At 45.8% G+C, this 107,268-nt stretch overlaps 1 protein-coding gene across 2 annotated transcripts; it reads left to right on the top strand.

The window, feature by feature from the left end:
* Window positions 1-2,874: 2,874 nt before the first annotated feature.
* On the top strand, window positions 2,875-73,145 carry CTSA (cathepsin A). 2 transcript variants are annotated; one of them, XM_068264510.1, is made up of 15 exons: window positions 2,875-2,983; window positions 7,140-7,304; window positions 9,468-9,579; window positions 13,654-13,704; window positions 13,791-13,877; window positions 17,915-18,070; window positions 23,286-23,377; window positions 26,519-26,603; window positions 28,785-28,876; window positions 32,991-33,063; window positions 37,738-37,886; window positions 44,565-44,640; window positions 51,928-52,017; window positions 70,827-70,928; window positions 71,603-73,145. In XM_068264510.1, the coding sequence occupies exons 2-15, from the start codon at window positions 7,141-7,143 to the stop codon at window positions 71,684-71,686; spliced, it is 1,413 nt and encodes a 470-aa protein (XP_068120611.1). In that variant the 5' UTR covers window positions 2,875-2,983; window position 7,140; the 3' UTR covers window positions 71,687-73,145. The 2 variants fall into 2 exon arrangements, with proteins under 2 accessions (XP_068120611.1, XP_068120612.1); XM_068264511.1 differs by lacking the exon at window positions 2,875-2,983 and adding an exon at window positions 3,067-3,085.
* Window positions 73,146-107,268: the final 34,123 nt, after the last annotated feature.

The following is a 107,268-nucleotide window of genomic DNA, read 5'->3' as shown; positions in this document are numbered from 1 at the left end:
TCAGCGGGGGACTGGAGCAGCAGTGAGTGACTACAAGGGCACAGGATGGCTACATGGGGCTGGTAGAAGCCCCAGGTAAGTGAATCTCATTTTTTTTTTTTTTGCTTGGACCTTCCCTTTAAGCCAGCAGAGTCCCTCCGTGCGCTGCTCTCTCTGGGAGGTCTGTCCCATTCACTTGTATGTAATCCGCAGGCTTCTCGCTACATCCGACGAAGCGGTATTTCCTGTCCACATACCGCTTCCTCTAATCTTTATGAATGGCCGTTTTGTTACTTTTTTCTAGATAAATCTAGAAAAACACAGCAGAATGCGAAAATTTCTCGCTCTGCTGGGGGATTGTAGATTTTCATGCGGGAACAGTTTTTATGAATGCCCACTTTGCTAAATGGTCGGGAAAGTCCGCTGTTTTGAGCGGAAAACTTGCGGTAAAGTTTTATGAATAGAGCCCATTGTGTGTCGGCAACATACACTGTTAAGAATTATGTCTGCTGCCATTGCTCAGGGACTGGATCTGCATACTGGCTTTTCCTTCCTGGCCACTAGTGGATACATGAGGGGATTCACTTATTTTTCACCCTGCGATTCTCTGGAATTCAAATAATATCAATTAAGCAATACCAGTTGCCTGACATGCTGCTGATCTGCTGTACTGTCTGAATCACACGCCTAAAACAAGCATGCAGCTAATCTAGTCAGACTGCAATCAGAAACATCTGATATACATACTTGTTGAAGGTCTATGACTGAAAGTATTAAGCCAGCCATACGCTATACAGCTTTGTTTCCGATTAGCACTGTGATCGACATTACGACCGACATCAGCCAAAAAACAATATTTAGGTTCAGTATTTTGATCATAGTGTCTATTGTAACATTGATCACAAACATAAAAATAAAAATTTTTGACCAATGAGAACTTTTTGTCTAATTGAATTTCTAATTGGTAAAAAAAATTGTATAGTGTATGGAAAAGCCCGATCGGGTCTACTTTACTACATAGGTGCAGGCTTCTTGCGCCTGCGCAGTATAGCTAACCCGATGGGTCTCGGCTATTTTGGCCCGCCACGTGCTGCAGGCGCTACTGCATTTTCGGGGGAGTCAGTGCTTGGGGCTACACTTACCCCGGGGGCACATCTTTTTAATGCAGATTCTTTTTAATATGCTTCTGTGGACCCCCACAGCTTTATGTTTGTAATTGCTGTTATTTTTTGGATTTCTCAATAAAGATTGTATTATATTGGCAAGTGGTAGCATTAGTCATTTTTGGATAATTTACCAATATGGATGTCTTTTCCATAGTTTATTAGTCTGCTTCCCCATCAATGGCGGCACTTATGGTGGTGATTAGAATTTTTTATTCGTTTAGGTAGTGGTAGACCTAAATTTCTCGACTTATTGTCAAGATAAGAAGAGACCATCGCCTGGGACCTTTTTTATGATCACGGCCGCGCTTATCTTCATGCATGAGCACAGCCGTACTGTGCAAATACAGCCCACTTGTACAGTAACACGGAGCTTCGGCTTACTGTGCAGGCATGGCCATAATCGCAAAGGCACAGTACAGCCGCACTCATCTTGTGAGGTGCAGGCATGGCTCTTGCCATGGGCGCCACAGAGCTATGGGCACCATGCCTGCCACACTGCCTCCCCATCACTCAGACCTCAGATCTTTGGCGACCGAGGAGAGAGAGAGAGAGAGAGGGCGCAAAGTGACCACGGATATAAGGCACTTCATATGTGGAAGTGAAGTCATTGGTCACATCCCGCATCATGTGAAGTGTGCCGCAGGGGCGTAGCAATATAGGGTGCAGAGGTAGCGACCGCGTCGGGGCCCTTGGGCCAGAGGGGCCCCGAAGGGCCCTCCCTCAACTACAGAATTAGCTCTCTATTGGTCCTGTGCTCATAATAATCACTTCTATAGATGCTTTGAATGGTGGTAATCATTAATAAACTGTCCCCCATCCCCTTCTTGCATCCCTGACACTGTAGTTGCCATTGGCAGGTTTTGGTGCGCCATATCAATTGTTATGTATAGAGTGCCTGGGGGGCCCCATTGTAAAACTTGCATCGGGGCCCACAACTCCTTAGCTACGCCACTGGTGTGCCGTGTGGGTACTGTGCATCCTATCTGTCTCTCTTTGGTTGCTGGTGATCTAAAGGTCTGCAAGTAATGGAGAGCCCACTGACACCACTGCAAAGCTGTAATGGGGAGGGGGCTACCCATGCTAAGAGTAGCTTAGGGGGAAAGGCAGGGACTGGGTCACCTCTCGCTACCTACTCTGGGGTTGGGGGTTACTAATACTAAGCACATTGGTATACCTATACTGAAGTGACACCTCTGTCCAAATATTGGAGGCACCACACCGGCTGCATTACAGGGGAAGCGGGGGGGGGGCACAGCTGTCTATTACCATTGGTGTGCAGTGCAATTTAGTGTTTGCCATGGGTGCCATATTGACCAGATATGCCCCTGGCTGAACTTGTGCATGAAGAGGATAGCAGCCACAATAACATCTGACAAGATCACTGCAGATGTTCTACACACTGCAATGGTTGTATCTATTTTTTTTATTTGTATTTTCCTCGGGTACATCTGAAACTGTGACTGTCCTTGGCAAGTTTTGGCACTTCGTATTGATTAAGAAGCCCAATGCAAAACACGGCACGCATAAGCCAGTACTGTGAGTGATCCGTGGCACCCCGAACTAAAATCTTCCTTCCCAATCCCGTCATCTGCAAACGATCGCTACTAGAGCTTGAACTGCGTTGCAAAAACCTCATCCACTGCCGTCACGATCAGGCATTACTCCGTCACCGCTTTCCAGTGTCTAGAGGAGATCCTACTAGCTGAGCATGTGACCGCACACACCACATGATCAGAGCCACATGATCAGAGTCACCTGAAAACGAGGAAGTTATGCGAGTGGTATAAATAAGTGAGGCAGTCAGTTGTGATCTCCAGAGACTCGGTGGCGGAAGGAAAGTGAGTATACGGGTGTGGTATAGCAGTGTGGTGTGCGATGTGTCTCATCGGCTGCTGCAGTCAGAGGGGAGCTGTAGAGGACTGCTAAGGCTGGAGAGAGCGGTATATACACAGCAATGATTGAGGAAGGAAGCTGGCAGGTTGGAGGAGAAGCTAGATCCGCATTATGCTGCGTAGGAGTGAAGAGCGGCATTATTGGCATCCTGTGTCAGAATAGGGGGCTGCAATTGCTTAGATAAAACGCTGTTAACCAGGTTGTGAGGCTGCAAATCATTAACTAAGAAACAAGTGCAAGTCAGGGCAGCCACTAACCCTGAACTTCATACCTGTCACTGATTCAGGAAGTGTTGTAGGTAGCTAGAGTCAGCAGCGACACTTCTCGCTTGACAAGCCCAGCATTTGGTAAATAAGTCTCTTATGCTAGGTAACCACCATACAATTTTCTGTTAGATTTTCTCTTAGATTTACCTGCCAGATAGCTTTTTTCCATGTTGTAGGTAAATCTAACAGAAAATTGTATGGTGTGTACCTAGCATAAGGTTTATATGTTATTGTGTTTAATATTAAAACCCAATGATATTAAAAATTGAGTAATGTGCAATGTCAGGTCTGTCATGTTGGTTGATGCTAATTAAATCACTTGAATTTTTCAAATTAGCCAAAAATGTGCAGCTGCAGTGAAATGCCTCTCAGACTCTAACTGTTCACTGCTGCCTGGTAACAGCTTGCTGAGCGCAAAGCTCAACAGTCTGTGGAAAAGAGGCGGACTGTTGAACTGTGTGCTCAGCAAGCTGTTACCAGGCAGCAGTGAACAGTTGAGTCTGAGAGGCATTTCACTGCCTATCAACAGTATGTGGAAAAGGCCTTAAAGTGGGCCTGCTCTCTGAACTTCCTCTCTGCTCTAAAAGATAAGCTATAACATTTAAAGAAACATTTTTGTTACAGCTGCAATATACAAATCCTGCCATAAATATGCAGTTTGTCTACTTCCTGCTTTCATGGAAGCAGACATATTGCTAACATTCTGTTTTACCTGTTAATTCTCTCCCATGGCAGTCAGCTGACACAGCTCAGGGATCAACACAACTTGTTAGTCACAGGTGAGGGGGAATTAAACAGGCTAAACTCTCTGAATACATACAGGGTGCATGTCTCTATGCTTTCCTTCTGTCCTGTGCAAGAGTTCAGGTCCACTTTAATGTGTACCTGAACTTTAGATGGCCTTTTTAAGGCCGTGTCTTGCTACACAAGGTATAGGTAGCTTCATGGCTAAGTGTCTGCTACTCACCTTGCAGCTCACAGGCTTGTTTACCAGCAAAGTCAAAGGTTACATGTAGATTCCTTCCAGGGCATACTTGGGAAAAGGGGCATGGGAAAGCTGGGCATAGAGTGAAGCTTCTAGTGGAACATCAGAAGTACTTAATTTTTTTTTTTATTTTTTTTTTATGATCTGTTCTACGAACGCTTTACATAACCCATCTCTCACTATTCTTTCCACCACTAACCCTTCCCCTACTCTATGCCTAGAAGCCTGTACACACGCTTGATGTTGCTCGATGGGGATTGGGATCCGACCCCCTCAGATGACATTGCTTGGCCGAGGCTGTACAGACACATAGTTGGCCTACAGGCTGCGTACTGTTGCCATGCGGACTGAGTGAAGCAAATGTGACGTCGTCCTTCGCTCGGCCGAGTTGATCTCCTGGCGGATAATTTTCTGGTCAAGGGCTGTTGCACACGCACGCATGTGTTTTGGCTGAGAAACTACTCGGCACTCTCTGGGGCAGAGGTGTGTGTGTGTGTGATATGGCAGTTAAATTCTAGCGAAAAATCGGTTTGAGCGATCAGAAATTCTGATCGGATTGGTTGTAAATAATCTCCGTTAATGGGCACAATCGATTTCAAACTATTATAAAAATAGGCGCCCGACTGGATTTTCATCAAGCCAAAATTTGGATTTTCTTTGGTTGTGATAGGAAGCAAAGACGTGTCCATTGATGGTGTAGTGAACAATTATACATCCGATCAGAATTATCTGATCACTCAAATTATTTTTCGCTAGAAATTGGAACTTAAGGCTGCTTTCCCACCAGCACGTTGAGTTTTAGGGGACGTTATGGTCGCAGTTGTGCAGCTCACTCTGGCGTCTGTGATGCGTACTCTTGGACGCATGTGGCATCACGTTGTCCTGCCAGCCAATCACCACAGAGCGGCTGCTCCAGGAAGTAAACTCTGCACGTCACACTGTGCAGTGAATATTAATTAGCCATGTGTCTGGCCGATCTCCCCTCCTCCCCAACATTACTGAGCATGTGCAAGCAGTCTAACGCGGCTTAGCCGCGTATAAGGTACTGCATGCAGTACGTTATCTTGAGGTGCAGCGTTACAATGTAACGCAACGTGGGCACTGTGAACAGCCCATTGATTTTTCATTACTGTGCGGTGGGCTGCGTTACAGGCTGCTCTAACATGTGCCTGTAATGTCTCACTGTGAAAGCAGCCTAAAGGTGGCTAATCCAATTTTTAGGCAAAAAATCATTTGAGCAATCAGATAAATCTGATCAGAAAAAAAAAATGGTTCACTACACCATCAACGAACCAATCTTTGCTTCCTATCTATAACCACCAACAAGAAAATCCAAATTTTGATTTCTAGAAAATCCTATTGGATCCTATTTTTTTTTTTTATAAACGTTTGTAATCGATTGTGCCCATCAACGGAGATTATTTACATCCAATCTGATCAGAATTTCTAATTGCTTGAACAAATTTTTTTTTTTTTTTTTGGCTAGAAATTGGACAGTTAATGGCCACCTTAGAGTTTACCGCTTATTGGACACAGCCACACGTGGAATTTTGAACTTTTCAGACAATTCTTCATCATTCAATTTTTTTAAAATTTCTATCCAACCAATCTGTTCAACTGCTAGAATCTGGCAGGGGTTTTATTTTATAAAACTAATGGTGTAATCGTACCAGTTTTTGCCCTTGTCCCTGGTTTTTGGTTTTTTTTTTCTTTTTTTTTCTCCTTCTTCTGAGTCATGCTAAATCTCCCAGTCCTCATCAGTGCATTTGGGGCTGGTGCACACCGAGCGGCTTTTTCAGAGTTTCTGCATCCGCTTGCGGCTGCGGATCCGCTTGGTCAATGTATCTCAATGGGGTGGTTCACACCAGAGCGGGAGGCGTTTTGCAGAAACGCATATTCCCGGGGTGAGGCATTTTTTGGATTGCGGATGCGTTTCTGCCTCAATCCTAAGTATAGGAAAAACGCAAACCGCTCTGAAAAACCGCAGTTCAGAGCGGTTTTGCAGGCGTTTTTGTTACAGAAGCTGTTCAGAAGCTTTACTGTAACAATATCTGAAATCTACTACACCAAAAACGCTTCACAAAACTGCAAAATGATAGCTGAAACGCTACAGAAAAATAACAAAGCGTTACAAAATCTGCTAGCATTTTGCGGATCTGCTAGTGGGTTTTGGTGTGCACCAGGCCTTAAAGAGACTCTGAAGTCTCCCTAAAATGAGGTTTTAATTTTAAAAACCTCATTACCATTATTGTCCAACCTAAAACGCTGCATCCCCGCGGCTGAAAACCCCCTCGCTCACCCCAAACTCACGGGTGTACAGGGCAGCAAAATCCACGACTTTTTTGGTCGTGGATTTTGCTGCCGCCTCTATGCACGTCAATCAGCCCGTATCGCTGCCTCTCCCCCGCCCCTCTCAGTGAAGGAAGACTGAGAGGGACGGGGGAGAGGCGGCCATCTGGTGCTGATTGACACGCATAGAGGCAGAGCCGTGCTGCCTCTGCGGAAGTTGCCTGCGTGTACCCCCATGAGTTTGGGGTGATCGAGGGGCTTTTCAGCCATGGGGATGCAGCGTTTTAGGTCGGGACAATAATGGTAATGAGATTTTTAAACTAAAAACATCATTTGAGGGAGACTTCAGAGTCTCTTTAAGTGGGAGCAGGTACTGGTGTGAGATGAGGGAATTTTAGGCACTTCATCGGGTAAATGCACTTTTAGAAGTACATTTGTGCTTTAAAAGCAAACCTGGTATAGTTTAACTTGCTTTGAGCAGCCCATTATTAATGTAGATTTGTGTCGTTTCTGTGCTGTACATATCTTTCCACCTGTAAACCTTTTCACCTCCCTTGCCAGGATGGAACTTCACCTACTCTGTACTGTTCTCCTGGGAGCTCTCCTAGTAGATGCTGCACCCACCACAGATGAAATCACCTATTTGCCAGGCCTCAGGAAGCAGCCATCTTTCCGTCATTTCTCTGGTTACCTGGATGTGGCTGGAAACAAACACCTCCACTACTGGTAGGTACAATCCTCCATGCTGACCTCGCAGAGGCACTTACATTTTGTCCTGAGTTATTTATTTATTATTATTTTTTGGGTCAGAAGCTTCACCTAGACTAAAGGGGCCCATACACTGGTCGATTTCATCAATTGATTGAATCTATGTATGGAATCGATTGAAAATCAATTCCATCAAATCGTTTGTTTTGTGGCCGATTTCATTCGATTTGATCTGACAAGATGGAAAATCTAGGTCGATCTGCTGCATGGCCCATAGAGTTGCATTGGATCTAATGGTACATTAATGCCTTTAAGCCCCATCTACACCATGGGACATTGTAGCGATCCGGCGGCTCGATTAGCCGCCGGATCGCCTCTTCCGCGTGCCCGCCGCGTCCCCGCGCGTGCGCCGCATTCGATTCCCCGCCGGCGCCGCTTATCTCCCGCACGATTCCCTGCCATTGTCCCCTCGCGGGGATCGAGCAGGGAATCGGCGGTGCGGAGATCCGTCCTGTCGGATCTTATCAATCGAGCCGCATCAGCGGCTCGATTGAAAAGGAGCATCGCGGCCGCATCTACGCGTGTAGATGCGGCTTTAGATCAATTTTTTCAATAGATTTCCAAAAGATTTCATTCTGAAACCTATTGGAAATCTGTTCCTAGTATGTGGCACACATCAGATTCCTGCCAGATTCAACCTGACAGGCATCTGACAAATCTTTCTGATGGTCGAATCTGCTGCAAATCTATCAGTGTATGACCTCCTTAAGCCAGAACGGTGCACATTGCTTATCAGATTGGCTATCCAAGTTGTCAGATTTCTTGTTATAGACTTGTAAATCTGGTTAATCCTAGGCAAAGTGTTCAGCTCATGAAAACTGCCTAGTTGAACTAAAAGGCATTTTTTTTAATTTAATGCAAACCTGAGCTAAAAACAAAATGAGATAAAAAATTGCCATGTATCTATCCTCTTAAAGAATACCCGAAGTGACACGTGACATGAGATAGACGTGTATGTACGGTGCCTAGCACACAAATGACTATGCTGTATAATGAATTGGTTGTGTACTATGAATAATTACTAGAAGATTAGCAGTGAAGAAAATCTCATATTTTTATTTTCAGGTATATATTTTTCAAAGCAGTCTGAACTAATGACCTCTCCTCTGGCAGAGAAAAAGAAAAGTTGAGATAATAAAAATGAGATAACAGCCCTCTCCACGACTTTGAAAGTCGTAGAGCTTAATGGCTTTTTTCCATAGAGATAACTGGAGTTTCTTAACTCTTCCTGTACTGGAAACAATTAGACTGATGTATCTGATCTTAATGTTTTATTTCTTAGCTGTACTACACATACAAATCATATCATTTTTTTTTCGCTTCAGTCTCTTTAAATATCAGGTATGTAAGTGGCTGACTCTGTCCTGACTCAGACAGGAAGTTACTACAGTGTGACCCTCACTGATAAGAAATTCCCCTTTTTTTAATCTCTTTCTTGCTCTGAGACCATTTTCTGCTAGGAAAGTGTTTTATAGTTGGAATTTCTTATCAGTGAGGGTCACACTGTAGTCACTTCCTGTCTGAGTCAGGACTGATTCAGCCACTTACATACCTGATATTTAACTCTTATGCTCAGTACACACTATGAGATTTTCTGGTCGATTTACTGTCAGATCGATTATTTCCAACATGTCCGATTTGCCTTTCGATCGATTTCCGTTACCTTTAATAGGAAATCGATCGGAAAATGCTCGGAAATCGATCTGAAAGCAAATTGAACATGTTGGAAATAATCGATCTGACAGTAAATCGACCAGAAAATCTCAGTGTGTACCCAGCATAAGGCAGAGAAAAGGGAAAAAAAGGAACATGGCATAGTTATTAGTGTGCTTTGCACTGTACATATACATGTCTATCTCATGTCCCTTCGGGTATCCTTTAAAAAGGTGTGTGTGTGTGTGTTTTTTTTTTTTTTTTTTTTTTTTTTAAATCAGCTGAATGCCAGTCTTTCACAGCCTAACACAGTTTTAAAGGTGCGTATAGACGTCAAACATTACACCTGATTGTTTGAACAACTTGAAGTCCAAACAAGTCGTTCAGACATCATGTACACATTGACCAACAAAGCAGCTGATATGCTAATTTACCTGTCGGTACCTAATCACTCTTGATGTGATGCAGGTTTGTAGAGTCTCAGAAGAATCCCAGCACCAGCCCTTTAGTTGTGTGGCTGAATGGTGGGCCTGGCTGTAGTTCATTGGATGGTCTGCTGACAGAACATGGCCCCTACCTGGTATGTAATCTTTTTGGTAATGTCTAAAAACTGCATTTGCTTGTTTTCACATAATAAATATCTATATATCACATATTAGCATGTATATCTAGGCCCGGTTTTATACTTAGAGACTTTGTAACAAAAAAAGTTCCCCTGGGTGGGTACTCACCTTGTGAGAGGGAAGCCTCAGGGTCCTAATGAGGCTTCCACCTCCCCTGTAGCTGCAGGCAATCCAGCGCTGGCTCCCCTGAAGCTTTCGCAATCCGTGCTCGACAAGGCTTGCTATATTTGCCTTCCCTGGCTCCAGCGGGGGCACTATTGCGGCTTTCAGCACGGAGCTAGGAAGAAATAGCCGATCTGTTGGGTCCGCTCTACTATATAGGTGCAGGAGACTTGTGCCTGCGCAGTAGAGCGGCCCAATAGCGAACAGCTATTTCCACCCATCTCCGAGCGGAAGATGTAAGGTAGATATTTACCGGGAAGGTAAATATTTACATCCCCGCTGTTCCCGACGCTTTTTCGCCACCAACTTGTGGGACACAGGAGGATGGGGGAAGCGCCTCTATAGGATCCGGGGGGGGGGGGGGCACATTTATACACTGGGCAGCAGCGGACACTGCCAATTTCTGAGATTAGTTCTGAAATCGATCAGGAATCAGCCTGCAGTTTATGAGCAGCTGACAGGTCTGTCTATTCAGATTCGATCAGAGAGAGATTTGTCTCTTGGCCGAATCTGAGCTTTTATTATGCTCAAAATGTATACTAGATCCTAACTTGACACATTTTGATAAGTTACAGGAAAAAAGGCTATGAAAATTAACTGGATCACTTTTTGCGCAGAAAACCAGCAGAAACTGAACGCCAGGGACGGTAAACAGTGCGGTGATCACATGACAGGGCAGCCTGCCACCGCATCACTGCACTGCAGAAATGACCCTGTGTCAGTGTGAGAACTGGGTCATATGCATAGCACCACCCCCCTGGCTAGTGATTTACTCCCTGCTGGACAGGAAGTATGTCGCTGGGATTCCGTTCGGACTACTTGCGTGCCACATTGCACTGCGCTCCCGTCGTTTAAACTTACTGCGTCGCTCTTGGACTGGTATTACTGCATAATGTGTGCAGTAGGCACAGATCATGTGGCAATGCACTGCAGCCTTTGCGTTGGCATTGCGGAGGTCTGGATTGTTTCGGTGGTCTCCATAGGCTTGCATAGCCCTCGTAGTGAAGATGTGGCAAGGAAACAATGTGGGGTGATGCAGTGCGCAAGAGTAAAGGGGGGAGGGGGGGCCTAAAGTGTGTGTGTGTGTGTGTGTGTGTGTGTGTGTGTGTGTTTTTTATTTCCCCCCCCCCCCCCCCCCCTTTTTCAGTGACCATTGTCAGCATGCACACAGCTTATGCTGCTGTGTGCATGGTGCACATGAATATAATCTTAGCGCCCTTGGGACAGATTAGTGAACCAAACTAATCCCGCAAGGGAGGACTGCAGAGTATGTGCTCCTAATCTTTAAGGCACGCACAACGGATCAGTCTGCCAACAGCTTGTATACACATGCTACTGTCGGCAGAACGACTGCCCCGCAGGAGGGTCTGACAGACCCGTCGCTTGTAAAAATACGGCGTGTACGCACCTTTTGATTGGTTTGATGCAATGAAAGTTAGCCCTATGCATGTTATAGTGCCAGAGTTGGGACACAAGTATACTAGGGTACCTCTGCATTGTGTATGTGATTACGCAAGATAAAGTATTGTTTTGTAACAGACCCCGGCTTTTAACTTTTCTGTACGCATATATCAGTGGTTCCTGCATGATTCATTTCTATGCAAGTATTTGCAAAGTCAGTTGACCCTCTGCACAAACTCCAAATATACAGTGCACTGAAATTAAAAACTGGGACCATGTTGCGGGCCAACCTCTATCTAGTAGCCACCTCCCTCCCCTATTCAGTTCCCTAGTGTCTAGGGGTCTTCCCTCACTTCCCATATACAGTTTCCTAGCCTCTAGATGTCCTCCCTCTACCAGGGATGCCCACAGTTTTTCGGCTCGCAAGCTACTTTAAAATTTGCCAAGGCCAGGAGATCTACCAACGTCTAAGCACGCCCCCCCCCAGCGTAGGTTAGCCAGGTATATGGGCCCCCAGTGTAGGTTAGCCAGGTATATGGGCCCCCAGTGTAGGTTAGCCAGGTATATGGGCCCCCAGTGTAGGTTAGCCAGGTATATGGGCCCCCAGTGTAGGTTAGCCAGGTATATGGGCCCCCAGTGTAGGTTAGCCAGGTATATGGGCCCCCAGTGTGGGTTAGCCAGGTATATGGGCCCCCAGTGTGGGTTAGCCAGGTATATGGGCCCCCAGTGTGGGTTAGCCAGGTATATGGGCCCCCAGTGTGGGTTAGCCAGGTATATGGGCCCCCAGTGTGGGTTAGCCAGGTATATGGGCCCCCAGTGTGGGTTAGCCAGGTATATGGGCCCCCAGTGTGGGTTAGCCAGGTATATGGGCCCCCAGTGTGGGTTAGCCAGGTATATGGGCCCCCAGTGTGGGTTAGCCAGGTATATGGGCCCCCAGTGTGGGTTAGCCAGGTATATGGGCCCCCAGTGTGGGTTAGCCAGGTATATGGGCCCCCAGTGTGGGTTAGCCAGGTATATGGGCCCCCAGTGTGGGTTAGCCAGGTATATGGGCCCCCAGTGTGGGTTAGCCAGGTATATGGGCCCCCAGTGTGGGTTAGCCAGGTATATGGGCCCCCAGTGTGGGTTAGCCAGGTATATGGGCCCCCAGTGTGGGTTAGCCAGGTATATGGGCCCCCAGTGTGGGTTAGCCAGGTATATGGGCCCCCAGTGTAGGCTAGCCAGGTATATGTACCTGCAGTCAGAGGAGAAGAGGCGGTGAGGAGAGACTCTGGCAGGCCAATGGGATGCAGGGGAGAAGCGGTGGCGAAGAGAAAGGCGGCGCGGCCGCTACGTCATGGCTGGGGGCGGCGCCGGGTACGTTACAAGCACGCACGTTGCAGGCTGCCTGTCACCGCCCCCAGCCATGACGTAGCGGCCGCGCCGCATCTCTCCTCCCTCTCTCCTCCCTCTCTCCTCGCATGCATCCTTATTGGCCAGCAGCTAAACACAAGCTGCTGGCCGCAACAAACTTTACGAGACGAGGCCGCGATCTACCAAGAAGGCGGTCGCGATCTACCGGTAGATCGCGATCGACCTATTGGGCAGCCCTGCTCTATACAGTGCCCTAGTGTCTAGAGGTCCTCCCAAGTATAGATCAGTTTGCACCCTTTCACTGCAACCCCGGTTAGGCCCAGGCTCTGGTTTAGTTTGCGTATCTTGTGCCAATTTGGCACTACGTGGAAATAAGTCATTGGCTTTTTTTTTTTTTTTTTTCAATATCTGACACAGGTGGGATTTCCTGATGCCAGATAAATGTGCTTGCTGGTTGCTTGAACCAGTGTTAAAGAGAATCTGTATACTAGAATGGTATTCATTTTATTCATTATGTTCTCCTGGGCTCCTCTTTGCTGTTCCTGAGATCCTGGCTTGTTGTTGCCAGTTTTAGGCAGTGTTTACAAACAAAAAAACATGGCTGCTAACCAGCATGTGACAGGCTCAGAGAAGCTCAGTCTGTGACTTGTACAGAGCCTGCAGGGGGCATGGAGAGGGTGTGCATAATTTCTATCCTATCACAGCAGAGAAGCACATTCCTGCCGGAGCCGACAAAACCGGCAAAGGAAAGATTAGATAACTGAGATAATACAGCCACTGTGCAACTAGGAAAGGCTGCAGTAAGACAGACCACATTAGAACAGGAATAGGAACTTATAGGATAGAAAATTTTGTTAGTCTCTTTAAATAGTGCAAAGGTCAGAAAACTATTTTCAAACCTCCGTCTAGGGGAGCTTTATTAATTGTATGGAGTTTTGGGGCACAGCAGACACTTACTTTATGGGGGTGCTTCGTAGCTCTGTAGTTTACATGTACTTTGTCTGGTAGAGTTGGTAAGTACTAAGGAAGTAATGTAAAAATGCTTGTGTCAAGCTCATGGATCATGGCCCGTAGGTTATTTGAGGAACAAGCTATTACTCCATGGCTTTCTGTTGCAGGTCCAGTCAGATGGATTGTCATTGGAATACAATTCATACTCTTGGAATAAGGTATTGGCTTTAAGCTGGATCTATCTTCTCAAGTTCCAAATTCCCTTTTCTTGTATTTTGTTTTCATAATTTAATTTGTTCTGCAGCTAGCGAATGTTCTCTACCTCGAGGCTCCAGCTGGTGTGGGCTATTCCTACTCCGATGACAAAAATTACAAGACAAATGATACAGAGGTGAGCGGCTGTAAAATCCCATATTTTGCTATGCTTTTCCTTCTTAAGGTGGCCATACATGGTACAATTTTTCAATTAGATTATTTAGTTCAATTATTCTGTTAGATCGAATATAAAGATTTTTCCAGCATGTCCGATCATTTTTCCAGAAAAAACGGGATAATCGTTCAAATTTCTTGATCCAAAAAAAAATATTTTCAACTTTCATTCAATTCGATCATTTAGATCGAATAAACGGGAAAATCGAACGTTTTTATTGTATCGTGTATGGGAACCATTAGGCAGTTATTCTTCTAAAGGTGGCGTTAATGATGCAATCTTTTTCATCCAATTTTATCAATTCTATGTAGTAGATGGGTAAATTAAGTGAATGTCTAATCTAGGCAGTTCACTTTATATTACACAGAAATGGTAAGATTGGATGAAAGATTGGACAGTGGTTCCCAACCTTTTCCGGCCCGGGGAACACTTTCTGACCAAATTTTTCTCCGGGGAATGGCAGGGGGGGGGGGGGGCGGCGGCGCGGGTGTTTGCGCGACCTAGTGGACAGTGCCGTGCGCAGCAGGCTATGGGGGGGGGGGGGGGGGGGCTGGGGTGCAGCTGCATAGCTAGCATAGTTGCCCCAGTACAGGGAGTTTAGTTGCCCTAGTATAGTGCCCCAGTATAGTTCCCCAGTATAGGTAGGTAGTGCCCCAGTATAGTTCCCCAGTATAGGTAGGTAGTGCCCCAGTATAGCTAGTATAGTGGCCAGTATAGGTAGGTGGTGCCCCCCGCCCGTCCCCGCCGCTGTTATTACCTTAGCAGCGGCCGCTCTCCCCTCTCCGGCACGTGTACTTTCCAGCAGCGTATCTCCTGGCTGGTGTGTGTGTGTGTGTGTGTGTGTGATGCGACAGGAAGCAGGGCATCGGCTTCCTGTAGAGGCGATGTGTATCACCGTTACTATGGGAACCGAGCCCTGCTTCCTGTGGCATCACACACAGCAGCCGGGAGATACGCTGCTGGAAAGTACACGCGCCGGAGAGGGGAGAGCGGCTGCTGCTAAGGTAATAACGGGGGGTGGGGGAAGAGGACAGTCCTGCGGCACACCAGGCAACATCCCGCGGCACACTAGTGTGCCGCGGAACAGCGGTTGAAAAAATGCTACATTAGTGGACACCATAAAGAAGAAAAATCCTCCAGGATGAATACAGTGTATGCTAAAGAAAGATGGATTCTACACTTGGGGATAATACATACGGACCCAAATGCAATTCACTTTTTTTCTCCTAGGAGATACTTCATATTTGATTTAAAAAAAAATATTTTGGCACTCTGCAATGGAAAAAATGCCAAAAAGTACCATAATTTGAGCATTTGCTTGCTGATGGCTTAACCACTTGCCGACCAGTGGATTTTACACTGATCGGTGCTGCGTGGGCTCTACAGCCCGCAGCACCGATCAGGAGTCCAGCAGGGCGATCAGACTACCCCCCCCCTTTTTTCCCCACTGGGGGATGTCCTGCTGGGGGGGTCTGATCGCCGCCGGCCATCTGCGTTTTGCGGGGGGGGGCTTCTCAAAGCCCCCCTCCGCAGCCATTTCTGCCCTCCCGCTCCTTACCTCCCTCTCTCCGTAATGCGCAGGACGGAGTTCCGTCCTGCGCATTGAAGGATAGGCTTCAGCCTATCATATGCTGGCGATCCCCGGCCAATCAGAGGCCGGGGATCGCCGATCTGCCTTACGGCGCTGCTGCGCAGCAGCGCCGTATGATGTAAACAGCGGGGATTTCTTCCCCGCCTGTTTACATTTTGCCGGAGAGCTGCGATCGGCGGCTCTCCGGCTGTTCACGGAGACACCCTCCGTGAACTGACATGGAAAGGCCGCTCGATCGAGCGGCCGTTTCCGTGGTAACCCGCAGACGACCAGTTTACGCCAATCTGCGTTAGCTGGTCGTCAAGAGGTTAAAAGGCATTTTATTGATAAGTTTGAAAATATACCTAGGAGAAAACTAAGGACAAAAAGGGAATTGCATATGGGCCACGGTGTCAGTACTTAAAGAGACACTTAAGCCAGAAAAAAAAATTGAGTTTTACTCACCTGGGGCGTCTACCAGCCCCCTGCAGCAGTCCTGTGCCCTCGCAGCCACTCACTAATCCTCTGGTCCCCCGCTGCCAGCTAGTTTCGTTTTTGCCGACAGGCCCATCAGGACTGGCTACGCGTAGCTTTTTCCGCATTCCCCATTGTAATTAGCTTTATTGCGGGCCGCAACGCGTACAAAAATACACGTTGCCGCATTACGCACATAGATATGCAGCAACGCATATTTTTGTATGCGTTGCGGCCCGCAATAGCGCTAACTGCAGTCGGGAATGCAGAAAAAGCTACGCGTGGCCAGTCCTGACGGGCCTGTCGGCAAAAACGAAACTAGCTGGCAGCGGGGGACCAGAGGATTAGTGAGTGGCTGCGAGGGCACAGGACTGCTGCAGGGGGCTGCTAGAAGCCCCCAGGTGAGTAAAACTTTTTTTTTTTTTTTTTTTTCCTGACTTAAGGTTTACTTTAAGGGCGCTTTCACATTAGCGGAGTGCTCTAAACCTGACGTCATGCGAACTCTGCATGGCATTTGGAAGTTGCGGTTTGACGTGTCAGCAGCGCTATTTCTAATTGACGGAAAAAGGCTTGTGCTGTACGATTTGAAAGCTCTGACACATTACAATTTAACGCTCTTGAATACTTTGGCTAATGTGAACATAAAAGTCAATAGGCTTTCATGTTGCCTTGCTTTCTGCATCTTGGGTGCATTTCGTCAAAACGGACGGAACAGCTCCTAGTGTGAAAGAGCCCTTAGGACACAGGACAGCAGCAGCCGCTATGTGCTCCCATACCCTTGTATAGCAAAAAGATGTAACGACGGGGTGCAGATTTATACCTGTCAACAGCTTTATTGCAAATGGATGAGATGTATTAATGACTAGGCAGGTGGTTGTCAGAAGACCAGAGCAGCTACCATAAGATGCTTTCTCACAGTTCAGCAGCATCCTGCTCTGATCTTCCCCAACACACACCCATCTTGGCATCCAACACATCTTTATTGAATGTGAGTCACATTTATCCTGTTTGCATTAAAGCCATAATGGGATGAGCCGCTTCCCTGGCCTTGCATGCTTGGCAACATGCATGTAGGCTCGTATAAGCGAAAACACCACCTGCCTAGTATTGTGTACTTTGCTCTTGTGCTGCTAAAATAGCTATGACCTGTTGAGACGTGGACTTCACAAGACCACTGAAGGTGCCCTGTGATATAACACACAGATGTTAGCAGCAAGTCCTATTAAGGGCTCTTGCACACTACATGCGATTTTTCCTTTTTTTTTTTTTTTTTTTTTCTTTTTTTTTTTGACAGACCTGAACAGCAAACCTTTAGTGGTGATGTGGAGTCTCCATGAATCAGATACCCGGCACCCTCAGATGCTACTTGGATACAGTTTGGATTTTTATTTAAATCAAAACTTTATTCATCAGACCAGGCTACATCAATTGCCACACAGGAAGTCTTGACACTCAGGCACCTGTGGTAGGCACTTTTGGGCAATGACTAGTCTGGCTACACGGCAAGTGTTTTGTCAATTCTTTGTAGCAATTTGTGGTTGGGTGTTATAACTCCCCTACATGCCTATCCTCATCCATCTTTACTTGTAGCTGTTTATAGTGCTGACACACATTCTGCGGTACTTTCCTGAGAACATCAAGCTAGTTACACCACCATCTGTCTAATGGCCCTATTAGTCTTGGTCTAGTTTTGAGGGTGGCCAATTCATTGTTGTGCCTAGAGGAAACTCTTGGAGTAAATACAAAATTCTATGGAGGTTTGGCTTTGACACTGGCACACTAGCATTTAGGAACATGGTTCACTCTTCAAAGCCAGGCAGCAGCATGGTTGCTGACCTGAGGTTAATTTGTGGGGTCCTCGTGTTGATTAACCTCTAAGATTTAGCTGACTACTGTCAAACATTTTTCCTAGATCTTTACCTGAAGACTTCTCTCTTGTGAATTTTACCTCCAGGTTGCACATAACAACTATCTGGCTCTGAAGCGATTTTACGCACTCTTCCCAGAGTACACTGCAAATGATCTGTATATTACAGGAGAGAGCTATGGAGGAGTGTATGTGCCATCCTTGGCTGTGGAAATTTCACAAGACTCCAGTATAAACCTAAAGGTAAGACTTGGCATGTTGTGTTGACTTATTGAGCTATTGATACTAGCTGTACTAGATAGTATGCTTAAACCAGGACAGTTTCTAGGCTAAATTGCTTCCTGGGTGAGGGTGTAATGACTGGCAGATAATCAGGAAGTAGTGCGTGGCACTGGAGACAGAAGCCTGGCAGCATGTGAACCTTACATGGAGCCCAGAAAGGTGAGAGTTTAATTTTTTTTTTATTTTTTTTTTTTACGACTATCTGCTGCCATAAATCATTGCATGGGGTTGGTGGAAAGTGTGTCTGCTGCACTCCCCCTTCACTGCACCACGGGTGGACACCTGCCTTGCTCTCCCCTAGAAACAGGGCTGGCTTAAACCGTATCCAAGGCAAACCAAGGTTGTTGCGTGCAGGTAACCAGACCTTGCCGGATTCCAAGCTTGAGAGAGTGCTCCTCGTCAAGCACAAGCAAGGGGCTATGCTCCCACAGGTGCAGCATGTAGAGCACGGTGTGCAGGAGAGTCCAGGGCAGCAGTGAATGTCAAAGGCGTGGGAAGCCTGTAGAGGATTTTTGACCTGAGGTTCACTTTGAGGGCTGATGCACACTAGCTTCATTTTGTGCTGCTATTGGGTTATGAAAACTGCATTCTTCATGTGAATGAGAACTGCGTCAATTGTTGTAATCTATCTTTGCAAAGATTCTTATTCAAGTTAATGAGAATGCATTTTTCAAAACTCAGCTAGTGTCAGCCCTAAGTTAAATACTCTTTCAGTAACTGATTCCTGCAGGGATCGGGATCCCTAGTCTAATGGTTACATGTGAGTGTGTACAGATGTGTTTGGCTACAGACGTGCAATGCATTCTGTTGCTATGAGGAGGAGGCATGGCAGTGCATGACTAATCCACTTCTGGTGGGCAAGGTAAGGAGGGGTACAATGTGATTAACTGTTTCCATTGCTTAAGTACATAGAAGGATGTAAAGGCTGCCATATTTCCTTTTAAACAATACCAGTTGCCTGGCATCCTGCTTATCTCTTGGGCTGCAGTAGTGTCTGAATTGCACACCTGAAACAAGCATGCAGCTAATCCAGTCAGACCTCTGCATGCTTGTTGAGGGTCTATGGCTGAAAGTATTAAGCCGGTCATACACTATACAGCTTTGTTTTCAATTAGCACTGTGATCTGCATGCTTGTTCAGAGGCAGAGGATGAGCAGGGCAGACAAGCAATTTGTTTCCTTTTATACAATGCAAATGCCAACCTCCATATCCCCTTCACTTCAGGTGTGCTTTAAAGACCTAACTTGATGAAGCTCAATGTACTGTGTAAAAAAAACAATGGAACATGGCAAAACTGTTTATCTGGATTTCACTGACTGTGAGGTGATGCAGTTAATAACAAGGGTGGAGCACCGCTGTGCAAAATGACATGTTCTGTAAAAACTAAACACTGAAGGGTGACTTTGTTTGCCTAATGTCAGAATTATTTTAGAAAGCGGAGTAGCAACAATGCTTTGGAACAGACTGTATCTGTACAGTACATGTGCTGCTAGCATTGTTCCATCAAGACAATGGATCTGATAAAGGAGTAATAGCAGTATTTCACTTTTAACTGCTGTAAACTGATTTTAGCATCTACTTCAGTCTCTTAGCATTGGGTCCTACCCTAACGCTTTGTTCACATTAGAGGCGTTATTTGGAGGAAAAAGTCTAAAACGCACAGAAGGCGTTTACACCATGTTGTGCTATGGTGTAGTTCAGACTAAAGCGTTCTGTGCACTGTCAGTTTTCAAAAGCGGTGCTTAAGCCACTTTAAGGCGTTTTTGCCATAACGAGAGGTATAGGAAAAACGCAAAACAATCACAAACCTGCTTTGTGGAGCAATTGCATTCGCATTTTTAAGAATACATTGTATTTGTTTTCCGGATCAAAGAGTTCACTTCCTGACTTGCGTCAGGAAGTAAATTACCAAAATGCTTGGGGAAAACTCTTCGGGAACCGCTAACCCCAGCCCCCTCCCCCTGCCCACCCAAGCGCCGGGAATCGGAAAGAGCGCCTCAAAATCCACAGCGGATGGACACGTGAGCCGAACGCAATGTGAACAAGGCCTTTGATCGCTAAGGGCTCTTTTACACTAGAGGCTGCAGTAGAAAAGGCTGAAACTCAGCCTTTTGCTTAACGCCAATACATGGCATATTCAAAGCGTTTTACAGCTCATATGAAAACGTGTTATTTTTATAAAAAAACAAGTCAGCTGTAAAACGCTTTGAAAACTCTGTAGTTGGCGGTTTCCATTGACTACAGCCGAAGTTGTTTTGCGTTTCAATGATAAACTGCTTTGAAAAAGCTCCGGGGAGCTTCAAAACGCAACGCCCAAAATGGCTGCTTTAGGTGTGAAAGGTAAAATTAAAGTTTATGGACTTTTATTTTACCTTGGAAAATGGCAACCATGGTCTTGGCTGTAAAACGCCGAAACTAGCCTCTAGTGTGAAAGAGCCTTAAAGGTGCATCTTTGTCGAAGCTACCCACTTACTGCAGGCTAATTCCTTTCCGCTTTCAGCATGAAACCTCCAGGGAATTGGCCGAGCCTGCAGCGTCTGCCCTGCCACGGCCCCTCTTAAAGGAGTTATCAGCCCAAAAAGTTCAAATGAGTTTTACTCACCTGGGGCTCTCTTCAGCCCCTTGCAGCCGACTGTCCCACGCCGTCCGCTTCGCTACCCGCTGCTGTCCCGGTCTCACCGCTCGTTGTTCTGGCCGACCACGGGGTCGGCCTTACTGCGGCTGTGCAAAGAGCCGCTGTCAATCACTGCCAACTGTTAAGGCGCTGTAGTTCTGCGCAGTTCGCGGCAGCCATAACTACAGCGCCTGCGCAGTTGGCCGTGCTTGACAGCGGCGCTTTGTGCAGTCGCAGTAAGGCCGACAGGGAGCGGAGTGGTCAGCGTGGGACAGTCGGCTGCAAGGGGCTGGAGAGAGCCCCAGGTGAGTAAAGCTTTTTCTTTTTTTTTTTTTTTTTTTTTTTTTTTTTTTTTTTGGCTGATGACTAATGTATAAATGTGTATTTATACATTACCCGTCCTGTCATCTCTAAAACCTCCAGGTGGCTCTGTTGCATACACACTGGCGGAAAGTGCATAGCATGTGACATCACGCTATGTGCCAGTGGCGTATACGGCGTTAAGGGAAGAGCCAACCGGAGGTTTCAGAGACATACTCCACGTGGAGGTTGACATAAGACAGATACTGTGTAAATGCACACACAAGGGGGCACATTTATACATTGGGGGGGCAGCGGCAGGGGTTTCATCACACGTTCCGAAGTCTGCCTCCGCACACCCAATCAACCAACTTCGACCCAACCTCTTGCATCAGGTGCAATCAATTAATGCGAATTTTGGACAGAAATTAGTTGCATCATCAGTCGGGCCTGCACTTGGCGGCACCAATTTGATAATAAAGTTGGTCGATCAGCGGCCAAAATTGGCAGTTGTTTGGGCACCTGTGCATTAGTTCTAAACCATAAGTCCTTGGCCAAGCTGGCAGGGCACTCATTATGCATCTGATTTCTGATCCGGGAGATTTGGCTGGATTGTGTTAATATTTAGTGTGGGTGGCATTATACCACTTGTGGTGTTGGGTAGTCCAAGTACAGGTCAGGTCACTGCAGTTATACTTTAGCCACTTAAAGGGAAGGTTCAGGGACTATGAAAAAAAATAAAAATCCTTATCCACTTACCTGGGGCTTCCTCCAGCCTGTGGCAGGCAGGAGGCGCCCTCGGCACCGCTCCGCAGGCTGCTGGTGGCCGACCTGGCCAGGTCGGGCCTCTTCTGCGCTCCATTGTGCGTTCCACGCCGGCGCGCTGACGTCATAGGACGTCCTCCGGGCTGTACTGTGCAGGCTCAGAACTACTGAGCCTGCGCAGTACAGCCCCGGAGGACGTCCGATGACAGCGCGCTGGAACGCACAATGGAGCGCAGAAGAGGCCCGACATGGTCGGGTCGGCCACCGGGAGCCTGCGGAGCGGCGCCTGAGGGCACCTCCTGCCTGCCACGGGCTGGAGGAAGTCCCGGTTAAGTGGATAAGGATTTTTATTTTTATTACCCATTTTGATCATTTTCGATCGAATTTTGATCTGACAGGATGGAAAATCCTAGGTCTATCTGCTGCTGGCGGCAGATCGATGGCCCATAGAGTTGTATTGGATCGAATGGTCCAATAATGCATTTAAGGTGGCCACACACGATACAGTAAAATGATCCAATTTTACAGCAATTCAACAAACTATCGATCTCTCAAATTGAAAGTTTTTTTTTTTTTTGTTTTTTTTTTTTATCGATCCGGAATGCCAGATATTTTTCTTCAATCTTTCTAAAGATTGTACAGTGTTAGTCAATTTATTAATATACACACCCTAGCAATTTTGTCAGTTTCCAATAATTTTTATCATAATTGGGGAAAAATTTAACATACATGTGTGGTACATTGGTCAGATTTTTGAAATGTTACAATCAGTCAGAAAAATTTATTGCAATTCTTAAATTGAACAGATATTTAAAAAATTGTATGGTGTGTGTGGCCACCTTTAGATTGATTTCTAATCTATTTCATTCTGAAATCTGTTCCTAGTGTGTGGCACAAATCTGATTCCTGTCAGATACAACTTGACAGAAATCTGATGGTCGAATATGCTGCAAATCTAAGTGTATGGCCACCTTAAAAGTCTCCATTTATTAGATGTTCTAAACCAGTGGTCCTCAAACTAAGGCCCGCGGGCCAAATGTGGCCCCCTGAGACTTTATATACACTCACACTCACACTCACTCACACACTCACACTCTATTACTTATAGATTAGGTCAGCTAAACCTTTAAATATTTGTGGTCCGCATATAGAATAGCAGTGCCCATCACATGGAAGCCAGAAAGCAGTAATTTGCCGGTTTCCAATCACATTCCACATCGGGTGACACTGCTGTCCAATTGGACTGCAGGTTGTCACATGGGTATGTTTCACTGTCTGGCCTGCAAAGACTTCTACGTCTATGTATACTCAGGCCCCTCAGCAGTCTGAAGTATGTTGACCCGGCCCTCAACCCACAATGTTTGGGGACCCCTGTTCTAAACTGACACTGCAGTGGTGCTATACTTGTGGGTTTTGTTTTTCCCACACTCTCAGATCTGTGACCCTGTATTGAGGCTATATGTAGTCTGACACTGCCTTCTCTCTTTATACACTTAGGGAATTGCTGTTGGGAATGGACTGAGTAGTTATGAGTCCAATGACAACTCTCTGATTTACTTCGCTTATTACCATGGAATTCTGGGCAGCAAGTAAGTAAAGTGACTTATCCTGTCTACTTTCATCTGTCTTTGAAGCTTAGCTAACCAGGGTCTAACTTGGAGCAAATTATGGAACAGATAACCTAAGCACTGTTTTGCATGAAAATTTGCACTCTGCTATGATCTTGGGCAAAAATCAGGAAAGTGTATAGTACTGACTTAAAGCTAGTCTTCTGCATCCTTCCCTCTCCTGTCACTATCCTGCCTCCACTCTATTGTGTGCTGAAAATGGCCAGTGCCCTCTTGTGCCCCTTTTCCTTCCAGCTAGCCCATTCCTGACAATCCTTGCTGATTGGACATGGATCTGTGGAGAAGAGTCAGCTGTGTGAAGACAGGAATTGGTGTGGTAATGAAGTAATTGCCCAATATAACACAACCTACCACGCACCAGACATGCCATGTGCTTTTAATACTATAGAAGAAAAGTGCTAATAGAAGAACTTTAACCCAGGATTGAACTTAATACCAATCAGTAGCTGACACCCCTTTCCTGCAAGAAAACGTTAACTTTTCTACAGTAGATCATAAGACATCTATGGGGCTGATATTGTGGGGATTCCCCTCCCATAATGGAATGTCATGGCCCTGACAGTCACTGGTCTGTGAACCTTGTTGCATTGTGGGAAATGGCATCTAGTTTCCAACTGCTAAGCAAGCAGTATCTCCCTCTGTGCATAGAGATCTCAGTAAATGACCATTCCACAGGGCTGCACCTGGCAGGCCTAAAGATGTTCCCTTTTGTGATAAATTTTAGGATGTAAACATGGGAGAGGAAATATTTCACAATGGGGAAAAGTAAATTATAAATCCATAGTGTGTGTGTGTGTGGGGGGGGGGGGGAAGCTATAAATTGACAGAAACCTAAAATACAACTATAGTAACACGAAGTATTGCTAAAGTTACATTGAGATGCCCCAAACGTAAACTACCAGCTATGACGAGGTAAAATCACTGGCATGTCAAAGGGGATCAGACAAAACCGAAGTAAAATAAAATCAGTGAACAAATATGCTTATCTGATGCAGCTTATACATAAGATAGCAGTCAGAATGTGTCCAAATTCCAGAGCATGTTATAAGCTATACAATTTAAAACTCAATACCTCTCTAAACCAGCCATTCGTCCCTTTTGAGTAAGGGCTCTTTTCCACTATGAAATGCGATCGCGATTGCGATCGCGTTTGCGATCGTGATCGCAATCGCGTTTCAATTTCCACCATGCGATTGCGATTGAGCTACTATACTCATTATAGTCCAGCTCAATCGCATACAAAACGCGGCAGGACAACGATTGCGCTTTGACCAAAATCGCATCGCAATCGGATCGCACTAATGGAAATTGCTGCTGCAGTTTCCATTAGTTTAATGTACCTTGCGATTTGCGATCAGAAGCAAATCGCAGGCTAGTGGAAAAAGGCCCTTAAACCATCAGATAAGTCTAAGCTAGCATAATGCATTTTCTCGGTAAGCATGACATCCACCCTTTCCTTAACAAGCTGCAAAGAAAGCGAATTGGACTTCCATTGATGGGCAATGGCCAATGAGGCCCAAATTAACAGAAACCTATACAGTTTATGGAAAGCACTTGAGACATCAGAGTTGGGGGACAGTAATACAGCCTGCTGTACATTAAGAGATACTGAAAAGGGAAAAAAAACTCTCTGCTGGGATTGAGGGAAACCTCTTGTGTAGACGTACCTCATCATTAATTTAACAGGAGTGTCCTTTAAGATGTTAGAGCTAGTCACTACAACCACATTTCTCCATATAGCAGACCAGGATTTAGAGCTAATGGGGAATCGCACCTCCCTCTCCCAGGCTCTCATATAGGCTGCAGGGTGTTCATTCTCAAATAGAAAATTGCTACACCAAAACACTACCAAAAATCACTAGGTTTAAATAGAAAATCGCTAGGCACAAGCCTAGAATCACTAGAAAAATCACTTGAGTGTTTTGCGATTACACTAGCGCTTTTAGGTGTGCACTGGCCCTTACAAGGGGTAAATCTGCTAAGAAGCCTCCCTCCCAAAGGGGCCCCAGCAGGAAAAAAAAATGCTTTAGACTATGATGGGGACATTGTGCTGTTAGGAATTAGATTGTAAGCTCCTCTTGGCAGTCAGTAACATCACTCTGTATAGTGCTATACAAGATGTATGAATGCAAAATAAAAGCAAGTTGATTTTAAATGTGTGGGGGGTTTTTTTTGTTTTTGAATGTATACTGTACAAACGGAACGGGTCCAATGTTAACCTATGGATCCATTCACGCGCGTCCGTTAGTATGGGTACGTTCCGGGTTCCAAAAAATGCCGCAGGCCCTAATTTTCCGGCCTGTTCTGTTCGGCCAAAACAGGTCCGGGAAAAAATACTGCAGCGATGGGAAATGGGTATGTTTTATTCATACTAGTGAAGAAATTGACTGTTCCATGGGGGCATAGGCCGACACGATCATGAGCGACGGGAGGGTGCAGCAGCCAGGCGGGTGGGCTAGGGAGGCTTAATACATACCTAATTTTGTGCAGCAGCCGGCGGTAGAGGCTTCCGTCTTTTTCTGTCATGTGACTAGTCCTCTGATGCACTGTTTAATCGCAGCGGAAGAGGAGGAAATCTCTACCGCCTGCTGCTGCACAAGATTAGGTATGTATTTGCTGAGTGAAAACAGATCCGATCAATCATTGATCATATCAATTTTCACTATGAACGGGCCACGGACTGAGCCATCCGTATCCAGTGAAGCGGACACCGGATCCGCTCACTGGATCCGTTTGGCCAAAAATGCAGATGTGAACTGGGCCTTACAGTGTTTGAAGAAAACAAATAAAATCCAGTGCAGGTTTGCTGGATGCACTTTTAGCCTCCTGTGTGTGTGCTAGCAAAGCCAATCATTAGTAAACCAACCTTACTGTCATTAGTGAAATGCAAATAATTCCAAATTGATGCAGAAATGTGCAAAATTATGCAGGTTGAAAATGACTGTCCAATAACTCCAAGGTAGGATTTGGATGTATTTTCATGTTTCCTTTATTTGCATAGTACTGCATCAACTTGTAACTACTTGCTTTTTACTGTTGGTTATTTAAACTGTCTCATTCTCTTAATTGCTTAATGGTGGTCTTTGTTTTATCTCTATGTAGCCTTTGGGTAGAGCTACAAAAATTCTGCTGTAAAGAAGGAAATTGTCAGTTCCACAATAACCCGGATACCAACTGCTCTCTGCGGGTAAGTGTGCCCTACATGGATAGAACATTTCAGATATATAACCTTGATTAGAGGCAAATGCGAGTTTTTCAAACTAGATTTGCATAAAAATTTGCATAAAGGACCAATCAATTTAAACCCAGATTTAAATCGATCTATTTTGAAGCTGCATATATTTGCATCAACTTGGAAGTCCCCTTTTTTCCAAGCTAAATAAGCCCCGTTTGTCCAAACTTTCTTGGTGATATCTTCCATCCCTCTGATTACTTTAGTTGCCAGTCTTTGTACCTGTTCCAGAAGGTCCATGTCCTTTCTATAGTGTGGTGCCCAAAACTGTATTCCATACTCCAGATGTGGCCTCACAAGTGACTTGTACAGAGGGAGTAGTAGTCTAGCATCTTGATTTCCCTTTTTTATGCATTCCAGAATTTTATTTGCTTTAGCTACCACTGCTTAGGAATGCTGGTTAAGTTATCGTATCCAATGCTAAGTCCTTCTCAGTCTGTTCCCATCTGTATGCCATTTATTTTATGATCTACCATTGGTATGTTCAAGGTGCATGACTTTACATTTATCAACATTAAATTTCATCAGCCATGTGCCTGGCCATATACCCATGTTAATGTCCTGTTGTAATGTTATCAGTCTTAGGGCTAGTCCACACTAGGTCCGGAAACTTATCCGTGGCTGCATTTTTCAGCCCTGACGAAAAACTGATTCCCAGATACTAATGTTAAAAATAGCAGCTGTCCTCACCCAATAAAAAAACCTGATCCGTCTGCGTTTTGCAGAGACCCGTTTTCAAAACCTGAACGGAAGATCCGGAATTGCTGCATTTTTACGGACCACGGATACACGGATGGGTAGTGAAAAGCAATGGGAAAACGCAACTCTATCTCCACAGGCGAAATGGCACCAAAAACTGATGAAAAAACGGATTGCCTGAACTTTATTGGCCCAAAAAAATCCTCCCACTACCTTCGTAATGATAGACGTTTTTTGTCTTTTTTTGGGGGGTAAAAAACTGAACGACAACTGATGCACTTTTTATGAAAACGGATCAGTTTGCGGTCTGGTGGTACTTCCCCCTGATCCCGGACTGCAGCGTCCATCCTGCAACCATGCCTAGTTTGGACCTAGCCTTAGTGTTAATTCTGCATAATCTGCAAAGATGGCTACATTACTCTATTTCAGCCAGTAGATCATTTATAAATTTGAAATGAATAGGACCAAGTACTGACCCCTGCGATACCACACTAAGTTTCCTATTTTGAGTATCTTCCATTTACCTTCTATCCATTAACCAGTTCTCTATCCACATACACGCATTTTCTTAGTCCTTGTATCCTCCGCTTCTGCGTCAGGCTATTGTCAAAAGCCTTTGCAAAGTCCAAGAACACTACATTTATCAACAACTTTCCCAAGATCTAAATTTTCATTCACCACTTCATAAAAGCTGAGCATGTTGGTGAGTCAAGACCTGTCCTTAGTAAATCCGTGCTGTTGAACTGAAATAAAATTCTGTGCTACATAAATTTGTATAGCATCCCATAGGATACCTTGAAACAATTTACACACACCTGATAAGCTTACTGGTCTACAGTTTATATACACACACACACACACACACACACACACACACACACACACACACACACACACACACACACACACACACACACACACACACACACACACACACACACACACACACACACACACACACACACACACACACACACACACACACACACACACACACACACGAAACTATAGACCAGTAAGCTTATCAGTTGTGTGTAAATTGTTTCAAGGTATCCTATGGGATGCTAGACAAAATTATGTAGCACAGAATCTTATTTCAGTTCAACAGCACGAATTTACTAAGGACAGGTCTTGACTCACCATGCTCAGCTTTTATGAAGTGGTGAATGAAAATTTAGATCTTGGGAAAGTTGTAGATAAATGTAGTGTTCTTGGACTTTGCAAAGGCTTTTGACAATAGCCTGATATATTTTTATAATTTTTTTTTTTTTTTTCCCCTTTCTTGAATAAGGGGAAAACATCAGCTGTACACCAGTCATAAGGGAGTCACTTGAGAAGGCATCACAGAAAATAAGTTAAAGGGGCTTATCGATAAATGTCATCCTGTGGTGTTACATTTTATACAGAAGGAAATTCTTAGTACTTATGTCTACACAGGTGCAAGAGGCCATGTATGCTGTGTACAATACAGGTCTGAACATCTACAATCTGTATGAGAACTGTGCAGGGGGAGCTCCTGGTGAGATTCGGTATGTAATGTTTGTTTCTGAGTGTAGTCTTACTCCCATCCCGCCGTAGGAAATGTCAGTACGAAAATATTACTCTATTAATTTATTATATTAATCCGACATGGCTTCTGGGATTCGTCTGCATTCCCCCGTCTTGCAGCCGCGCACGGTGGCCAGTGGAAACGGGCCGTCAGACAAAACTTTGTACTAAACCCCTTTTTAGACATCCGTGGCAAAGGCATATGGTGACATAACTGCTTTAGATGTCAGCTGCGGCGGAAATAGTTTTGTTATTAAAAGGCTTTTAGACATACATGGCATATGGAGGCAAAAACACCACAGAGCACCTATAGACGTCGGCAGCAGTCTAAGGGTTAAGATGCATGTAAAGCAGACTTGTGCACATACATACTGTAACGATCTGCTCAGCTGGCTGCACGGGCAGACAGCTGTTTGGCCATTCTTTAGGTCTGCGAGCTGCAGGTCTCTGAAACTTGCAAAGCAGAGACAGGTCTCTTTTCCAGAGTTGTTCTGCTGAGGAATTTCCATACACTTGTCATGCAAATTGCCTAGCTGCCTCCTTTGAAGGCTGGCAGTATAAATACCATGTTCTCCCAGAATCCTTTGCTGGTCATTTTCATGGTTTGTTACTGATTAACAAACAGGGCTGATACTCTAGGAGAGTTCAAGTTTATCTTAGAGTAATTCCTTGGGACTGCACTAGGCAGCTTTTCTAGTGCACTCAGGTTGCATTATCGGTTTTGCCTGTGTTGTCTCTCTGCTGCGATTGTCCTGTCGCCAGCGGCAGTCGACAGGAAATCGTTCTGTCTGTCAGGGAGTGTTGGCCAGAGCTTCGGTTGCTACTGGCTGCTCTATCTGTCTGGATCGCACTTGCCCTAGTGGTAGTGGCAGTGCCTCCTTCTGTATTCTGCCTCAGGGGTGCTAACCAGAGCAGCGGTTGCTACTGGTAGCCCCATCTGTTTGTCTGTCTGGATCGCACTCGCTCTAGCGGTAGCAGCGGTGGTTCCTTCTGAACTCGGAGTGTAGGCCAGAGCTGCGGATGCTGCTGGCTGCTCCTTCTCTGTCTTGTCTGATACGAACGCTTGCTGTAGGCTCGGTGAGGTAACCGTTGGCAAGCGTTCGCGTTCTCTATTTTCGTGTTGTGTGTCATTGGTTAGTTAGGGTGGCACGCTTATCACTGGGCGCCTAACGCGCGGTGATCGTGCCTAAACGCGTTCGCTGTTGGGAGTGAGTGGTGTTCGCGTTTAGCTAGTGTTTATTTTCTTTCTCTTCTGTTTGTTGTTTGCTGTGCCTTTGCTACTCTCGTGCTCTGTTCTGTTCGGCCTTGTGTCACCTCAGGCAATCTCCTCTCTTGCGGTTGCATTCCTGCTTTGTTCCTGCAGATGTGTGTTCAGTCGCTGGGTGGCGACTAGATTGGGAAACACACATTTAGTCTGTCTCTGTGCTCTCTCTCTCTTCGAGGGCTATCGTGCCCTACATTGCCTTTATTCATACAATTCCCATCGGGCATCTGCGGCCGTGCAGAGGCTGTGCTCGTCTGCACTCCACAGCTCCATCTGCCGGTGGGAATTGCCCTCTACTGGTGCATTGCATCCAAGTTGGGTACTGTCTAATTATACGCTTGTGGAGGATTTCCGCTGTCAGCGCGCATCTTGTACACTGACCACGGAAATAGAAACCTGCAATCGACATCCGTCCATCCGATTAAGGCTTAACCTTCCTGGCGGTAAGCCCGAGCTGAGCTTGGGCTATGCCGCGCAGGAAGATATCTCAGCCCCTAGTGGGGCGATATCCTCAAATGCTGTACGCGCAGCTAGCACTTTGCTAGCCACGCGTACAGCTTGATCGCCGCTGCTCTGCGGCGATCGCCCGTACGCAGCGGCGCAAGAGGCCCCCCCCGCCAGAGCCCTGCGCTGCCCGGACCAATGAGTTCCGGGCAGCGCTATGGGCTGGATCGGAGGGGTCTGACGTCAGGACATCGGCTGACGTCATTCCGATCGTCGCCATGGAGACAGAAGCCAAACAGGGGAGCGTGTTATATACGCGTTCCCCTGTTTGCTATTGATGCCGGCGACAATCGCACTAGAGGGACACATGCGCCCTCTAGTGGTGGTTCATGTAGCTACCACTCTGGTAGCTTTACATGAAACGCAAAGAAAAAAATAAAAAAAATTTTTTCCAATTTGGCAAAAAAAATTAACCGCCAGTGAGGTTTAAAGTACCAGAGCTCATGAAAACAAAGATTTTATACATACCTGGGGCTTCCTCCAGCCCCATACGTTGGATCACTCCCACGCCGCCATCAGATGTCTGCAGCTCCGGTACCGGGTTCCTCGCACTTCTGTCAGTCAGAGCCAGTCTACACAGAAGTTCGCTCTTTGTATCTCCAGCAGTTGCTGGAGAGATACATAGAGGGCGCACTTCTTACAGTGGTTTGCAAAAGTATTCGTCCCCCTTGAAGTTTTCCACATTTGTGTCATATTACTGCCACAAACCTGAATCCATTTGATTGAAATTCCACGCAAAAGACCAATAGAAAGTGGCGTACTCGAGAGAAGTGAAACGAAAATCATACATAATTCCAAACCTTTGTTTAAAAAAAAAATAAATACCTGCAAAGTGGGGTGTGCGTAATTATTCAGCCCTCTGAGTCAATATTTTGTAGAACTACCTTTTGCTGCAATTACAGCTGCCAGTCTTTTAAGGTATGTCTCTACCAGCTTTGCACATCTAGAGACTGAAATCCTTGCCCATTCTTCTTGGTAAAACCAGGTCCAGCTCAGTCAGATTAGATGGACAGCGTTTGTGAACAGCAGTTTTCAGATCTTGCCACAGATTCTCGATTGGATTTAGATCTGGACTTTGACTGGGCCATTCTAACACATAGATATGTTTTGTTTTAAACCATTCCATTGGTGCCCTGGCTTTATGTTTAGGGTCATTGTCCTGCTGGAAGGTGAACCTCTGCCCCAGTCTCATCTTTTGCAGACTCCAAGAGGTTTCCTTCCAAGATTTCCCTGTATTTGGCTCCATCCATCTTCCCATCACTCTGACAAGCTTCCCTGTCCCTGCTGAAGAGAAGTGCCCCCAGAGCATGACTCCACCATATTTGACAGTGGGGATGGTGTGTTCAGAGTGATGTGCAGTGTTAGTTTTCCACCACACATAGCGTCTTCCATTTTCGTCTCATCTGACCAGAGCATCTTTCACATGTTTGCTGTGTCCCCCACATGGCTTGTGGCAAACTGCAAATGGGACTTCTTATGCTTTTCTGTTAACAATGGCTTTCTTCTTGCCACTCTTCCATAAAGGCCAACTTCGTGCAGTGCACGACCAATAGTTGTCCTATGGACAGATTCCCCCACCTGAGCTGTAGATGTCTGCAGCTTGTCCAGAGTCACCATGGGCCTCTTGACTGTTTCTGATCACCGCTTTCCTTGTTCGGGCCTGTGAGTTTAGGTGGACAGCCTTGTCTTGATAGGTTTACAGTTGTGCCATACTCCCATTTTATGAATGATTGCTTGAACAGTGCTCCGTGGGATGTTCAATGCTTTGGAAATCTTTGTAGCCTAAGCCTGCTTTAAATTTCTCAATAACTTTATCCCTGACCTGTCTGGTGTGTTCTTTGGACTTCATGGTGCTGTTGCTCCCAATATTCTTAGGACAACCTCTGAGGCCGTCACAGAGCAGCTGTATTTGTACTGACATTAGATTACACACAGATGCACTCTATTTAGTCATTAGCACTCAGGCAATGTCTATGGGCAACTGAATGCACTAAGACCAAAGGGGCTGAATTACGCACAACCCACTCTGCAGTTATTTGTTTAAAAAAAAAAAAAAAAAAAATTGGAATCGTATGTGATTTTCGTTCCACTTCTCACGTATTGGTCTTTCACGTGGAATTCCAATGAAATTGATTCATGTTTGTGGCCGTAATATGACAAAGTGGGAAACTTCAAGGGGCCTGAATACTTTTGCAAACCACTGTACGTCAGAGTAGTAAGCTGCAGTGTGCTGAGTTGTGTTAAAAAAAAAAAAAAAAAAAAAATAGCCTGGGGGGTGTAAGCCTGTGGTTCTCAAGTGGTTAACTCTCACTTTTTCAATTTCATAGGGATAATGGAGATCACATTGCTGTTTACTACCCAGGCCTAATGTCACCAAAACTGCATGAGCCCTTTTCCGAGGTAATTCTTTTTTTATGACTTGGTTCATACAGTGCTCCCTTTCATGGTTGTATGTATTTTTTTTTTTTTACATGCTTAAGAAGCGCTTCATCTAACCTTCACAGCGTAATGTCCCTAACATACTCGAAGGCCAATTTGCAGTGACCTAATTAACTCTTCCATTTTCTCCAACATGACTAAAAAAAAAAAACCTGGCGTGCCTGGAGGTAGCCCATGACAACATTGGGAGAATGGTAAAATCCCATGCTGTTAGTGTACTGGCTAAAGCAGTGTACACACTTTAGATCAGGGGTCTCAACTCCATTTACCTGGGGGCCGCAGGAGGCAAAGTCAGGATGAAGCTGGGCCGCATAAGGGATTTTACAAAAGTCCTCAAATGTCTAAGTTTTTTTAATTTCTTCTGAACATGAAGTGTCCTACGTTTATAGTTCGCTTCAGTGCTTCAATTACAAGTAATCCGCCATGTCCCCGACCCAAATCGCCCGGGGGGGCAATCCGCCGGCATTTCCTGGAAGGGGCAGAGCTTTCAGAGCTCTGCCCCTCCTGACGTCAATCGCAGCGGATCGCCGCCTCTGCCCGCGCCTCTCACTCTTCCTTCACAGAGAGGGGTGGGGAGAGGCGGTGATCCATGCGGCGATTGACATCAGGAGGAGCAGAGCTACAGCTGGAAGCTCTGCCCCTAAGCGCAGTCGTGGATGTTTGCCTGGGGGATTTGGGGGCTCTACAGCCCTCGTTTAGTGGCGGGGATGCGGCGGATTATTTGGGAGCACTGAAGCGAACTATAAGGTAAAATAGTTTGCTTCCGTGTTGCTTTTGCTGGCGAGGGCCATAAAATATTGTACAGAGGGCCGCAAATGGCCCGCGGGCCGCGAATTTGAGACCCCTGGTTTAGGGGAAGGATACAGAAAGCTGTCTCAGATTCCAGCCGTCTGTTTCCACAGTTAGGAACGTATTGAGGAAATGGAAGACCACAGGCTCAGCTCAAGTTAAGACGCAAAGTGGCAGACCAAGAAAAATCTTGGATAATCGGAAGCAACGAATGGTGAGAACAGTCAGTCAACCCACAGACCAGCACCAAAGACCTACAACATAATCTTCCTGCGGATAGACACTGTACATTGTTCAACCATTCAGCGCACTTTACACAAGGAGATGCTGTTTGTGAGAGTGATGCAGAAAAAGCCTTTTCTCCACTCACAGCACAAACAGAACCGTTTGAGGTATGCTAAAGCACATTTGGACAAGCCAGCTTCATTTTGGAATAAGGTGCTGTGGACTGATGAAACTAAAATTGAGTTATTTAGGTATAACCAGGGGCGGTATGCATGGAGGAAAAACACAGTATTCCAAGAAAAGCACCTGCTACCTACAGTAAAATATGGTGGTGGTTCCATCATGCTGTGTGGCCAGTGCAGGGACTGGGAATCTTGACACATGGATTCCACTCAGTATCGGCAAATGCTGGAGACCAATATCCAGGAAGCTGTGCCAGGGCTGGATCTTTCAACAAGACGACCCTAAACACTGCTCAAAATCCACTAAGGCATTCATGCAGAGGCGCCAAGAGGATAAAAGGAAGCTAAATGAGCTTAAAAAACAAATTTCTTGGTAAATGGAGGAGGTAGTGGTGGACTTGCTTCCTCCAAGTAGACACACGTCTGTAGTAAAGACAGTCAATATATGTTGACAGAGGTGCCTGGCTCTTCTACTGACCACATATGCTATTGCTCTGTTATTGCCTGAAGTGGGATCAAACCTGCAAAATGCATTGCATATTTGGAGTTCATAAAATATATTGACTGTCTTTACTACAGTTGTTGTCTACTTGGAGGTAAGTCCACCACTACCTCCTCTTTACCAAGAATTTTGGTTTTTTAAGCTCATATAGCTTTTTTTTTTTTTTTATCCTCTTGGCACCTCTGTTCTCCTGCATAATATTGAGTCCACCCTGGGTGGAGGGTTGAACCCCTTTCCTCATCTACAGAGAGACTTCTTATTCCTGAGTGGGGTCAGGATAATCTCCCCACCTGCCTTTACAGTGGTTGCCTAATGGTAACCCTGGTTTGTGAGTATTAATATTCTATCTAGTAACCATTTACCAGTACATATTACACTATTGGGGCTCTTGGTGTTCCTTGTTTTTATCTCGATGCAGAGGAACAAGTACAATGTTCTGGAATGGCCATCTCGGTCCTCAGATTTGAATATAATTCAAAATCTGTGGTGTGAGTTAAAGAGAGCGGTCTATGCTCTGAAGCCATCAAACCTGAATGAACTAGAGATGTTTTCTAAAGAGGAATGGTCTAAAATGCCTTCAACCAGACTCCAGACTGTCATTGGAACCTTACGGAAGCGCTTAGAAGCTGTAATTTCTGCAAAATGAGGATCTACTAAATATTAGTGATATTTATGCAGTGAGATTTGAGAAGTGAAAAGTTTATTGGATTTACAGGAAGTGTGCAATAATTGTTTTTGTTTAAACAATTATTGCACACTTCCTGTAAATCCAATAAACTTCTTTTCACTTCTCAAATCTCACTGATATTTATACTGACTTTTTTTTTTTTATTGTAACAACCAATGACTTTATACAGTAAAATCATGACTATTAACAAGGTTGCCCAAACGTTTGCATCCCACTGTATATTGGGTGTGGATGTAGATATTTCAATATTAACTTTCAAGCATTTTTGTACTTTATTTGAAATTAATTGAACCACCTTTTGCACAGAAATCCTGGGGAAGTTGAATGCCAGGGAGGTTAAAGGGAACCTTAACTGGACGGGGGGTAAAGAGTTTCACTTAGCTGGGGCTATTACCAGCCCCCTGCAGCAGTCCTGTGCCCTCGGCGCCGCTCTGGAATCCTCTGGTCCCCCGCTGTCACTTAGTTTCGTTTTTGACGACTCACCAGTCGCCGGCCGCCATGCGTATTATTGGACGCATTCACCAATGCAATTAACGCTATTGCGGACCAACGCGTACAAAAATACGCGTTGTCGCATATCTACTCGTGCGGAATGCGGCAACGCGTATTTTTGTACGCGTTGTGGTCCGCAATAGCGTTAATTGCATTGGTGAATGCGTCCAATAATACGCATGGCGACTGGTGAGTCGTCAAAAACGAAACTAAGTGACAGCGGGGGACCAGAGGATTCCAGAGCGGCGCCGAGGGCACAGGACTGCTGCAGGGGGCTGGTAATAGCCCCAGGTAAGTGAAACTCTTTACCCCCCGTCCAGTTAAGGTTCCCTTTAAGTATGGTTTTTAATCATGTTCGTTTAGTTTTGCACCAAGAACTCACTCTGCAGTCATAAGAATTGCTACACAGATCTATTGTGACTAGAGATGTCTCCAACCTCCGATTTTAGGTTCGCGAACCCTGTTCACGAACCTCTGCGAAAAGGTTCGGTTCGCGAAAATGTTCGCGAACCGCAATAGACTTCAATGGGGAGGCGAACTTTGAAAATTTCAAAAAATTCTACCGGCTGGAAAAATGATAGAAAACCTGTTTCAAGAGCTCTAATACCTGGAGGCACACCTGATTGATTGAAATACACATCACTGCTGGAGGACCCACCCTCCCTCCTCCAAGCAAGGTCCTTATACCATTTGACTCAGTTGTCTGCCTACACTAGTTATGGGACAGCTGCTACACACTCTGCTAGGGAGATTTTAATTAGCCTCTTGTGGGTCCCCACCTCCCTCCTCCCCACCCAGGTTCAAATCCCAGCCAATGTGAGTTGGCTTTTACGCTACAAATCCTTAAAGGGAACCTAAACTGAAAAGGATATGGATTTTTCCTTTTTAAAATAATACCAGTTGCCTGAATCGCTTGCTGATCCTGTGTCTAATACTTTTAGCCACAGCCCCTGAACAAGCATGCAGATCAGGTGCTCTGACTGAAGTCAGACTGGATTAGCTGCATGCTTGTTTCAGGGTGTGATTCAGCCACTATTGCAGTCACAAAGATCAGCTGGACTGCCAGGCAACTGGTATTGTTTACAGGAAACGTCCATATCACTCTGTTAAGGTTCCCTTTAAGCAACCTAATGTTTCTATTGCATTCAGCATAAATGGTAAATGTTAGGCCAACTTCAGTTACTACTGTAGTGGTACCGTGGTTAGTGTGCTTGTCCACCACACAGTGAGATCTGGGTTGGATTCCCAGCCATGGTATGATGTATACTGGTTTTTGAAATAGGATAACTCCCTGGCAGATGAGACCCTCCTCCCTCCAGTAGGAGGGAGGAGGGAATGGGTAGAAGGGGAGGAGGGAGGTGGGTGGAGACCCACAAGAGGCTAATTAAAATCTCCCTAGCAGAGTGTGTAGCAGCTGTCCCATAACTAATTTAGTGTAGGTAGACAACTGAGTCAAATGGTATAAGGACCTTGCTTGGAGGAGGGAGAGTGGGCGGGCTTACAGCCGTGAGACCAGTGTGGCAATAATGTGTCTGCTGACAGTGATATGGAGGGTCAAAGTTTTGCTCAATAGAGCATTATGGGGCGAATCGAACTTCTGCAAAAGTTCGCCTGAAGCAGGCGAATGCAAACTCCCAAAGTTCGCCCGGAACCGTTCGCAGGCGAACCGTTCACGACATCTCTAATTGTGACTTTGTATGCGATTACTAGTTAATACACTTTTTTTTTTTTTTCCACCCCCCCCCCGTGTGGAGCAGAAGCTGCGCGTTTTGGCACTTACCAACAAGCCTGTAAAGATGGACCCTCCATGCCTGAACAGCACAGCATCCAGTACCTTCCTGAATGACCCCTATGTGAGGAAGGCATTGCATGTCTCCTCTGCAGTCAACAAATGGGATGTCTGCAGGTAAGAAGCTGCAAAGTGGACTGGTAACTAAAATCACACTTCGCATTAAGTAATAAATACCGCTTTAATCTAAATTACAAGCTTGTCCTTGCTGTGAGGGGAAAACTTGCTCTTGTGAAGACTTCATGTAAAGGTTTATACACACACTAAGATACATGAGGCAAAGTAATTTCTACTAATAGAGGGAGCAGACATGTATAATGGTACATTGTGCCAGATCGCGTACTACTGGGCAAGTGCTGACCCGGTGTTGCACACCCTTGATTGTGCACTACAAGTCGTTACGTGGTGAACGTGCACAGAGCGTAATCAAGGGTGCGTGGTGGCGGACCAGCACTTGCACAGGTGTGTCTGTGAGACGTACAGGGGAATGTACTAGGCAACAGAGGAACAGAGCTCGGTGGGCATGAGGACTGCTCCTCCATTTGTAGGAATTGCTTTGCCTCGGGTAGCCTTTAAAAAAAAAAAAGGCTGCAAATATTCCTGATTTGCATGTAACTTAAAGAGAAACTTCGACCAAGAATTGAACTTTATCCCAATCAGTAGCTGATGCCCCCTTTTTTTTACATGAGACATCTATTCCTTTTCACAAACGGACCATCAGGGGGCGCTGTATGGCTGATATTGTGGTAAAACCCCTCCCACAAAGAAATTCTGAGTACTTACTCTTGGAAGTTTCCTGTCTGTGAACCTTGCTGCATTGTTGAAAATAGCTGTTTACAGCTGTTTCCAACTGCCAAAAAAAATGCAGCAGCTAAATCACCTGCTAACAGTAAAAATGGCACCATGTAATGTCAGAATGTAAATCAGGTATTTAAAAGATTTTCCAATGGGCAAACACTGACTAAATCATTTATACATAATTATTGTAAAAATGAGTTTGTTTTCTTGTGGTTTTTTTTTTTTTTGCAAAACGTAATTGCCTAGTGATTGTGATCGCAATGTTTGCATAATGTTGGCGATCACTAGAAAAATGGTACATGGAGTGATTGCGATCGGCAGGAAATCCGCAAAAATGCCAGTGTGAGTAATACCATAGGATAACTGGTGTTGCTGCGCTTTTCTGATCGCTGGTGATCAGCAAAGCGCAAAAAAAGCGAGCTGAAATTGCAGGAGTGAGCCTGGTTCGCACTGCGAGAGCTCTCCTTTTCTTTTTTTAGATTTTTTTTTTTTGGGGGGGGTTTGTATATATTTAATAAAATTCTGTTTATGCTTCCGGTTTTCCTAGTGATTTGCATAAAACGCATGTACAACGCATATGCGTTTTGTCTATGCAAATGCTTTGAAAACACATGGCAAATGCATACACATAAAAACTCGACGTTTCTCAGTGTGTACCCAGCCTCGAGCTCTTCTTTGCTAGGAAAATTTTATGGCTGTAATTCCTTATCAGGCAGAAACTGTCACTTTCATGCCTGAAAGTTTACTCTTTCAGGCCCATTAGGGGGAAAAACGTGGTTATTGACACTGTACATACACGTTTATCTTAGTACATTTTAGAGTTCATAACGCTGTGCCATGGTTCCTCTGGCTTTGTTAAACTATGATTAAGAACTGCAACAATTTAAGACAGTGGTCCTCAAACTAAGGCCCATGGGCCAAATGTGGCCCCCTGAGGGTTTTTTACCGGCCCCCCCACACATAAAATCTATTACTTATAGTTGACCATCTACGCATCTATAAATATTGGCACCCCGCATATAGAATAGCAGTGCTGGCACCACCGATCCACATGGAAGCAGGTTTCCTATCAAATTCCACATTAGGTGACACTGCTGTGCAATTGGACTGCAGGTTGTCACGTGGGTATGCTTCACTGTGTGGCCCACAAAGACTTCTACATCTTGTGTATATTCTGGCCCCCCAGCAGTCTGAAGTATGTTGATGACCCGGCCCTCGACCCAAAACGTTTGGGGACCCCTGATTTAAGACCATGTGTACCCCCACACATTTACAGTGGAAGTAAAGCGTACTCTCCTTGTACTGCATGCTTCACTGCATAGTCGCATCACACATCTAAATGTCACTACCACATCCAATAGCTTGCTGCATCTTCACATTCGCCACTTATCACACTTTTTTGGTTTTTTTATTGAAAAGTCCGATGCAGTTCTCTCTTGAGCCGTTCTGTAGCTTGCTGCTACTCCAGTAGTTAAGCAGTGGGACCCTCCATTATATTTTCTCAGAATAATCCAATTCCACTGTTGCTCTGCATTTTAGACTCCCATCACCGTGGAAATGGATACACTCCTTCCACTGGGTCTAGGGTCCTGCTAGTACAAACTGCTTACCCCAAAGGTGGCTGGCCCACAGGCACAAACTTCTTTTTATGTCGGCAAGACTACACGTGAATTGCAGGAATGCATGTCTGAGCACATACAAAGTATTAAAAGTGTGAACTCCACTGCCCCCGTCGGGGTGCACTTCAGGCAGTACCACAACGGTAACCACAATGGACTGAGATTTGTGGGTATAGATCGAATACATGGATCGATTAGAGGGGGCAATCAGGACAGATTGCTCAGAGGGAATGTAGGTGGATCTTTTATCTGAGAGCCACATCTCCCCGGGTCTGAATGAGATGGAGGGCTTTGTGTCCTTCCTCCCACTCTAGATATAATATACACTGGCGTGCGTCCCTTTAAGCTCCGGTGCGGTGCCTTGTGCTTTACTTGGGTGGGCTGGGGCTGTTTGCTGCTTTTTGCTCTCCGGACACCGAGACAGGATTCTCTGACAGATTTACATGAGTTTTACTCAGCTTTGGTTGTTTGGCTGCAATATAAAAGAAGTCTCTTTTTGTGCAGCCTGCCAGTTTTCATAATATTGATCTGTCGATTTGCACTGCAGGGTTCTTTGTAATGTTTTGATGTGGTTGTGCATTGTATGCTATTTATGTATGGATCAGCGCTCTGGGATGGCTTTGTTCAGGCTGTCCCCTGGTCCTGAGACACATGCGGGGCTCTGTGTTCTGGGTTTGGATGCCCGGGCAACGGAGCTCTGCTTGGTGTTGTGCAGTGACGCGCGCCCTCCCTGTCCCTCCCCGAATGCTAGTTTGCGGCGGCAAGTGGGTGTGTCGGATATGGCGCGCTTCGCCGCAACAGGCCGGCGTGCACTACTGGGCGGCTCCACCCCTTCAGCGCTGTGGTTGGTTGACTGATCCTCAAGCCCAATGACAGCGGTGAGCCACGCCCCCTGAGGAAACTAGCAGGAAGCTTGTGAAACATGTCGGGGCTTTAGCTGGTGTCACTGCGTGGATATCCAACCCTCCCAACCTCTGTTCCACTGGGAGACCCCTTCCACCCGGACACCTACAACAGGCATACAGCAGTCTATTGCTACAGCGATTCGAGGAGACCCATGAACTCTATCATGACATCTGATAGGGTGAGCCATTACACAGCCTCTAACAACTGACCGACTCTCAGCTGAAGGTGTTCATGCCTGCATGATATGTACTCAGCCACTATCTGTGCATTGCAAGTTTGCTTATGCTGTGCTTGGAAGTCTAACCTAACTAGCTGCTGTGGACTACGATATGATACACTACGGGTCATACCGGCTTGCGCTATGCTACAACTTTTTGCTGTATACTCGACTGGTTTAAGCTTGCTAAGACATCTGCTGCCTACTGATGACTGTCATATCTTTGTGGGCAAAGGTGCCAAAAAGTCTCACTGATTGATCACCATGCCATTGAACTGTGGAGTATTATGGCTCACTAGCTCTCAATAATGACTTTATATCGATGAGCACATTTGGGAACACCTACTATATGTGATCATGCAATTTGTGCCTTCCTTTATCCAAGTGTCCTGCTGCTGTGGGCCCTGCATGCATGTTGAGGTGTGCAGTGTGAATGTTTGTGGGACATGGAGAGTGGAGGCGGGGGTTCAGGGAACTGGGTTTTTAATTTTTTTTTTTTATTTTTTTTCTTCAGTAAAATAGTGTTACATTATTGGTATGTACCATCCACCTTATGGTTCCTTTCTAAAGGGTTTTGTTCTACCTGGAGTTGGAAGTCTGTGGTTTCACAAACTGTCAGTCTGTGTGTGTTTTGTTTTTGTTTGTTTTTGGTTTTTTTGTACCGACTCCACAGCCCTGATGGTAAGGACTCTAACTGGTGGTGGTGGAAATATTGGGCCGCCTGCAAGTACTCCATGCAGCGAGAGTGAAGCACTCTGTCAAGATGCTGCTATGAGTAAATGGATGAACACTGTGAACATCAGAGATTATAAATGTGTACAACATTGCAGTAAACTGAGCAGAGAATTGATGTCGACAGCACCCCCAACTTACTTTTTTTTTCCCCCCCCCCCGTTATGAATAAATGTGTGTGTGTGTGTGTGTGTGTGTGTGTGTGTGTGTGTGTGTGTGTATATATATAATTTGTTTGTTTGTTTTCCCTTTTCTGATCAGTAAGAATCTGCAGTGGGAACCCAGCCATTTGTGTAAATATGACCTTTAAATCAGAGTAAGGCCTCTTGCAGGGCCGGCCTTAGGATTCACAGCGCCCTGAGCGAATCACGCACACCACACACAGGAAAATACTATTGATAACCACAAATGGATGGAAAGAGTGCATTATCTTAAATATACTTAAAAATGAAGGCTAGAACCTTTCAGGAATATTAATAAAAACAATCTGCCTGGAGCTCATCAATGACCACCTCGACAGGCCGGACACGTATGCCAGAATACTACTCCTAGACTTCAGCTCGGCCTTTAACACCATCTGCCCAAGCATTCTCCAACGGGACCTAGCTGCACTTGGAGTCCACCCAAGTCTACAACATTGGATCACAGACTTTCTTACCAACAGGTCCCAAGTCGTCAGACTGGGCGACATCCACTCTCAAGCAGCGACCACGAACACCGGAGCCCCCCAAGGCTGTGTCCTGTCACCACTGCTGTTCTCCCTATACACAAACAACTGCAGATCGGAGGCAGACTCTGTCAGGGTCATCAAGTTCGCCGACGACACCACCATCGTGAGCCTTGTCACCAAGGACAATGTCCAGGAGTACCGTCAGCAGGTGGAGAGAATTTGCAACTGGAGTAAGGAGAACAGGCTGGTGCTAAACACTGCTAAGACTGTCGAATTAATCATCGACTTCAGGAAGTCCGCTTCCACCCCACCTCCAATCTACATCGGCGGCAGTGAGGTAACCAGAGTGCCCTGTGCCCGGCTTCTGGGCACTACCATCTCCAGTGACCTCAGCTGGAAGCCCAACATCACTGCCACCCAACGGAAAGCCCAGCAGAGACTCTTCTTCCTCAGCCAGCTGAGAAAGTTCGGCATGACTCAAGAAATTCTAACCAGCTTTTACTCGGCCACCATTGAGTCGATCCTCTGCTCTTCCATCTTGGTGTGGTATGCTGGCGCCACTGTTGACGACAAGGACAAACTACAGAGAGTCATCAGGTCAGCAGAGAGGATCATTGGGTGCCCCCTCCCCTCACTTGCCCTACTACACGACAAGAGACTCCGATCCAGGGCACTGAGGATTGCAAGTGACCCCTCACACCCAGGCCACCGCTACTTCAACCTTATGCCCTTGGGCCGGAGGCTACGGGCCATATCCACTAAGACCATGAGACACAAGAACTCGTTCTTCCCCTCGGCAGTCAGTCTCCTTAATTCCCTCCACATTCTACCTTCAAAGCAAGCCACAACGAGCGGTGACGCTAGCTGCGCTATGGCTGACTAGTCAACCAGCCCATAAGACTGACTACCTACTAACTACTAGACATCTCAGCGACACACTGGGAATGTGTTGTATTATGACAATGTATTGTTAACCCGATGCCTATGATGTATATGACAATGTATATGATGTATATGCCTGATGTATATGACAATGTATTGTTAACCTGATGCCTGCTGTTCACTGCTGTCTCTCTCTCTGTACTCTTCCTGTCTCTCTCTCTGTACTCTTCCTGAGCTATTTGTACTGTGCCAAAAACAATTCCGGGCATGACCCTTCATGCTTGGCGAAATAAACTTGATTCTGATTCTGAGTTAGCGAGCCACCCCCCCTCCACCATTTAGAATGACAGACAATTTGCACCACATGTTATAGCCCTCAGACTCAGTATAGGTAGGTAGCCAGGTATAGGTGCCATAGTATAGGATCTCATGTGTAGGTGCTCTCCATATAGGTTGCCAAGCATAGGTGCCCCCAGTACAGAAAGTCAGTTGAAGGTCTCCATACCCCCATAGACAGCCAGGCGTAGGTGCCTCCAGTATAAGAAGCCAGGTGTTGGTACTCTCAGTAAATGTAGCCAGCTATAGGTGCCCCAGTATAAGAAATCAGGTATAGGCAACCAGCTATAGGTGCCCCCTTGGAAGCCGACGCCCTTAGAGTGACCGCTCCGGTCGCTCATATCAAAGGCCAGCTATGATCTCTTGTACACTGCATGCATTTCAGATTCCGCTTTTTAAGTTTTTTTTTTTTTTTTTTAATCTTTACTGCATGCTGCGTTTTTTGATCAGTTTTTTTTTTTTTCTGTTGAATTTATTCAGGGAAAATCTGAATTGAAAATCGGAAACTGAATCGGAATCAGAAAACGTATTTGCAGTGTGCAGGAAGCCTAATAGTCTAACAGCAGGATCGGGCCTTGTGTTTTGAATTCTGTATTTTTGCATCACATCAATAACGTGTTATTTTTATTTCACAGTATGGATGTATACATGAACTATGGACGTGTATTTGAGAGCATGAAGGATCACTATATGAAGCTACTAAGCACCCTGGTGAGATTTTTCTTTCTTGTGCTGGGCTATGAAGGATTTAAATTTAAACTTGCTCCTGAACTGTAATATGGTAGGCTAAGAGCCCATCACACTAGTTATGCATAGGGCTTTAGAACTTCTTGTATATGTTACGGCCAGAACCTGAAGTCTGGCCACTTCGGGTTCTGGCCAGGCAAAACTAGGAGTCGCCGTCTCACTTCAGCCAATGTCAGAAATTAATTACATTCCCGCACGGCATACATTTTTATGAATGAATGAATTCCCCACAGGTAATGTGAGAGACGAAGCCGGTTGTCGCGGCAGGGAAGCAGAGCGGGAAGGCTGCAGACCTTGCTTCTGCTATCACCCGCTCTGCAGAGGAACAAACTTAATCTTTGCTTCCCTGCCGTGACGAACGACTCTGGGGGAATGAGTTTCCCGGGTCCCAGAGCTGAATAGGTCGGCAGGGGGAGGAGCCAGAGCCGAAGAGCCAGGTCTGCCGACAAAATGGCACTGGCTGCATTTCTCGCATTGCCTGCAGGGAATTCGTTCATTTATTCATCAAATTTATACCGTGCGGGAATGTAATTCATTTCTGGCATTGGGAAGATTTCCTAACACTGCTACTGCCTAGCGAGTGCTTCCGAGTGGCTGCAGCTCTGGCGCCTTGAGTCCGCCAGGAGAAAACCGCAATATAAATGCTGTCATGTGGCCTAGCAAATACTGGCAAAGTCCAGGTTAATGACCTTAAAGGCCTTAAAGGACAACTGTAGTGAGAGCAGAGTAGTGCTTTTTGCCGCTGCTACATTTGGGCGCAGCCATAGACTTTAATGGGAATCAGTCTATAGCGGCGCTCAGTGAGTAATGTCGGCGCCGTCAGAAGACTGAGCCGAAGTTGCTTAAACACAATAATTCGGCCTCCAGCAATCGCTAGAAGCCGAATTATATCATTCCCCCACTACTCATGGTGGCCTGGAGGGGGAATAGTAATGCATACGGCCCGGACTTATGCAGAAGCAGGATCAGCCATATACTGGCTGTATCCTGCACCCAAGTCTACCGGCTCCCATTTCAAATGTACTCGTAGTGAGGTATATGGAGGCTGCCATATTTAATGCCTATTAAGAAATACTAGTAGCCTGGCAGCCCTGCTGATCCTCTGCCTCCCATACTATTAGCCATAGACCCTGAACAAGCATGCAGCAGATCAGGGGTTTCTGACATCTTTGTCAGATCTGACAAGATTGGCTACAGACGTGTTTCTGAATCACACCAGAAACATGCATGTAGCTAAACAGAGCAGCAAGGCTGGCAGGCAACTGGTATTAAAAGGAAATCAATATGGCAGCCTCCATATGCCTCACTACAGTTGCCCTTTAACCTTTCCAACTACAGTATATTCATAGCTCCATATTTTCTATTGGCCAAACTTGTGGTACATTGGTTCACCCAAATACTGGACTAACCTATCACATGGTGCTCAAAGAGGAACTGTAAGGTGGAAATGAGCTTCCCACCAGTGTGAAGCTGATGGCAGGTTTTAGGGATGGTCAATGAGTTGCAAATTTTGAGTTGATGCAGCATTTTGCTAATTTTATATACAGCTTGAAAATGGACCAATCAGATTTTACCTCAGCAGGATTTGGTTGGTTTGTGTCCAAGCTGCATACATTTACAATTTGCATAATGCTGCATCAGCTCCAAATTATTTGCATCTCATTCACCATCCTTAGCAGGTTTGTCAGAGAAAACTCAGAGGGGGGAAAAGTCCTGCAGCCAATGGAAATCAAACTGAAAATGTGAAATCCCTCCCATTCAAGGACGTTAGTCCTAGGACTAATTTTAAAGTTTTAGCCTTGTGGGTAATTACATCACATGCAGTTATTTCTTGATTTGCATAATGCTGATATTTAAGGCCAGATGTCTCGGTACTCATATTTTCTACACGCTCCGTAGCGAGGGGACACCCCAAACTACTTCCCGTCCAAAACCCATTGGTTCACAAGATGGCTTCAGTTTACCATATCTTAGGAACCAGGGGCATTGCTAGGGTCCTAGGAGATCTGGGGTATTTCTGGGCACCAAATATGTTGTGACGCATGGCCTTGCGCCAGAATATGGTCATGGGTGGGGGGGGGGCAAATGTGCATGAACTTGGCAGCAGTGTAACTTGGGCTATGCCCACAGTGGTGTGTTTCGGCATAACGACCGCTTGCCAAACTGCATTGCACCACATATAGTTACATTCACAGTGCAGCAGGGCTGTTCCCACATAGAAATATCATACATGGGCAGTGTGTCCACAGGGTGACGACCTAGCGTCTGTTTGCCAGGCCAGCATCACCACTAGGTTAGCCGAGCACAGCAACCTGCCCGTGCTGTGTGCTGGCTGCAATGCCGATTCTAGCTACAATGGGGCACCATGGCAAAATTAACCGGGGGCCCTCTTGGCACACAACCTCCTCCCCAACCCCCAAGGCAAATTCTTCCTCCAGGGCCCCCGAGTTCACCCAGGTCTTCCCACCCACCCCCAATTTGCTACAGAATGCAAGCAGTGGAGCGTGAGCTCACTTGTCCAGTTGGTGTGCCATCTCCTCCTTTCTTCAGTATGTGTCCGCCTCCGTCCCTGCTGGTGCCTCTGTTCTGTACATGCATGTACGCAGTTGCATAACATGCTGGAGGGTAATGGGGACAGGAAGCGCAGGGGGTTAGCAAACAGGGTATTACTGGGTTCTGCAGGGGGGTGGAGAACCGATCATACTCAAAATGGGTGACTGTTAGCAGTGGGTTCCCACAAGGGTCTGTACTGGGTCCAGTGCTCTTCAATTTATTTATGACCTAGTAGTTCGCAGTAGAAAGCAATGTTGCTATTTTTGCAGATACAAAATTGTGCAGAATCATCAACTCTCAGGAAGATGGGGACGTATTGCAACAGGATCTGGATAGGATGGCTATATGGGCACATAAATGGCAGATGAAATTCAGTGTTGAAAAATGGCAGATGAAATTCAGTGTTTAAAAATGTAAAGTCATGCATTTTGGTCATACCCATGGTCTCGCACCATACAAAATAAATGGGATACAGTTGGGGACATCAAACTTGGAGAAGGACTTAGGAGTACTCATTGACAACAAGTTAAATAATCGTACTCAATGCCAAGCAGCTGCAGCTAAAGCTAACAAAATTTTGGGATGCATTAAAAGGGAAATAAAAACTCGAGATGCTAGCATAATATTGCCCCTGTTTAACTCTCTGGTAAGGCCACATCTGGAATATGGAATTCAGTTCTGGGCACCACATTACAGGAAAGATATTGCAGGTGTAGACTAGCAACAAAATTAATACGTGGGATGGAAGGTCTCGCTTACCAAGAAAGGTAATATAAACTGGGTTTATTTAATCTAGAGAAAAGATGCCTTAGAGGGGATCTTATTAACCTGTATAAATCAGAGGGCAATATAATAGCTTGGCGGATGAGCTTTTTGTCCCTAGGCCTTCTCAAAGGACTAGAGGACATTATCTGCGCATGGACGAAAAACGTTTTAGCCATTTAGGAATGGGTTCTTTACAGTAAGTGATTAAGATGTGGAATGTATTGCCACAGGAAGTAGTTATGGCAAATTCTATGCCTGCATTTAAAGGGGGCGTAGATGCTTTCCTTGCGTTGAAAGACATCCATGGCTACAATTACTAGGTAATGCCCAATGAACCAGGCTTTTTTTTTTTTTTTTTTTTTATTGCCATCTGGAGTCGGGAAGGAATTTTTTTTTTCCCTTTTGGGGCGAATTGGACCATGCCTTGTAAGGGTTTTTTGCCTTCCTCTGGATCAACAGGGATATGTGAGGGAACAGGCTGGTGTTATACGTCCATAGAGAAAACGCAGTACGTCTTTTTATTTTCAACCCAAATAACTCAACGTGGGCCTCTCCTCTGAACTGTGCTCCCCAGTATAGTTGGTGACCCCTTCCCTCCTTCTCCCCAGTAATAGTAGTCAGATGTATCCCCCTCCTTCCTCCTAGTATACTAGGCAGATGTGTCCCCTTAATGATTTGCCACTTGTTTCCAGGCAATGCAGGTCCCGTCGGTCTCCTCTTTAGTGTTGCTGCTCTGCACTTCCTCCTTCTCACATCAGCATTAGAGCCCAAATGGACAAGCAGGAAGTACAGAGCAGTGGCACTACAGACGAGACTGGATCGGGAACCCAGGTGAGTTTTTGTAGCCTGTAATTCTCCCCCTACACTGTGCTCCAAAACATGAGGGACGACTGGGAAGCACAGCTGCCACGGGCCAGTACCTGTAGCCAGGCCCAAGACTTGCTCAGGCTATGTACGCCCAAGCCTGAGCGTAGACTTGTGATCTGTGAAACTACCTGCATTAACAATTCAAAGATCTTCTAAGACTGGCAGCTGCCTGCTCATAGTCAGCCTGAATCGCTCCCATTTAGTCACCTGGGGATTGATTATGGGAGAGCGTGATTGCTCTGTCAGCTGAAGCCATGCTGCCTCACTGACTGCTTATCATGCTGCCTCAGGGCCCGTTTCAATTACATGTGGTGCGATGCATAGTAATGAACAGTTTCCATTGCATGCGGAGCAATCCAAGAATCTGCAGCATGCTGCAGATTCTCTCTCAGCTGCATCCAGCCTACTTTAAAGGGAACCTAAACTGAGAAAATGGATTTTTCCTTCTAAAATTCCAGTTGCCTGCTGATCCTGTCTCTAATGCTGGGAATACACGGTTTGTTTTTGAGGTGATGGTTCGATAATGTCTGACATGTCCGATCTCCCTTTCGCCGCTCGATTTCTGATAGAAGTGAATGGAAAAAGATAAGAAAAACGAGCGGAAGATGAGAGAATCGACTACAAAATCGAGCGGCAAAAACTATTGAGAGAAGAATCTGGCGCCAGAAACTGTGTATTCCCAGTATAATACTTTTAGCCACAGCCCCTCATCAAGTAATGCAGATCAGGTGCTGTGACTGAAGTCAGACTTCATTAGCTGATGCTTGTTTCAGGTGTGTGATTCTTCCACTACTGCAGCCAAACAGAGATCAGCAGGACTGCCAGGCAACTGGTATTGTTTTAAAAGGAAACCGCCATATCCCTCTGTTAAAGTTCCCCTTTATATTCCTTTCTAACTGGTTCAGGACCGATGATGGTTAAAACTATGCTGCACTTGTGGCTACCTAAAGCGGTGTAGTTGTAAGTCTCTGGTGTAAAGACAGCGTAGTTCTGTACATTGGTCAGGAGCAGTTTTCATTGGCTCCTGACCACTGTCTCGCAGTGATCGGGAAGTAAAAAATTTAAAAGCTCTTGTCCTTTTTACCATGTATCAGACCAAAGGCTCTGGTCTCTTTAAAGGAGAACTGAAGTGAGCGTGATATGGAGGCTGCCATATTTTATTTCCTTTTTAAACCATACCAGTTGCCTGGCAGTCATGACAATCTATTTGGCTGCAATATTGTCTAACACCAGAAACAAGCATGCATATAATCTTCTCAGATCTGCCAAATGTCAAACACCTCGAATGCTGCTTGTATGTTCAGGGTCTATGGCTAAAAGTATTAGTGGCAGAGGATCATCAGGACAGCCAGGCAACTGGTATTGCTTAAAAATATTGGCAGCCTCCATATCCCTCTCGCTTCAGTTGTCCTTTAATACCACCAGTTGCCTGGCAGCTCACCTGATCTATTTGGCTGCAGGAGTGTCTAAATAATACCAGAAACAAGCATGCTGGTAATCTTGTCAGAAAAATCTATTCTGCTTCAGGCTTGTTCAGGGTCTGTGGCAAAAAGTATTAAAGGCAGATGATCAATGGGATAGCCAGTCAATGGGGTATTGCTTACAAGTAAATACATGTGGCAGCCTCCTTGAAGTGAACCTCCAGACTAAAAATCTACTTAGCAGCACTGAAAAGGCTTGGTGTTTAAAAGTTTCACAGCATCAGAACTTTGTTGTTCTTACCAAAGCCTCAATTTTAGCTGCACAGAAGCTAAGCTCCACCCCATCAAAGAAAACTGCCTGGGCATTTTTCCCTTGATACCGTGCAAAGCATGATGGAATTTCTGATCTCGTTGCCTAGCAATTGGGAGGGGGTGATAAGAACACAGGACAGTTGGAACTGTCTCATGCTCTGTCACCTCCTTTCAACCAAAAAGATGGCTGCCCTCATGAAATCAAACATTTGCCTGTTCCTTTAAAACAGGGTGGGTAAGAGATTACCTATTTTAATTAACACAACTAATGTAACTTAATGACAGTGATTCTTTAGGCTGAAGTTCCTCTTTAACCCTTGCTACAGTTGCACTTTAACCCTTTCACTGCCAAGCACGTGCTCGGTATGTTTTGGCAGGTAAGTGCTTTAACTGCCAGCAACGTACCTAGTAAGGAAACAGCGGGGAGGGGGGCCAACATCCTTTCTTCCTCTCTCTCCTCCTCCCCGCCTCCTTGAATAGCTGGAGCAGCAGTTGGTGTGTGTATTACTCGCCCAATCGCTCGCTCCATGCCAGTGTCCAATGCCGGCAGCTGTCTAATCTCTACTTCCTGTATGACGTGTGATTACTGCACGTCATAGAGAGATCGGGAGAAGAGAAGAATCTGCTGCCAGAGGGGACACCACATGAAGCCAGCGATCAGGTGAATAATTACACACCCCACCACTGCTCCAGCTATTCAGTGCAATGTCTGGTTGAATATTGCTTCAGCTATTCAGAGGGGCCCATTTGGAGGGATTATTATGTTGGCCCTCTCCCTGCTGTGGCAGCTATACCCGCTACCTATACTGGGGGCTCCCTACCTACTACCTGCACTGGTGGCACCTATTCCCAGCTACCCATACTGGGGAAACCTATATTTGGCTTCCTGTACCGGCGCCAATTATTCCAGGACAGATTTAGCAGTCGGGGCTTTTACAAACTTTTTTTTTTTTTTCAGTAAATGTATTTCATCTTTGAGTAAAAAAAAACACACCAGAAAAATATTTTTCAATGTTGTGTTCTCTCCAGAAAAAGTACTTTTTTTTTTTTTTTTTTTCATAATGAACTGGGCTTGAACAATGTATAACTTGTCCTAGTTCATGTAGGTTATCTTGTCAAAAATCCTTAGTGAACCTAAAGTGCAAAATGTCTAAAACAAAAAAAAAACTGAGTGGCAGTAGATGAGTTTAGGACATCACCACTTTTTTTTTTTTTTCTCCAAGATTAGTCTGTCTTAATTATGCCATAAATAATTTAGACTTTAATACTGTGCTTTAAAATTAAATGGGTTCCATAATCTTTGAATTTTTTTTTATTATTTTTTTTTGTACAGAAATACCGCATCCTTGTATACAATGGAGATGTTGACATGGCCTGCAACTTCCTGGGTGATGAGTGGTTTGTGGATTCTCTGGATCAGAAGGTAAATTGACTTTTTATGTGGTAATAGAACCTCTTGTATCTGAAAACAAAGCTTGCACTAGATTTATTACAAAAGAATCTCCTTTAATTGATAAAAAAATTCAATCGCAAGCTGTGCACAACTGTTATACTGTATGCACAACTGTTATACTGTGTTTCCACAAAGGGGAAACCGGAACCCAAGGTATGATAACATTGCTAAAATGAAGTGTGAGGTGGCTTACCTCAATGAAGAAAAATGTGTACAATAAACAAACTTTAACCACGAGGGCCGTAGGCTTACACCCCCCTGTAACCAGCTTTGAGGCCTCGCTGCAGGGCTGTACAACCTAGCGCAAGTGCTTTTCACCCCCCCCCTTCCCCCACCTTATTTTCTGCATGCCAGAGCTTTCTGTTGGTGGGCTTTGCCTCCCTGCTAGCTTTTTTTTTTTTTTTTTTTTTTTTTTTTTTTCTCCCCCCTCCCACTGCCAGCCAATCAAAGCAATCGCCTGTCATAGGGATCAGCCTATGACAGCGGATTGCTTCTGTGCCTCCCAGGGGGACAGCCATGTCGCACGCCGCTGGGAGACTGATGGCTGAGCGTAGCTCCGTCCAAGTGTAGATGCGCATGCATCTGCGCACGCAATCTCTTGCAAGACACCGCCCCAGGACTTCACACCAATTGGCGTTGAGCGGTCCTGGCGCTGACGACCTTTTCACACCAATTGGCGTGGAGTGGTAGGCAAGTTAATTTCCACTGGCAATGCGTTTTGTGGGTCTGTGCCCACTTCAGGCTGAATACAGTGCCTAGAAGTATAAAATATAAGGCGCTCAGTGCTCAAGCTGTGTGTGACAAGGCATAAGAGATATAAAACTTATCAAAGTATGAAAGATGGTCATAGTATACATGCATATAATAAAAAACACACGGTCACGTGTATACATGTAAACATCCCAACTTCATCCATTAGGACAAATCGAAATAGGAACGTGTATGCGCATAGCTTATAAGATTTATTCATTTGTACGCTATGCCTTTTTTTTCTTTTAATCCTCTTCCCTTGAGAAAGATATAGAAGCCGACATATTTTTCTTTTAAGGCATGGTAGCCAAGGATTAAACTTCATTCCAATCAGTAGCTCTTACCCATGAGAAATGTTTACCTTTTTTTCTTGAATACCAATAGTGTGGTGAAAGCCCTCCCCCAGTGTGATGTCCTGACATGTTTCTGTCTGTGATCCTTGTTGCATTGTGGGAAATAAAACTGCTTTTCTCCAACTGCCAAGCAAGGAATATCTCACTCTGTGCGTGCATAGACCTCTCAGTAATGAACATTCTGTACAGTTTAGAACTCTCAGTTTTGCCAGGTGATCTGTATGGAATGCTCGTTACTAAGCATTTCACCACCAGTGATTTAAATTTCAGAATGTAAATTGGAGAGAGGAAAGATTTTACAATGGGCAAATGCTGACGAAATTAAGTAATATTGTGTAAAAAAAATTAAAAAAAGCTATTTCATTTTCACTACAGCTCCTCCCTAAACGTCCTATTTGCACTAATTGGTGGACAAGTGTGACTTGTAGAAATGTCAATTTTGCAGGAAGTGATTAAAAGGCATCCAAGGTGGGAGACCTATGGAAGCTACCATATTTATTTCATTTTAAATACCAGTTGCCTGGCAGTCCTGGTCAGTAGGATCTAAACCACACACATGAAACAAGCATGCAGCTAATCTTGTCAGATTTGTCCTAAACATCTGATCTGCATGCCTGTTCCGGGTCTATGGCTTAAAGTTAGAGGAAGGGGACCTCTGCCCCTTAAATAATGTACATTGACTGGGATTCTTGTTGATCCTCGATCCAGTCAATGAGCATCATTTAAGAGGCAAACAGGACAGCCACTCAATGTGCATTATTTAAAAGGAAATAAACCGGTCAGCCTCCATATCCCTCTCACATTGGGTTCCCTTTAAATTACAAAAATGTGAAATGATCCACTGTAGAATCTTTGAATGCCTTAAAGGATACTTTAGCACTCCTACATGCTAAAAACTGGAGTAGCTGGCCTGTGTAGCAGGCAGTCCTCATACTCTCTGCCCCCCCCCCCCCAATTCTTCTGCATCCCCTTCAGTTACCTTGTGAAGTCCACCTGAAGGTACTTCCAGGTGCGCATGTGCGCTACAAAGTCGTGCACACTGACCCTGGCCGACCTGGAAATGGCTTTGGGGCGACCTTTACAAGGTAACGCATGGAAAACTGCCTGCTACACATGGCGGTCATGGGGCTGCCGCTGTGGCCATGCCCGTCTGCGTGACTTGGGCGGCAAGCAGTTAAAATGGCATGTTGTGTTGAGGATATTGGATGTGTAGATTACACAAGGATAAAGGTCTTGGGCCTGATGCAATTCACTTTTTCTTCTAAATTTTCTCCCAGGAGATAATTTTTCGTCTTCTGTTTAAATAACTTCTCAGCTCTCTGCTATTGAAAATAAACTATATATAAAAAAGAGGGGGCGTGGCCATGCGCGAGTGCTGAGCGGACGTGCTTTCTTGGAGCTCCGGGTGTGGCTCTCATTAACAGCTCTTATCCTGCCTTTCATCGGGCTCTAGCCGTCGCCAAGGCTGTTGCTGGACGGCCCACACTCCCCTGTGTCCCCTGGATGTCGCTTAGCAAGAGGGGCAAGCGCGGATCGGCTACTGCAAAGGGCTCCACTAACCTCACGGAAGTAGGCCCCGCCGCCATCTTACCCGCTGTGCGGAGGAAGCCAAAGGCAACCCAGACTATGCCAGCGAAGGAGGATGCGGAACAGCCTGACATGGCCATGCTTCTTGCAGCCATCACCTCATAGCCTCCACCAGAGACTCTCTAGCTACCAAAATTGACCATGTGGAGTCACAGGTCACTATACTCAGGCATGACCTTGTGAATATCCGAGATCGCACCGGAGAGGCGGAACGCCGACTGGGGGAGGCTGAAGACGCTATAACCACACTCCGCAAGTCCTCCGACGATTACCAATCTAGGATACAGCGCCTTGAGGAGAGAGCGGAGGACAGCGAAAACCGGAACCGCCGCAACAACCTCCGCCTGCTGGGACTCCCTGAGGGAGTGGAGGGAGAGGATCCTGTGGCCTTTACCACAACAATGCTCCGCCGTGTGTTCCCAGAGGCAAACTTCTCCACTTGTTTCGTGATAGAGAGAGCCCACCGCCTGCAAACACGTACTAAGCTGCCGGGCGGGGTCCCTAGGCCCTTCATTTTCAAGCTGATGAACTATCAGGACCGCGACGCCATTTTAAGAGAGGCCCGCAAGATGGAGGAAGTCCGCCACGAGAATGCTATCCTGATGTTTTTTCCTGACCTAGCGACCGAAACACAACGTAAAAGGAAGCTCTTTGACAATGTCCGTTCTCGGCTCCGAAAGAAGGGGCTGAAATACGCAATGTTATTTCCTGCTAAGCTGCGTGTGCAGCATCAAGACAAGGCCCACTTTTTTACCACGGCTCAGGAGGCCTCGGACTGGATTGACACGCTTAAGGACTGATAGGAGGTGGTAAGACCATGCTGTTCCATCTAACTGTGTTAACATGCTTTTATTTTTGGTTTTTTTTTTTTCTTGGGCATCGCTTTTCTGCACAGTTCTCTGCTAGTACCTAGCGTGCTGTCCTTATGTCTTCCCTGCCTGGCTGGTATCACTGGAGGGGATCCTCTGAACTGTACTGTTTCTATTGGGAATAGACTTTGACTGCTCAAGATCTGACGTTAGAGCTAACATCAGCCCTGCTACCTCCCCTCTTTTGATTGAGGCTATTCACTTCAAGGACAGTTCTGTCTACGGAATACGTGCCCGTTAACGCAGACCAAGCGGCAAGGCTCCATATTAGGAGAACGCTACTCTTCTTTACTACCACGCAGGCCTCCGCCTTGTTATGGCGGCCTGTCAATTTCGCCCAATAGACACTGGGTTTCTTATCTACCGGAATATCTGATGTTGATACAACATGTTTGCCTATCTATACTCTTACATTACAGGTTACAGGCAGGGTTATAATTACTCTCAAATCGCATTTTGTGGGGGGGGATTATTTATGTTTGCTACATGCGCAAGCCCTAATTGATGCGACTGAGACACGGGGGGGGGGGGGGGGGGATTCGGGACTGTTACATTTATATGTTCTATTGCACCTGGGGCCCCTTGGCCGGCACCTGCGTATGGATACTCTCCACAGTTTCGTGGGTTGGGACTCATGCACCTTCGAGATTGGGTTGAAGCTGCGGGGTGGGACTGTGAGTATCAGGTCTGGGCGGGGGTGGGAAGGGAGGGGGGGTAGGTTAGTATTAAGGGGGGAACTTAAAGTCTGGGTCTCACTCTGTTTCTATGTTTTATGTATTGATGGTACGCATATGTCTCCCTTACTATGACTATGGCTAAGAGAACTGAACAACTTAAAATCACCTTATGGAACGTCAGGGGGTTAAATTCAGCAATTAAAAGATCTTTAGTCTTTAATTTCCTTAAAAAAATTTCCCCTCAGATCATTATATTAGTTGAGACCCACCTGATGGGCAGTAAGCTCTTGGCGCTTAAGAAACCTTGGATAGGCAGCTCATATAACTCATCATATTCTTCCTACTCTAGGGGCGTCAGTATACTGGTTAAAAAAGGATTACCCTTCCAGCTGTTACACCTGGATCTGGATGTTTCCGGCAGATATGTAATTATTTATGCAAAAATTTATGAGGTGACTCTGGTCATCGCCGGGATTTATAATCCACCTCCAGGCACTCCTGACCTTCTGCACGAAATCGCTCAGAAAATATTAACTTTCCCTACCCCATATCAATTCTACATGGGCGATTTCAATATGGTCCCGTCTGCCTCTGATGACAGGTTGACACCCAGAACCTCCGAACCTCCGCATCTACGAGATTGGTCCTCAGCCTTTTCACTATGTGATATTTGGCGCTGGAAGCATCCAGATACCCCCGGGTATACGTGCCACTCCTCCTCATACCGGACCCTATCCAGGATCGATTTAGCGTTCACAACTTCGGCGGGACAGGCATTGGTCCACAATATTGCTATGCTGCCCAGGGGGATATCGGACCACTGCCCAATAGAACTCACGCTGGACCTGGGTCAGACATGTTCAGATTATGTTTGGAGGCTTGCTCCTCATTGGTTAGAGATACCTAGGGTCTGTTATTCTGTCATGGACAAAATGAAGGAGTATTGGCAACTCTCTCATGAACCTGTACCTCCCTTGATTCAATGGGATGCCCACAAAGCTGTCACACGGGGGGCATATATGTCTAGTATAGCTGAAGAAAAGAGACAGTCACAGATCATCCTGACAAATCTAGAACAGAGAGCAGTGGAGGCAGAACAACAATACATAGCGGACAAATCCGACTCCTCATATGACCTATGGCAGTCTACTCTCCTGGCTCTCTCTACCAAACAACTGGATTACACTAAGCAAGGCATTCAAGCCAAAGCTACTAATATCTTTGAGCACGGAGATAAGACTGGCAGACTTCTGGCGCAATTAGTGAACCAGGAGAAGGCCATCACTCAGATAGCAAGGCTAATAGGAGATAATTCTGTGGAATTAACACACCCGGGAGATATTAACGCTGAATTTAAAAAGTATTATGTCAAACTGTACTCCTCTACAGTCTCTAAATCCCCTCTTGAAATTCAGACCTTCCTTGCACATATCTCCCTGCCCCGACTCTCACATGACAATTTTGAAGCATTAGAGGCCGAAATTACTCTCCAGGAGGTCTGCCAAGCAATCTCCTCACTCAAAACTAGGAAATCCCCTGGGCTTGACGGACTTCCAGCAGAACTGTATGCCAAATACAAAAAACAATTAGCCCCTCAACTCCTTAAGGTCTTTAAGGAAGTGCGTGCCACGGGCACAGTCTCTCCAACTATGTCAGAGGCACTAATCACGCTCATCCTTAAAGACAAGGACCCCACGTCATGCTCCTCGTACCGACCAATCTCACTCTTAAATGTTGACAGCAAAATTCTGGCGAAAATTATGGCCAGGCGCCTTAATGAGGTTATTACTACTTTGGTACACCCTGACCAATCAGGTTTTATACCTGGCAAGGGGTGCGACATAAATTTACGCAGACTCATGACGAACTTATCCACTCGACACTCCAATTGCGGATCAAGGGTTATAGCATCCTTTGATGCTGAAAAAGCTTTTGATAGTGTCGAGTGGATATATCTGTGGGAAGTACTTAAAAAGTTCAACTTTGGCCCCAACTTCTTAACATATGTGCAAGCCCTATACTCCTCCCCTAAAGCAAAGGTTAGGACTGGTGCCAGGGTGTCATCTTTCTTTCCCTTAGCACGGGGCACTTGCCAGGGATGCCCTCTTTCCCTGGTGCTCTTTGCGCTGGCGATGGAGCCTCTGGCGGCGTTGCTCCGATCATCTAACGAAGTTGAGGGCCTGCGTCTGGGGAGCCTTGAGGAAAAGGTCTCCCTATACGCGGACGATTTACTTTTATATCTGGCTAACCCCCGTAGATCACTTGATATGGCTCTTCATTTGATTTCGGAGTTTGGCACCTACTCTGGACTGGTCATTAACTGGAGCAAATCTCTTTTATTGCCACTGGACCCATATCCTGCCATAGATCCCCCCCGCACATCCCTTGAAGGTGGTACCAAAACTAAAATATCTCGGCATTACTATTTCTTCCAACCCTCAGGAATTTTATGATCTCAACGTGGCCCCCACTGTAGACCTGGTTAGGGAAAAATTGCGTGCGTGGAAATCCCTTCCGATATCCCTCTTGGGTCGCAGCAACCTGTTCAAAATGTGTCCTGCCTAAGTTTTTATATTTATTCCGAAACACACCAATGGTCCTCCCGGCTCGTTTCTTCCAGGAAATGGATAAACTTTTAACCTCTTTTCTCTGGTCTCCCTCTTCGCCACGCGTTGCCTTGGGGAGTCTACAGCTTCCTGTCGATAGGGGTGGGATTGCACTTACTAACCTTAAACTTTATTACTGGTCAGCTGTTTTAGTCTCAATCTACTGGTGGTTCGCCCAGGCTTCAGACAACCCAGCTACGGTTCTGGAGGCAGCTATTTTGGGTTCGCCCCTAGCCCTCTCCAGCCTGCCTTTTAGGGGACCCAAAGCCCTTACCTCCCTGACTATGCCCATGGTCACAGCTGTTAAGGTATGGGAATCCGCAGGCTCTTTTCTGACCCAGCCAGGACAGTGGTCCCCACATACCCCCCCCCCCCTGTGGAACAACATTAAATTAAAAGAATTTCTAAGCATTCCGGATCCAGTGACATGGGCAGACAGGGGAGTGGTCAAGCTGCGGGATATAACAGAAGGCAACACAATTAGGCAATTCAGCGACCTGAAAGCCCAATACTCATTACCTAACCATATGCTCTTTCGCTACCTGCAATTGAGACATGCTTTTACAGTACAGTTTAGATCAGTTGACTTGAGAGTGCAATCCCACCCCTTGGAAAATCTACTATCTCACTCTGGTTTGACGGGGTTAGTATCACAAATGTATGCACTTTTGATGAACCACGTGGCAGGCACGGCTGTCAGACTCCTTGAGACCTGGCGAAAAGATATACCCAATCTTTCTGAGGAGGAGTGGATGGAAACCTTGGCCCACTTCATCTCCACCCCCATTGCAGCTAAACACAAGTTAATCTCCCTTAAATTCCTATACCGGGTATATCTCACCCCACACCGTCTTTCTAAAATGAGCAGGGGAGGGGAAATGTTGGCGCTGCCATGCAAACGATGCTGACTCACTCCACATCTTTTGGTCATGTACCCACATTCGACCCTTCTGGGAAGATGTGCATGATTTACTTTCATCCCTCTTTGAGGGGAAGGTTCCATACACAGCCACAGCTCTGCTCTTGGGCACCTTTGGGAAGACTTCCCTTTCGGAGAGAGGGGTCTTCTTGGCTCGCCTACTTTTGGTATATGCCAGGAGAGCCATCTCTTTGCAGTGGAAGAAGGCTGCTCCACCAACAATGTCAGAATTTAAGTCTGGAGTAAACGCTGACCTGCCTATTTATAAGTCCATCTATGAAAATGGAGGTTCACCTAAGAAATTCTACAAGACCTGGAAATGCTGGTTGTCATTTTTCAAAATTGACATTTAACGCCTACTCTCAATAATGCTCCTATTGTGAGATTGTGATTTGTACTATCTTCTGGGGGGAGGGGGGATCCAGGCTCTTTGGGGTAATGGGGGGGGGGGGGGGTCAAATGTTTTGTTTTTCTGTATGTACTTGAAAAACTCAATAAAATGTTTTACAAAAAAAAAAAAAAAGAAAAAAAGTCAAAATAATGGTTAAGTATTTTCTTGCTTGCTGGTGGCTTAAAAGGCATTTTGAGATGTGAGAATTCACGTAGGAGAAAACTTAGGTGAAAAAGTGAATTGCATATGGCCTAAGGGGCCTGATGCAATTCACTTTTTCTCCTGAGTTTTCTTTTCTCCTAGGAGAATATTTCATCTTCGATTTAAAATGACTTTCCAGCACTTTTCAACTAAAAATGTACCAAAAATGGTGAAAGTGATATCAAAAAATATTTTGAGCATGCTCTTGTAAGTAAATTGCCTTTTAAGCCACCAGCAAGAAAGTTTAAAAATATCACCTAGGAGAAAACTCAGGAGAAAAAGGGAATTGCATATGGCACCTTGTTTAGCACTTTATAAAGATTCATTGAACTCTATGAAGCTATGACCTGTGCTTTTGGATCTGTTCTGCACATTGCAGATCAATTTGGATTGAAACTCCCTTTAACTTCTCAACTGCATTTAGCAGAAATTAGTGTATGTGTAGATCACTTCTACAGGGTGTAGACTGGGTCAAAATTATCACGCATAGTCTTTGATTAAAAAAAATGCATGTGATGGAACAATTCTTGCATGATCAACTTCACTGAGCACTTGTTTGAATCCAGCCCAAGGCTGAATGCAAGAACCTTTCTGCACTTGTAAATTTACAGTGGTGGGTTACATAACGTGCATGTATAATATTGTCCCCTGTTTAACTCTCTAGTAAGGCCACATCTGGAATATGGAATTCAGTTCTGGGCACCACATTACAAAAAATATATTGCAGTTTTAGAGCAGGTGCAGAGACGAGCAACAAAATTGATACGTGGGATGGAAGGTCTCACTTACCAAGAAAGGTTAGATAAACTGGGTTTATTTAGTCTAGAGAAAAGACGCCTTAGAGGAGATGTAATTAACATGTATAAATACATCAGAGGACAATATAATAGCTTGGCGGATGAGCTTTTTGTCCCTAGGCCTTCTCAAAGGACTAGAGGACATGATCTGCGCATGGAGGGAAAACGTTTTAGCCATTTATTTAGGAAAGGGTTCTTTACAGTAAGAGTGATTAACCACTTACCGACCGCCCACTGCACAGGGGATCCTGCAAGGACCGCCGGTCCTTGTACAGGCATGGGCAGAGCGATCGCGTCATCCGTGAGGCGATCCTCCGCCGGGGGTTTAGCCTCCAGCTCGCCGGCCGCCTTCGCAGCGCGCGCGGGCGGAGGAATACAAATCTCCGCCGATCCATGCGTATAATATGCTTTGTAATGTATACAAAGCCTATTATACAGGCTGCCTCCTGCCCTGGTGGTCCCAGTCTCCGAGGGCCCACCAGGGCAGGCTGCAGCCACCCTAGTCTGCACCCAAGCACACTGATTCCCCCCCCCCTGCCCCCTGATCGCCCACAGCACCCCCCAGACCCCTGTTTGATAGTGACAGGGAGTGATTGCACCCAATCGCCCCCTAATCACCTATCTGTCGACACTTTTTTTTTTTTTATTCCCTAAACTGCCCCCTGCTCCCTCCTGATCACCCCCACCCCTCAGATTCTCCCCAGACCCCCCCAGTGTACTGTATGCCTCTATCCCCCCTGTAATAACCCACTGATCACCTGTCAATCACCCATCAATTAGCCCCTAACCTGCCCCTTGCGGGCAATCTGATCACCCACCCACACCAATAGATCGCCCGCAGATCCGACGTCAGATCACCCCCCAAGTGCATTATTTACATCTGTTCTCTACCCTAAACATCCACTAATTGCCCATCAATCACCCCCTATCACCACCTGTCACTGTTACCCATCAGATCAGACCCTAATCTGCCCCTTGCGGGCACCCAATCACCCACCTACACGCTCAGATTGCCCTCAGACCCCCCCCTTTTCTCTAATTGTCGTCCGGGACAACCTGAGATCCGGTCCTGCCCAGGATCTGTGGAAACACACCAACAAGAAGTTTAAAAGCCCCCGCCCACCCTCCATCCTCAGTTCATCTGTGTTTCCGTGACGGAAACACCTAAAGGAAGCAAGCTCCCGTTTGTTGTTTTGCTGGTACTCACCAGAGGGTGAGTCTTTTTCCCAGAGGAGGTCGAGGACGGCGGTGAGGCGTATAGGAGGTAACGCGGACCTCCTCTAAAGATATTTGCAGCAGAGTATTTGGCCTCCGTGCGGAGTGTGGCCAGAATACCTTCCCTTCCTCCGTCAGACGCCGGCTCTGCAAGGCGCATCCGGTCTGACAGCCAATCCATGTGGGGAAGTGACGTGCAGTGCGGAAAGACGTCACGCGGCTAAAGGAGGGGGCGGACTTCGGAGAGCCAGGAAGTTGAAACAGCGTGTTCCCAGCGTCTCCACGAGTGCACTGCTAAGCAGAGAGGATGTCGCAGCCTCAGCCGCAGCAGCCGACACAACAGCGGGAGGCAGCTGCGGCGGCCAAATACTCTTCCCAGGTGCAGCCATCTGGGTCTGGGGTGGTAAGTCCTCCAGTGGAGGATGTGTATATTTTTTTTTTTTTATATCCCCTCAGAATGGCAGGTCTCATTGGATGTCTTATGTCTTTTGTTTTCTAGGCAAGGACTGAGCCCAAAGTTACTGCACCACCTAAATATAAAAGATGTGGTTTATGTAACACAAAAATTGCCCTAGAAACCCCTAGGAATATTTGTCAGGCCTGCACTGACGCTATAGTGGTTTCTGAGACTTCTAATATTTTGAAGGGAGTAATGGAGTCAGTTAATAAAAACATGCAGGAAACTTTGGATAAATTTAAGGAAAGTTTTTTTTTTGTTCCACCTTCTGCGGATCCTCTTCCAGGTCCTTCCAATATTGCTATCTCCCACCCTTCCATTATTCCTGATATATTAGGGGTTGAGGAGGAGGGGGAAAGAGAGGAGGAGGGGGAGGATTTATCGGAGAATGTCACAGGAGGAAGGAGAGCAGCCGGGATTAGAGGGAGAGGAAACAGTTAAAACTCCCAGATTTTTATTTTCTCCTGATGAGTCTTCTGAATTGCTTAAAGCTGTGTATGTTACAGAGCAAATTAAGGAGACAGTTCCTGAGCTTACCCCTCAGGATCAGGTTTATTCAGGCCTGGGTCAGTCTACGGGTAGGGTATTTCCTATCCATAAAACTCTGCAGGAAATCATTACATCCCAGTGGCACAATCCAGAGAGGCCCTTGTTTATCCCTAAATCGGCAAAAAGAAAATTCCCTTTTTCACAGTCAGAGATTGATAAGTGGACTAAATGCCCTAAGTTAGATGCGTCCCTATCCAAATATTCCAAAGATTCGGACTTATCCTTTGAGGATGCAGGAGTCCTTCAGGATGTGATGGATAAAGTAGATTCACTCCTTAAAGCATAGGAATCTGCTGCGTTTGGCTTCATCCCAGGCATTTCAGCCACCTGTATTTCCCGTAATCTTAGAATATGGATGGACAATTTGGTTGAGCAAATTTCTAAAGGAGTTCCATTAAAAAATTATGCAGCCTCGCTTCCGGTACTCCTTAAAGCGGTAGCCTTTTTAGCCAACACGGTTACAGAACTTATTCGCGTATCAGCCCGTACGACAGCACTTGTAAATTTGGCTAGAAGGGCAGTGTGGCTGAAAACCTTGGAAGGGGACCAGACATCCAAAAACAGATTATGTGCTATTCCATTTGAAGGTTACCTTCTTTTTGGCACAGGTTTAGAGGAAGTGCTTTCCCGTTCGGCCGAAAAGGGGAAACTATTCCCAAATAAGAAGAAAATCTTTAAGGGTAAGAGACCTTTAGTCCCTAAAAGACAGGATTCTGAGCTAACAAAAATAGGAATGTGCAGAGGAAATGGTCCTTTCCGAAAGGGAGAGGTAGAGGGGGATTCACTCTTGGGAAGACTGATTTTCCCCCCCCCCCCCCCCCCCCCCAAGCCAGGTAAATGACGTTCTTCCAGTAGGGGGCAGACTTCTTTATTTTCGGTTAGAATGGGAGAAGTTGAATCCCAATCCGTTTGTTTTACAAATTATAAAGCAGGGCTGTCGCCTGCAGTTTTCTGTCAAGCCCCCTCAGAGGAGATTTGTGAATCCAATTCCGAAAGATCCGGCAAAGGCCAGGGGTTTGGAATTGGAAATTCAAAGACTTCTAGAGAAAAGAGTGATTGTTCATGTTCCCCAGGAAGAGGTATTCCAGGGATACTACTCCCACGTATTTCTAGTAAAGAAAGCCACCGGGGAGTTCAGGTTTATTTTAAACCTAAAATCTCTCAATCTGTTTCTGACTTACAAGAAATTCAGGATGGACAGTATATATTCAGTGAGGTCTCTATTGCAAGGCAAGAAATTGTTTGTCTCCATAGACCTTCAAGACGCCTATCTGCACATTCCGATTTTTGCAGCACATCAAAAAAATTGAGGTTCGCAATCAGAGCGCCCTCCTACATTCGTCAATTTCAGGCACTTCCATTTGGAATAGCGTCAGCCCCGCGGGTATTCACCAAGGTGCTAGCAGAGGTAATGAAAGAATTAAGGTTTCGGGGACTCTCGATTGCAAATATTAGAAGATCGTCCAAGTATGGGACAGAGACAGAGGCTCTAGTCAAAACCCACAGAGATATTGTAATCAACACACTGTGTCAAGCAGGTTGGATTGTGAATTACACCAAGTCGTTTCTAAATCCGACCCAGGAAATTACTTTTCTAGGTTACAGAATCAATTCACTAGAAAGGAAGATCTTTCTGCCATCAGAAAAGATTGTAAAGATACAGTCAGAGATAAACAGTTTGTCTGAAAGATGATGTCTCTTGGCTGATCAGATTATGAGAGTATTGGGTCTATTTTCAGCATCAATTCCAGCAGTCACTTGGGCCCAATCACATGGGAGAGATCTTCAGGCTCTCCTCCTTTCAAATTGGGACAAATCCAAGGAGTCCTTGGATCTACAATTTCAATCCCGAACTCAGTCAAAATCAGTTTAAGATGGTGGTTAAGCCAACAGAACTTGGAGAAGGGGAGATTCTGGAGGCAAAACGATCCAGTAAAGATTTTTACGGACGCAATTTCTTGGGGCTGGGGAGCAACAGCATTGGGCAATCATGCCCAGGGAAGTTGGTCCCAGTCCGTCAGCAGGAAGTCGTCCAACTTCAGAGAACTTCTGGCAGTTCAGAGAGCTCCTATTTTCAGTCTCTAATAGAAGAGAATCATGTTCAGATTTTTTCAGACAATATCACGACGGTGGCGTATCTCTCAAAGCAGGGGGGTACGAGATCAAGCAAACTCATGTCTCTCTGCTCGGAGATTCTCGAATGGATAGAACCTCGGGTTCTATCCCTATCGGCAGTCCACATAAAGGGGATCCTCAATGTGGAGGCGGACTTCTTGAGCCATCAGGAGGTGAATCCATCAGAATGGGAACTTCATCCCGGGTTTTTCAGCTGATAACAGAAAGATTCGGATTTCCGGAAATAGATCTCTTCGCATCCCCAAAAAACGCAAAAGTAGCGAATTTCTTCTCTCTCCACAGGTGCCAGAGGTCTCTGGGGTTGGATGCACTCAGTCTGCCATGGGGGTTCAAGCTGTGCTATGCTTTTCCTCCGACTCTGCTGCTCCCTCAGGTGCTAGGGAAACTTCAAAAAGAAAAAGTGAAATTAATTCTAATAGCTCCTCAATGGCCAAAAAGACCATGGTATGCAACAATGTTGAAGTTGTCAGTGGAACCTCAGTTTCCTCTGCCGTTGTGTCCAGATCTTTTGATTCAGGGCCCGCTCTCGCATCCCAAGCCACAATTATTCAATCTGGCAGCCTGGATCCTAAAAGGGTAATTCTTAGAAAAGTCTTTCAGAAAAAGTGATCGAGACACTTATGAAATGTAGAAAGCCGGTAACGCAGAAGATTTACCGTGAAGTTTGGAAAGTGTATTTGTCATGGTGTGACTCTTATAATAAAAATCATATGCTATCTAGCTGTTCTGGATTTTCTCCAGGACTGCTTTGACATGAAGCTAGCGCCAAGTAATCTCAAGGTTCAGTGTTCAGCTCTAGCCATTCTTCTAGACAGGCATTTAGCTCAGGAAGAATTGGTCAGGAATTTCTTTAAAGCTTTACAGAGGTCAACTCCGGTGAAGCAAGATATTTTTCCGCAATGGGATTTATCTCTAGTCCTGAATAGTTTTATGAAAAGCCCTTTTGAACCCATTGAGGATATTGATATTAAGTTTTTGACGCTTAAAATAACTTTTCTCATTGCAATCACATCTGCCAGGCGCTTAGGTGATTTACAAGCTCTTTCCATTAAAGATCCTTTCCTAATTATTTGTCCTGACAGCATCAGACTCTGGTTAGACCCAGCTTATTTGCCAAAGATGTCTTCAGAGTTCCATAGATCTCAAGAAATTATCCTTCCCTCCTTCTGCACTAAACCTGCGGGACCCAGGGAGGAGGGGTTCCATTGTTTAGACGTCAGACGTTCCTTACTAACCTATCTCTCCAGATCAAGAGAATTTAGAAAATCTAGTAATCTGTTAGTATTATTTTCAGGGAAGAATAGGGGCCAGCAAGCATCTAGACAGACCATCGCAAGATGGATTAGACAGATGATAGCATTGGCTTATGAGAGTAGTGATTGTCCCCTACCACCTAACATTAAAGCCCATTCAACCCGTTCTTTATCCACATCATGGGCAGAAAGGGCAGGAGCTACCATTCAACAGATTCGTCAAGCGGCAACTTGGTCGAGTGCATCTACTTTCATCAAACACTACAGAGTGGATGTGTTAGCTCAGCAGGATCAGTCGTTTGGCAGAAAGGTGCTCCAAGCAGTGGTCCCTCCCTAGGTGAGACGTTTGTCTTAAGACTTCTTGCCAATCTCTCAGGTTGTCCCGGATGACAATTAGAGAAAGACTCCTATTAGACCGACCGGTAATGGAGTTTCTGGTTGTCATCCGGGACAACGTCTATAACCCTTCCCTTCTCCTGTCTCGCACCTTTCTCTGTTAAAAGCAGGATCACAGGGTATTATCTTAACCTCCTGGGGGATACAATAATATCGCCAGGGGGCGACGCAGCACATTTTTTTTAAAAATGTTTTTGTTTTGTTTTTTTAAATCATGAAGCTAGCCTAGCGCTAGCTACATGATAGCCGCTGTGCAGCGGCATCCCCCCACCCCCTCCGATCGCCTCCGGCAATCAAAGCAAACAGGAAATCCCGTTCAGAATGGGATTTCCTTTTTGGCTTCCCCCGTCGCCATGGCGACGATCGGGATGACGCCATCGACTTCGTGACGTCAGAGGGAGTCCCAATCCACCCCTCAGCTCTGCCTGGCACTGATGCGCGGCGGGTAGCGGCGTATCAGCGCGGAGCGGCTGCGATCGGGTATATACACGCAGCTAGCAAAGTGCTAGCTGCGTGCAACGAAAAAAAATTATGCAAATCGGCCCACAAGGGCCTGAGAAATCCTCTGTGGCGGCTTAGCCCCGAGCTCAGCTCGGGATTATCCCCCAGAGGGTTAATAGTCACTTATAGGTGTCTAAATTTCTTCCTTCATCTTGGTGTTTCTAGTCTGTTTACTTCCAGACGCACTGAGGATGGAGGGTGGGCGGGGGCTTTTAAACTTCTTGTTGGTGTGTTTCCACAGATCCTGGGCGGGACCGGATCTCAGGTTGTCCCAGATGACAACCAGGAACTCCATTACCGGTAGGTCTAATAGGAGTCTATCAATTCGCCAGTGCATTATTTACATCTGTTCTTCCCTGTAATAACCCACTGATCATCTGTCAATAACCTGTAAATCACACATTTGGTTTCCAGACTACTCACGGTTTTGGGCCTGTAAAATGCCAGGGCGGTATAGGAACCCCACAAGTGACCCCATTTTAGAAAAGACACCCCAAGGTATTCTGTTAGGTGTATGACGAGTTCATAGAATTTATTTTTTGTCAAGTTAGCGGAAAATGACACTTAGCGGAAATTGATTTTATTTTGTCACAAACTTGTGACAAAAAATAAATTCTTCTATGAACTCACCATACTCCTAACGGAATACCTTGGGGTGTCTTCTTTCTAAAATGGGGTCATTAGTGGGGTTCCTATACTGCCCTGGCATTTTAGGGGCCCTAAACCGTGAGGAGTAGTCTTGAAACAAAAATGACCTGTGAAATCCTAAAGGTACTCATTGGAGTTTGGGCCCCTTAGCGCAGTTAGGGTGCAAAAAAGTGCCACACATGTGGTATCGCCGTACTCAGTAGTATGTGTTTTGGGGTGTATTTTTACACATACCCATGCTGAGTACGGCAATACCACATGTGTGGCACTTTTTTTGCAGCCTAACTGCGCTAAGGGGCCCAAACTCCAATGAGTACCTTTAGGATTTACAGGGGTGCTTACAATTAGGCACCCCCCAAAATGCCAGGACAGTAAACACACCCCACAAATTGAATACCTTGAAGTGTCTACTTTCCAAAATGGGGTAATTTGTGGGGTGTGTTTACTGTCCTGGCATTTTGGGGGGTGCCTAATTGTAAGCACCCCTGTAAATCCTAAAGGTACTCATTGGAGTTTGGGCCCCTTAGCGCAGTTAGGGTGCAAAAAAGTGCCACACATGTGGTATTGCCGTACTCAGCATGGGTATGTGTAAAAATACACCCCAAAACACATACTACTTCTGAGTACGGCGATACCACATGTGTGGCACTTTTTTGCACCCTAACTGCGCTAAGGGGCCCAAACTCCAATGAGTACCTTTAGGATTTACAGGGGTGCTTACAATTAGGCACCCCCCAAAATGCCAGGACAGTAAACACACCCCACAAATTACTCCATTTTGGAAAGTAGACACTTCAAGGTATTCAGAGAGGAGCATAGTGAGTCCGTGGCAGATTTCATTTTTTTTTCTTGTCACAAACTGTCATTTTCTGCTAACATGTGACAAAACATTTCTATGAACTCACTATGCCTCTCAGTGAATACTTTGGGATGTCTTCCTTCCAAAATGGGGTCATTTGGGGGGTATTTATACTATCCAGGAATTCTAGCCCCTCATGAAACATGACAGGTGGTCAGAAAAGTCAGAGTTGCTTGAAAATGGGAAAATTCACTTTTTGCACCATAGTTTGTAAACGCTATAACTTTTACCCAAACCAATAAATATAGACTGGGTTTTTTTTTTTTAATCAAACATTTGTCCACATTTTTCGTGCTGCATGTATAAGGAAATTTTACTTTATTATATTCATCAAAAGAGACATGAATTTTGTCAAAAAAATAACTTTCTGTGCTGTCATTTTTCAAATAAAGTAAAAATCGCAGCAGCAATCAAATAGCACCAAAAGAAAGCTTTATTAGTGACAAGAAAAGGAGCCAAAATTCATTTAGGTGGTAGGTTGCATGAGTGAGCAATAAACCATGAAAGCTGCAGTGGTCTGAATGGAAAAAAAGTCTGGTCCTTAAGGGGGGTAAAGCCCTACGGTCCTCAAGTGGTTAAGATGTGGAATGCATTGCCACAGGAAGTCGTTATGGCAAACTCTACCTGCATTTAAAGGGGGCTTAGATGCTTTCCTTGCGTTGACATCCATGGCTACAATTACTAGGTAATGCCTAATGATGGGTATCCAGGGATTTTATCTGATTGCCATCTGGAGTCGGGAAGGAATTTTTCCCTTTAGGGGCTAATTGGACCATGCCTTGTAAGGGTTTTTTCGCCTTCCTCTGGATCAACAGGGATATGTGAGGGAGTAGGCTGGTGTTGTACTTTATACTGGTTGAACTCTATGGACGTATGTTTTTTTTTTTTTTCAACCAAAATAACTATGAAACTATGTAACATGTTTCGAGTGTACAGCAATGGAGTCTGGACATAGACTTTAATACAAAGGTGCATGCAGTGAGTTACAATAACACAATCTGTTCCAAAGCAGAGAGGTGAACAGGCCCATAGAATTGTATGGGTGGTGAGTTGATCTACAGAATTATTGTGCGTTGAAAGTACATTTGTGGTGTTTTGACTCTGGCTTGAAAAGTCACAGCTGGAACGTGTGTACAGCCAGCAAAGGCTAATGGTCTTTTTGGGAGGTTTTTTTTTTTTTTTTTTTTTTTTTTTTTAATTTTATTTTTTTTTTCTCCGCTTCTGGTTTCCTTAAATTCAGTGGCGTAGCTAAGGAGCTGTGGGCACCGATGCGAGTTTTACAATGGGGCCCCCCAGGCACTCTATACATAACAATTAATACGGCGCACCAAAACCTGCCAATGGCAACTACAGTGTCAGAGGTGCAAGAAGGGGATGGGGAAGAGCTTGTTAATGTTTACCACTATTCAATGTATATATAGAAGTGATTATTATGAGCACAGGACCAATAGAGAACTAATACTGTAGTTGAGGGAGGGCCCTTCGGGGCCCCTCTGACCCAAGGGCCCCGATGCGGTCGCTACCGCTGCACCCCCTATTACTACGCCCCTGCTTAAATTCTATCTTGCAAGGATTTCCTTACATTCTACCTTTCTGACCCCCACTCTCTGTTTAGCTGCAGGTAAAGCGTCGGCCGTGGCTCTACTCTGATGGAGACCAGCAGCAGATTGGTGGATTTGTGAAGGAGTTTTCCAACCTGACCTTCCTAACTATCAAGGTATTGTAAGCATTTAGAGCCAGCTTTACATGTTACTCATACGATTGTGAGAAGCATTTTCCTGCATTGAAGGCTAAAGCCTGTCTGCTTCCAGCTTCATAAAAGGAGATTTAAGTCTTCCAATTACAGAAGTGTCTAAAGAAAGATCACCTTCCTGTCACCCTGGATATCCTCTCAGTCCCTTCAGTGTGCTTACAAGCATGAAAAGGGGGACAGACTATGGGGCAATAGTAAAACTTAGTCCTTGCTGCCTGCTGATGGGTATTCAGCTAGCCCCAAATAGGCAGCTAACGCCAGTTTGCTTTTTAATGGCTAAAAAGCCTGAAAAGGCCGCCCCCCCCCCCCCCCCCCCGATCCACGCTACAGGCCGTTTCCAGTAGCGTGGACTGGGGGGAAGCTCTAGAACTGCGCATGTTAGTGGAGGCAGTAGAGCCCGATGAATCATGATATAGTAAACAGTCTCCAGGTCCATGCTCCTGTTCATACATCAGAGTTTACTAGAAGGAGATTCTACTGTATTGTGTATCATGGATCAAGGGTCAATTTAAAGAATTTAAGTACAGGGATCTAGAATTATAGTGCATCCCGGTCTATAATTGATATTACCTTTTATTCATGATTTGTTTACTTATGTCTGTCTTTTGCTATCCACTGACCCTGTTCTGTCTCCACAGGGAGCTGGTCACATGGTACCAACTGACAAGCCCAATGCTGCCTTCATGGTGTTCAGTCGATACATAAAAAATGAGCCGTTTTAGACTGGAATAGCTGCTTCCCTGCACTTATTTACTGACTGTGGACCACAAGTATCATGATGGATGTGGACTCACACTGCTATGATGGTGGACTATTACATAGTAATTCTGTGCTCTCACAATCATTACTGTTACATAGGACTTTTATCTTCTCTAAAATCAGCCAGTTAGTGTGACAGTGAAACGGATGGTGACTGAAATTTGCTTGTAATGGGGGGATCCTTAGTACTGTTTAGGATGTACTGCTGAACTGCAGGAAAATACTATATGGCAGCCTGAATTGCATTGCAGTACAGACCCAGAATTGCAGTACTGCTGTTTCCCTCCAAACAAAAAAAATGGTTTGGTTTGTTTTCCCATAACACTAATAATTGAGGAAACCCAATTTGCAAATCCCCTCTAACTCTAGGAGGGTGGTTTTATAATGTGTAAAACCTTCTGAGGCCTGGAACCCACTAGGAGTGCTTTTCTGAGTACTTTGATTTGAATAACTCTTGCTAATGTAATGCTATGGGTGTGATCCCAATGCTCTTTCTGGATCTGTGGAGATTTGCTACCTGAACTGGAAGTACAAAAGAAGCATTTTTCCATGGATTGTAGATGGTCAGCTTATTCTGTATTTTCACCTCATCTGTTTCACTCTAAAAAGGACCGTTACTATGGTCGCACTAAAGGTTTGATATAAGAAGCATTACACTGGCAGCTAATTTTCCTGATTTTTTTTTTTTCCCGGTTTTTGCCTTTCTCTTCTCTCCCTCTCTGTGCTTAGATCTATACATCTGTGCTAGCCTCCACAATTTCAGGTTGCCAATTGGCAGAACACTGTTAGGCTCTGTATGTGCTGCTGCTTCACAGCTTTGTGGTGGTTTGAGTTGTTTTAAAGGCTTTAAAATTGTATCTTACCTAGATGAGGCTTCTTGCTTGCTAAAATGTCATTTGTGACATTCAGCTCCGTTCACTGCGGAGAGGTCACTTAGCACCACTCTACCTAATCGTCCTTACGCCTGAGGGGAACTGGTTTCTTCTTTCCCTAAAGCTGCTTTTATCTTCTTGCCTTTTTACATGTTCACTGTAGAATTTGTATGTCTTAGATGTGTGGTTTAAGAGCCAGCTGCTTCCTCTGTGGTCATGGTGAGAACCCATGGAGAAGCATGTGATCAGTTTGGATATGATTTGCTGGATATGATTTGATAGTTATGATCATGTGCAGAATATGATCACAGCTTTGCAAATCAGCTGATCAAACAAATCGCATGCTTCTCCATGAGTTTGAGACATGACCCTCACTATTCCTCTGTGACCACTGTTGAATGAGCGATTAAACAAATTTGTTTTTTTTGTTTTTTTTTTTTCTTCCTTATCGATGTATTACCCATTTGTGATGTCACTGAAATTTGCACTCACGAAGACTTGTTTTTTAAAAAAGCTTGAAATTGATTTGATAAAATGTCTATAAAGCTTACATATTTGTATTCCTGTTATTTGAGTTTGAGAATGGGAGCTTGAAAAAAAAGTTAGAATGCCATATGAAATGTAACTGAAAGAGGGCTAAAACCAGCCCACTGACAGACTGACCTATACGCGTGCCAAGCAGTTCCAAGACTACTTCCTGCCAGTACAATTTCCGTTCCAATTTAAAGGCAGCCAAATTGCAGCAGTAGTAAGACCAATGCGTGCTAGGAGCTGCCACGCCACGTGTTACAGGGCGGCAGAGACTGCGATATGTCAATTCAGAGCACAGCTGCAGCTGAACTCAGTGCTGAGTGACAGCGCTGTAACTCAGATCTAACGAGCACCAGCAGGAGAGCAGCTGGAGCCTAAGAGGTAACTAACTTCCTATGTAGCTGTCACACTCCTAGGAATCCATATGTTTAGTCAGAATACCCCATGAGGAAATGGACGAGAGAATCCTCTTCCCGACAGGTTTCAGTTTCCTTTTTTCAGAAGAGCTCCCTGGAAGCAGTGGCACAGTCCAACTACCAGAATAGTGGCTTATGAAAAGCGCTCCCTGGAATAGGACTTATACAGAAATGCATGCCAGCCAGCCTACTCATGAGTCAATCGACTAGTAGGACAAAAACAGTAAAATTCTCTGGTTAATGTACACCTTATACTGTAAGTGTCATGACAATCTTTTACTAATTTACATTGTGGACTGAACCCTGGAGGTCATTGGTTATGCTTTGATACAATTACATAGCCATGTAGCCACATGCCCTCAGAACACATATTCCCTAGATGTATGTGGGGCGCATGGCTGATTTGAGAGGCAGGTACTTTTTGATAAAATGACTCCCTTTATCTGGGGGCAACATAGCTAATTGATTCTGATATTTGGAATCTCATGACCAGTTAAAATGTTTTGCTGTATGCTAGGCTGGAAACTACCTTTTACCTGGAAGATCAGTGTCAGTTTATTTATTTTTTTAAGGATGATTAGAATTCATAACAGGTAATCACTTTTTCATCCTCCTAACAAAAGAAATGGTTCTCGGGTGAATAGTTTTGAGGACTTTTTTATATTGCTCATAATTGCAAAATTCAACTCTGGCACATCCTGTGTTCAGATATAGACCTTTATCTGTAAGAACATATTCCGTATAGCAATAACTAGTTCAAAATGGTCTAATCCCATCAAATACTAAGCACATAAAGCAATGGGGTAGAATATATGGCTGCAAAATGCAAATGAATAGCAATTCCAGCACCAAGCCTTCAATCCTAGGCCCTGTTCACACTCAGAACCACAATCGCTTAGGGCCTTTTCACACCAGAGGACTTTTTCGGCGTTAACGCCACAGCCGAAGTTGGCATTTTCCAAGGTAAAATGAAAGTCCATAGACTTTCATTTTACCTTTCACATCGGCGTTTTGGAGCGTTGCGTTTCAACGCTCCCAGGAGCTTTTTCAGGGCTGTTTACAGCCGAAGTTGGCTGTTGGCGTTTTCCATTGCCTATCATTGAAACGCCAACTTCAGCATTTTCAAAGCGTTTTACAGCTGACTTGTTCACTTATTTTTATAGAGGGAAAAAGACGTTTTCATATGAGCTGTAGAACGCTTTGAAAACGCTATGTATTGGCGTTAAGCAAAAGGCTGAGTTTCAGCTTTTTCTACCGCAGCCTCTAGTGTGAAAGCCCTAAAGTGATTGCCGTTTTACATTGCTATTTTCATGATTCTCATTCCAGTGAATGAGAATTGCAACACAATCGCAGGGGAAATTCTGCTGATCGCAGACGTGCCGCATGCAGCAATTGCAAACGTGCAGCAGTAGACACAGTATGAGTAATCCAGCGCTGCAGCGCTTAACTGATGGCTGGTGATTGGCAAAGCTTGAAACGCGGGCTGAAAGTGCTTGAGTGAGAATGAGGCCTTACTGATGAGCAGTTGGGGTGTTGGCGTAAAGCTAGCCACACACCAGATTATCTTATTTGAGAATATTGGTTAGTAAATACTTTAATAAACCTCTTCTATGGTACTGTAATCCCCCTGCAGTCACTGTATATCCCCCTGCAGTATAATTTTTTTTAAAGAAATATTTATGAACTGTTTTAGATAATCACTTTTTATAATCTGCTAGATTCCCACATATTTTTTGGGAGAAATTGAAACATTCTACTCAACTCCTATACATCGCTGTGTCCATTTACATACATCTGCAAATAAGTTAAAGCCATTTGAAGTAAATTTATAGCAACCCATGATACCCTAGTATCAGCATGCCAGCCATCGCAAGTCCTGCGCATGCGTGGTTCTCCTAAGACTCAACTGCGCATGTGCAGGAGAGGACTTTTAATGTTCCCATTCACTTGCATTAAAATCCCAGTAAAACTGCCACACTTTTTTACTGTGATTTTAATGTACCGGTATTTTTAAAAAACTCTCCAAAAGCATAGTCAAAAAAAGCACTGTGTGGCTACAGCCTAAATTTGTCGGCATGGCAGTTGTTGTTCGGTTGCAGGAGGGATATAAGGGCTGCTGGGGAAATTGTCTTGAACTGAAAGTGCCGAGCAGGGTGGGGAAGGCATCACTCTGCTGGCCCCCAATGGTTGTTACTGTGCACTTGGCTTACTTGCAGAGCCCTGAGCAAAAAGCTGTATTGCCAGGCCTGCACAGCTTAATGCAGCAGTGCTGGCATTGTGAGGTACTCTGTTCAGGTCAGACAATGGGGCCAAATGGTTTTGTGGGCGAAAATGTTGGCTGTTGTGTTTATGTTGGGAACACTTTCTAATTACTAGTTTGAGGATCACTTTACTCATTTCCTCTCCCTGATTTACATTCTGACATTTATCACATGACATTTTTACTGCTGTCAGGTGAGGTTACTGTATGTAGCTGCTGCTTGCTTTTTTGGCAGTTGGAAATGGCTGTAAACAGCAACTTTCCATGATGCAACAAGGTTTAAAGACATGAAACTGCCAGGACCATCCTCAGTTCCCTGTGGGAGGAGTTTCACCACAATATCAGCCATACAGAGGAATAGATTTTTCATGTAAAAGGAGGTATCGACTACTGATTGGGATGAAGTTCAATGGCCATGGTTTCTATTTAATGTTAATAGGAACTGCATTTAAAAAAAAAAATGAAGCAAATACTGGAGAGGGAAGGCTCTAGGTTGTATAGAGCCCCCCCCCCCCCCGTTTCAATCCCCCGCCGAAAGGGTATTTGGAAGTCTTCGGGAGCCGTGTCCTCCCAAAGACGTGCGGCTCCATACTGCACAGGCGTGAGCGTGCTTGTGCAGTACAGTGCCGCCCTTCTTCAGGAGCACTCGGGCTCCCTGAAGACTTCTGAAGCCTCCTTTGACTAAATTAGTCAAATACTGCTTTACCTGGCCAAATACTGCTACCGGGCGAACCAGCACCGGAACGACGGGACCAGGAGAGGAGCTGTAAGGCTCTATAGGACCCAGAGCCTTCCCTCTCCTTGGGTAAGTATCTATCTCTTTTTTTTTTTTTTTTTTTTTTGTGGTTTCAATTCACTTTAAAGGGAACTTTAACTGAGAGGGATATGGCTGTTTCCTTTTAAACAATACCAGTTGCCTGGCAGTCTTGCTGATCTATTTAGTTGCAGTAGTGGCTGAATCGCACACCTGAAACAAGCATGCAGCTAATCCAATCTGACTTCAGAGCGCCTGATCTGCATACTTGTTGAGGGGCTGTGGCTAAAAGTATTAGACACAGGATCAGCAGGATGCCAGGCAACTGGTATTAATTTTTTTTTAAAAAGGAAAATCCATATCGTTCTCAGTGTAGGTTCCCTTTAATAAATTGACAATATAACACACAATACAATCTTTACAAAAATTGAAGAAATTTTCCAGCATTCTGGATCAATAATAAAAAGCTTTTTCTTTCGATTGGATTTCCAGTTTGATTGATTTTTTTTTTTTTTGTGTGCCAATCATGTTTATTGAATTGATGTTAAATTGGATCATTTTATTATATCGTGTATGGGCACCTTAACTGCCTAATGACTGTGTCATGCCAATTGGCGTCAGGTCCTGAAGCCCTGTATTGTGGGTGATAGTGCACATCGCCCAGCATCCTTTGCGGCCCCCTTCGTCATCCACTCGCCGGCTAATTGGCATGGCCGGCGGTGATTATCAATTCCGCACTTAATGCGTATAATACACAAAATGTGTATTATACAGGCTGCCTCCTGATGGCACAATGTCCACCAGATTGCCCACCAGAGAGGATGGCAGCCCTGGACGTAAGTTGGCACACACATTGTACCTCCCCCCCCCCCCCCCCCCCCTGATTGCCTGCAGATCACCCCTCACTGGCCCCTACCCCCTTGCTTGGGTGTCAGAGCTGATAGGTGACCAGATGTCAGATCTTAGGCCACATACAGACATCAGACCATAGTCTTTGGAAAATGAAAGATCACAGACCAATCTTACCACCCTTCCTGTAGTATAAGAGCCATACTCTACACAGTCTTTTCTATGGAGCTGAACTCCACATCAGAAAAAGATCATTGCAAGATGCTGCACACACAGATGCTGTACAGACACAAAAGATCAGTATCTGCAAAAGATCTGTTCCTGCCAAAAATCCATTCCTGCAAATTGCAATGATAGTCTATGAGATCTGCAGATCATCATACACACATGATTTAGCTGACATTCATCTGCAGATCAGATCCACCAGGATGGATTTTCAGATCTGCAGATCTGCAGATGAATGTCAGTTAAATCATGTGTGTATGATGATCTGCAGATCTCATAGACTATCATTGCAATTTGCAGGAATGGATTTTTGGCAGGAACAGATCTTTTGCAGATACTGCACACACAAAAGCTGTACAGACACAAAAGATCAGTATCTGCAAAAGATCTGTTCCTGCCAAAAATCCATTCCTGCAAATTGCAATGATAGTCTATGAGATCTGCAGATCATCATACACACATGATTTAACTATCATTGCAATTTGCAGGAATGGATTTTTGGCAGGAACAGATCTTTTGCAGATACTGATCTTTTGTGTCTGTACAGCTTTTGTGTGTGCAGTATCTTGCAATGATTTTTTTCTCATGTGGAGTTCAGCTCCATAGAAAAGACTGTGTAGAGTATGGCTCTTATACTACAGGAAGGGTGGTAAGATTGGTCTGTGATCTTTCATTTTCCAAAGACTATGGTCTGATATCTGTATGTGGCCTTAGTCAGAGGTCTGATAGTCTGTGCACTGTTGGACAGCTGATTGCCTGTTTCATTCTGATTCTCTGATTGCCTGCCGATCACCACCGATTGACTGTTTACATGGCATCTGACAGTTGCAGTAATTGACAACTGATCGCCTGTAATCAGCTCTGATTGGCATCTGATCAGCTGTGCACTGTTGATTGACATCTGATTGCCTGTTTTCACTCTGGCATCTTGATTTCCTTGTGATTGGCTTTGATTGATCTCTGTCGGTTTCTAATTGCATTTGATTTTGTTCAATTGCATTTGTTTTAGATTGCTATCTGATTTCGATCTGATTGCCTCTGTATCTAATTGATGTCTCTCACCTAGCCTGGTGGCTGCTCCATCCCATTCACTGGCCTCAATTCACAGAGCTTTATCAAACACTTTATCAAACGTTTGATAATTTTCCTTATGGGTAAAATCTAATTTTGAATTCAGTAAGGTGTTATAGATTTATTGATCATTTCATCGATAAAACATTCGATAAATCTATAACATCTTAGTGAATTCAAAATTAGATTTTACCCATAAGGTAAATTATCAAACGTTTGATAAAGTGTTTGATAAAGCTCTATGAATTGAGGCCAATGTCTTTAGCTTAGTTGTTGGCACATGCAAAATAACATGCACTGGACATAAAGAGGTAGGCAGCGTGGCTGAAGCTGGAGCAGCAGCCAAGACAAGTATGATATTGCGAGGCAGCTTAACTACGGAACATGCAGGTAGATAGGGAGCAGCTATTGGAGGCCACTTGGGGGTCCAGTGGCACAGGGTACTGTGGAGCAGTTGTCCCCTTGCCTCAATGGCAGTGCTGGCCCTGCATACAGGCAACAAAATCATTGAAACATCACATACAAAATGCTTGTATAAGAGTTGCAGAGATAATGGTACAAACTGCATGTAGAGGGTGAGAATTTTGCTAGCTAAATGATATTCAAATTTGGACATCAGAACTTAGCGTTTAATAATATCTAGCTCTACTTGTAGTGAAAGCAACATGTTAGCCAAGGGGCAATTTAGGTAGTTATGGCAATTGTTTAGTAGCCTCCAAGTTACTTTCATTGCAGGGTTTCCTTTATAACTGTGTCCTTTGATAGAATCCCTTTTCAATGGATTTCCTATAATCACAAGAACCTTGCAGATGATATGATGATGGAATTGTCTGAAACCTCTTTTTATGTAGCAAACAATGTGTCGTTTACAGCCAATACCCACCTACAGAAAGAAAAGGGATATTGCTGGGATCTCAGTACAAATTAGGGAGATATCTGTTTACATAAAAAAAGCTCAGAAATAAACCTATTCTCACATAGAACCCTCCCCTAGCCTACCATTTCCTTGTTACTGGCGTTACCACTATCTCTTGGTTTTAAAAATAGTTTTATGTGGGCCCTAAAAATAGTACGTCAGACACACTGCCAGAATGGTTTGCTATACTCCACCCTTTAAAATCTCAGTTGTACAATTAGTATAGCGCTTAACATCTACCAGTGCTTCAAACACTTATGTATACAAATCCAGAGCAGTACTTCAGAAATCAAACAACGTCACAGTTCTTATAAATCACAATAACAGTCCACAGTCACTGATCCCATGAGTAGCCCCTGTCCAGGCTTGAAATTATACAGTTAAATAAAATACTCTCACCAGAACTGGTGGCTGATTGGTTAGGATAAGTGAATATTGTTTAGTGGTGTAGATAATTCCCACAAACTCTTGTCTGTTTCTGAGTTGCTGCTAGGAAGAAGTACAAGGGGAACAAACATAGCGTGAACCAGTTTTAGAGCTGAATAGCAACCTTATTCCACCACCTGTATGGACCACCGTGAACATACTGTGCTGATCCCACACCCTGGTGAATAATAGCAAAACTCCACGTTTACCAGATTCATAGGCTGACCTAACAGGAGACCAGCAAGTTCGCTTGGTGGGAGTAATCCCAATTTCCAATTCGTTCACAGGCTTTTTTTTTCTCCCTTTTAAAAACTCCAAGCATAGATTGCCATGGCGTAATAACGTTTAATAAGATATAAAAAAAATAGAGTGCGCTCACATTCCATAAAAGATCATGTGCATGTAATAAAATCTTTGGGATGTTCTCTACGCCGGCACTCCGAGTTTCACATCTCCGGCAACAAGACTGAGGCCCTGCCCAACCGGTTTCGACATCAATGACTTATCAGGGCCATGCCTACAGTCGTTTTTTTATATTCTTTATTTATAGAAAAGTGTGAACATGGTACAATAAAGAGTTGCATTTATAAAAGCCAATATCCATCAACATACAGTAAGAACATTTGCTACATGAATATAACAGGTAACAAAAGGAAGTGCCGCCATCAATTACGTCAAATACGCTTTGAGGCAGCACCAAGTAGTCTATTAGTTGACTTCTGTTCTCTGCCAAAGTATGATTTCTTTCATTCAAGACGATATTCACACTATTTTTTTACAATCCCTTCACAGGGAAGTCTGGAAGAGATAGAGCAACCTGGGCATAGCATTCATCTTCAGCACTGCTATCCTTCCCATCCATGAGACTTGCGGTAAATCCCATCTATGCAAATCTGCAGTTAAGGTAGCTAAGATCTGGGGAAAGTTTAGTTGGAAAATAGCCTTGAGGGAATATGTGATATTAGTCTCCAGGTAGTGTAACAAAGAGGGATTCCATGTAAAAGAGGGTCAAAGTTGACCCTAATAATGCACTATGGGGGCGAATCGAACTTCCACAAAAGTTTGCGGAGAACCCCGGAAGTTCGCAGGGTCCTGTTTGTGCCATCTCTACTTACATAGTTACGTAGTTACATAGTTATTTTGGTTGAAAAAAGACATATGTCCATCGAGTTCAACCAGCCTGCTCCCTCACATATCCCTGTTGATCCAGAGGAAGGCGAAAAAACCCTTACAAGGCATGGTCCAATTATCCCCAAAAGGGAAAAAATCCTTCCTGACTCCAGATGGCAATCAGATAAAATCCCTGGATCAACATCATTAGGCATAACCTAGTAATTGTAGCCATGGATGTCTTTCAACGCAAGGAAAGCATCGAAGCCCCCTTTAAATGCAGGTAGAGTGTTTGCCATAACGACTTCCTGTGGCAATGCATTCCACATCTTAATCACTCTTACTGTAAAGTACCCTTTCCTAAATAAATGGCTAAAACGTTTTTCCTCCATGCGCAGATCATGTCCTCTAGTGCTTTGAGAAGGCCTAGGGACAAAAAGCTCATCTGCCAAGCTATTATATTGCCCTCTGATGTATTTATACATGTTAATTAGATCCCCTCTAAGGCGTCTTTTCTCTAGACTAAATAAACCCAGTTTATCTAACCTTTCTTGGTAAGCGAGACCTTCCATCCCACGTATCAATTTTGTAGCTCGTCTCTGCACCTGCAAACTGCAATATCTTTTTTGTAATGTGGTGCCCAGAACTGAATTCCATATTCCATATTCCAGATGTGGCCTTACTAGAGTTAAACAGGGGCAATACTATGCTAGCATCTCGAGTTTTTATTTCCCTTTTAATGCATCCCAAAATTTTGTTCACTTTAGCTGCAGCGGCTTGGCATTGAGTACGATTATTTAACTTGTTGGAGAAGGACTTAGGAGTACTCATAGACAAGTTTGATGTCCCCAACTGTATCCCATTTATTTTGTATGGTGCTAGACCATTGGTACGACCAAAATGCATGACTTTACATTTGTCAACATTGAACTTCATCTGCCATGTATGTGCCCATATAGCCATCCTATCCAGATCCTGTTGCAATATGACACTATCTTCCTGAGAGTATATATTTATATATGGGCGGATCGCTCAGAAACAGCCGTATCAGTCCGCCGACAGTGCGTACACACGCCGGACTGTCGTTGGAACGCCCACCCAGTGGGATGTGACGACGGACCCCTCATTGCCTCCAGTCCGGCGTGTGTACGGACCTTAATGCTACGTACACACTTGAGATAAGTCTTTAGAAAAGGCAAGATCACAGACCAATTTTACCCCATTCCATGTAGTATGAGAGCCATACTCTACACAGTCTATTCAATTGAGCTGGACTCCCCATCAGATAAAAATCTTTGTAAGGTGCTGCACACAAAGATGCTGTACACATTCAACAGATCAGTATCTGCAAAAGATCCATTCTTGTAAAATGCATTCATAGTCTATATCGGCAGATCTCATACACACCTTGTTTAACAGACAATCATCTGCAGATCTGAAGATCCATCCTTGTGGATCTGATCTGCAGATGATTGTCCATTAAACAAGGTGTGTATGAGATCTGCAGATAACTCAAACTAATGCTACATTCACATTTGTGCAGCCAGAAAAATTAGGTAGGCATGTACACGCAGCAGAAAAATTATTATAGCGGCTGCTGCTAGCAGCGGCCTTAAGGGCTCGTTTCCACTATTGCGGTGCGGAATCGCCTGGATTCCACCGCTGATGAAATCGCATGCAGGTGTGTTTTTTTTACGCGTTATTTTACGCGATTATGCATGCGGTTAGGCTATATGCGTTTTTAACCATGTCACTGCCTGTGTTAATTTACATTGGTTTCTATGCGGAATCGCACGCGTAATTGCGTAAAAAAGCGTAAGAAAAACGCATGAGATTTCTCTATTAAATACATTGCCTGCATTCCACACGCAGGCGAATTTTTTCGGCTCTTTTGTGCGTTTTTTCACTGCTGAAAAAAACGCACCTCAACAACGCTACAGTGAAAACGGGCCCATCCACTTGCATTACATGTGCAAATCCGCATGCGTTGGACGCATGCGGATTCGCGATAGTGGAAACGAGTCCTAAAAATTCAGGAATCCACCTGGAGTCCTGGACCCTGTTGGTGGTGAAGGCAGTCAAGCGGCCTGCAGGCAGAGATGCTGTGTGGGGATAGACTAAGGGTGCATACACACATCAGACCATAGTCTTTGGAAAAGGCAAGATCACAGACCGAATTTGCTGTGAAATCCCCTAAAATTGATCAGTAAGGTTAGGTGTATGGGCCCCTTAACACTTGAAAGATTAATGAAAGATATCAGACCAATTTTACCCCTTCCATGTAGTATGAGAGCCATACTCTACACAGTCTATACTATTGAGCTGAACTCCCCATCAGATAAAAATCTTTGCAAGATGCTGTACACAAAGATGCTGTACACATTCAAAAGATCAGTATCTGCCAAAGATCCGTTCCTGAAAAATCCGTACCTGCAAAATGCATTCATAGTCTGATATCTGCAGATCTCGTACACACCATGTTTAACAGACATTCATCTGAAGATCCATCCTGGTGGATCTGATCTGCAGATGAATGTCTGTTAAACAAGGTGCAGTAGTAGCAGTAGGGTATTGTAACCTGTTAGACAATAAATAATATCATCCGGATTTAAAACTTCTTGCTTTTACTGATGGCTAACTATAAAGCTTTTTAGTTAGCCAATAAATGGTATGCTGATTTTAAACAAGGTGTGTATGAGATCTGCAGATATCCTAGACTATGAATGCATTTCGCAGGAACGGATCTTTTGCAGGAACAGATCTTTTGCAGGAACAGATCTTTTGAATGTGTACAGCATCTTTGTGTGCAGGATCTTGCAAAGATTTTTATCTGATGGGAAATTCAGCTCAATAGAATAGACTGCGTAGAGCATGGCTCTCATACTACATGGAAGGGGGTAAAATTAGTCTGATATATTTCATTAATCTTTCAAGTGTTAAGGGGCCCATACACCTAACCTCACTGTGATCGAATCTGCTGTGAAATCCCCTCTCATCCTATTCCCCAGCTCTCCTCCCCCCTCATTCCTGCTTTAACAACACTGTTTAACCTTTCCATCTCAACTGGCATTTTCCCTTCTTCATTTAACCACTTAACGACCGCCCCCAGCCGATGGGCGGCGGCAAAGACCGGTCCCAAACGACCGCAATACGCCCATCGGCGGGGGCGGCATCAGCGGCGGCTGTGCGGCGATCGCGTCATCAATGACGCGATCGCCGCCGGCAATAGGCTCCGCCCACCCTACTCGGAAACCCGCCGGCCAATCAGCAGCGCCGGCGGGTTTCAAACCTCCGCGATCCGGCCAATCAGAGTGTATAATACACTTTGTTATGGTAACAAAGTGTATTATACTGGCTGCCTCCTCCGCTGATGGTCACTCGTCGTGCGACCATCAGAGAGGACGGCAGCCATTAGCTAAGTGCTAAAAAATCACACTTTGCCCCACACAGACCCCCCGATCGCCCACCCCAGCCCTCAGAACCCCCCCTGACCACCCCAGCACACCAGTATCTGCACCCCACCACCCACCTAAAAACCCATCAATCACTCCCTGTCACTATCTAGGGACGCTATCCTCTAGGTTAGGTCCCTAACTGCCCCCTAGGGTCCCCTGATCACCCCCCCTACCCTCAGATCCCCCCCAGACCCCCCTCCCAGACCACCCCCCTGTATGCTGTATACAGCTATATAGCTGCCTTACCCACTGATCACCTGTCTATCACCCATCTATCACCTGTCTATCACCCCTTGTCACCACCACCCATCAGCGCAGACCCTAAACTGTCCCTTGGGGGCACCTGATCACCCACCCAGACCCTCAGATTGCCCTCAGCCCCCCCCCCCCCTGCTGATAACCTCCCCAGTGCATTGTTTACATCTATTCTCCCCTGTAATCCCTCACTGATCTCCTATCGTCACCCCCTGTGTCTGCCACCCACCAGATCAGGACCCAGTCTGCCCCGTGCGGACACCTAGTCAACCCCCCACACCCTCTGATCGCCCTCAGACCCCCCCCCCCCTCCCCCCCCCCCCAATCACCTTCCCAGTGCATTGTATTTGATTGTGCTGTAATTGCATTTGATTGTGCTGACATTCAATTTCATTGTGCTGACATTCAATTTGATTGTGCTGTAATTGTATTTGATTGTCCCGTGATTGTCCCGTGATTGTCCCGTGATTGGCCTGTGATTGGCTTTGATTGGCCTGTGATTGGCTTTGATTGGCCTGTGATTGGCTTTGATTGTCCCGTGATCGGCTTTGTCCCGTGATCGGCCTGTGATTGGCCTGTGATTGGCTTTGATTGTCCCGTGATTGGCTTTGATTGTGCCGTGATTGGTTTGATTGGCCTGTGATTGGCTTTGATTGTCCCGTGATTGCCTTTGATTGTCCCGTGAATTGAGTGCCCTGTGATTGGCCTGCGATTGCCTTTGATTGTCCTGTGATTGTTTCTGATTGCCTCTGATTCCCCACTCACCACCACCCCCCTGTCACTATCCTAGTGATCTAAAAACAGTGATCAGTGAAAACTGTCACTTTTTTAGTATCACTAGTGTTAGCAGTTAGGCCAGTTAGCTAGGCCCCTTTGTAAGTGTCAGTTAGTGCTCAGCCCACCGCACCACAGTCACTAATTAGCGTCATCACTGTCGCTAATCAACATTGGTACTATATAGTATCTGTAAGTGATCATTACTGATCGCAGTCAGATCTATTAGGGTCACTAGGATCCACAAAAAAAACGCAGTGTTTGCCCGATCAGGCCTGATCGTTCGCCTGCACTTGCGTTCAGCCCGCCCCACCGCAGTGACAGAATTTTTTTTTCTGATCACTGCAAAAAACACTGTACAATAGCTGTGGCACTGTAAACCTCAGTTTTGATTTATTTTTTTATCAAAACTCAGTGACCACAGCTTTCTACCTCTCAAATACTCCCTTTTGCTAGGTAGGTGCTCTTTTTTTCTGGGTAGTCTCAGAGGAATACCCCCTAAATTTAGCAGCCCACCATGGCAAGAAAGGGGTATTCCGATGATGAGGTTCTCAGGTACATGGCCCAGTCGGATGAGGACGATTGGGACGCCTCATTTGATGAATCTTCCGGGTCAGAGTTTGAACCTGAATTGAGCAGTGGCTCACTGACCGATAGTGATGATGAGGTTGAGGTCCCGGCTAAAGCCAGGCGTACCACACCCCATGTTGTTGGACCGCAGGTGGCGCAGGATCAGCCTCAAGGGCAGCAGAGTGGTGTTCGTGCTGGTCTGAGATTTCATGGTGGGGCAGGCACCAGCAGCACAACATCTCCTGGACCTAGAACCAGTGGCGGACATACGGCCGTGCAGGCCGTGCCGCCGCACAAGGGCCCCTGAAGTTCTGCTGCTTCAGGGGCCCATTAAGTATTGCAGGTTTTTTTTTTTATTTTTTTTTATTTTTATTTATTTTTTTTTTAACCTGGGGGGCCCAACTCCTGTCCTCCCCCCCTCACCTCGCCCCCCCCCCCTCATGCGGCGGGAGAGCGGAAAATACAAGAAGTCTCCGGCCGGGGCGGCAGCTGCAGCTTGGTCTCCAACTTTGGAGACATATCGGAAACTAAGCAGCAGCTGCCTCTAGCGTCTGCTGCAGCCCCGGCCGGAGACTTCCTGTATTTTCTGCTCTCCCGCCGGCTGCAGCGCATACCGGGAGGGGGGCCCCGAGGTGAGTGAGGGAGGATAGGAGTCGGGCCCCCCACCCGGATAGCTACCCACCCGGCTACCTTACCCACCCACCCGGCTACCTACCCCGCTACCTAACCATCCACCCGGCTACCTAACCAGGCTACCTACCCACCCACCCGGCTACCTAGCTACCCACCCGGCTACCTAACCACCCTGCCGGCTATCTACCTGGCTACCTACCCACCCGGCTACCTAACCACCCTGCCGGCTATCTACCTGGCTACCTACCCACCCGGCTACCTACCCACCCGGCTACCTAGCTACCCACCCGGCTACCTAACCACCCTGCCGGCTACCTACCTGGCTACCTACCCACCCGGCTACCTAGCTACCCACCCGGCTATCTGACCACCCTGCCGGCTATCTACCTGGCTACCTACCCACCCGGCTACCTAGCTACCCACCCGGCTACCTAACCACCCTGCCGGCTATCTACCTGGCTACCTACCCACCCGGCTACCTACCCACCCGGCTACCTAGCTACCCACCCGGCTACCTAACCACCCTGCCGGCTACCTACCCACCCGGCTACCTAGCTACCCACCCGGCTACCTAACCACCCTGCCGGCTATCTACCTGGCTACCTACCCACCCGGCTACCTAGCTACCCACCCGGCTACCTAACCACCCTGCCGGCTATCTACCTGGCTACCTACCCACCCGGCTACCTACCCACCCACCCGGCTACCTACCTACCCACCCGGCTACCTACCCACCCACCCGGCTACCTACCCACCCACCCGGCTACCTACCCACCCGGATACCTACCTACCCACCCGGCTACCTACCCACCCACCCGGATACCTACCTACCCACCCGGATACCTACCTACCCACCCGGCTACCTACCTACCCACCCGGCTACCTAACCACCCACCCGGCTACCTAACCACCCACCCGGCTACCTAACCACCCACCCGGCTACCTACACACCCACCCGGCTACCTACCTACCCACCAGGCTACCTACCAACCCACCAGGCTACCTACCCACCCACCCAGCTACCTACCCCGCTACCTAACCATCCACCCGGCTACCTAACCAGGCTACCTACCCACCCACCCGGCTACCTAGCTACCCACCCGGCTACCTAACCACCCTGCCGGCTATCTACCTGGCTACCTACCCACCCGGCTACCTAACCACCCTGCCGGCTATCTACCTGGCTACCTACCCACCCGGCTACCTACCCACCCGGCTACCTAGCTACCCACCCGGCTACCTAACCACCCTGCCGGCTACCTACCTGGCTACCTACCCACCCGGCTACCTAGCTACCCACCCGGCTATCTGACCACCCTGCCGGCTATCTACCTGGCTACCTACCCACCCGGCTACCTAGCTACCCACCCGGCTACCTAACCACCCTGCCGGCTATCTACCTGGCTACCTACCCACCCGGCTACCTACCCACCCGGCTACCTAGCTACCCACCCGGCTACCTAACCACCCTGCCGGCTACCTACCCACCCGGCTACCTAGCTACCCACCCGGCTACCTAACCACCCTGCCGGCTATCTACCTGGCTACCTACCCACCCGGCTACCTAGCTACCCACCCGGCTACCTAACCACCCTGCCGGCTATCTACCTGGCTACCCACCCACCCGGCTACCTACCCACCCACCCGGCTACCTACCTACCCACCCACCCGGCTACCTACCCACCCACCCGGCTACCTACCCACCCGGATACCTACCTACCCACCCGGCTACCTACCCACCCACCCGGATACCTACCTACCCACCCGGCTACCTACCTACCCACCCGGCTACCTACCTACCCACCCGGCTACCTACCTACCCACCCGGCTACCTAACCACCCACCCGGCTACCTAACCACCCACCCGGCTACCTACACACCCACCCGGCTACCTACCTACCCACCCGGCTACCTACCAACCCACCAGGCTACCTACCCACCCACCCAGCTACCTACCCCGCTACCTAACCATCCACCCGGCTACCTAACCAGGCTACCTACCCACCCACCCGGCTACCTAGCTACCCACCCGGCTACCTAACCACCCTGCCGGCTATCTACCTGGCTACCTACCCACCCGGCTACCTAACCACCCTGCCGGCTATCTACCTGGCTACCTACCCACCCGGCTACCTACCCACCCGGCTACCTAGCTACCCACCCGGCTACCTAACCACCCTGCCGGCTACCTACCTGGCTACCTACCCACCCGGCTACCTAGCTACCCACCCGGCTACCTGACCACCCTGCCGGCTATCTACCTGGCTACCTACCCACCCGGCTACCTAGCTACCCACCCGGCTACCTAACCACCCTGCCGGCTATCTACCTGGCTACCTACCCACCCGGCTACCTACCCACCCGGCTACCTAGCTACCCACCCGGCTACCTAACCACCCTGCCGGCTACCTACCCACCCGGCTACCTAGCTACCCACCCGGCTACCTAACCACCCTGCCGGCTATCTACCTGGCTACCTACCCACCCGGCTACCTAGCTACCCACCCGGCTACCTAACCACCCTGCCGGCTATCTACCTGGCTACCTACCCACCCGGCTACCTACCCACCCTGCTGGCTACCTACCCACCCGGCTACCTACCCACCCACCCGGCTACCTACCCACCCACCCGGCTACCTACCCACCCGGATACCTACCTACCCACCCGGCTACCTACCCACCCACCCGGATACCTACCTACCCACCCGGCTACCTACCTACCCACCCGGCTACCTACCTACCCACCCGGCTACCTAACCACCCACCCGGCTACCTAACCACCCACCCGGCTACCTACACACCCACCCGGCTACCTACCTACCCACCAGGCTACCTACCTACCTACCCACCCGGCTACCTACCAACCCACCAGGCTACCTACCCACCCACCCAGCTACCTAACCACCCACCTACCCACCCACCAGGCTACCTACCCACCCGCCTACCCAGCCACCCACCAGGCTACCCACCCGGCTACCCAGCCACCCACCAGGCTACTTACCCACCCGGCTAAGGGCTACCTACCTACCCACCCGGCTGCCTACCTACCCACCAGGCTACCTATCCACCCAACCACCCATGGGAGCTGCGCGCCGGATGGAGGCTGGGACAGGAGGTCTGCTGCTGCAGGTGAGTAAATGTTTTTTTTTTATTATTTATTTTAGCAGGTGTATGTTCTGGGCAGGTCTGCCACATGATTGCGTGTATGTTCTGGGCAGGTCTGCCACATGATTGCGTGTATGTTCTGGGCAGGTCTGCCACATGATTGCATGTATGTTCTGGGCAAATTTGCTACATGATTGCATGTGTTTTCTGGGCAAATCTGCCGACATGATTGCACGTATTTTCTGGGCATATCTGCCGACATGATTGCAGGTATTTTCTGGGCATATCTGCCGACATGATTGCAGGTATTTTCTGGGCATATCTGCCGACATGATTGCACGTATTTTCTGGGCATATCTGCCGACATGATTGCACGTATTTTCTGGGCATATCTGCCGACATGATTGCACGTATTTTCTGGGCATATCTGCCGACATGATTGCACGTATTTTCTGGGCATATCTGCCGACATGATTGCACGTATTTTCTGGGCATATCTGCCGACATGATTGCACGTATTTTCTGGGCATATCTGCCGACATGATTGCACGTATTTTCTGGGCATATCTGCCGACATGATTGCACGTATTTTCTGGGCATATCTGCCGACATGATTGCACGTATTTTCTGGGCATATCTGCCGACATGATTGCACGTATTTTCTGGGCATATCTGCCGACATGATTGCACGTATTTTCTGGGCATATCTGCCGACATCATTGCACGTATTTTCTGGGCATATCTGCCGACATGATTGAATGTATTTTCTGGGCAAATCTGCTCACATTATGTGTATTTTCTTGAGAAAACCTGCACAATTATGTGAATTTTCTGGGGAAAGGGTCACCAAAACTTGGGCCCACTGTCTTTGCGTTGCACTTTTCAAGGGAACCTGAGGTGAGAATAATATTGAGGCTGCCATATTTCTCTCCTTTTAAGCAATACCAGTTGCCTGGTTGCCGTTCTGGTCCTCTGCCTCTTATTCTTTCAACCATAGACCCTGAACAAGCATGCAGCAGGTCAGGGGTTTCTGACAATATTGTCAGAACTGAGAAGATTAAGCTGCATGCTTGTTGCTGGTGTAATTCAGTTTATTACTGCAGCCAAATAGATCAGCAGGGCCGCCAGGCAACTAGTATTGTTTAAAAGGAAATAAATATGGCAGCCTCCATATCACTCTCACCCCGGGATCACTTTAAATTACAGTTAGCTCCGCCCTTATCCGGTCATTGCCACGCCCATTCGCGCGCCGCAGGTTATAGCTGCACCCATTTTGGGGCGCGGCGCGCTTCGCGCGCCGCAGGTCAGGGGGGCCCACAATTGATATTTTGCACAGGGGCCCACTGCTGCCTGTGTCCGCCACTGCCTAGAACCAGTACTTCCGTAGACCCTGGTGAAGTGGCGAGCACCAGCATGGAAGTTGAAACTGGTTCGGTGGCACGTGCAGTAAGATCCCAGTCGCAGCCACCAAGAAGACGGGCCCGTACTACCCCTAATTTACCAGAGGTGCTGGCAAACCCAAATTGGCAATCCCCTGATTCCGCCGCACCCGTACTTCCCCCTTTCACCGCCCAGTCTGGAGTCCAGGTGGAGACAGATAATCTAGGATCGGCCCTAGACTTTTTCTATCTGTTCTTCACCCAGGATCTCTTGGACTTAATTGTGGCAGAGACCAACCGTAAGGCCACACAATATATAACCGCCAATCCGGAAAAGTTCCTTGCCCAGCCTTTTCGGTGGAAACCAGTCCAAGTTTCCGAAATGAAAATTTTTTTGGGCCTTCTCCTTCACACGGGACTAGTAAAGCAGAATGTGTTGCGGTCTTATTGGTCTACGGACCCAGCACATCATGTTCCCCTGTACTCTGCTGCCATGTCCAGGACACGATTTGAGAACATCCTGCGCTTCCTGCACTTCAATGACAACGAAACCTGTCATCGAAGTGACCACCCTGATTTTGACCGGCTCCACAAAATTCGACCCCTCATAGACCACCTGTCATCCAGATTTGCAGATGCTTATACCCCTGACCAGGACATCTGCGTAGACGAGTCCCTCATACGCTTTACCGGGCGCCTTCGCATCAAACAGTACATCCCAAACAAGCGCGCCCGGTATGGGGTGAAACTGTATAAGCTCTGTGAAAGGGCCACAGGCTATACATCTTATTTTAGGGTCTATGAGGGAAAAGACTCCAAATTGGAGCCGGTCGGATGCCCTGACTACCTGGGGAGCAGTGGAAAGGTTGTGTGGGACTTGGTGTCACCCTTGTTCCAGAAGGGGTACCATCTTTTTGTGGACAATTATTACACAAGTGTGGCCCTCTTTCAGCACTTAAAAATAGAAAAAATCCGATGCTGTGGCACCGTGCGGCCTAGTCGCCGGGGCTTCCCCCAACGGCTCATTACCACCAGACTTAAGCGGGGGCAGAGGGCCGCCTTGTGTGCTGACGACCTGCTCGCGGTGAAATGGAAGGACAAGAGGGAGGTTTACTTCCTGTCCACCATTCACGCAGACACGACAGTTGAAATTCAACGGCGAACTGAGGTCATTGAAAAACCCCTTGTCGCCCACGAGTATAATACTAACATGGGAGGGGTGGACTTCAATGACCAGAGGTTAGCGCCCTATTTAGTTTCCCGAAAAACAAGACGCTGGTATAAAAAAGTGTCTTTTTACCTCATTCAATTGGCAATTTACAACAGCTTTGTTCTCTACAGTAAGGCTGGGAGAACTGGATCGTTTATTCAATTTAATAAACAGATCATGATGGAACTCCTGTATCCAGGAGGTGCCGTGGCCCAACCCCAAGATGCAACTAGCCGGCTGCATGGAAGGCATTACGCCTATCCAATTCCGACTACCCCAGGTCAACGAATCCGAAGAAAACGCTGTCGTGTCTGCAGCAGGGCTGGAATAAGGCGTGACACCACCGTTTATTGTCCCACCTGTCCTGACCAGCCTGGCCTATGCCTAGGGGAGTGTTTTGAGAGGTACCACGAGCAGGTACACTATTAGAGAGTAGGGAACTCCACACACAGCGGTAGGCACACAAGGGTCTCTCAGTGCTATTTCACACTGCTGCGATGCGTTGGGGCAAAATGCCTAGCAAAAGTCACACTTTGCGGTCCCCCCCTACGCCGGAAGTGCTTGACTTAACGCTAGTGCATGCCTACGTTACTGCGTGGCTTCTGTGGCAATATCGATCGGCCCGGAAGTCATGTTAGTCTATGGCGACGCAGTCCATTACTAGGCCGAATGCTACTCTTGTGGTATTGTCTGAAGGTCTGTTTTGGACGATACGGTGCGGCGGGCTCGACCCACCGGATATGTCAATATGCAGTGTGAAACCAAACATCGGGTTTCCAGGGACCCTAATACACAGGGCTGCCAGAAACCTCTCCTTTCACTTGGGACAAATTGCGTAATGTATTTCGCCACAACTCTGTGCGATTTGCACTTCGCACATTGTTCCATGGGGGAGGAGAGGTTTGTCCTCGGGAGGTAAGTTAAAAAAAACAAAAAAAAACAAAAAACAGGTAAGCAAAGAAGTTAATGTTTGGTTTGCAATGTTAAGTTTTTAAGTAAAAAAGTTCAAAGGTTATTAATGTTAATGAAGTAATTGCTTTGCTGCTTGCTTGTTTTTTGGGTTTTTTTGTATTTTTTTTTCTCTTTTTCCATCCAATAACCTTCCAGGTGGACCGAGCGAACGACTAACCAGCTGCAGTACTGATGGTGCATCCTGACAGAACATTGCGCGTCTGTCAGCTTACACACAAGTCGGTGCATGCAGCGCTGCAGGACGAGATTTCTCCTCCGCAGTCAAAAAGATACGTTTGCCGAGGCATATGGGCCGAGGAGTGGTGTTGGGGATTCATATGCTTTGGCAAACACTTTGTATCAAAAAAGAACTCTGGCAATGATTTGTTCATCCACATCGGTCGGTGTGAATGGATAAATCAGGTTTGCCAGGGCATACGAGCTGGTGGGTTTGGATTTTTGGGGCGGCAGCTCCTATGTCCTGGCAGACGCCTTCCCCTCCTTTTTGTATTGTTTGGTCAGTCTGGATAGAAAAAAAGAGAGAAGAAAAAAAGACAAATCAGCTGCAGCACTGATGGTGCATCCTGACAGAACATTGCGCGTCTGTCAGCTTACACACAAGTCGGTGCATGCAGCGCTGCAGGACGAGATTTCTCCTCCGCAGTCAAAAAGATACGTTTGCCGAGGCATATGGGCCAAGGAGTGGTGTTGGGGATTCATATGCTTTGGCAAACACTTTGTATCAAAAAAGAACTCTGGCAATGATTTGTTCATCCACATCGGTCGGTGTGAATGGATAAATCAGGTTTGCCAGGGCATACGAGCTGGTGGGTTTGGATTTTTGGGGCGGCAGCTCCTATGTCCTGGCAGACGCCTTCCCCTCCTTTTTGTATTGTTTTGTCTTTTTTTCTTCTCTCTTTTTTTCTATCCAGACTGACCAATCAGCTGCAGCACTGATGGTGCATCCTGACAGAACATTGCGCGTCTGTCAGCTTACACACAAGTCGGTGCATGCAGCGCTGCAGGACGAGATTTCTCCTCCGCAGTCAAAAAGATACGTTTGCCGAGGCATATGGGCCGAGGAGTGGTGTTGGGGATTCATATGCTTTGGCAAACACTTTGTATCAAAAAAGAACTCTGGCAATGATTTGTTCATCCACATCGATCGGTGTGAATGGATAAATCAGGTTTGCCAGGGCATACGAGCTGGTGGGTTTGGATTTTTGGGGCGGCAGCTCCTATGTCCTGGCAGACGCCTTCCTCCTCTCTTTTTTTTTTTTCAAATTTTTTGGCAGATATTTTTTCATCCACATTGATTGATTGTTTGACGTTCATTTTTCCTTTCAGCCCACAGTGCATTACCCTTATGCCCAATATAAGGAGTATAGCAGAAACTCCTAATACTGGCCATACATGTAATGATTGCAGAGACCCTAAAATGCCAGGACAGACCCCACGAATGATGCCATTTTGGAAAGAGGACACCCCAAAGTATTCCGTGAGGTGCATGGTGAGTTCATAGAATGTTTTATTTTTTGTCACAAGTTAGCAGAAATTGTGGTTTTTTGTTTTTTTTCACAAAATGTCATTTTCCGCTAACTTGTGACAAAAAATAAAATTTTCTATGAACTCACCATGGCCCTCATGGAATACCTTAGCGTGTATTCTTTCCAAAATGGGGTCATTTGTGGGGTTTGTTAACTGTCCTGGCAAGTGGGCGGGGTGCTAAATTTTGAGCACCCCTGTAAAGCCTAAAGGTACTCATTGGACTCTGGGCCCCTTAGCGCAGTTAGGGTGCAAAAAAGTGCCACACATGTGGTATTGCCGAACTCGGGAGAAGTAGTATAATGTGGTTTGGGGTGTATTTTTACACATACCCATGCTGGGTGGGAGAAATACCTCTGTAAATGACAATCTTTTGATTTTTTTACACACAATTGTCCATTTACAGAGTTATTTCTCCCACCCAGCATGGGTATGTGTAAAAATACACCCCAAAACACATTGTACTACTTCTCCCGAGTACGGCGATACCACATGTGTGGCACTTTTTTGCACCCTAACTGCGCTAAAGGGCCCAAAGTCCAATGAGTATCTTTAGGATTTCACAGGTCATTTTGCGGAATTTGATTTCCAGACTACTCCTTACGGTTTAGGGCCCCTAAAATGCCAGGGCAGTATAGGAACCCCACAAATGACCCTATTTTAGAAAGAAGACACCCCAAGGTATTCCGTTAGGAGTATGGTAAGTTCATAGAAGATTTTATTTTTTGTCAAAAGTTTGTGGAAAAAAACAATAAAAATCAATTTTCCGCTAAGTGTCATTTTCCACTAACTTGTGCCAAAAAATAAAATCTTCTATGAACTCACCATACTCCTAACGGAATACCTTGGGGTGTCTTCTTTCTAAAATGGGGTCATTTGTGGGGTTCCTATACTGCCCTGGCATTTTAGGGGCCCTAAACCGTGAGGAGTAGTCTGGAAATCAAATTCCGCAAAATGACCTGTGAAATCCTAAAGGTACTCATTGGACTTTGGGCCCTTTAGCGCAGTTAGGGTGCAAAAAAGTGCCACACATGTGGTATCGCCGTACTCGGGAGAAGTAGTATAATGTGTTTTGGGGTGTATTTTTACACATACCCATGCTGGGTGGGAGAAATAACTCTATAAATGGACAATTGTGTGTAAAAAAAGTGAAAACATTGTCATTTACAGAGATATTTCTCCCACCCAGCATGGGTATGTGTAAAAATACACCCCAAAACACATTATAGTACTTCTACTGAGTATGGCAATACCACATGTGTGGCACTTTTTTGCAGCCTAACTGCGCTAAGGGGTCCAAAGTCCAATGAGCACCTTTAGGCTTTACAGGGGTGCTTACAATTTAGCACCCCCCAAAATGTCAGGACAGTAAACACACCCCACAAATGACCCCATTTTGGAAAGTAGACACTTCAAGGTATTCAGAGAGGAGCATAGTGAGTCCGTGGCAGATTTCATTTTTTTTTGTCGCAAGTTAGCAGAAATGGAAACTTTTTTTTTTTTTTTTTTTTTGTCACAAAGTGTCATTTTCCGCTTACTTGTGACAAAAAATAATATCTTCTATGAACTCACTATGCCTCTCAGTGAATACTTTGGGATGTCTTCTTTCCAAAATGGGGTCATTTGGGGGGTATTTATACTATCCTGGAATTCTAGCCCCTCATGAAACATGACAGGGGGTCAGAAAAGTCATAGATGCTTGAAAATGGGAAAATTCACTTTTTGCACCATAGTTTGTAAACGCTATAACTTTTACCCAAACCAATAAATATACACTGAATGTTTTTTTTTTTATCAAAAACATGTTTGTCCACATTTTTCGCGCTGCATGTATACAGAAATTTTACTTTATTTGAAAAATGTCAGCACAGAAAGTTAAAAAAATCATTTTTTTGCCAAAATTCATGTCTTTTTTGCTGAATATAATAAAAAGTAAAAATCGCAGGAGCAATCAAATCGCACCAAAAGAAAGCTTTATTAGTGACAAGAAAAGGAGCCAAAATTCATTTAGGTGGTAGGTTGTATGAGCGAGCATTAAACCGTGAAAGCTGCAGTGGTCTGAATGGAAAAAAAGTGGCCGGTCCTTAAGGGGCGAAAAGACTGTGGTCCCGAAGTGGTTAAACAAGCTATCATAACACCCCTAATAAAAAAAAACCTCCTTAGACCCTACTGTCCTTTCTAATTACCGCCCAGTCTCTCTCCTTGAAGGCAGAGTTGTCTAACTTTCTCTCCACTGTCTGTGGGAGTATCACAAGAGTCCATCCTTGGACCCCTCCTCTTTTCCATTTACACCCATGGCCTGGGACAAATAATAAGCTCTTTTGGGCTTCAATATCACCTCTATGCTGATGACACACAAATGTATTGCTCTGCCCCAGACCTCTCCACACTACTATCAAAAGTCCCAGAATGTCTATCCGCTGTATGTCATCCCGCTTCCTTAAACTCAATATGAGCAAAACGGAGATTGTGATGTTTCCACCTTCGCTCTCTGTTCCACCTCCAATTGTCACAATCAATGTAGATAACACCCCAATAGCATCAAACCCCATAGCTCGTTGCCTAGGGGTAACTCTGGACTCTGAGCTCTCCTTTATCCTTCTTGCCGGTTATCCCGAGCTCAGCTCGGGGTAACCTGCGCAGAAGGATTTCTCCGGCCCCGCTTTAAAAATTAAAAAAAAATTGTTTTACTGCACGCAGCTAGCACTTTGCTAGCTGCATGCATATTCCGATCGCCGCCGTTGGCTGCCGATTCTCAGCTACCTGCCGCGACGCCCCCCCCAACTCCCGACCCCTTGCGCAGCCTGGCCAATCAGTGCCAGGCAACGCTGAGGGGTGGATCGGGATTCCCTCTGACGTCCATGACGTCGGTGACGTCATCCTGCCCCGTCGCCATGGCGACCGGGGAAGCCCAGTAGGAAATCCTGTTCTGAACGGGATTTCCTGCTTACTCTGATCGCCGAAGGCTATCGGAGTAGGTAGGGGGATGCTGCTTGTCAGCGGCTATCATGTAGCGAGCCCTGGGCTCGCTACATGATTTAAAAATTTAAAAAAAATTTTTTTTTAAAAAGTGCTGCGCTGCCCCCTTGCTGTCAGAATTGGAACGGCAAGGGGGTTAAACCACATATTAACACTTTAACTACCTCCTGCTACTTCCATCTCAAAAACATTTCCAGAATCCGTCCCTTCCTTTCACAAGAAGCAACTAAAATGCTTGTGCATGCCCTAATCATCTCCCGTCTCGACTACTGCAACACCCTACTCTATGGTCTACCAAAAAGCAGACTGGCACCTCTCCAATCCCTACTAAACTCTGCGGCCCGTCTCATCCACCTCTCTTCTAGATCCTCTGACGCAGCCCCTCTCTGCCAATCCCTCCACTGGTTACCAGTTGCCCAAAGGATCCAGTTTAAACTTCTCACGCTTGCATACAAAGCTCTACACAAGCTATCGCCTCCATACATTTCCTCTTTAATCTCCAGATACCTCCCCCGCCCGGACTCTCTGTTCCTCACAGGAGACCCTTTTGTCCTCCAGCCTAGTCACCTCCTCTCTCTCGCATCCCCGAAATCAATCGTTCCCGTCGATCCGTCCGTGCGGAAGATTTTGCTTGATCGCTGGCGGTTCAGGAGTGCGTCGCTAGCGGCAATACATTACCTGTACCGCCGGCGCGAGTCCCCTGGTCTCCGCTGTCTTCTTCTCTGCTGGGCTCCGGGTTCCGGCTTGTTTCACTTCCTGTCCCGGCAGGAAGTTTAAACAGTAGAGCGCCCTCTACTGTTTAAACTTCCCCGCACAGGAAGTGAAGTCAGCCGGAACCCGGAGCCCAGCGGAGAAGAAGACAGCGGAGACCAGGGGACTCGCGCCGGCCGGATCAGGTAAAGTATGGGGGGGGGGGGGGGCTTCTGCAGCAGCCCCACAGATTGTGATCGGTTTCATGCTGAAATCGATTCACAATCTGGTTGCAGTAAAGGCAGCCATACGATCCCTCTCTGATCAGGTTTGATCAGCGAGGGATCTATCTGTAAGTCGATCTGATGGCAAATCGACCAGTGTATGGCCACCTTTACACAGCTTTAGTAATAGAAGAGATCCTGCTTTCTGCACTGCATCTGCCACCATTAGAGACAGCCAATCTGCCCCACTAGTATCATCAGTAGAATGTTAAGAGCCTGCATTTATTGTGGTTTAGCCCTCACTGCAACTTGGCTCCCAATCCTACTTGGCATCCACTGCAGAATAGCAGCCACTGTTATTTGGCACTCACTGATACTTAGAACTTGAACCCATTGTAAGTTGGCACTTACTGCTACTTGAAACCCACTGCAATCCTCCTGTTAGGATGGTACAGTGACAGGTTAGGTGGGATGCAGATGCAATAATGTGAAATAAATTGTGCAATGCCAATACTTATTTGTATTACCACAAGTGGCCACTAGATGACAGATTTCCATCACAACCATTCCTCATAGACCATTCCCTGCAGTTCCCTGGCTTCAGAATGACAGATTGGAGAACACACACTCACGCTAGAAATTTGTTAATCCATTTTCATCCAACTTGAGGCTGGGTTTCACATATGACATAGCATGAAAATCCTGCATTTTTCTGCAGGTGCGTTTGCGGAATGCGATTTGCAAGTGTGATTTTGGTGTGTTTGTCTGCGTTTGCATGTAGCAGATGTGAATTGCAGGTGCATTTCTATGTATTTTGATGCGTTTGCGGTTCGCTAATGAAAAAGCATATGTGTTTTGTAATGCGTTTTTTTATCTTTGCAAATCATTAGGAAAACAGGAAGAGGAGACACATCACTACAGAGAAAAACTTTAAAATTTAAAATATATGCAAACATATTCAAATAAGAAGTACGTTTCTTCCAGAGTAAAATGGGGGGGATGGGGGTTTAACACTGCGGTCCTCAAGTGGGTAGAGCAAGTGTGAAGTGATTTGGAAAAAAGAAAAAGCTACCTAAGGAGAGGAAAGGCCCTGGGTCCTATAGAGCTTTCTCGTTCTCATCACGGTGTCCTCGTTCCCCCGCAGTCTCCTCTGTTTGAATCTTCCACCACGGGAGACTTCGGAAGTCTTCGGAAGCACTCTGGCTCTCAAAGACCAGCGGCTCTGTATTGCGCACACATGACGACAACAACAACAACAACAAATAACATTTGTAAAGCGCTTTTCTCCCGTGGGACTCAAAGCGCATAAGCATGGCTCCGACCATCGTGGTGCAGAGGAAGAATTTTATAAATCTGGAAATGCCAGGCTAAACAGGTGGCTTTTCAGTCTGGATTTGAATAGCTCCAGGGATGTTGCTGTCTTTACTGGGTGTGGTAGGGAGTTCCAGAGAGTAGGGGCAGCATGGCAGAAGGCTCTATCTCCAGATTTTTTGAGGTGCACTCTGGGAGTGACCAAGTTTACAGAACTTGCTGATCTGAGGTTGTGAGAGGTGTGGTGCAGCTTCAGCAAGTCCTTCATGTATCCAGGGCCCAGATTGTGCAGGGATTTGAATGTCAGCAGTCCAATCTTGAAGAGTATTCTCCATTCTACTGGTAGCCAGTGCAGTGAGCGAAGGATCGGTGTAATGTGACAGTGGCGAGGCTGGTTTGTTAGCAATCTGGCAGCAGCATTCTGCACTAATTGCAGGCGACGCAGGTCCTTTTTGGGGAGGCCAACATAAAGGGCATTGCAGTAGTCCAGCCGTGATGTGATGAAGGCATGGACTAGGGTTGGAAGATCCTCTGGGGGAATCAGATGTTTAATCTTTGCAATGTTCTTCAGATGAAAGAAGGAAGATTTAACTACAGATGAAATTTGGTTTCTGAAACTCAATTCCCCATCGATTTGTACGCCAAGGCTGCGCACAAGGTTGGAGCTGTTTATGTCTGAATTCCCAATCCTGATTGGTGTTGCTTTAGGATAGAGCTGTTTTGATGGCGGGCACTGGCTTTGGACAAACAGGACCTCAGTTTTGTCAGCATTCAGTTTCAACCAGTTATCATTCATCCATGCATGTAGCTCAGCTAAGCAAGAGTTTATTTTTGGGGTAGGGTCTGTTCCACCAGGTTTGAAGGACAGGTATAGCTGTGTGTCATCGGCGTAGCAGTGGTACGTCAGGCCATGTCGTTGGATAAGTGTACCGAGTGGCAACATGTAGATTGCAAACAGCAGAGGGGATAGGATTGATCCTTGTGGCACTCCGAATTGTAGAGGTGCAGGTTTGGACATTATAGGTCCTAGGGATACTCTCTGTGTTCTGTCAGTCAGGAATGATCTGAACCACTGGAGGACTGATCCACTGATGCCACAGTACTCCTGCAGTCTGTTAAGCAGGATTTCATGGTCAACTGTATCAAAAGCCGCTGAGAGATCCAACAGGATTAGGATGGAGCATTCCCCTCTGTCCCTTGCCATGAGCAGATCGTTGCAGACTTGGATGAGGGCTGTTTCACAGCTGTGGTGTTTCTTAAGTGTACTAAGCATGCGAACACCTTCTTGCGCAGAGTGGCCCATCTTCGAAAGCCCAAGTGCTTCCAAAGACTGCTGAAGCCAGCCCAGGAGAGGGGGAGCCTGCGGGGGAACACAGGGACCGGGAGGAGAACGGGAAGGTTCTAGCAGTGTTCCCCAACCCTGTCCTCAAGGCCCACCAACAGTGCATGTTTTGCAGAAAACCACAGAGGTAGTTAATCAGCTCTGCTGAGACACTAATTACCTCACCTGTGCATGTTTGTGGTTTTTTGCAAAACATGTACTGTTGGTGGGCCTTGAGGACCGGGTTGGGGAACTGTGTTCTATAGGACCCAGAGCCTTCCCTCTCCTTAGGTCAGTATCTGGTTTTTGATTTTTAAAATCACTTCAGACTCCCTTTAAAGATAATATGGACAGTAGAAAAGTACATGCTATGGTATGTCAGTTTATTTTACCATGAACAGAGTTGTTTATGCACTACACAAAGAAACTTGACTACAATTTGTTGTACCATGACAGCTGTCTGTTCAAGCCTTATGTAAGATAAATTGGCAACTTTCTGCAGTAACCTCATTTAACAGGAGAAACATACTTTATCTTGATTTATTGAATGATGCTCCCACCCTCAGGCTTACATTGTGCTTCCCAAGCTTGCTCGGGGCACAGAAAGTTAATCCAGTATGTGAAGCACATTGACAGCAACACAGCTTCTGGGAAAAGGGCAGGGATCCTGCCTCATTGGCTGAATGAACTATGCTTTGGAGAAAATATTTCCTCTCCTTTGAAACAGGACATATTCTTGATAAAATAAGTCAAACTTGCTGACATTCCAGTAGTGGCATGTAGCTTATTCTCAGAAATGTTGTGTTCTGTGATGTACTAGTTTGACTTCTTACTACTACACTACTAGCAATGATGCAGAAATTTCAGAGCGGGGCTTCCCGCTACATTTTGCTGTTCTTATTAGTTATAGAAAAAAGAGCAAACAATTTCTAGTTGCTTTCTGTTAGTTTACGATTTACAGTTATGGACGAAATTGTTGCCACCCCAGAAATTTTTCCAGAAAATCAAGTATTTCTCAGTAGCAGTAACATACTTTTCTATACACATGTTTATTCCCTTTGTGTATAGTGGAATAAAACAAAAAAAAGGGAAGAAAAAAGCAAATTAGACATAATATTACACAAAACTCCTAAATGGACTGGCCAAAAGTATTAACTTAATATTTGCTTGCACGTCCTTTGGAATAGTTGCTTCCTATAACCATCAATAAGCATCTTAAACCTCATTTTGAATTTTGGACCACTTTTTTTCAATTTTGATTGCGTTATTGTTGTTAAAAACATTTTCTTCAATAAAAACAAACAGATAATACTTGAACTTGCATTGCATACAAAGAGCTTGTCAACAAACGGTAAAGTGGACAAAAAAAAAAAAGGAAAAGCAGATAAAGAAGTACATAAGTCAAATACCATATAGTATTACGTAATGCATATACCATATAGCATTCTGGGTGGTTTTTGACGTATGTTTGGGGTCATTGGCCTGCTGGAAGACCCAAGATCCTGGACGCAAACCCAGCTTTCTGACACTGGGCTCTACAGTGTGACCTAAAAACCATTGGCAATCCTCAGATTTTATGCACATATTCAAGGCACCCAGTGCCAGAGGAAGCACAACAGCCCAAAAACATAATTGCACCTCCACCACCATATTTCACTATAAGTGCTGTGTTTTTTTTTCTTTGTAGGCCTCATGATGTGCGTTATCAAACAGCTCCATCTTGGTCTCATGTCTGCCAAAATGTACTTGAGTAAGCCAAAATCCTTCTGGGAAAACATTTTGTGGAAACCGTAGTCTTGCTTTTTTTTTTATGTCTTTATGGCAGGCGACCCAGGAGGACCCCAGTGCTGACACAGAGTTTCATTTCATTTAAATATTAACAAATAGTTTGCACTGACACTGATGCTCCCTGATCCTGCAGGGCAGCTTGAATTTCTTTGGAACTTGTTTGGGGCTGCTTATCCACCATCCAGACAGGCATTGCAACCTTTCATCAATTTTTCTCTTCCGTCCATATCCGGGGAGATTAGCTACAGTGCCATGGCTGGCAAACTTCTTGATAATGTTGTGCACTGTGAACTGAAGCCAAATCTATCTCTGGAGATGGACTTGAAAACCAAAATTGTGGAAAATATCAACAATCCTAAGGTCACAAGTACTCAGACAGTTTCTCCTCTGTGTGCTACATTTAGCATGGACAACAGAAACAGACACACAATACACACTTGAAAGATAAATGAAAGATATCAGATCAATTTTACCCCCTTCCATGTAGTATGAGAGCTATACTCTACGCAGTCCATTCTATTGAGCTGAACTCCCCATCAGATAAAAATCTTTGCAAGATGCTGCACACAAAGATGCTGTACACATTCAAAAGATCATTATCTGCAAATCTGTTCCTGCAAAAGATCCATTCCTGCAAAATGCATTCATAGTCTATGATATCTGCAGATCCTCATACACACCATGTTTGTCAGATATGCAGATGAAGTCTGTTAATCATCTGCACATCTGAAAATCCATCCTGGTGGATCTGATCTGCAGATGAATATCTGTTAAACAAGATGTGTATGATAATCTGCAGAGATCATAGATGATCTTTTGAATGTGTACAGCATCTTTGTGTGCAGCATCTTGCAAAGATTTTTATCTGATGGGGAGTTCAGCTCAATAGAATGGACTGCGTAGAGTATGGCTCTCATACTACATGGAAGGTAGTAAAATTGGTCTGATATCTTTCATTTAACTTTCAAGTGTGTATGTAGCATTAGTGAACTTGTCTCCTTTTTATCTGCTTTCAGGTGTGATTTTTAAATTGCCCACACCTGTTACTTACCCCATGTGAGTTTGAAGGAGCATCACATGCTTGAAACAATCTTATTTATCCACAATTTTGAAAGGGTGCCAATAATTTTGTCCAGCTCATTTTTGGACTTTTGCGTGAAATTATGTCCAATTTACTTACTTTACACACAAAGGGAATGAACATGTGTACAGCAAAACGTGTTACTGCAATACTTTTCTGTGAGAAGTACTTGGTTTTCTGGAGTGCCCACAATTTTTTGGAACAGCGAGGAGAACGCCAGCGCATACCGCTAAAGCTGCATCTGAAATGACCACCAGCTCAGTGTGTAGCACCTAAATAGATTTTCTGCACACTTCGCATTCAATTCAGATGCAAATCATATGCAAATCTGCTACTACTTATTATGCAAACAGGAAACTCAGGAGGAGGGGCTGGGAGCAGCTAACCTAATAGTTACACAGTTAAGAAAAGGTGGGGGAAAGTCTGCGCATCCCTAAACACATGCTGCAATTGAATGGTTAATCGCACAGGCATACGCCGCCTCTGCCAGACTGAAAAATGCATGCCCTGCATCCAAGACAAATGCTAACATTTATTAAGCTAGGAGGAACTTTAGTATAATATACTTTGCATGCAAACCATATTGGAAGCTAAAGTTCCTCCATAAAAACACATAAGGGGGGACCCTTATATCCGGAACATAAAAACACGTAAGGGGGGACCCTTATATCCGGGACATAAAAACACATAAGGGGGAACCCTTATATCCGGGACATAAAGACACATAAGGGGGGACCCTTATATAAGAGACATAAAAACACATAAGAGGGGACCCTTAAATCCGGGACATAAAAACACATAAGGGGGGACCCTTATATTCGGAACATAAAAGCACAAAAGGGGGCCCCTTATATTTGGGACATGAAACACATAATGGGCAGACCCTTATATCCGGGACATAAAAACAAATAAGGGGGGACCCTTATATCCAGGACATAAAAACACATAAGGGGGGACCCTTATATCCGGGACATAAAAACACATAAGGGGGACCCTTATATCCGGGACATAAAAACACATAAAGGGGGACCCTTATATCCGAGAAATAAAAACACATAAGGGGGGACCCTTATATCCGGAACATAAAAACACATAAGGGGGGACCCTTATATCCGGGACATAAAAACACATAAGGGGGGACCCTTATATCTGGAACATAAAAACACATAAGGGGGACCCTTATATCCGAGACATAAATACACATAAGGGGGGACCCTTATATCCGGAACATAAAAACACGTAAGGGGGGACCCTTATATCCGGGACATAAAAACACATAAGGGGGGACCCTTATATCCGGGACATAAAAACACATAAGGGGGGACCCTTATATCCGGGACATAAAAACACATGAGGGGGGACCCTTATATCCGGGACATAAAAACACATAAGAGGGGAACCTTATATCCGGGACATAAAAACACATAACGGCGGATCCTTATATCCGGGACATAAAAACACATAAGGGGGGACCCTTATATCCGGGACATAAAAACACATAAGGGGGGACCCTTATATCCGGGACATAAAAACACATAACGGGGGACCCTTATATCCGGGACATAAAAACACATAAGGGGGGACCCTTATATCCGGGACATAAAAACACATAAGGGGGGACCCTTGTATCCGGGACATAAAAACACATAACGGGGGACCCTTATATCCGGGACATAAAAACACATAAGGGGGGACCCTTATATCCGGGACATAAAAACACATAAGGGGGGACCCTTATATCCGGGACATAAAAACACATAACGGGGGACCCTTATATCCGGGACATAAAAACACTGAAGGGGGGACCCTTATATCCGGGACATAAAAACACGTAAGGGGGGACCCTTATATCCGGGACATAAAAACACATAAGGGGGGACCCTTATATCCGGGACATAAAAACACATAAGGGGGGACCCTTGTATCCGGGACATAAAAACACATAAGGGGGGACCCTTATATCCGGGACATAAAAACACAAAAGGGGGCCCCTTATATTTGGGACATGAAACACATAATGGGCAGACCCTTATATCCTGGACATAAAAACAAATAAGGGGGGACCCTTATATCCGGGACATAAAAACACATAAGGGGGGACCCTTATATCCGGGACATAAAAACACATAAGGGGGACCCTTATATCCGGGACATAAAAACACTGAAGGGGGGACCCTTATATCCGGGACATAAAAACACATAAGGGGGGACCCTTATATCCGGGACATAAAAACACATAAGAGGGGAACCTTATATCCGGGACATAAAAACACATAAGGGGGGACCCTTATATCCGGAACATAAAAACACATAAGGGGGGACCCTTATATCCTGGACATAAAAACACATAAGGGGGGACCCTTATATCCGAGACATAAAAACACATAAGGGGGGACCCTTATATCCGGGACATAAAAACACATAAGGGGGGACCCTTTTATCCGGGACATAAAAACACATAAGGGGCGACCCTTATATCCGAGACATAAAAACACATAAGGGGGGACCCTTATATCCGGGACATAAAAACACATAAGGGGGGACCCTTATATAAGGAACATAAAAACACATAAGGGGGGACCCTTATATCTGGGACATAAAAACACATAAGGGGGGACCCTTGTATCCGGGACATAAAAACACATAAGGGGGGACCCTTATATCCGGGACATAAAAACACATAAGGGGGGACCCTTATATCCGGGACATAAAAACACAAAAGGGGGCCCCTTATATTTGGGACATGAAACACATAATGGGCAGACCCTTATATCCTGGACATAAAAACAAATAAGGGGGGACCCTTATATCCGGGACATAAAAACACATAAGGGGGGACCCTTA

Source organism: Hyperolius riggenbachi, chromosome 12 (genome assembly GCF_040937935.1).
Source record: "Hyperolius riggenbachi isolate aHypRig1 chromosome 12, aHypRig1.pri, whole genome shotgun sequence".
Lineage (NCBI taxonomy): Eukaryota > Metazoa > Chordata > Amphibia > Anura > Hyperoliidae > Hyperolius > Hyperolius riggenbachi.
The sequence above is the reverse complement of the archived record's forward strand: the minus strand, read 5'-3'. Positions and strand labels throughout refer to the sequence as shown.

Excerpts from the sequence above, each read along its gene's own strand:
- CTSA (XM_068264510.1), top strand. The coding sequence starts at position 7,141 with ATGGAACTTCACCTACTCTGTACTGTTCTCCTGGGAGCTCTCCTAGTA. Across the intron at positions 9,580-13,653 it reads CAGAACATGGCCCCTACCTG|GTCCAGTCAGATGGATTGTC; the intron begins GTATGTAATCTT and ends TTTCTGTTGCAG. Across the intron at positions 23,378-26,518 it reads CATGGAATTCTGGGCAGCAA|CCTTTGGGTAGAGCTACAAA; the intron begins GTAAGTAAAGTG and ends ATCTCTATGTAG.